The sequence below is a fragment of the Bombus fervidus genome, chromosome 9 (assembly GCF_041682495.2).
Source record: "Bombus fervidus isolate BK054 chromosome 9, iyBomFerv1, whole genome shotgun sequence".
Taxonomy (NCBI): domain Eukaryota; kingdom Metazoa; phylum Arthropoda; class Insecta; order Hymenoptera; family Apidae; genus Bombus; species Bombus fervidus.
Genome location: NC_091525.1, coordinates 6,864,707 through 7,008,885, shown reverse-complemented (window position 1 = coordinate 7,008,885; position 144,179 = coordinate 6,864,707). Strand labels below are relative to the sequence as shown.

The 144,179-nt window shown below is 35.0% G+C and overlaps 5 protein-coding genes across 7 annotated transcripts; 2 read left to right on the top strand and 3 right to left on the bottom strand.

Annotated features, from left to right (window-relative positions):
- Window positions 1-40,945: 40,945 nt before the first annotated feature.
- On the top strand, window positions 40,946-41,871 carry LOC139991122 (probable small nuclear ribonucleoprotein G). Its single transcript, XM_072010935.1, has 4 exons — window positions 40,946-41,149; window positions 41,301-41,323; window positions 41,452-41,576; window positions 41,650-41,871. Exons 1-4 carry the CDS (start codon window positions 41,118-41,120, stop codon window positions 41,698-41,700), a joined length of 231 nt encoding a protein of 76 aa, XP_071867036.1. The 5' UTR covers window positions 40,946-41,117; the 3' UTR covers window positions 41,701-41,871.
- Window positions 41,859-46,532, bottom strand: LOC139991120 (uncharacterized). 2 transcript variants are annotated; one of them, XR_011800735.1, is made up of 4 exons: window positions 45,456-46,532; window positions 43,684-45,385; window positions 43,352-43,557; window positions 41,859-43,280 (listed from the first exon to the last, which is right to left on the bottom strand). XR_011800735.1 is itself a non-coding variant. In XM_072010932.1 (3 exons), the coding sequence occupies exons 1-3, from the start codon at window positions 45,540-45,542 to the stop codon at window positions 43,436-43,438; spliced, it is 1,911 nt and encodes a 636-aa protein (XP_071867033.1). In that variant the 5' UTR covers window positions 45,543-46,532; the 3' UTR covers window positions 41,859-43,435. The 2 variants fall into 2 exon arrangements, 1 of the variants encoding a protein (XP_071867033.1); XM_072010932.1 differs by having other exon boundaries at window positions 41,859-43,557.
- Window positions 46,533-46,663: 131 nt separating this feature from the next.
- On the bottom strand, window positions 46,664-121,175 carry Meltrin (disintegrin and metalloproteinase domain-containing protein meltrin). 2 transcript variants are annotated; one of them, XM_072010930.1, is made up of 13 exons: window positions 120,755-121,170; window positions 78,698-78,789; window positions 65,131-65,286; window positions 61,541-61,730; window positions 60,196-60,263; window positions 59,327-59,491; window positions 57,774-57,943; window positions 57,459-57,650; window positions 56,163-56,759; window positions 55,677-55,878; window positions 55,006-55,210; window positions 54,778-54,907; window positions 46,664-51,884 (listed from the first exon to the last, which is right to left on the bottom strand). In XM_072010930.1, exons 1-13 carry the CDS (start codon window positions 120,876-120,878, stop codon window positions 49,244-49,246), a joined length of 4,932 nt encoding a protein of 1,643 aa, XP_071867031.1. In that variant the 5' UTR covers window positions 120,879-121,170; the 3' UTR covers window positions 46,664-49,243. The 2 variants fall into 2 exon arrangements, with proteins under 2 accessions (XP_071867031.1, XP_071867032.1); XM_072010931.1 differs by lacking the exon at window positions 78,698-78,789 and having other exon boundaries at window positions 120,755-121,175.
- Window positions 121,176-121,496: 321 nt separating this feature from the next.
- On the top strand, window positions 121,497-124,664 carry LOC139991123 (cilia- and flagella-associated protein 206). Its single transcript, XM_072010936.1, has 13 exons — window positions 121,497-121,668; window positions 121,764-121,929; window positions 122,001-122,181; window positions 122,252-122,421; window positions 122,497-122,710; window positions 122,778-122,907; window positions 122,984-123,091; window positions 123,155-123,257; window positions 123,341-123,408; window positions 123,504-123,652; window positions 123,724-123,822; window positions 123,890-124,025; window positions 124,086-124,664. The coding sequence occupies exons 1-13, from the start codon at window positions 121,576-121,578 to the stop codon at window positions 124,311-124,313; spliced, it is 1,845 nt and encodes a 614-aa protein (XP_071867037.1). The 5' UTR covers window positions 121,497-121,575; the 3' UTR covers window positions 124,314-124,664.
- Non2 (upstream activation factor subunit spp27 homolog Non2) lies at window positions 124,403-128,485 on the bottom strand. The gene is made up of 5 exons (XM_072010933.1): window positions 128,331-128,485; window positions 126,972-127,062; window positions 126,344-126,636; window positions 126,014-126,267; window positions 124,403-125,934 (listed from the first exon to the last, which is right to left on the bottom strand). Exons 1-5 carry the CDS (start codon window positions 128,371-128,373, stop codon window positions 125,818-125,820), a joined length of 798 nt encoding a protein of 265 aa, XP_071867034.1. The 5' UTR covers window positions 128,374-128,485; the 3' UTR covers window positions 124,403-125,817.
- Window positions 128,486-144,179: the final 15,694 nt, after the last annotated feature.

Here is a 144,179-nt window from a genome sequence, read left to right as displayed (position 1 = left end):
TATGTTATAACGTATAACGTTCTGTAGCACTATGTTATAACGTATAACGTTATATACTATTACCTTATAACGTATAACGTTATGTAGCACTACGTTATAACATATATCGTTATGTAGCTCTACGTTATAACGTGTAACGTTATATACTATTACCTTATAACGACTAACGTTATATGGTATATCCTTATAACGTTATACGTTATATATTATTACCTTATAACGTATAACGTTATGTAGCATTACGTTATGACGTATAACGTTCTATACTATTACGTTATAACGTATAACGTTATGTCGCACTACGTTATAGCGTATAACGTTATCATACTATTACCTTATAACGTATAACGTTATATACGATTACCTCATAACGTATAACGTTATGTAGCGTTACGTTATAACGTCTAACTTTCTGTAGCACTACGTTATAACGTATAACGTTATGTACTATTACCTTATAACGTATAACGTTATATACGATTACCTTATAACGTATAACGTTATGTAGCGTTACGTTATAACGTCTAACGTTCTGTAGCACTACGTTATAACGTATAACGATATATACTATTACCTTATAACGTATAACGTTATACACTATTACCTTATAACGTTATACGTTATATACTATTACCCTATAACGTATAACGTTATGTAGCATTACGTTATAACGTATAACGTAATATACTATTACTTTATAACGTATAACGTTATGTAGCAATACGTTGTAACGTATAACGTTGTATACTATTACGATATAACGTGTAACGTTATGTAGCACTACGTTATAACGTGTAACGTTATGTACTATTACCTTATAACGTATAACGTTATGTAGCACTACGTTATATCGTATAACGTTGTGTACTATTACGATATAACGTGTAACGTTATGTAGCACTACGTTATAACGTGTAACGTTATATACTATTACCTTGTAACGAATAACGTTATATGGTATATCCTTATAACGTTATACGTTATATATTGTTACCTTATAACGTATATCGTTATGTAGCATTACGTTATAACGTATAACGTTATATACTATTACCTTATAACGTATAACGTTATGTAGCATTACGTTATATCGTATATCGTTGTATACTATTACGATATAACGTGTAACGTTATGTAGCACTACGTTATAACGTGTAACGTTATATACTATTACCTTATAACGACTAACGTTATATGGTATATCCTTATAACGTTATACGTTATATATTGTTACCTTATAACGTATATCGTTATGTATCATTACGTTATAACGTATAACGTTATATATTATTACCTTATAACGTATAACGTCATGTAGCATTACGTTATGACGTATAACGTTCTATACTATTACGTTATAACGTATAACGTTATGTCGCACTACGTTATAACGTATAACGTTATATATTACTACCTTATAACGTATAACGTTATATACTATTACCTTATAACGTATAACGTTATGTAGCGTTACGTTATAACGTCTAACGTTCTGTAGCACTACGTTATAGCGTATAACGTTATATACTATTACCTTATAACGTATAACGTTATGTAGCACTACGTTATAACATACAACGTTATGTAGCACTACGTTATAACGTGTAACGTTATATACTATTACCATATAACGACTAACGTTATATGGTATATCCCTATAACGTTATACGTTATATATTATTACCTTATAACGTATAACGTTATGTAGCATTACGTTATGACGTATAACGTTCTATACTATTACGTTACAACGTATAACGTTATGTCGCACTACGTTATAACGTATAACGTTATATACTATTACCTTATAACGTATAACGTTATATACGATTACCTTATAACGTATAACGTTATGTAGCGTTACGTTATAACGTCTAACGTTCTGTAGCACTACGTTATAACGTATAACGTTATATACTATTACCTTATAACGTATAACCTTATGTAGCACTACGTTATAACGTATAACGATATATACGATTAGCTTACAACGTATAACGTTATGTAGCATTATGTTATAACGTATAACGTTGTATACTATTACGATATAACGTGTAACGTTATGTAGCACTACGTTATAACGTATAACGTTATGTACTATTACCTTATAACGTATAACGTCATGTAGCACTACGTTATAACGTGTAACGTTATATACTATTACCTTATAACGTATAACGTTATATACGATTACCTTATAACGTCTAACGTTCTGTAGCACTACGTTATAACGTATAACGTTATATACTATTACCTTATAATGTATAACGTTATGTAGCACTACGTTATAACGTATAACGTTATATACTATTACCTTGTAACGAATAACGTTATATGGTGTATCCTTATAACGTTATACGTTATATACTATTACCCTATAACGTATAACGTTATGTAGCATTACGTTATAACGTATAACGTTATATACTATTACTTTATAACGTATAACGTTATGTAGCAATACGTTGTAACGTATAACGTTGTATACTATTACGATATAACGTGTAACGTTATGTAGCACTACGTTATAACGTGTAACGTTATGTACTATTACCTTATAACGTATAACGTTATGTAGCACTACGTTATATCGTATAACGTTGTATACTATTGCGATATAACGTGTAACGTTATGTAGCACTACGTTATAACGTGTAACGTTATATACTATTACCTTGTAACGAATAACGTTATATGGTGTATCCTTATAACGTTATACGTTATATATTGTTACCTTATAACGTATATCGTTATGTAGCATTACGTTATAACGTATAACGATATATACGATTACCTTATAACGTATAACGTTATGTAGCGTTACGTTATAACGTCTAGCGTTCTGCAGCACTACCTTATAAGGTATAACGTTATTTACTATTACCTTATAACGTATAACGTTATGTAGCACTACGTTATAACGTATAACGATATATACGATTACCTTACAACGTATAACGTTATGTAGCATTATGTTATAACGTTATAACGTTGTATACTATTACGTTATAACGTATAACGCTATCCAGCACTACGTTATAACGTATAACGTTATGTACTATTACCTTATAACGTATAACGTTATGTAGCGTTACGTTATAACGTCTAACGTTCTGTAGCACTACGTTATAACGTATAACGTTATATACTATTACCTTATAACGTATAACGTTATATACGATTACCTTATAACGTATAACGTTATGTAGCGTTACGTTATAACGTCTAACGTTCTGTAGCACTACGTTATAACGTATAACGTTATATACTATTACCTTATAACGTATAACGTTATATACGATTACCTTATAACGTATAACGTTATGTAGAGTAACGTTATAACGTCTAACGTTCTGTAGCACTACGTTATAACGTATAACGTTATATACTATTACCTGATAACGTATAACGTTATGTAGCACTACGTTATAACGTATCACGGTATATACGATTACCTTACAACATATAACGTCATGTAGCATTATGTTATAACGTATAATGTTCTATACTATTACGTTATGACGTATAACGTTCTGTAGCACTACGTTATAACGTATAACGTTCTGTAGCACTACGGTATAACGTATAACATTATATACTATTACCTTATAACGTATAACGTTATATACTATTACCTTATAACGAATAACGTTATATGGTATATCCTTATAACGTTATACGTTATATATTGTTACCTTATAACGTGTAACGTTATGTAGCACTACGTTATAACGTGTAACGTTATATACGATTACCTTACAACGTATAACGTTATGTAGCATTATGTTATAACGTATAACGATATATACGATTACCTTACAACGTATAACGTTATGTAGCACTACGTTATGACGTATAACGATATATACGATTACCTTACAACGTATAACGTTATGCAGCATTATGTTATAACGTATAACGTTGTATACTATTACGTTATAACGTATAACGTTTTCCAGCACTACGTTATTACGTATAACGTTATGTACTATTACCTTATAACGTATAACGTTATGTAGCACTACGTTATAACGTGTAACGTTATATACTATTACCTTATAACGTATAACGTTATATACTATTACCTTATGACGTATAACGTTATGTAGCATTACGTTATGACGTATAACGTTCTATACTATTGCGTTATAACGTATAACGTTATGTAGCACTACGTTATAACGTATAACGTTATATACTATTACCGTATAACGTATAACGTTATGTAGCATTACGTTATGACGTATAACGTTCTATACTATTACGTTATAACGTATAAAGTTATGTAGCACTACGTTATAACGTATAACGTTCTGTAGCACTACGTTATAACGTATGACGTTATATACTGTTACCTTATAACGTATAACGTTATATACTATTACCTTATAACGACTAACGTTATATGGTATATCCTTATAACGTTATACGTTATATATTGTTACCTTATAACGTGTAACGTTATGTAGCACTACGTTATAACGTGTAACGTTATATACTATTACCTTATAACGTATAACGTTATATACTATTACCTTATAACGTTATACGTTATATACTATTACCTTATGACGTATAACGTTATGTAGCATTACGTTATGACGTATAACGTTCTATACTATTACGTTATAACGTATAACGTCATGTAGCACTACGTTATAACGTGTAACGTTATATACTATTACCTTATAACGTATAACGTTATATACGATTACCTTATAACGTCTAACGTTCTGTAGCACTACGTTATAACGTATAACGTTATATACTATTACCTTATAACGTATAACGTTATGTAGCACTACGTTAGAACGTCTAACGTTCTGTAGGACTACGTTATAACGTATAACGTTATATACTATTACCTTATAACGTATAACGTTATACACTATTACCTTATAACGTTATACGTTATATACTATTACCCTATAACGTATAACGTTATGTAGCATTACGTTCTAACGTATAACGTTATATACTATTACTTTATAACGTATAACGTTATGTTGCAATACGTTGTAACGTATAACGTTGTATACTATTACGATATAACGTGTAACGTTATGTAGCACTACGTTATAACGTGTAACGTTATGTACTATTACCTTATAACGTATAACGTTATGTAGCACTACGTTATAACGTATAACTATATATACGATTACCTTATAACGTATAACGTTATGTAGCGTTACGTTATAACGTCTAACGTTCTGCAGCACTACCTTATAAGGTATAACGTTATTTACTATTACCTTATAACGTATAACGTTATGTAGCACTACGTTATAACGTATAACGATATATACGATTACCTTACAACGTATAACGTTATGTAGCATTATGTTATAACGTATAACGTTGTATACTATTACGATATAACGTGTAACGTTATGTAGCACTACGTTATAACGTGTAACGTTATATACTATTACCGTGTAACGAATAACGTTATATGGTGTATCCTTATAACGTTATACGATATATATTGTTACCTTATAACGTATATCGTTATGTAGCATTACGTTATAACGCATAACGATATATACGATTACCTTATAACGTATAACGTTATGTAGCGTTACGTTATAACGTCTAACGTTCTGCAGCACTACCTTATAAGGTATAACGTTATTTACTATTACCTTGTAACGTATAACGTTATGTAGCACTACGTTATAACGTATAACGATATATACGATTACCTTACAACGTATAACGTTATGTAGCATTATGTTATAACGTATAACGTTGTATACTATTACGTTATAACGTATAACGTTATCCAGCACTACGTTATAACGTATAACGTTATGTACTATTACCATATAACGTATAACGTTATGTAGCACTAAGTTATAACGTGCAATGTTATATACTATTACCTTATAACGTATAACGTTATATACTATTACCTTATAACGTTATACGTTATATACTATTACCCTATAACGTATAACGTTATGTAGCATTACGTTATAACGTATAACGTTATATACTATGACTTTATAACGTATAACGTTATGTAGCAATACGTTGTTACGTATAACATTATATACTATTACTTTATAACGTATAACGTTATGTAGCATTACGTTATAACGTATAACGTTGTATACTATTACGATATAACGTGTAACGTTATGTGGCACTACGTTATAACGTGTAACGTTATATACTATTACCTTACACCGTATAACGTTATGTAGCATTACGTTATAACGGATAACGTTGTATACTATTACGTTATAACGTATAACGTTATCTAGCACTACGTTATAACGTATTACGTTATGTACTATTACCTTATAACGTATAACGTTATGTAGCACTACATTATAACGTGTAACGTTATATACTATTACCTTATAACGTATAACGTTATATACTATTACCTCATAACGTTATACGTTATATACTATTACCCTATAACGTATAACGTTATGTAGCATTACGTTATAACGTATAACGTTATATACTATTACTTTATAACGTATAACGTTATGTAGCAATACGTTGTAACGTATAACGTTGTATACTATAACGATATAACGTGTAACGTTATGTAGCACTACGTTATAACGTGTAACGTTATGTACTATTACCTCATAACGTATAACGTTATGTAGCACTACGTTATAACCTATAACGATACATACTATTACCTTATAACGGATAACGTCATGTAGAAATACGTTGTAACGTATAACGTTGTATACTATTACGATATAACGTGTAACGTTATGTAGCACAACGTTATAACGTGTAAAGTTATGTACTGTTACCTTATAGCGTATAACGTTATGTAGCACTACGTTATAACGTATAACGATATATACGATTACCTTACAACGTATAACGTTATGTAGCATTACGTCATAACGTATAACGTTATCTAGCACTACGTTATAACGTATAACGTTATGTACTATTACCTTATAACGTATAACGTTATGTAGCACTACGTTATATCGTATAACGTTGTATACTATTACGATATAACGTGTAACGTTATGTAGCACTACGTTATAACGTGTAACGTTATATTCTATTACCTTGTAAAGAATAACGTTATATGGTATATCCTTATAACATTATACGTTGTATATTGTTACCTTATAACGTGTAACGTTCTGTAGGACTACGTTATAACGTATAACGTTATATACTATTACCTTATAACGTATAACGTTATACACTATTACCTTATAACGTTATACGTTATATACTATTACCCTATAACGTATAACGTTATGTAGCATTACGTTCTAACGTATAACGTTATATACTATTACTTTATAACGTATAACGTTATGTTGCAATACGTTGTAACGTATAACGTTGTATACTATTACGATATAACGTGTAACGTTATGTAGCACTACGTTATAACGTATGACGTTATATACTGTTACCTTATAACGTATAACGTTATATACTATTACCTTATAACGACTAACGTTATATGGTATATCCTTATAACGTTATACGTTATATATTGTTACCTTATAACGTGTAACGTTATGTAGCACTACGTTATAACGTGTAACGTTATATACTATTACCTTATAACGTATAACGTTATATACTATTACCTTATAACGTTATACGTTATATACTATTACCTTATGACGTATAACGTTATGTAGCATTACGTTATGACGTATAACGTTATATACTATTACCTTATAACATATAACGTTATGTAGCATTACGTTATATCGTATAACGTTGTATACTATTACGATATAACGTGTAAAGTTATGTAGCACTACGTTATAACGTGTAACGTTATACACTATTACCTTATAACGTATAACGTTATATACGATTACCTTATAACGTATAACGTTATGTAGCGTTACGTTATAACGTCTAACGCTCTGTAGCACTACGTTATAACGTATAACGTTATATACTATTACCTTATAACGTATAACGTTATATACGATTACCTTATAACGTATAACGTTATGTAGCGTTACGTTATAACGTCTAACGTTCTGTAGCACTACGTTATAACGTATAACGTTATATACTATTACCTTATAACGTATAACGTTATGTAGCACTACCTTATAACGTATAACGTTATATACGATTACCTTATAACGTATAACGTTATGTAGCGTTACGTTATAACGTCTAACGTTCTGTAGCACTACGTTATAACGTATAACGTTATATACTATTACCTTATAACGTATAACGTTATGTAGCACTACGTTATAACATATATCGTTATGTAGCTCTACGTTATAACGTATAACGTTATATACTATTACCTTATAACGTATAACGTTATGTAGCACTACGTTATAACGTATAACGATATATACGATTACCTTACAACGTATAACGTAATGTAGCATTATGTTATAACGTATAACGTTCTGTAGCACTATGTTATAACGTATAACGTTATATACTATTACCTTATAACGTATAACGTTATGTAGCGTTACGTTATAACGTCTAACGTTCTGTAGCACTACGTTATAACGTATAACGTTATGTACTATTACCTTATAACGTATAACGTCATGTAGCACTACGTTATAACGTGTAACGTTATATACTATTACCTTATAACGTATAACGTTATATACGATTACCTTATAACGTCTAACGTTCTGTAGCACTACGTTATAACGTATAACGTTATATACTATTACCTTATAATGTATAACGTTATGTAGCACTACGTTATAACGTATAACGTTATATACTATTACCTTGTAACGAATAACGTTATATGGTGTATCCTTATAACGTTATACGTTATATACTATTACCCTATAACGTATAACGTTATGTAGCATTACGTTATAACGTATAACGTTATATACTATTACTTTATAACGTATAACGTTATGTAGCAATACGTTGTAACGTATAACGTTGTATACTATTACGATATAACGTGTAACGTTATGTAGCACTACGTTATAACGTGTAACGTTATGTACTATTACCTTATAACGTATAACGTTATGTAGCACTACGTTATATCGTATAACGTTGTATACTATTGCGATATAACGTGTAACGTTATGTAGCACTACGTTATAACGTGTAACGTTATATACTATTACCTTGTAACGAATAACGTTATATGGTGTATCCTTATAACGTTATACGTTATATATTGTTACCTTATAACGTATATCGTTATGTAGCATTACGTTATAACGTATAACGATATATACGATTACCTTATAACGTATAACGTTATGTAGCGTTACGTTATAACGTCTAGCGTTCTGCAGCACTACCTTATAAGGTATAACGTTATTTACTATTACCTTATAACGTATAACGTTATGTAGCACTACGTTATAACGTATAACGATATATACGATTACCTTACAACGTATAACGTTATGTAGCATTATGTTATAACGTTATAACGTTGTATACTATTACGTTATAACGTATAACGCTATCCAGCACTACGTTATAACGTATAACGTTATGTACTATTACCTTATAACGTATAACGTTATGTAGCGTTACGTTATAACGTCTAACGTTCTGTAGCACTACGTTATAACGTATAACGTTATATACTATTACCTTATAACGTATAACGTTATATACGATTACCTTATAACGTATAACGTTATGTAGCGTTACGTTATAACGTCTAACGTTCTGTAGCACTACGTTATAACGTATAACGTTATATACTATTACCTTATAACGTATAACGTTATATACGATTACCTTATAACGTATAACGTTATGTAGAGTAACGTTATAACGTCTAACGTTCTGTAGCACTACGTTATAACGTATAACGTTATATACTATTACCTGATAACGTATAACGTTATGTAGCACTACGTTATAACGTATCACGGTATATACGATTACCTTACAACATATAACGTCATGTAGCATTATGTTATAACGTATAATGTTCTATACTATTACGTTATGACGTATAACGTTCTGTAGCACTACGTTATAACGTATAACGTTGGGTAGCACTACGGTATAACGTATAACATTATATACTATTACCTTATAACGTATAACGTTATATACTATTACCTTATAACGAATAACGTTATATGGTATATCCTTATAACGTTATACGTTATATATTGTTACCTTATAACGTGTAACGTTATGTAGCACTACGTTATAACGTGTAACGTTATATACGATTACCTTACAACGTATAACGTTATGTAGCATTATGTTATAACGTATAACGATATATACGATTACCTTACAACGTATAACGTTATGTAGCACTACGTTATGACGTATAACGATATATACGATTACCTTACAACGTATAACGTTATGCAGCATTATGTTATAACGTATAACGTTGTATACTATTACGTTATAACGTATAACGTTTTCCAGCACTACGTTATTACGTATAACGTTATGTACTATTACCTTATAACGTATAAAGTTATGTAGCACTACGTTAAAACGTGTAACGTTATATACTATTACCTTATAACGTATAACGTTATATACTATTACCTTATGACGTATAACGTTATGTAGCATTACGTTATGACGTATAACGTTCTATACTATTACGTTATAACGTATAACGTTATGTAGCACTACGTTATAACGTATAACGTTATATACTATTACCGTATAACGTATAACGTTATGTAGCATTACGTTATGACGTATAACGTTCTATACTATTACGTTATAACGTATAAAGTTATGTAGCACTACGTTATAACGTATAACGTTCTGTAGCACTACGTTATAACGTATGACGTTATATACTGTTACCTTATAACGTATAACGTTATATACTATTACCTTATAACGACTAACGTTATATGGTATATCCTTATAACGTTATACGTTATATATTGTTACCTTATAACGTGTAACGTTATGTAGCACTACGTTATAACGTGTAACGTTATATACTATTACCTTATAACGTATAACGTTATATACTATTACCTTATAACGTTATACGTTATATACTATTACCTTATGACGTATAACGTTATGTAGCATTACGTTATGACGTATAACGTTCTATACTATTACGTTATAACGTATAACGTCATGTAGCACTACGTTATAACGTGTAACGTTATATACTATTACCTTATAACGTATAACGTTATATACGATTACCTTATAACGTCTAACGTTCTGTAGCACTACGTTATAACGTATAACGTTATATACTATTACCTTATAACGTATAACGTTATGTAGCACTACGTTAGAACGTCTAACGTTCTGTAGGACTACGTTATAACGTATAACGTTATATACTATTACCTTATAACGTATAACGTTATACACTATTACCTTATAACGTTATACGTTATATACTATTACCCTATAACGTATAACGTTATGTAGCATTACGTTCTAACGTATAACGTTATATACTATTACTTTATAACGTATAACGTTATGTTGCAATACGTTGTAACGTATAACGTTGTATACTATTACGATATAACGTGTAACGTTATGTAGCACTACGTTATAACGTGTAACGTTATGTACTATTACCTTATAACGTATAACGTTATGTAGCACTACGTTATAACGTATAACTATATATACGATTACCTTATAACGTATAACGTTATGTAGCGTTACGTTATAACGTCTAACGTTCTGCAGCACTACCTTATAAGGTATAACGTTATTTACTATTACCTTATAACGTATAACGTTATGTAGCACTACGTTATAACGTATAACGATATATACGATTACCTTACAACGCATAACGTTATGTAGCATTATGTTATAACGTATAACGTTGTATACTATTACGATATAACGTGTAACGTTATGTAGCACTACGTTATAACGTGTAACGTTATATACTATTACCGTGTAACGAATAACGTTATATGGTGTATCCTTATAACGTTATACGATATATATTGTTACCTTATAACGTATATCGTTATGTAGCATTACGTTATAACGCATAACGATATATACGATTACCTTATAACGTATAACGTTATGTAGCGTTACGTTATAACGTCTAACGTTCTGCAGCACTACCTTATAAGGTATAACGTTATTTACTATTACCTTGTAACGTATCACGTTATGTAGCACTACGTTATAACGTATAACGATATATACGATTACCTTACAACGTATAACGTTATGTAGCATTATGTTATAACGTATAACGTTGTATACTATTACGTTATAACGTATAACGTTATCCAGCACTACGTTATAACGTATAACGTTATGTACTATTACCATATAACGTATAACGTTATGTAGCACTAAGTTATAACGTGCAATGTTATATACTATTACCTTATAACGTATAACGTTATATACTATTACCTTATAACGTTATACGTTATATACTATTACCCTATAACGTATAACGTTATGTAGCATTACGTTATAACGTATAACGTTATATACTATGACTTTATAACGTATAACGTTATGTAGCAATACGTTGTTACGTATAACATTATATACTATTACTTTATAACGTATAACGTTATGTAGCATTACGTTATAACGTATAACGTTGTATACTATTACGATATAACGTGTAACGTTATGTGGCACTACGTTATAACGTGTAACGTTATATACTATTACCTTACACCGTATAACGTTATGTAGCATTACGTTATAACGGATAACGTTGTATACTATTACGTTATAACGTATAACGTTATCTAGCACTACGTTATAACGTATTACGTTATGTACTATTACCTTATAACGTATAACGTTATGTAGCACTACATTATAACGTGTAACGTTATATACTATTACCTTATAACGTATAACGTTATATACTATTACCTCATAACGTTATACGTTATATACTATTACCCTATAACGTATAACGTTATGTAGCATTACGTTATAACGTATAACGTTATATACTATTACTTTATAACGTATAACGTTATGTAGCAATACGTTGTAACGTATAACGTTGTATACTATAACGATATAACGTGTAACGTTATGTAGCACTACGTTATAACGTGTAACGTTATGTACTATTACCTCATAACGTATAACGTTATGTAGCACTACGTTATAACCTATAACGATACATACTATTACCTTATAACGGATAACGTCATGTAGAAATACGTTGTAACGTATAACGTTGTATACTATTACGATATAACGTGTAACGTTATGTAGCACAACGTTATAACGTGTAAAGTTATGTACTGTTACCTTATAGCGTATAACGTTATGTAGCACTACGTTATAACGTATAACGATATATACGATTACCTTACAACGTATAACGTTATGTAGCATTACGTCATAACGTATAACGTTATCTAGCACTACGTTATAACGTATAACGTTATGTACTATTACCTTATAACGTATAACGTTATGTAGCACTACGTTATATCGTATAACGTTGTATACTATTACGATATAACGTGTAACGTTATGTAGCACTACGTTATAACGTGTAACGTTATATTCTATTACCTTGTAAAGAATAACGTTATATGGTATATCCTTATAACATTATACGTTGTATATTGTTACCTTATAACGTGTAACGTTATGTAGCACTACGTTATAACGTGTAACGTTATATACTATTACCTTGTAACGAATAACGTTATATGGTGTATCCTTATAACGTTATACGTTATATATTGTTACCTTATAACGTATATCGTTATGTAGCATTACGTTATAACGTATAACGATATATACGATTACCTTATAACGTATAACGTTATGTAGAGTAACGTTATAACGTCTAACGTTCTGTAGCACTACGTTATAACGTATAACGTTATATACTATTACCTGATAACGTATAACGTTATGTAGCACTACGTTATAACGTATCACGGTATATACGATTACCTTACAACATATAACGTCATGTAGCATTATGTTATAACGTATAATGTTCTATACTATTACGTTATGACGTATAACGTTCTGTAGCACTACGTTATAACGTATAACGTTCTGTAGCACTACGGTATAACGTATAACATTATATACTATTACCTTATAACGTATAACGTTATATACTATTACCTTATAACGAATAACGTTATATGGTATATCCTTATAACGTTATACGTTATATATTGTTACCTTATAACGTGTAACGTTATGTAGCACTACGTTATAACGTGTAACGTTATATACGATTACCTTACAACGTATAACGTTATGTAGCATTATGTTATAACGTATAACGATATATACGATTACCTTACAACGTATAACGTTATGTAGCACTACGTTATGACGTATAACGATATATACGATTACCTTACAACGTATAACGTTATGCAGCATTATGTTATAACGTATAACGTTGTATACTATTACGTTATAACGTATAACGTTTTCCAGCACTACGTTATTACGTATAACGTTATGTACTATTACCTTATAACGTATAACGTTATGTAGCACTACGTTATAACGTGTAACGTTATATACTATTACCTTATAACGTATAACGTTATATACTATTACCTTATGACGTATAACGTTATGTAGCATTACGTTATGACGTATAACGTTCTATACTATTACGTTATAACGTATAACGTTATGTAGCACTACGTTATAACGTATAACGTTATATACTATTACCGTATAACGTATAACGTTATGTAGCATTACGTTATGACGTATAACGTTCTATACTATTACGTTATAACGTATAAAGTTATGTAGCACTACGTTATAACGTATAACGTTCTGTAGCACTACGTTATAACGTATGACGTTATATACTGTTACCTTATAACGTATAACGTTATATACTATTACCTTATAACGACTAACGTTATATGGTATATCCTTATAACGTTATACGTTATATATTGTTACCTTATAACGTGTAACGTTATGTAGCACTACGTTATAACGTGTAACGTTATATACTATTACCTTATAACGTATAACGTTATATACTATTACCTTATAACGTTATACGTTATATACTATTACCTTATGACGTATAACGTTATGTAGCATTACGTTATGACGTATAACGTTCTATACTATTACGTTATAACGTATAACGTCATGTAGCACTACGTTATAACGTGTAACGTTATATACTATTACCTTATAACGTATAACGTTATATACGATTACCTTATAACGTCTAACGTTCTGTAGCACTACGTTATAACGTATAACGTTATATACTATTACCTTATAACGTATAACGTTATGTAGCACTACGTTAGAACGTCTAACGTTCTGTAGGACTACGTTATAACGTATAACGTTATATACTATTACCTTATAACGTATAACGTTATACACTATTACCTTATAACGTTATACGTTATATACTATTACCCTATAACGTATAACGTTATGTAGCATTACGTTCTAACGTATAACGTTATATACTATTACTTTATAACGTATAACGTTATGTAGCAATACGTTGTAACGTATAACGTTGTATACTATTACGATATAACGTGTAACGTTATGTAGCACTACGTTATAACGTGTAACGTTATGTACTATTACCTTATAACGTATAACGTTATGTAGCACTACGTTATAACGTATAACTATATATACGATTACCTTATAACGTATAACGTTATGTAGCGTTACGTTATAACGTCTAACGTTCTGCAGCACTACCTTATAAGGTATAACGTTATTTACTATTACCTTATAACGTATAACGTTATGTAGCATTACGTTATAACGTATAACGATATATACGATTACCTTACAACGTATAACGTTATGTAGCATTATGTTATAACGTATAACGTTGTATACTATTACGATATAACGTGTAACGTTATGTAGCACTACGTTATAACGTGTAACGTTATATACTATTACCGTGTAACGAATAACGTTATATGGTGTATCCTTATAACGTTATACGATATATATTGTTACCTTATAACGTATATCGTTATGTAGCATTACGTTATAACGCATAACGATATATACGATTACCTTATAACGTATAACGTTATGTAGCGTTACGTTATAACGTCTAACGTTCTGCAGCACTACCTTATAAGGTATAACGTTATTTACTATTACCTTGTAACGTATAACGTTATGTAGCACTACGTTATAACGTATAACGATATATACGATTACCTTACAACGTATAACGTTATGTAGCATTATGTTATAACGTATAACGTTGTATACTATTACGTTATAACGTATAACGTTATCCAGCACTACGTTATAACGTATAACGATATGTACTATTACCATATAACGTATAACGTTATGTAGCACTAAGTTATAACGTGCAATGTTATATACTATTACCTTATAACGTATAACGTTATATACTATTACCTTATAACGTTATACGTTATATACTATTACCCTATAACGTATAACGTTATGTAGCATTACGTTATAACGTATAACGTTATATACTATGACTTTATAACGTATAACGTTATGTAGCAATACGTTGTTACGTATAACATTATATACTATTACTTTATAACGTATAACGTTATGTAGCATTACGTTATAACGTATAACGTTGTATACTATTACGATATAACGTGTAACGTTATGTGGCACTACGTTATAACGTGTAACGTTATATACTATTACCTTACACCGTATAACGTTATGTAGCATTACGTTATAACGGATAACGTTGTATACTATTACGTTATAACGTATAACGTTATCTAGCACTACGTTATAACGTATTACGTTATGTACTATTACCTTATAACGTATAACGTTATGTAGCACTACATTATAACGTGTAACGTTATATACTATTACCTTATAACGTATAACGTTATATACTATTACCTCATAACGTTATACGTTATATACTATTACCCTATAACGTATAACGTTATGTAGCATTACGTTATAACGTATAACGTTATATACTATTACTTTATAACGTATAACGTTATGTAGCAATACGTTGTAACGTATAACGTTGTATACTATAACGATATAACGTGTAACGTTATGTAGCACTACGTTATAACGTGTAACGTTATGTACTATTACCTCATAACGTATAACGTTATGTAGCACTACGTTATAACCTATAACGATACATACTATTACCTTATAACGGATAACGTCATGTAGAAATACGTTGTAACGTATAACGTTGTATACTATTACGATATAACGTGTAACGTTATGTAGCACAACGTTATAACGTGTAAAGTTATGTACTGTTACCTTATAGCGTATAACGTTATGTAGCACTACGTTATAACGTATAACGATATATACGATTACCTTACAACGTATAACGTTATGTAGCATTACGTCATAACGTATAACGTTATCTAGCACTACGTTATAACGTATAACGTTATGTACTATTACCTTATAACGTATAACGTTATGTAGCACTACGTTATATCGTATAACGTTGTATACTATTACGATATAACGTGTAACGTTATGTAGCACTACGTTATAACGTGTAACGTTATATTCTATTACCTTGTAAAGAATAACGTTATATGGTATATCCTTATAACATTATACGTTGTATATTGTTACCTTATAACGTGTAACGTTATGTAGCACTACGTTATAACGTGTAACGTTATATACTATTACCTTGTAACGAATAACGTTATATGGTGTATCCTTATAACGTTATACGTTATATATTGTTACCTTATAACGTATATCGTTATGTAGCATTACGTTATAACGTATAACGATATATACGATTACCTTATAACGTATAACGTTATGTAGCGTTACGTTATAACGTCTAGCGTTCTGCAGCACTACCTTATAAGGTATAACGTTATTTACTATTACCTTATAACGTATAACGTTATGTAGCACTACGTTATAACGTATAACGATATATACGATTACCTTACAACGTATAACGTTATGTAGCATTATGTTATAACGTTATAACGTTGTATACTATTACGTTATAACGTATAACGCTATCCAGCACTACGTTATAACGTATAACGTTATGTACTATTACCTTATAACGTATAACGTTATGTAGCGTTACGTTATAACGTCTAACGTTCTGTAGCACTACGTTATAACGTATAACGTTATATACTATTACCTTATAACGTATAACGTTATATACGATTACCTTATAACGTATAACGTTATGTAGCGTTACGTTATAACGTCTAACGTTCTGTAGCACTACGTTATAACGTATAACGTTATATACTATTACCTTATAACGTATAACGTTATATACGATTACCTTATAACGTATAACGTTATGTAGAGTAACGTTATAACGTCTAACGTTCTGTAGCACTACGTTATAACGTATAACGTTATATACTATTACCTGATAACGTATAACGTTATGTAGCACTACGTTATAACGTATCACGGTATATACGATTACCTTACAACATATAACGTCATGTAGCATTATGTTATAACGTATAATGTTCTATACTATTACGTTATGACGTATAACGTTCTGTAGCACTACGTTATAACGTATAACGTTCTGTAGCACTACGGTATAACGTATAACATTATATACTATTACCTTATAACGTATAACGTTATATACTATTACCTTATAACGAATAACGTTATATGGTATATCCTTATAACGTTATACGTTATATATTGTTACCTTATAACGTGTAACGTTATGTAGCACTACGTTATAACGTGTAACGTTATATACGATTACCTTACAACGTATAACGTTATGTAGCATTATGTTATAACGTATAACGATATATACGATTACCTTACAACGTATAACGTTATGTAGCACTACGTTATGACGTATAACGATATATACGATTACCTTACAACGTATAACGTTATGCAGCATTATGTTATAACGTATAACGTTGTATACAATTACGTTATAACGTATAACGTTTTCCAGCACTACGTTATAACGTATAACGTTATGTACTATTACCTTATAACGTATAACGTTATGTAGCACTACGTTATAACGTGTAACGTTATATACTATTACCTTATAACGTATAACGTTATATACTATTACCTTATGACGTATAACGTTATGTAGCATTACGTTATGACGTATAACGTTCTATACTATTACGTTATAACGTATAACGTTATGTAGCACTACGTTATAACGTATAACGTTATATACTATTACCGTATAACGTATAACGTTATGTAGCATTACGTTATGACGTATAACGTTCTATACTATTACGTTATAACGTATAAAGTTATGTAGCACTACGTTATAACGTATAACGTTCTGTAGCACTACGTTATAACGTATGACGTTATATACTGTTACCTTATAACGTATAACGTTATATACTATTACCTTATAACGACTAACGTTATATGGTATATCCTTATAACGTTATACGTTATATATTGTTACCTTATAACGTGTAACGTTATGTAGCACTACGTTATAACGTGTAACGTTATATACTATTACCTTATAACGTATAACGTTATATACTATTACCTTATAACGTTATACGTTATATACTATTACCTTATGACGTATAACGTTATGTAGCACTACGTTAGAACGTCTAACGTTCTGTAGGACTACGTTATAACGTATAACGTTATATACTATTACCTTATAACGTATAACGTTATACACTATTACCTTATAACGTTATACGTTATATACTATTACCCTATAACGTATAACGTTATGTAGCATTACGTTATAACGTATAACGTTATATACTATTACTTTATAACGTATAACGTTATGTAGCAATACGCTGTAACGTATAACGTTGTATACTATTACGATATAACGTGTAACGTTATGTAGCACTACGTTATAACGTGTAACGTTATGTACTATTACCTTATAACGTATAACGTTATGTAGCACTACGTTATAACGTATAACTATATATACGATTACCTTATAACGTATAACGTTATGTAGCGTTACGTTATAACGTCTAACGTTCTGCAGCACTACCTTATAAGGTATAACGTTATTTACTATTACCTTATAACGTATAACGTTATGTAGCACTACGTTATAACGTATAACGATATATACGATTACCTTACAACGTATAACGTTATGTAGCATTATGTTATAACGTATAACGTTGTATACTATTACGATATAACGTGTAACGTTATGTAGCACTACGTTATAACGTGTAACGTTATATACTATTACCGTGTAACGAATAACGTTATATGGTGTATCCTTATAACGTTATACGTTATATATTGTTACCTTATAACGTATATCGTTATGTAGCATTACGTTATAACGCATAACGATATATACGATTACCTTATAACGTATAACGTTATGTAGCGTTACGTTATAACGTCTAACGTTCTGCAGCACTACCTTATAAGGTATAACGTTATTTACTATTACCTTGTAACGTATAACGTTATGTAGCACTACGTTATAACGTATAACGATATATACGATTACCTTACAACGTATAACGTTATGTAGCATTATGTTATAACGTATAACGTTGTATACTATTACGTTATAACGTATAACGTTATCCAGCACTACGTTATAACGTATAACGTTATGTACTATTACCATATAACGTATAACGTTATGTAGCACTAAGTTATAACGTGCAATGTTATATACTATTACCTTATAACGTATAACGTTATATACTATTACCTTATAACGTTATACGTTATATACTATTACCCTATAACGTATAACGTTATGTAGCATTACGTTATAACGTATAACGTTATATACTATGACTTTATAACGTATAACGTTATGTAGCAATACGTTGTTACGTATAACATTATATACTATTACTTTATAACGTATAACGTTATGTAGCATTACGTTATAACGTATAACGTTGTATACTATTACGATATAACGTGTAACGTTATGTGGCACTACGTTATAACGTGTAACGTTATATACTATTACCTTACACCGTATAACGTTATGTAGCATTACGTTATAACGGATAACGTTGTATACTATTACGTTATAACGTATAACGTTCTCTAGCACTACGTTATAACGTATTACGTTATGTACTATTACCTTATAACGTATAACGTTATGTAGCACTACATTATAACGTGTAACGTTATATACTATTACCTTATAACGTATAACGTTATATACTATTACCTCATAACGTTATACGTTATATACTATTACCCTATAACGTATAACGTTATGTAGCATTACGTTATAACGTATAAAGTTATATACTATTACTTTATAACGTATAACGTTATGTAGCATTACGTTTGACGTATAACGTTCTATACTATTACGTTATAACTTATAACGTTATGTAGCACTACATTATAACGTATAACGTTATATACTATTACCTTAAAACGTATAACGTTATGTAGCATTACGTTATGACGCATAACGTTCTATACTATTACGTTATAACGTATAACGTCTTGTAGCATTCCGTTATAACGTATAACGTTGTATACTATTACGATATATCGTGTAAAGTTATGTAGCACAACGTTATAACGTGTAACGTTATATACTATTACCTTATAACGTATAACGATATATACTATTACCTTATATCGTTATACGTTATATACTGTAATCTTATAACGTTATAGGTTATATACTATTACCTTACAGCGTATAACGTTATGTAGCATTACGTTGTAACGTATAACGTTGTATACTATTACGATATAACGTGTAACGTTATGTAGCACTACGTTATAACGTATAACGTTATATACTATTACGATATAACGTGTAACGTTATGTAGCACTACATTATAACGTGTAACGTTATATACTATTACCTTGTAACGAATAACGTTATATGGTATATCCTTATAACGTTATACGTTATATATTGTTACCTTATAACGTATATCGTTATGTAGCATTACGTTATAACGTATAACGTTATATACTATTACCTTAAAACGTATAACGTTATGTAGCACTACATTATAACGTATAACGTTATATACTATTACCTTAAAACGTATAACGTTATGTAGCATTACGTTATGACGCATAACGTTCTATACTATTACGTTATAACGTATAACGTCTTGTAGCATTCCGTTGTAACGTATAACGTTGTATACTATTACGATATAACGTGTAACGTTACGTAGCACTACGTTATAACGTGTAACGTTATATAGTATTACCTTCTAACGTATAACGTTATGTAGCACTACGTTATAACGTATAACGATATATACTATTACCTTATAACGTATAACGTTATCTTTTTTTTTTTTTTTTTTTTTTATCGTGGGGAAATCCTCATGGACACTCGGCGCTGCGTAGCAACGACCGTGTAGTGTCGGACTCCTACCGACTAAAACCCCACGGTGGTCATCCCGACGTTCGGAGGTGCACCCGGGGTCTCTTGCGAATCACTACCGAGTGCAGCCTCGTCGTCTATCTCCCTGCCGTTGTAGTTGTCTAGGGAGGCATCCCGGTTTGAGTTGGGAAGCTAGGGGGAACCACTCCTCCTAGCGCCACGTCCCCTAATAACGTATAACGTTATCTAGCACTACGTTATAACGTATAACGTTACATACTATTACCTTATAACGTATAACGTTACATGGTATATCCTTATAACGTTATACGTTATATATTGTTACCTTATAACGTATATTGTTATGTAGCATTACGTTATAACGTATGACGTTATATACTATTACCTGATAACGTATAACGTTATGAAGCATTACGTTATGACGTATAACGTTGTATACTATTACGATATAACGTGTAACGTTATGTAGCACTACGTTATAACGTGTAACGTTATATACTATTACCTTATAACGAATAACGTTATATGGTATATCCTTATAACGTTATGCGTTATATATTGTTACCTTATAACGTATATCGTTATGTAGCATTACGTTATAACGTATAACGTTATATACTATTACTTTATAACGTATAACGTTATGTAGCATTACGTTATAACGTATAACGTTGTATACTATTACGATATAACGTGTAACGTTATGTAGCACTACGTTATAACGTATAACGTTATATACTATTACCTTATAACGTTATAGTTACATACTGCAATCTTATAACGTTATACGATATATACGATTACCTTATAACGTATAACGTTATGTAGCGTTACGTTATAACGTATAACGTTGTATGCTATTACCTTATAACGTATAACGTTATGTAGCACTACGTTATAACGTATAACGTTATATACTATTACCTTATAACGTATAACGTTATGTAGCATTACGTTATGACGTATAACGTTCTATACTATTACGTTATAACGTATAACGTTATGTAGCACTACGTTATAACGTTTAACGTTCTGTAGCACTACGTTATAACGTGTAACGTTATATACTATTACCTTATAACATATATCGTTATATACTATTACCTTATAACGTTATACGTTATATACTATTACCTTATAACGTATAACGTTATGTAGCATTACGTTATAACGTATAACATTATATACTATTACTTTATAACGTATAACGTTATGTAGCATTACGTTATAACGTATAACGTTGTATAATATTACGATATAACGTGTAACGTTATGTAGCACTACGTTATAACATGTAACGTTCTGTAGCACTACGTTATAACGTATAACGTTGTATACTATTACCTTATAACGTTATACGTTACATACTGTAATCTTATAACGTTATACGATATATACGATTACCTTATAACGTATAACGTTATGTAGCGTTACGTTATAACGTATAACGTTGTATACTATTACCTTATAACGTATAACGTTATGTAGCACTACGTTATAACGTATAACAATATATACTATTTCCTTATAACGTATAACGTTATGTAGCATTACGTTATGACGTATAACGTTCTATACTATTACGTTATAACGTATAACGTTATGTCGCACTACGTTATAACGTATAACGATATATACTATTACCATATAACGGATAAAGTTATGTAGCATTACGTTATAACGTATAACGTTATATACTATTACCTTATAACGTATAACGTTATGCAGCATTACGTTATAACGGATAACGTTGTATACTATTACGTTATAACGTATAACGTTATCTAGCACTACGTTATAACGTATAACGTTATGTACTATTACCTTATAACGTATAACGTTATGTAGCACTACGTTATAACGTATAACGATATATACTATTACCTTATAACGTATAACGTCATGTAGCAATACGTTGTAACGTATAACGTTGTATGCTATTACGATATAACGTGTAACGTTATGTAGCACAACGTTACAACGTGTAACGTTATGTACTATTACCTTATAACGTATAATGTTATGTAGCACTACGTTATAACGTATAACGATATATACGATTACCTTACAACGTATAACGTTATGTAGCATTACGTCATAACGTATAACGTTGTATACTATTACGTTATAACGTATAACGTTATCTAGCACTACGTTATAACGTATAACGTAATATACTATTACCTTATAACGTATAACGTTATATACTATTACCTTATAACGTTATACGTTATATACTATTACCCTATTACGTATAACGTTATGTAGCATTACGTTATAACGTATAACGTTATATACTATTACTTTATAACGTATAACGTTATGTAGCAATACGTTGTAACGTATAACGTTGTATACTATTACGATCTAACGTGTAACGTTATGTAGCACTACATTATAACGTGTAACGTTATATACTATTACCTTGTAACGAATAACGTTATATGGTATATCCTTATAACGTTATACGTTATATATTGTTACCTTATAACGTATATCGTTATGTAGCATTACGTTATAACGTATAACGTTACATACTATTACCTTATAACGTATAACGTTATGTAGCATTACGTTATATCGTATAACGTTGTATACTATTACGATATAACGTGTAACGTTATGTAGCACTACGTTATAACGTGTAACGTTATATACTATTACCTTGTAACGAATAACGTTATATGGTATATCCTTATAACGTTATACGTTATATATTGTTACCTTATAACGTATATCGTTATGTAGCATTACGTTATAACGTATAACGTTATATACTATTACCTTATAACGTATAACGTTATGTAGCATTACGTTATGACGTATAACGTTCTATACTATTACGTTATAACTTATAACGTTATGTAGCACTACATTATAACGTATAACGTTATATACTATTACCTTAAACCGTATAACGTTATGTAGCATTACGTTATGACGCATAACGTTCTATACTATTACGTTATAACGTATAACGTTTTGTAGCATTACGTTATAACGTATAACGTTGTATACTATTACGATATATCGTGTAAAGTTATGTAGCACAACGTTATAACGTGTAACGTTATATACTATTACCTTATAACGTATAACGTTATATACTATTACCTTATATCGTTATACGTTATATACTGTAATCTTATTACTTTATACGATATATACGATTACCTTATAACGTCTAACGTTATGTAGCGTTCCGTTATAATGTATAACGTTGTATACTATTACCTTATAACGTATAACGTTATGTAGCACTACGTTATAACGTATAACGATATATACTATTTCCTTATAACGTATAACGTTATGTAGCATCACGTTATGACGTATAACGTTCCATACTATTACGTTATAACGTATAACGTTATGTAGCACTGCGTTCTAACGTGTAACGTTATATACTATTACCTTATAACGTATAACGTTATATACTATTACCTTATATCGTTATACGTCCTTTACTGTTATCATATAACGTTATACGTTATATACTATTACCTTATAACGTATAACGTTATGTAGCATTACGTTATAACGTATAACGTTATATACTATTACCTTATAACGTATAGCGTTATGTAGCATTACGTCATGACGTATAACGTTCTATACTATTACGTTATAACGTATAACGTTGTATACTATTACGTTATAACGTATAACGTTATGTAGCACTACGTTATAACGTATAACGTTATATGCTATTACCTTATAACGTATAACGTTATGTAGGATTACTTTATGACGTATAACGTTCTATACTATTACGTTATAACGTATAACGTTCTGTAGCACTACGTTATAACGTATAACGTTATATACTATTACCTTATATCGTTATACGTTCTATACTGTTATCTTATAACGTTATACGTTATATACTATTACCTTACAGCGTATAACGTTATGTAGCATTACGTTGTAACGTATAACGTTGTATACTATTACGATATAACGTGTAACGTTATGTAGCATTACGTTATAACGTATAACGTTGTATAATATTACGATATAACGTGTAACGTTATGTAGCACTACGTTATAACGTTTAACGTTCTGTAGCACTACGTTATAACGTGTAACGTTATATACTATTACCTTATAACATATAACGTTATATACTATTACCTTATAACGTTATACGTTATATACTATTACCTTATAACGTATAACGTTATGTAGCATTACGTTATAACGTATAACATTATATACTATTACTTTATAACGTATAACGTTATGTAGCATTACGTTATAACGTATAACGTTGTATCATATTACGATATAACGTGTAACGTTATGTAGCACTACGTTATAACATGTAACGTTCTGTAGCACTACGTTATAACGTATAACGTTGTATACTATTACCTTATAACGTTATACGTTACATACTGTAATCTTATAACGTTATACGATATATACGATTACCTTATAACGTATAACGTTATGTAGCGTTACGTTATAACGTATAAAGTTGTATACTATTACCTTATAACGTATAACGTTATGTAGCACTACGTTATAACGTATACAATATATACTATTTCCTTATAACGTATAACGTTATGTAGCATTACGTTCTAACGTGTAACGTTATATACTATTACCTTATACCGTATAACGTTATATACTATTACCTTATATCGTTATACGTTCTATACTGTTATCATATAACGTTATACGTTATATACTATTACCTTATAATGTATAACGTTGTGTAGCACTACGTGGTAACGTATAACGATATATACTATTACCTTATAACGAATAACGTTATATGGTATATCCTTATAACGTTATACGTTATATATTGTTACCTTATAACGCATATCGTTATGTAGCATTACGTTATAACGTATAACGTTATATACTATTACCTTATAACGTATAACGTTATGTAGCATTACATTATGACGTATAACGTTCTATACTATTACGTTATAACGTATAACGTTATGTACAACTACGTTATAACGTGTAACGTTCTATACTATTACGTTATAACGTATAACGTTCTGTAGCACTACGTTATAACGTATAACGTTATATACTATTACCTTATATCGTTATACGTTCTATACTGTTATCTTATAACGTTATACGTTATATACTATTACCTTAAAACGTATAACGTTATGTAGCATTACGTTATGACGCATAACGTTCTATACTATTACGTTATAACGTATAACGTTTTGTAGCATTACGTTATAACTTATAACGTTGTATACTATTACGATATATCGTGTAAAGTTATGTAGCACAACGTTATAACGTGTAACGTTATATACTATTTCCTTATAACGTATAACGTTATGTAGCATTACGTTATGACGTATAACGTTCCATACTATTACGTTATAACGTATAACGTTATGTAGCACTGCGTTCTAACGTGTAACGTTATATACTATTACCTTATAACGTATAACGTTATATACTATTACCTTATATCGTTATACGTCCTTTACTGTTATCATATAACGTTATACGTTATATACTATTACCTTATAACGTATAACGTTATGTAGCATTACGTTATAACGTATAACGTTATATACTATTACCTTATAACGTATAGCGTTATGTAGCATTACGTCATGACGTATAACGTTCTATACTATTACGTTATAACGTATAACGTTGTATACTATTACGTTACAACGTATAACGTTATGTAGCACTACGTTATAACGTATAACGTTATATGCTATTACCTTATAACGTATAACGTTATGTAGGATTACTTTATGACGTATAACGTTCTATACTATTACGTTATAACGTATAACGTTCTGTAGCACTACGTTATAACGTATAACGTTATATACTATTACCTTATATCGTTATACGTTCTATACTGTTATCTTATAACGTTATACGTTATATATTATTACCTTATAACGTATAACGTTATGTAGCATTACGTTATAACGTATAGCGTTATATACTATTACCTTATAACGTATAACGTTTTGTAGCATTACGTTATAACGTATAACGTTGTATACTATTACGATATAACGTGTAAAGTTATGTAGCACTACGTTATAACGTGTAACGTTATATACTATTACCTTATAACGTATAACGTTATATACTATTACCTTATATCGTTATACGCTATATATACTGTTATCTTATAACGTTATACGATATATACGATTACCTTATAAAGTATAACGTTATGTAGCGTTACGTTATAACGTATAACGTTCTATACTATTACGTTATAACGTATAACGTTATGTAGCACTGCGTTCTAACGTATAACGATATATACTATTACCTTATAACGTATAACGTTATGTAGCATTACGTTATAACGTATAACGTTGTATACTATTACGTTATAACGTATAACGTTATGTAGCACTACGTTATAACGTATAACGTTATATACTATTACCTTATAACGTATAACGTTATGTAGCACAACGTTATAACGTATAACGTTCTGTAGCACCTACGTTATAACGTATAACGTTATATACTATTACCTTATAACGTATAACGTTATACACTATTACCTTATACCGTTATACGTTCTATACTGTTATCTTATAACGTTATACGTTATATACTATTACCTTATAACGTATAACGATATGTAGCATTACGTTATAACGTATAAAGATATATACTATTACCTTATAACGTATAACGTTATGTAGCATTGCGTTATAACGTATAACGTCATATACTATTACTTTATAACGTATAACGTTATGTGGCATTACGTTATAACGTATAACGTTGTATACTATTACGATATAACGTGTGACGTTATGTAGCACTACGTTATAACGTGTAACGTTATATACTATTACCTTATAATGTATAACGTTATGTAGCACTACGTGATAACGTATAACGTTCTGTAGCACTACGTTATAACGTATAACGTTGTATACTATTACCTTATAACGTTATACGTTACATACTGTAATCTTATAACGTTATACGATATATACGATTACCTTATAACGTATAACGTTATGTAGCGTTACGTTATAACGTATAACGTTGTATACTATTACCTTGTAACGTATAACGTTATGTAGCACTACGTTATAACGTATAACAATATATACTATTTCCTTATAACGTATAACGTTATGTAGCATTACGTTATGACGTATAACGTTCTATACTATTACGTTATAACGTATAACGTTATGTAGCACTGCGTTCTAACGTGTAACGTTATATACTATTACCTTATACCGTATAACGTTATATATTATTACCTTATATCGTTATACGTACTATACTGTTATCATATAACGTTATACGTTATATACTATTACCTTATAATGTATAACGTTGTGTAGCACTACGTGGTAACGTATAACGATATATATTATTACCTTATAACGTATAACGTTATGTAGCATTACGTTATAACGTATAACGTTCTGTAGCACTACGTTATAACGTATAACGTTATATACTACTACCTTATAACGTATAACGTTATATACTATTACGTTATAACGAATAACGTTATATGGCATATCCTTATAACGTTATACGTTATATATTGTTACCCTATAACGTGTAACGTTATGTAGCACTACGTTATAACGTGTAACGTTATATACTATTACCTTGTAACGAATAACGTTATATGGTATATCCTTATAACGTTATACGTTATATATTGTTACCTTATAACGTATATCGTTATGTAGCATTACGTTATAACGTATAACGTTACATACTATTACCTTATAACGTATAACGTTATGTAGCATTACGTTATATCGTATAACGTTGTATACTATTACGATATAACGTGTAACGTTATGTAGCACTACGTTATAACGTGTAACGTTATATACTATTACCTTGTAACGAATAACGTTATATGGTATATCCTTATAACGTTATACGTTATATATTGTTACCTTATAACGTATATCGTTATGTAGCATTACGTTATAACGTATAACGTTATATACTATTACCTTATAACGTATAACGTTATGTAGCATTACGTTATGACGTATAACGTTCTATACTATTACGTTATAACTTATAACGTTATGTAGCACTACATTATAACGTATAACGTTATATACTATTACCTTAAACCGTATAACGTTATGTAGCATTACGTTATGACGCATAACGTTCTATACTATTACGTTATAACGTATAACGTTTTGTAGCATTACGTTATAACGTATAACGTTGTATACTATTACGATATATCGTGTAAAGTTATGTAGCACAACGTTATAACGTGTAACGTTATATACTATTACCTTATAACGTATAACGTTATATACTATTACCTTATATCGTTATACGTTATATACTGTAATCTTATTACTTTATACGATATATACGATTACCTTATAACGTCTAACGTTATGTAGCGTTCCGTTATAATGTATAACGTTGTATACTATTACCTTATAACGTATAACGTTATGTAGCACTACGTTATAACGTATAACGATATATACTATTTCCTTATAACGTATAACGTTATGTAGCATCACGTTATGACGTATAACGTTCCATACTATTACGTTATAACGTATAACGTTATGTAGCACTGCGTTCTAACGTGTAACGTTATATACTATTACCTTATAACGTATAACGTTATATACTATTACCTTATATCGTTATACGTCCTTTACTGTTATCATATAACGTTATACGTTATATACTATTACCTTATAACGTATAACGTTATGTAGCATTACGTTATAACGTATAACGTTATATACTATTACCTTATAACGTATAGCGTTATGTAGCATTACGTCATGACGTATAACGTTCTATACTATTACGTTATAACGTATAACGTTGTATACTATTACGTTATAACGTATAACGTTATGTAGCACTACGTTATAACGTATAACGTTATATGCTATTACCATATAACGTATAACGTTATGTAGGATTACTTTATGACGTATAACGTTCTATACTATTACGTTATAACGTATAACGTTCTGTAGCACTACGTTATAACGTATAACGTTATATACTATTACCTTATATCGTTATACGTTCTATACTGTTATCTTATAACGTTATACGTTATATACTATTACCTTACAGCGTATAACGTTATGTAGCATTACGTTGTAACGTATAACGTTGTATACTATTACGATATAACGTGTAACGTTATGTAGCATTACGTTATAACGTATAACGTTGTATAATATTACGATATAACGTGTAACGTTATGTAGCACTACGTTATAACGTTTAACGTTCTGTAGCACTACGTTATAACGTGTAACGTTATATACTATTACCTTATAACATATAACGTTATATACTATTACCTTATAACGTTATACGTTATATACTATTACCTTATAACGTATAACGTTATGTAGCATTACGTTATAACGTATAACATTATATACTATTACTTTATAACGTATAACGTTATGTAGCATTACGTTATAACGTATAACGTTGTATCATATTACGATATAACGTGTAACGTTATGTAGCACTACGTTATAACATGTAACGTTCTGTAGCACTACCTTATAACGTATAACGTTGTATACTATTACCTTATAACGTTATACGTTACATACTGTAATCTTATAACGTTATACGATATATACGATTACCTTATAACGTATAACGTTATGTAGCGTTACGTTATAACGTATAAAGTTGTATACTATTACCTTATAACGTATAACGTTATGTAGCACTACGTTATAACGTATACAATATATACTATTTCCTTATAACGTATAACGTTATGTAGCATTACGTTCTAACGTGTAACGTTATATACTATTACCTTATACCGTATAACGTTATATACTATTACCTTATATCGTTATACGTTCTATACTGTTATCATATAACGTTATACGTTATATACTATTACCTTATAATGTATAACGTTGTGTAGCACTACGTGGTAACGTATAACGATATATACTATTACCTTATAACGAATAACGTTATATGGTATATCCTTATAACGTTATACGTTATATATTGTTACCTTATAACGCATATCGTTATGTAGCATTACGTTATAACGTATAACGTTATATACTATTACCTTATAACGTATAACGTTATGTAGCATTACGTTATAACTTATAACGTTGTATACTATTACGATATATCGTGTAAAGTTATGTAGCACAACGTTATAACGTGTAACGTTATATACTATTTCCTTATAACGTATAACGTTATGTAGCATTACGTTATGACGTATAACGTTCCATACTATTACGTTATAACGTATAACGTTATGTAGCACTGCGTTCTAACGTGTAACGTTATATACTATTACCTTATAACGTATAACGTTATATACTATTACCTTATATCGTTATACGTCCTTTACTGTTATCATATAACGTTATACGTTATATACTATTACCTTATAACGTATAACGTTATGTAGCATTACGTTATAACGTATAACGTTATATACTATTACCTTATAACGTATAGCGTTATGTAGCATTACGTCATGACGTATAACGTTCTATACTATTACGTTATAACGTATAACGTTGTATACTATTACGTTATAACGTATAACGTTATGTAGCACTACGTTATAACGTATAACGTTATATGCTATTACCTTATAACGTATAACGTTATGTAGGATTACTTTATGACGTATAACGTTCTATACTATTACGTTATAACGTATAACGTTCTGTAGCACTACGTTATAACGTATAACGTTATATACTATTACCTTATATCGTTATACGTTCTATACTGTTATCTTATAACGTTATACGTTATATACTATTACCTTATAACGTATAACGTTATGTAGCATTACGTTATAACGTATAGCGTTATATACTATTACCTTATAACGTATAACGTTTTGTAGCATTACGTTATAACGTATAACGTTGTATACTATTACGATATAACGTGTAAAGTTATGTAGCACTACGTTATAACGTGTAACGTTATATACTATTACCTTATAACGTATAACGTTATATACTATTACCTTATATCGTTATACGCTATATATACTGTTATCTTATAACGTTATACGATATATACGATTACCTTATAAAGTATAACGTTATGTAGCGTTACGTTATAACGTATAACGTTCTATACTATTACGTTATAACGTATAACGTTATGTAGCACTGCGTTCTAACGTATAACGATATATACTATTACCTTATAACGTATAACGTTATGTAGCATTACGTTATAACGTATAACGTTGTATACTATTACGTTATAACGTATAACGTTATGTAGCACTACGTTATAACGTATAACGTTATATACTATTACCTTATAACGTATAACGTTATGTAGCACAACGTTATAACGTATAACGTTCTGTAGCACCTACGTTATAACGTATAACGTTATATACTATTACCTTATAACGTATAACGTTATACACTATTACCTTATATCGTTATACGTTCTATACTGTTATCTTATAACGTTATACGTTATATACTATTACCTTATAACGTATAACGATATGTAGCATTACGTTATAACGTATAAAGATATATACTATTACCTTATAACGTATAACGTTATGTAGCATTGCGTTATAACGTATAACGTCATATACTATTACTTTATAACGTATAACGTTATGTGGCATTACGTTATAACGTATAACGTTGTATACTATTACGATATAACGTGTGACGTTATGTAGCACTACGTTATAACGTGTAACGTTATATACTATTACCTTATAATGTATAACGTTATGTAGCACTACGTGATAACGTATAACGTTCTGTAGCACTACGTTATAACGTATAACGTTGTATACTATTACCTTATAACGTTATACGTTACATACTGTAATCTTATAACGTTATACGATATATACGATTACCTTATAACGTATAACGTTATGTAGCGTTACGTTATAACGTATAACGTTGTATACTATTACCTTGTAACGTATAACGTTATGTAGCACTACGTTATAACGTATAACAATATATACTATTTCCTTATAACGTATAACGTTATGTAGCATTACGTTATGACGTATAACGTTCTATACTATTACGTTATAACGTATAACGTTATGTAGCACTGCGTTCTAACGTGTAACGTTATATACTATTACCTTATACCGTATAACGTTATATATTATTACCTTATATCGTTATACGTACTATACTGTTATCATATAACGTTATACGTTATATACTATTACCTTATAATGTATAACGTTGTGTAGCACTACGTGGTAACGTATAACGATATATATTATTACCTTATAACGTATAACGTTATGTAGCATTACGTTATAACGTATAACGTTCTGTAGCACTACGTTATAACGTATAACGTTATATACTACTACCTTATAACGTATAACGTTATATACTATTACGTTATAACGAATAACGTTATATGGCATATCCTTATAACGTTATACGTTATATATTGTTACCCTATAACGTGTAACGTTATGTAGCACTACGTTATAACGTGTAACGTTATATACTATTACCTTATAACGTATAACGTTATATACTATTACCTTATATCGTTATACGTTCTATACTGTAATCTTATAACGTTATACGTTATATACTATTACCTTATAGCGTATAACGTTACGTAGCATTACGTTGTAACGTATAACGTTGTATACTATTACGATATAACGTGTAACGTTATGTAGCACTACGTTATCACGTGTAACGTTATATAGAATTACCTTATAACGTATAACGTTATGTAGCACTACGTTATAATGTATAACGATATATACTATTACCTTATAACGTATAACGTTATGTAGCACTACGTTGTAACGTATAACGATATATACTATTACCATATAACGGATAACGTTATGTAGCATTACGTTATAACGTATAACGTTGTATACTATTACGTTATAACGTATAACGTTATCTAGCACTACGTTATAACGTATAACGTTATATACTATTACCTTATAACATATAACGTTATGTAGCACTACGATATAACGTGTAACGTTATATACTATTACCTTATAACGTATAACGTTATATACTATTACCTTATAACGTATAACGTTATATACTATTACCTTATATCGTTATACGTTCTATACTGTAATCTTATAACGTTATACGTTATATACTATTACCTTATAACGTATAACGTTATGTAGCATTACGTTATAACGTATAACGTTGTATACTATTACGATATAACGTGTAACGTTATGTAGCATTACGTTATAACGTTTAACGTTGTATACTATTACGTTATAACGTATAACGTTATGTAGCACTACGTTGTAACGTATAACGATATATACTATTACCATATAACGGATAACGTTATGTAGCATTACGTTAGAACGTATAACGTTGTATACTATTACGTTATAACGTATAACGTTATGTAGCATTACGTTATAACGTATAACGTTGTATACTATTACGTTATAACGTATAACGTTATGTAGGACTACATTATAACGTATAACGTTATATACTATTACCTTATAACGTATAACGTTATATACTATTACCTTATATCGTTATACGTTCTATACTGTAATCTTATATCGTTATACGTTATATACTATTACCTTATAACGTATAACGTTATGTAGCATTACGTTGTAACGTATAACGTTGTATGCTATTACGATATAACGTGTAACGTTATGTAGCATTACGTTATAACGTATAACGTTGTATACTATTACGTTATAACGTATAACGTTATGTAGCACTACGTTGTAACGTATAACGATATATACTATTACCATATAACGGATAACGTTATGTAGCATTACGTTATAACGTATAACGTTGTATACTATTACGTTATAACGTATAACGTTATGTAGCATTACGTTATAACGTATAACGTTGTATACTATTACGTTATAACGTATAACGTTATGTAGGACTACGTTATAACGTATAACGTTATATACTATTACCTTATAACGTATAACGTTATATACTATTACCTTATAACGAATAACGTTATATGGTATATCCTTATAACGTTATACGTTATATATTGTTACCTTATAACGTGTAACGTTATGTAGCACTACGTTATAACGTGTAAAGTTATATACTATTACCTTATAACGTATAACGTTATACACTATTACCTTATATCGTTATACGTTCTATACTGTTATCTTATAACGTTATACGTTATATACTATTACCTTATCACGTATAACGTTATGTAGCATTACGTTATAACGTATAACGTTATATACTATTACCTTATAACGTATAACGTTTTGTAGCATTACGTTATAACGTATAACGTTGTATACTATTACGATATAACGTGTAAAGTTATGTAGCACTACGTTATAACGTGTAACGTTATATACGATTACCTTATAACGTGCAACGTTATATACTATTACCTGATATCGTTATACTTTATATATTGTAATCTTATAACGTTATACGTTATATACTATTACCTTATAACGTATAACGTTATGTAGCATTACGTTGTAACGTATAACGTTGTATACTATTACGATATAACGTGTAACGTTATGTAGCACTACGTTATAACGTGTAACGTTATATAGTATTACCTTATAACGTATAACGTTATGTAGCACTACGTTATAACGTATAACGATATATACTATTACCTTATAACGTATAACGTTATGTAGCACTACGTTGTAACGTATAACGATATATACTATTACCATATATCGTATAACGTTATGTAGCATTACGTTATAACGTATAACGTTATATACTATTACCTTATAACGTATATCGTTATGTAGCATTACCTTCTAACGTATAACGTTATATACTACTACCTTATAACTTGTAACGTTATACTCTATTATCTTATAACGTATAACGTTATGTAGCATTACGTTATAACGTATAACGTTATATACTATTATGTTATAACGTATAACGTTATGTACTATTACCTTATAACGTATAACGTTATATACTATTACGTTATAACGTATAACGTTACATTCTATTCGTTATAACGTATATTGTTATATACCATTACGTTATAACGTATATCGTTATGTAGCATTACTTTATAACGTATATCGTTATGTAACAGTGCGTAATAATGTATAACGTTATATAGTATTAACTTATGAAGTATAACCTTATATTCTATTACGTTTTCGCGTCGGTTCGAGATTATTTCTCGTTCCGCACGTAAAGTGAGCGATTCGTACTCCAAGTAATAACAATTGATAGTTGTTTCAGTTTATTATAAAACTGACCGTGTAACGGTATAGAATGTCACATTAGCAGAACAGAAATAGGAATGGAATGTCGAGTGCTCACTTGTGAGGATTTTTATATCATGGGTTTGGCTCCTGTGGAGTGATTATTGCTGGATGGCGGTATACGGGTATGCTGTTATTGCTTAATTGTAGTTTTGATGGCTATGGTATGCGAACTGGTATGTAAAATATGATTATTCTATATTCCAAGATCACAGTGACATCCGCATGTACGAAACGCTTTGGGTATGTTTACACGAAATTCGATACATTATTAGTAATTTCGAAGTTATTAATGTTTCCACTGCGGATTTGATTTTCATTATATTACATATGTATTTAATAGATACCAATTATTACAAAAAATTTTTTCACAATTTCGGGATTTTTAGTTCATCTGCCACATTCAAGTCGATACGATTCACAATCTAAAAGTATGTGGCGATTCGAATGTGCATCGTGTGCAGTGAACGTGTTAAATTCGAAATGCTTCCTGTTGAAACTATACAATAGACATGTTAGAAAAGAAAAGAAATGACGAGATCTTTTTGTGAATTGTTAATGTGACGAAATCGTATAATTTTTTTATATATATATATTATTTTATCGCTACAGTGATGAATAGCAATAAGTGCATTATTTTCGACGTTCAAACAAACTATTGATAATCCCTGATGGAATTTACTTGAAGCACTCGATTCACGATAGTATCTTAATCCGATCCAATTGGACCAAATTTGCGGGTACATTCCATTAGCGTAACCACTAGCTAGGGAACTCAAAGCTTCTGTAAAACTGTTGGCAGGTACTCGAACGTCGTTAATGTAAGAAATACAAAGTTTAGACATGGTAGATCGTATGTATTTGCACGCAAAACATATCTATATTCCTCTATCGACATGCGTACGATAAATGTACACTCGTTATAATCCCATTGCGGATGTTTGTCACTATTTAAAAATTCTTCAAATCCTTCCACTGCCTCCTGGTTACGTCATTGAATTCACATTTATTGATGTTATATGGAAATATGTATAAGGATGTACCAACATCATAGTGTCCATAAAGTATAATGGATTATATTTATTCGTTTTGTTTGTGATTTCCATTGTACTCTAAATACGATAACGTGAAAGCGATGATTCCAATGACTTAAACGCGATGCTATATTGTTATACCATACCCCCTTGCGATGAAAACTCGCCAAAACCGCATTTCTCGTTTCACACTATCAAAAACGATCATTGTCCATGTTTGTCCTCTCTGCAGAAAAGTGAAGAATATTTTAACATTTTACTTTAACTTTGACTCAATATGTAGCAATTTTTTCAAGCAAAATATTCCTTATATTACACAATCTAAATTATAAAATTATAGAAGAACAATTTTCAATCGACAATAAGTCAAGATATAAATCATTTTTTATAATGTCGATGTTTCGAGTGTTGTTTCTGACTACTAAAATGCTTTATTATACACGTAGTATTATTGCAAAAGATTGATACATTGAACAAGGATCGTTTTTGTCATGAGGCCCTTGATTATTGCCTTCGCCTTTGGTGCCAGCGAAGGTTAGTTATTTTATATAAAGGTTTACTATATCTCGAAGAAGTCGGGACGTTTACCTACGACTGCTTTTAAATCCGTTCCATCTTACATACAATTTCGCATGTATAGCGATAGTGATAAAAGTAAGCACGAACAGCCATTGCAAGAATCGTAGAAGCTAATTGGTACCTTGAATAAGTCCTCGCGCTCATTTAACGAAAAGCTATGACATGCACTCAATTACTGTTGTAGCCCTCCAATTCCCATCGCTCGGGTTACGATGCAAAACATGCTAGATTTTACTAATTTTTATTTCTATTGGTGGATGAAATAACAGTTTTCAAGAAGTTGCTATTTTTTATTAAGAGTTACTAATTTCTTACCATATTTCATTATTAGGCTATTAATGTTCATTCAAATTCATATTTTCATGAAAATAATCAAAAGTATGGAACGTAGATAGAAAATAGATACTAAACTGAAATAGATACTAAACTGCTTACTAGAATTTTTACAGGCCATCTGAATATGTAAATTACTAATTTGCTTATATTATAGAATAAATAGAAAATGACACTTGTTGATGCTTATGGGAATTAGATGGTTATGTTACATTTTCTTGATTGTTGTGACAATTGGTATTTGAAATGTCTGTTTTCGAAGTGTATGTCAATGATAATCGTAAGCTATTCCTTGAGAATTAGACGTAAGATAATTAAAGGCAAAACGTACAATTCGTCAATTGGAAACTTAATGAGGTACCTGATCTATTTTAACCAACGTATAAAGTACACTACAATTCTCGTATCTATTATGGAGGATTTCTGGGTATTTCCTAAGTTAATGAAATACTCGATACGATCTTGATTAAACAATATTGTATTCTACTCTGTACAATACTTGGAAATGCATAAAATGTCGAATTGTACACTTTATCTGTAACACAGTAATTTAACTGAATGTACGTATTACCATGTATGTAAGATTAAGGATTTGACGCTTTTACCAGACTGGTTTTAGGATCTTCCGTGCGGGCAAGTTTTTCAAGAAGATTTTTGAAAGAACTGTCACATAGGTTTAATTACCTTGTCATCGATAAAAATTGATGATTTGTGCTTTTCTATATCTTCATAGTTTACAAGCTAGTTGTTTACAAGCTAGTAAAAAAAAAAAAAAAAGGAAGAATTTGAGTAATCGAAATGGCAAAATTAATAAATAGGTAAAAAGTTAAAGTCAACAAATGATAATTAAGATTAGATTGAAATGCAAAGTACGCTATCGAAATTCTTGCTTGCTCTGATGTTTTATGAGATGTTTTAAGAGAAACATTATTTCTCCCGTCTTTCGACGGCAAGTGAACATTGTACTTTTATAAATATGAATGTACTTATATTTTGTACTGACAGTACCTTGCAAAAATATAATATGTTAAATAATGAGATTACATGTGCATGTATGATGTACGTTACGAATAAACGGAATACTTCTGACTTGAAAAGTGACCAAAATCTACTGATGAAATTAAATGATGGTTATGTTGTTTTGTTGAGTCAAATGTATATTATATTGTCATATTTACTTCATGTATTAGTATAGAAAAAGAAAAATAAAATTATCGTTCTACAATATGTGCGTACACACGTATTTTCCTTTTTAAAATAATATGTATGACTTGCAAAGTACATTAAAGTAATCAATTCAGCTGATTCAGAATAGGATAAGATCTATCAAAGCAAAAAATATATTCTATATTTTTTTATATTTCAGAATTCATTCACATAAATTTATTTGTACCTCATTTCAACTCCGTAATGTATAATAATTATATATTTATTTAAATTAACGTAACAAAGCATTTAATTGTTCTCTTAAGGTTGGTACCTCAATTCATGTAACCTAAAAACGATGTTAATGTGCATGTATTGGCAATAGTTGGCACGCCGCTGATTTTAATATCATAGTGTGAAGGAAGACAAAAGCCGGGAAAAAGTACATATCCATAATTGTGGAAGTAATTTATCATTAGTATTCTTTAAAAAAGAAAAACCAATTTAAAAATGAGTAAGGCGCATCCTCCAGAGCTTAAAAAGTAAGTGTAATATATGAATCTCTAAGTAGTATATGTATAAAGGTTATAAACATTTTAATTTTCTTTCTTAATTTTTAAGATTATTTAAATTTTAATTCTTGTACATTGTAAATGTAACAAAGCGTAACAAAATTTTATTTTTATTTTTTAGATATATGGATAAAAGATTATCACGTGAGTATATATCTTAAATATTATTGGTTATGCGGTTATGTTTATACGCAATATTTTGTTATCGGAGTCATAATATCGTATATTATATTTATTGATGTTATTTCTTCAAAATGTATTCTTTTCATTAGTAAAACTTAATGGAGGAAGGCATGTTATTGGAATTTTACGTGGCTTTGATCCGTTTATGAACATGGTTATAGATGAAAGTGTCGAAGAATGCAAAGATGGTACAAAGAACAATATTGGAATGGTGGTAAGTTAGTGAATTCTTTTTGTGGTGATAAATGAATTACTGTTGAATTAATGAATTCATGTTATCATTTTAGGTAATACGTGGAAATAGTGTAATAATGTTAGAGGCTTTAGACAGGATATGAATTGAAATATTAAAAATATAAAAATGTAATATGTATTCTTAAGGAAATAACTAAATAACTTCTTATATCATACACAATATTAATATCATATTTATTCAGCCTTTGAAATATAATTCTTGACCAGTCAGTTTGAAAATACAATTATTTTGAATAAATAGTTTTCATATTAAATAGTGATTTATTCTTTTAAAACTTTTTATATAAACACAATACAACAGACAATTTTTTATGACATATTTTGCTCAGAATATATTTTATTTGATATACCATTTCAGTGATTTTTATGATTTCAAAAATAATCTGCTTAATATCCTTCATTAATAACACCATTTCTTTGCACAATTGTAAAACATTTAAATTCTATTTTCACTATTACATTGAATTTTGTACACTGAGTATTATGAATATTAAATGCACATATAATTTTCTTTATTACACTTATATTGAAGTGAAAGTGTTCTGTTTAACTACACAATTGTATTAAAATTGTATTTTTTATTGTCAGTTAAAGATAATAGAACGAATTAATTAAATTAATGTTGTTTATAATCAACATTTATTTTTCTGAATTAACTGTCTTATTTATATAAGGAACATTAAAATTTTGAAGGCACATGATATTCATTTTTATTACCAAGGAACTATATCTTTGCAAAATATTTCGTCTATTCTTCTGTTAACATTTACTAAAATCTCAACATAAATTACGAAGCTCAAATTAGCTTCTATAACGATATAAAAATTTTAAATTCTTTCATATTGGTATTCCTATTCTAAATACTAAGTTTATTCAATAGCAAGGAAATTTTACGCGTTTAATTTTCTGTAATAGTTCGTGTTGAGAAATGGTAAAAATGAAAAATAATTTAATAAAAAAGAGTATAGATAAATATATATCGTATATTAATTTTAGTCTATGTGAATGAATACTTTCAACTAAACAACTTATTTGAAAATAAAAGGAACACAACATAACTTATATGTATCTACGTATTAGAAATGGCATTTAACTTTCTTTCCATATAAAATACTCTTACATTCAATAACAAATTTTCTAGTTCTAAAATATACACATCGTTCTTTTCTGTTGAATTATTCTTTTGTGCGTTTTAAGATATGTCTATCATATTTTCGTCCACGTGCATAATCATAGTTTTATTTCAGTGTATAAAAAGTTATTATTGTGCTTAAAGTTATATTAAATATGCAATTAAGGACGATACATTTTTAGATAATTTGAAAAGAAGTTATAGTGGAAAGATGGCCATATATCACAGTTTGAAAGATTTCATAATATTATATATATAATCTTCGTCGACTTTTGTAATCGTTCTCATTTAAAAAATATTAAATTTGTTCAGTCATATAATACATTTTTCTATAATATTCATTAAAATATTTAGAATTGTTTCATAAATAAAGTAAATGTATTTATATAAATAAACCAAATATATATCAAGCAATTTTTCTTTCCCGTTTGTCTTAGAGAATTTAAGAATATTGCAATAATTTTTTCAGAAATTAAAATAAACAATTACATAAAACATGTATGTTTGTACAATGTAACATAAAATTTTCTCCTAAAAGATTAACATTTGATTAACTATAGTATTTAAGCACGTTTTATGCATATCTTTACAAATTAACTTACTCGAAATTTATAACAGACGATTTATAGATATTTTAATCTAGACAATTGTTTCTTTGTTTCAATGAGTTGCTAATTTGGAATGATTTATACTTCATGACGTAGTTCTGTTTTGATATTTTTGACAATATCTTGAGTAGGCATAATAATGTATCCATTTGTTTTATCTTCTTTTCTTACTTCTTGCTGTATGTCAAGGTTGCTTGTCTCTATAACATTAGAAAGAACTTTTACAATATCTGTTCTTATATCTTCATTATACTTTTGTCTGTGATATTTTATGTGATCAACAAATGCATATACATTACATGTGTACATATAATTTAAATACTTACGTGAATCTTCAGTAATTTGCTGATTACATATACTAGGACTAATGCTTTGACTCTTATGATCATTCGATATATGTTTCTTCATATCGTATCGATTACTAAACAATTGTTTACATATTTTGCAGGTGAACCGGTTTTCACCTGTATGCATAGCAACATGCATTTTGAAATACCAATCTGTACTAAAGTTTTTAAGGCAATAGTCACATTTGAAAACTTTCTTTTTTCGTTTCTTTTTCACTATTTTTTTCTTTCTTCGTAATGCTGTTTTTGAATTAGTTGATAATTCAACTTTTGGCACAAGTGCCAAATGTTGAATAGATTGTGAATTCGTTATAGTCAATGATGGTGCTGTATCATCTGGCATGATACAAAACTTTGGTATACCCTGTGTTTGGTGCAGTAAGGATGGTTCTGTTATTAAGTTAGTTATAGGTACAACACGTATAGGTGTTAACAATGGTTTAGGCTGAATCGGTGTTGTGACAATTTGTGAGTGTGGCAAGAGTAATTCATTTATTGGTATTGGATGTGTATTAGCTTGTGTTGTAAATGTAATATAATGATTTTGAGGTAAGGAAACTGTACTGGTTGTTGTTACGAACGACCTAGTTAAGGCTTCTGATACAGCTAATTGTATGGGATTAGTTATACTATTTTCATTAGAACACTGTGTTTTGCCAAGAACTATACTTTGTTGTGGTAATACAATTGGTATACTGGATAAAAGTTTTCCAAAAACATTATTTACATTATTTATTTGTGAAGTAGATTGTTTTGTGGACATAGAATTTATAGTAATTGTTGTTGTTGCTGTTGTTGTTGTTGTTGTTGTTGTTGGTGGTGGTGGTGGTGGTGGTGGTGGTGGTGGTGGTGCTGGTGCTGGTGGTGGTGGTGGTGGTTGTGAAGGAGGTGGTTGTTGTTGTTGTAAGGGAACTGATTTCGGAATAATAATTAATTCTTTGTTATTTTTTAAAGTTTCCATTGCAAGGCTATACCCTGTAATAGGATCTGTATAATCATTTCTCTTCATTTTAGAAGCTTCAATTATTTGAATTTCTCGTTCTCTCATTCTTTCTTTTAATATTTTGGCACTGCTTGTTTCATTATGCCTGTATTCATTTTTCCTTATACAATTCTTGTGATATATACGAGATCTTTGTGTTTGTAACACAATACCACAAATATCACAAGTTATTGATTGATTACATCTATTTAGTCTAATTATAGCTCTGCGACAACGATCATGATCAATGCTTAATGCATCACACATTTTATTTTCACAATGTTTTGAAACAGGTGCATCTATTTCACTTTCTTCTATGTTAATGGCTAACATAGGTGATGATCCATCACGATCTACATATTGTTGTACTATCACATCGCATATAATATTTTCACAAGGTTCATAATGACCACAAGGTTTTCTTTCTCTTGTAACAGGGACTAATGTAATTTCTGATTTACCATGCTTCTTGGAAGGTAAGAAATTTTTATCTTCTGTATTTTCCTCTTGATTTGTCTGTAAAGGTATTACTGATAACTCTGACTGTTTTGTTCTATTTACATTTGAATCTACATTATGTATTTTGTCTGTTAAAACATTATCGTTGGAGACAGATGTTGCATTTATTTTTAAAGGTATCCTTTTAACAATAATATTTGGTTGATTGAGTAACCTTTTTACTGGATCCGATTGTAATACCTATTGCAAAATAATAAAATGAAAATGTAATGTAACAAAAATACACAAATATCGTAAACGTCAAACTTACATCAGATAGAGTAGTAGTGAAATCTGATGGACACATTCTTGATGTATTTATCGGAGTGCAAATAAGCTTCGGTAACGCATGGGCCATTTTCACTATATAAAAATATACAATTTTGCAATCTCCTGTAAAGTACGATTAATTCCTCTCGACGTGTAACAATTCCGTAAATATTTGAATTACAACATTGCGTCACATACACATGTACACTTTGTTTTGTAACACAGACGCGAAACTCGAAATAAGCTGCTAAACATTAAATGTCGTTACAATTTCATGTGTGAAATGTTATGCGAAATTTTTCTAACATTCGATATAGTTGTTAGGTTATCGGTTCCTTGGCAAATCACAATAGCGTATTCTAATATAGAAAGGTACATAATGTTTGGGATAGTACGATAACATTTGGCAACGAAACACTCACAAGTTTCTTAGATTATTGTCACTGACAGCGATCAATAAACGAGTAATTCAACACTCCCGCGACTCATAAATTTATGATCGCGTGAAATCGAATGTTTCATCGTGACACATTGAATATAGAGAAACTTAATTTTTTTTATATAGTGCCAATCTTGGTGCATATAATAAACATATTTTGCCTGAACGACCACGATAACGAAGAAAAAGGTACGTTTAGAGTTTTCCAAGGACAATGATGTTTACAACATTATAATGAAACTTATTGACAAAATTCATTTCTTTGTAAACTACGGGTGTGCACAAACGATTCCTATTGGAGAGAAACGATACAAGGGGAAGATGCCTCTCACTCGAGATACTTTGATTTTTTGACATTTATATCTTTTTTTACGTCCATTATCTACTATCTGCTTTACGCAAATAAAAACCGAAAGTTCATTTGACAATATATAATTATTTAACTCCTTTATCTTTCATTTTTAATTGATCGAAAGATTTGAATTTTATTTGTGTCATTAATAATAAAAGTATATTACTTCGCACCCTTTGCATTAAAGTAAATAATAAATAGCGACATAAAACTCACTATTATCCATTCAGTGTTTCTATTTATGAATGAATACGAAATATAAACAGAATTAGATAGAAAATAGTAAATCTTTTATATCGAAAATTCTTTAGCCCATGTTATAACGCTTGTAGGCATATACAGGTTGTGCGATTTTATTATTATAGTATAATCACCTACCTCTTTATTGGTCCGTCGTTAATGACAGATAAAACGCATGCATGGAATAAAGAATTTATTGTAACGTTACTATGCATTAGGAAATGTACAAGTTATGAGACAACGTTTAAGTAGTTACGATAACGTACATCTTGGCCCTTTAACACGTGAAACGTAACTTATCTTTGGTATTGAACAGATAATGCAACGATGTCTGTTAACTCTAGCTGCAAGTCATCTTTAGTAAACAATTTCGTTTAACAAATCTAAACGTTGTATGTAAAAAAGGAATCATACGCCTAAATATGATAATCTTATCTATCAGTTATGGCCAAGTTTCTGTCGAAGGGCGTTATTTTCTATTTTACAGTCGTATGCCGTGCAAAACGTCTGATTGTCTTTACACTGGAGCCATACATACGACATCATTGCGTGGAAAGAAAAAGAGAAGCGATAAACGTCTATAAACGATGCCCGAACGAAGAATAGTCATTGAAAAGCTTTATTGAACTTAAGTTGCGGTCCCTAAAATGCTTTAATTAATACATCGAGGCGACTGTACATAGGAACTGTATAAATTAAAACATCGCAAGCGACGTACAAGCGAACAATCTTATACACGAGAAACGTACATAGCGAAAGATAGTTTTGTTGAAATAATAAATGCACAAACACGCTACAACCATATCGTTCAATAAAACCTTTTCTTCCGTCGTTTTATTTTTTTCTTTTTTTTTTTTTTTTTGGTTCTTCTTTATACAGGAGAACTTTTTTACGCTTTACAGCAGATCGAACGAGACACCGTGAAGAAGCTAAATGCTGAAGTCGCATGTATGCGTTTAAAGATAGTTCGCGAATTATAACTTAGCGAGCACGAAGGTACATTGTACAAAATGTTACTTATACCTATTACATTATAAACATATTTACATCGATCAGTCAAATAAATATTTCCTCTTAGTCTTTGCGTATTTAACGATGCTAAGTAATTAGCGATCGAACAGCAACGTCCGAATTTCTTAATATCTTACTATAATATGCAAAGGATTCGTGCGAAAGTAAAAGAACAATCGTAGTGGCGGTGATGCATTGAACGAAATATTTCTACCATTGTACTCTAGTGTACTTTTTTATCGTAGAAGAAATTCTGCTTCGTTTTCGAACACAGCGTTAAAACCCTAGCAGACACTACCATTTAAGCTCTCGTAGCTAAATCGCGCCTAAATTTTGATTCGCATTAGAATCTCGAAGGTACGATCGCATTTACGAAAACGGACTTTAACGACGACGCTTAGTTAGTCTTTGGAAAGAGCTACTGTTCCATAGAGTTTTTTCTTTCTTTTTTTTTTTTATCTTTCTTGGATATGGTTTTCCTTTCGAAACTAATCTTTGTCCTCTTGAAAATTTCTTATATTCTCGAAGTTTCACAATGTTTTCTTTTTCTTCGCGTGAGACGATATTATAAAATGATAGATTTGGTCGCATCTATAATCTGCTACTTATAATAATGTACGATACGATGTTTCTGTATTACCTCTCGTTACATGTATATCACAGAGTTCAATATAATTTCTTACGCGTTCCTTTTGCGGCATCGAGCGAAACTTTTGAAAATAATTGTTGCTTATTCTGTTCATTTCGTTTTACAAAATGCTCTTAAGATAAATATCCTCGACGATCGTTAATGTTTCGCGTACATCCGAATATTACGATATAATGGATAATTTCTACAAAAAATATTAGAATTTTTAAGTAACTACTATTTACAGCGATAATATTGCGTCGCACGTGTCGCGATCGGTACAACCTAATTTCAGTATTCTGACAGTAAATACAAGTTAGCGTGCTTTTGATCAACCAATTCTTTCATTCGGTTTCCCGAACGAACAGTTGATCATTGTACTATTACGACTCCACTTCGTGGCTGGTCATTTAAATAAAATAATATCGTAGAAATATTTGAATAGAAGTATTCATAAGTTTTCATCCAATGATCGATAGACTAGAATATTTTAAATAAATCCTACATACTTCTTTTTTACGATTGGCCATCTACTCATCCATCAGAGCTGTCTTGCACAATTAAACCATTAGTGAAATTTTACAAGCTACAAGTTACAAGTTGCCACTACCAATAAATACGCTTGAATAATATTAACAAGTTGCTAATGAAACGAATGAAATTTTCCAAATAAATCTGACAAGTCAAAAACCACATGGGTAAACATGATAAGCTTATTTTAACATCACTCGGTGGTATTTTAATACTACTTAGAGAGACCATATCATTACATATTATCACTTAAAGGTAACGAAAAAACCAACAAGTTTTGTAGAAAATCAACCGAATAATTAATGTAATAACAAATAATACTTTTAACATATTCCAGAATCGACACATACAATCTCTAAATCAAAAAAGACAGTTTTGGTAATATAGGATTAGTCGTGATAACGTACAGATTTCCTATAGATTTATCATGTTTGTTCTCTGTAGTCTTCAATTACAAAATATCTGATTACCTTATTTGATGGAGAATTATAAAACGATACAAGATAAGTTTATATCCTATAACGTGTGACTTGTCAATTTACTAATATTATTAGTCGGTATATTACTGTGCAAGAGTGCTCTGATCACTTATTTCTTAACACCTGAAGTTTCAGTCTTGCCGACTGTACGTTGTGTTTTATGTACATTGGGTATCGTTCTTGGCGCGTTAACGTTCTTATTTGCCTCGAACTTCTGTTGAAGGGAGGCCACATTCGATTTACTGCTCGCTGCTCTTTGCACCGGGTTCGTCTTCGCCCCTGAATCTTTCGTCTCCGTCTTTTGACTCGGCTTTGATTGTGCGCTTTTGGTAGCCGATTCCTTAGCGGATAACGATTTAGTCACGCTCGTGTTACCAGTTGGAGACTTCTTTTTCTCCGCGACACTAGTTCCTTTGGACGCAATGTTCAATGGCTTAATCGGGGTGGCGGGTGCTTTCGTAGTACTGCCTCGCGATAATGTCGGCGTTTTCTGAACGTTTTTCGACTGAAAGTTAAGCTTTGCATTGTTTCCTACAACGTCCGGTGACTTTGTACTGATTTGATTAGAATTTGAACAGCTCGACACTAAATCCGGACTGTTAAACTTTCCCCCGTTATCCTTAGGACTACAAGGCACAGTTTTCAGAGATAATCTATTAACGTTCGTGTGAGAATCCTGCTTCTCTAGGCTACCGTTCGACTGATTCGCATTGCCACCCTTCGTATCCGAATTTTGCCCGGTTGAGTCCACGCTCGCATTCGAACCCTGCTTCTTTAAACTACTGTCAGAATACTGTTTAGACTTGGACGCGGTGTCCAGAGCTTGTCTGACACCGGAGTTCGCGTCCTTCGTGATCGAACCTTTCGCGATGTTCGGCGGAGTCTTCGTTCTTCCAAGAGGCGGCTTCAACGGCTCTTTGTTGTCGTTTGTCCCTTCGTCGCTTTTCGAGTGCGTAACAGTTCGCTGAGTCGGTCGACTCTTCATCGACATGATCGGTTTTCGAGGCCCCGCGTCTTCTGTTGTGCTTTTCATCCCCAGTTCCTTCGATATCTCGTCGTTTAGATTCGGATTCGCTAGATTCAGCGACAACAGTTTCCCTTTGTTAGGCTTGTTAGCGTCGGCAATTTTTTCGGGCTCCTGTTGCGGCACGTTTAACGCTGATGGATTCAGGTAACCCGAGCTTGTCGTGGAACTAGACGAGTTAAACTTTCCAGACGCGGAATTGGAATAAATGCTGCCCGGCGATTTGTAATGACTCGAGTTCATGTAAGTGCCAAGAGAATTGTTGTAACCCAAGTCCTCGGTATTTTTCGACGCACCCTCGTTCTCTTGCGCTTTTCTGGCTAGAGTAGCGGTGGAATATATGGAATCAAAGTTTCTGTTTGATATCTCCGACACGATCTCCGATAACAGGCCCATTGTTTCCAATCCTCCGGAATTGGCCGTGGGATCGACGCGTTTCGGTAATTTGTATTCGTTGTCGATCTGCTTCTCCGATTCCATGTTCTTCCTGCTCTTCTCAGGCAGAGTCTCCTCTATGACCGCGTATATATTGTCGTTGGTGGGTGACTCTTCTGTTATTTTGGTCAGCGACGACTCGCTGACGAGGTTCATGCAATCGTCGTACGCGTTATCCACGACCTTCTGCGGGTTCTTCACTTGCGGTGTCTGATATCCAGGCAATCCAGGGATCTTCCCACTTTCGTTCATCTTGTCCGTCGTTGTAGGAATAGGAGGTCCCGGTGGAGGAGCCGTAGGCCTAGTGCTCGCGGGGATGCTGGTGGGTCTTTTAACTGGTGTCGTCTGTCGCATCGATCCGAATGTCTGAATCGCAGGTCTCGGAGTGATCTTGCTGTCTCTCATGGACTGGGCGCGCAACACGACGTTCTTCTTCTCCGCATCGGCCGCGGGAATCACAGGAATCGCTGGTGTAGGAATTTCAATCTCTTTTTGAGGAATGGGATTGGAAATCTCCAAGTTTCTCAAAATTTCTTTATCTATCACCTTGTTCGCTTTATGATGGTGTATTCTGGGCAGAGAATTCGTTGTCTTCTCGTCCTTCTGTGACATCTGCAGGCTACCTTTCATGATACCAGAATTGGGTCGAAGCATCGAGGCAATTCTATTTAAAGTGCTGCCCTTCTCTGGCTTCTTTTCAGCCTCTGGCACCAGTAAATTGGTTAAAGGTGTACTGCTTGGTCTCTGTGGCTTTTGAATGTCAGCGGAGATCGGCGGAGCCGGTGCTGGTCTCGTTGGACCGTCTATAGTAGACTTGTTAGAAATTTTAGGAGCCACTAGCTCCACCGATGTGCACGTAGTTGCAGCCAATACCGGGCTGCTGATCAAAGGACGAGCTGTACATCCTGGATTCAGTGGAGGCAGAATTGGTGCGGTTGACTGCACCTCGTTGAAACTGGTAGTGGAACTGAGTAGCGAACTGCGCGCTGGATTGCACTTGGGAACTGTCTTGATGTTAGTCTTAATAGCTACAGTTGGAATCGTGGGCGGAGGAGGTGCTGGCTTGGTCGGCTCGGGGCTCTTCGGTTGATTTTTTATCGGCGTGATCGTGAAACCTTTGAACTGGCCGAACAAATTATTGTTGTAACGCTCGTCGGTATCCGCTTTCGGCAACAAACTCGCGCACGCTGGATCCTGACTGAGACTAGAATCGATCGTTTCGATGTTACGAGGCAAGGGACTGGAACGATCGATCGTTTTGATGGACAGTCCGTTGTGGCCACGATCGGTCCTGAAATTTTAAGCACAATCGTAAGCTGGAGGGAATCGAGGTGTTCAAAGCACATGCTACAGCAACCAAACCAAGGTTCCGATTTCTTAGAAATTTTGTAGCCTGATCGCGGAACGATGCAATCAACACATGCAGCTTTAGAGAAGGAAACAAACTCGTGCGCGATAAACGCAGTCATTCAGATCCAGAAATCTTTCGAACGCATGCAAACCGCGAGAAAGTTGCAGGGAAAGTTAGTCAAAGATTAAAGTGTTAGTAGCAAGCCCTCTGGAGGAAGGAAATTCTTGATTACATAAGAAAATTCTGTAGATTTTGTATGAAACACTACGTTTATTCAATAAACTTATACAATTGATCCGTTTCAAGTATGAGCAATTTCGATACGAGGACGACGAGGGAAGAGTATTTTAAGTCATACTTTCTGCTTTTTACAGGAGAGCCATTTTAAAATTCATTGCATTCTCCAATCAACCCACAGCCTATCTTTTTTCTTCGTTTTTGGATTAGATATGTGTTCGTCTTTAAATTTAATATTTTGTTTAAATATGCTCTCGAATTTCTTTTTTTTTTACAAAATTTCCTATATTTATTACCTCGTTTTAAAAGTCTTATGTCTTTACATTCGACAGATGTTCCATCTCAATTATATGCATCACGTTCAAATATTATCTTTCAGTCGTCAAGCGGCATGAAAATCAGAAAGTCAACGAAAAACAGCTTCTCATGTTTTCCCCGTGTGATTTTTATTTTTAGGATATTGAAAATATACCTGAATGATTTGAATGATTTTTAAAAAGTAATCAAACGTCGAGCTCTGTTATATGTAAGTTATTCAATCGGGAGTCATTATGAATGTTGAGTCACCCCGTTAATACTGATTTATCGACTCCATTGTAAGTGAGTCGTTCAGTAATCTCAAAATGCAAAAGCCATCGAAGAGAAACTCACACATGCTCATGCTCGTTTAACATTCATTTTCTATGCATGCTCTAAATCACGGTTCTCAACTTTTCCCTGGAACGTGTTTTTTCCATTCGTCAAGGTATTAATCGAATAAATAATTAGGCCAACGACTAGCCAGAGATGCTTATTCACGTTGATCGAGTCAGTAGAGAGCCGTTTTCGTTCTATTTTATTATCACCCAGTTTTTGGTAATACTACCACATGACGTAATATGCGTCCTTTAAATGCATTTACACATAATAGTTGAAAATTATATTACGTCATATATACTTTTATTTATTAACTTATGTATATATCATTGCTTGAGCATGAAATAACGATAGTAAGCGAAGATTACAGAAAAAAATCACGATAAGTATACTTCTCTGATTTTCTGATGTTTACGTTACCTTGTGATAATGAATAATTGAAAATGAAATCAATCTTATTAGATTCAAACATGTGCGTGTAAGGAATATCTTAAAATAACTGTGAAATTGACCAAAAGTTTTATGAAAATCAGACACCTAATTAGTCAGGCAAATAGTATTTTAAATATTTTAATGTCTTTAATATTTGAATAGTATAAGGAGCAATATTATCTAAATTTTGAAGAGTACGAAAAACCGCATGGAAAAATGTCTAATTGGAAAACCAAAGGAAAAGATAATTTGGTACTGTTTGACGACATCCTTGTCTTATCGTGCTCTTCCTCTATAGTCTCCAAATGAATAAATAAATCACTTACATGCGAAATATCTATTCGCTTCGATATTTACGTTACAAATAAAAAAATTATATCCTTTCGTTCGACTATATTATTTATAAAAATATAATTGGAATAACGTTTAAAAGGTGCACAGCAAACGTGCTACGGCAGGACTTTTATTTACGAGTTGCGCGGTGCCCGGAGATTTGACAAATTAAATACATGAATCCTTAAAGGAAGAAGCTCTGCGAGTAGAATAGAGTATTCATTGTTTGCTACAACAGAACTGTTACAACATAAAAATCACAGCGTACTTCTTAAAGTCGTTTTAACAACGATAAGAATTAAATTGCATTAACCGCCACCGCTATTCTCAACCCTGTACTGCATAATGCAAAGGTCATAGCTTTTATGAAAAAATTTTGCTGCGACCTTCGCACTAAAAAATATATTCTATACTATGCGTGGATATAGTAAAGTGGGGGAGGGAATAAAGGACTATATCTACGTAATAAGGTTTAAGAAAATTTGAAAGATCTTCAACGGGTGCCCGCAAGATATAGGAAAAAGATCAAATCTTTGGCTTTAAACTTTGTGCTGGGGCCGGTGGGGGTGGCGGTTTTTTGTTATAGAAGGGTGCAGGTGCCTTCGAATATGGTTTCCCATCGGGCAGCAACGGTTCACCTGTCTTTGGCGTAACGCCAACACTACCACTTGAGCTTTCGTTTAAATGCTCGAACTTTACTTCCGTTTTAAGCGTGAGCCCTTTGATATTCTTCGTGGGCTTTTTCTGCATCTGCTGAATACGTTCCGCTATTTTCGTGCCTAATTCCGTCCTAATGGAATTTTTCCTTGCCTGACCTTCTACAGACGAAGGCTGAGCAGATTGATCAGATTCAGAGATGTCAGGTTTCTTATTACTCACACTCTGATCCATATTGCTAAGCAACATCGACTTTCTCTTCGCGATGCTGTTGCTGCAGTTAATAGCGTCTGGGTTAGTAGTTGATATCAGATCGGTTTTAGTTATCTGAAGCTTCTCTTTCGGCGGCAGATTGTCGCTGATCGTAAATATTCTATCTGAGTTACGAGAATTCTCTTGTCGAGGTGAAAAGAAAATGACCACCCTTTCGTAAAAGTTTTTACCGAGCCTGTGACTCGAATTCGCCCTGCGAGCACCGCGCGACGAAAAGGCATGCGGTTTGCATTTCTCTGTAACACGGTCGAGACTAGATACGTACGTTGACATCATGCTCTTCTTCCAGTGTTGACCAGGATTTCTCACGTACCAAACACCGAACGAGGACAGAGCGATCATTGGTATAATCCCCAAAAAGATAATGTACAGGGCCATTATGAAGTCGTTTCTCGCTGTAACAAATACACGATACGAAACAAATTAGTTTTTATGGGTGGCAAGGTCGATGATATTGTGCTCGGTTGCGATAAATTGAATAAAATTGATTCACCATTCGGATCCTCCGCGGGACCGCTGTCTTCGGAGCCGCCCACGCCAGGTTGAGTGCAATCAGGTGGCCGGAAGCCACGATTGCAATGACAATGGCCGAGACTATTGCACACTCCGTTGCCTCCGCAATTATTAGGACATGCTTTCCCTCCGGATACGGAAGCACGCAAATCGGCTACCGGCATACATTTTTGATTCACGCACATCTAAATCGAAATCACGAAATTTCAGCGTTACAATTCACGTTGGAAAACATTTTATAGTAGAGTCTTCGGTAGCCGAACTTTCACTATGCTGTAATATTCCAATCTTCTGCTATTCAAACTTTCTTTTATCTGGACTGAATGTCTGTTAGTAACAACACCATTTTGCAATGCTCTTGTAATCACAAATATTGTTATTACATGTATGAAATCTGTTCTTATATATGAGAAATAGAGGGGAGAAATGTAACAAGTCACGTCTTTTGTCTTTTGTAGGAGACTAATTTTTGAATTCAATACATTGTTAAATGATTTCATATCACAAAATTTGTTCTTTGATTTAGGGCTTAAATATATGCCTTTGCTGTCTATACATCCCCAAATATTTTGAAGGTATTCATTTTCATAACATTAGTTATACTGTTACTTTTATATAAAACTGTTTATCGCATTATAAGTTCTCTATTACCTTTCCAGGTGCACACTTTGCACCATCTGGAGAGAGACCAGGATCCACCTGATTCAATCCTAGGTCCACAATAGCCGAACGACAGGGTATGATCTTCCCTCCAGTATTGATAAACGAATGGCTGAGAATCGCCACGGATTCCATACCGAATTCTAATCTTTCGTTCAGGTGCTTACAATGTAGCATTCCACACAAAAGATTTCTAAAATAAAGAAGAAACCAAATTCCATTATTACCAATACAGTCCATACTCTCTTCCTTACTTACAGACATTCTACAGAGATATCTTATTTATTTCGTTTCGAGACGCAAGAAAAGCGTAGTCCTATTATATTTTTCTTTTTCCTTTTCCGTACCACTTGTGTTCTAAAAGAGAACGGACCTCGCTTTTCTTCCATCTCCAAAAGAAATAAATAGGACGTTTTAATGAAGAACGTAACATAATTCTACCAAAAACTGGAGGAAAGAAAAATCATCTTGTCTTACTCGTCGGTACACTTGACGTAGCTAGACTCGATTCGATTGTAGCCACAATTGCCATGCTTCGTGCCTTTATTGTTCATGTCATAACACTGTGCGTCGGAAGAGGTTCCAGTAGGTCCCCATAGCAGTTTACATTGGTCATTATGAGTTCTGCAAGAGCCCTGGTAGCAGAACGCTTTTCCCATGCTGCATGGTTCGCCGTCCATCTTAAACACGTCCACGGGACAATATTCGCTCTGGCCAGTGCAATATTCCGGCAAATCGCATTCGTGCTCGGCGCTTCTGCATTCGGTGCCTGCTGATTTCGGTCTGCAAGTTTTTAAATCGCAACATTCGCCGGTGGCGCAGCTCGCATTACTATGCAACATGCAGGTGGTCACGTTGCAACAGGGATTATCGCAGTTCTCTTTCAGGCCACAGTCGCACTGTTCCCCGGGTTCCACGAACCCGTTACCACAAATCGGGCTATCGAACAGCTTCTGCGGTTTGTTCCTCAAACAATAATCCATGCCGTGCTCGAACGCCAGAGCCAGATGCTCCAGGGAACAAGTGGACCAGTGCGTTGGTCCCGACGAGCCGCTCGACGATGCCATGATGCATCTGTAATCAGATGCAATCGAGCGTGTTTAGACCCCGATGTTACTCTAGCGAAAATGACGGTAATCGTAATGACGCCATCCTGCGAATGCAGATCGATGGCCTTGTTTCACAGAGGACCGACGAAAGACCGTGGGATCACGAGATTCGAACAGCAAATATACCATACTCATTGCCTGATTGACTCGTTCCTTTTTATTTAAATTTTTCTATCGTTGTTAAGACCCATTGGCGTCGTTGCCACGTTACTCGCTCTAACGTATAGTTCGCGGAATAAAAGAAAATTGGCCACGTTTCAACATACGAGCCATTGGTCAACCGAGTAAATTGAAAAGTACAGAGAGCAATGTTACGAACGGTGTTGCGAACACTTGAAACTTTACTTTGGAATTTACTATTATTTATGTCTTCTTATAAAATAGGTCGTTTGTTTCTCGAAAACGAATTTCATTCTGATCGTGTATTTATTTGGTGAAACTAAAGAAGTAGAAAGCGAAGTTGCTGCTTCTGAATTGAAAGAACAAGGAGAAGACAACTCTTCTTGCGGAGCAGTAACAGGCTGTTGATGTTTATGTTTCGTAGGAAATTTAAAGCTACAAGAATATGTGGAACGTAAGTTGACGGTATGCAAAAATATACAAAATATACAAAGTAGATTTTTAAACAAAACCAAGCGGTAAATAACAATCGAAATGAACTCACTTTTCTTCGGGACACTCGCAATCAGCCGAGTCGTGTTCCATACCGAAATTGTGACCCATTTCATGAGCGACAGTAGCTGCTACTAATCCCACGACATTCGAGTGATCCATCGAGACACCACCGGAGAATTCGTACGTACATATTGGTCCCTTAAGCGCTTTTCCAACCACGCCTCCTTCGAAAGTGATTCGGCTAAAAATATATTTTATATTTTTACAAATATATGATACGCATGTACAGCTTGTGTCTTATTTTATATTTTTGACAGGAGCTTTCGAAGCATGTCGTTAAAAAATATTTTCGTTTCTGGCTTACGTCAACAGCTGGGCGTTATCGTTCGGCATGTCCTGGACTAGCTTCTCCCTCCTGTACCGAAGGAAATTCGAGAGGGTGGTGTCCCCGTTTGGAGACAGCGCTATTTCATCCGCGTCAGACCAAACTTGCACTCCGACTAACGCGATGAATATGTTCAGTGGCATGTACAACTGAAACACGATGGATTCTCGTTTTATAATCGATGCATTATTTTAGTTAAAATCTATACTATTGCCTGTATGTAAGTATATGTCTGACAATTTTCATCAATTCGTAGCGATAGTATTTAAATTTGACTGAAACGTAAAATGATATAGTTTAACACTTTGATTGCCAGGTTGGTCATAAATGATCGGCCACGGTTTCTCTTGTGAAGTCATGGTAATCATTTACAATTATTACAATTGTGAAAATTGTATGAAAATTGACAGTTAGGGCATTTTGAATATAACAAATAAATAGAAGATACTTTGAAATATAAAGTGTCCCATTGAACAATTAAACATATTTATTAGAACATCAATAAAAAACAAGTAAGAACGAATCTTGCATCTAACAGTGCACTGTGTTAAAACACTTTAAACATAAATGTGGCTCATCGATACAATCTGGACAATAGGTGGTCACCTTTTTGGTCCGATTCTTAGCAATTTTTGGTCCTAACTGTTCAACATTTTTTTTTATACCACTCTCTGCAAAATTTTCGTGCCAGGTATGTTTGCCCTTCTTTCTTCTGCATTTCGTGTCGCAATCTTTGTCGAATAAGTATATTTGGCGGCTCTGGTGAATGACACTGTGTAAGATGCATTGCGAGTGCCATTTTAAAATCTGATACCTTGATTTTTATTCTTGTTGCTTGTTCATAGAGTATTATCGCGTTTGAAATTGATGTATTTAACAATAACTCTAAAGCTAATTTTATATACCACTTGAGGCTTCTTCTATGTGATGTAAGATATGCTATCAGTTGATCTGATAAATCTACAGCACATTTTCCTCTCTTGTAATCTACGACTACCATTGGTTTATCACAAACATAATTTTCTTCGCGGACCTCTACTATTTCAGCCGAATGTTTCGTTGAAATCATAAAAATAATCATAATACTATTTACTAATATCTTTTACACGTTTCAACAACATATTCTGCACGTTTTGCTTACGACGAAATAACAAATTGCGAATGGTTTGTTGAAATAAACGAAGCCTTGTTATAATATGTCGCTATCAACTGTTAGCAAGGCGCCACAGTGGTCACGCGTGACCACCAATAAGATAAACGGTCCATCGGGGAAGAATGTTGTCTTACATTATGAATTTATTATTATTTTGCCATTATATGCTTCGAATAATAAAAATACTCCCGTGGCATCCTGAGCGAAACATGTGATCTTGGCGTGGCAGTCAAAGTGTTAATCATAAAGAATAAGATTATTGCAGATAGTCTCATTCGTAATTAGTTTCTTAATTAAAGCACATATATTTCGCAAAAGATAATCAGGCGTTAGGATATTTCCGAAGAGTAGAGTAAATATTGAAAAAGGCTGTACTAACTGCATTGATAATGTTCGCGATATCCTTGCAATGTTGATAAACTTTGTCCACGTTCTCGTCGAGAGCAATGTATTCCTTTTTATCGATTACGAGGACCAACTCTACGTATCGGGAATGCCTGTTAGCGTTGTAGGGTCCTCGAATCGCTTCAGCCGCTCTCTTGTGCTGGAAGAAAAAAATTCAATTCGAGATATTAAACGAGAGTACAACGATTCAGCCGATCTTGCAGCTGCAATCCTTCGAATCTTTTATCTTCCAATCGAACTTTCATTCGCTTCTATCGAGAGAAAGATTTTCAATGTTTTAAGGATACTATCAACACGAAGTTAGGTATCGTCAGAAATTTTCTAATGAAAGAGAAATACGATTTGGTAAGAAAAAAAGACTCATTCGCAATGACAGTACAAACAAGTAATTTTCCAGAGAAAATGACCAATTACCCAGGAAGTTACATTGATCGAGCGTCTAACAATTAAACTACGCTGTCCTAAGTATTGGAACATTGTTGGTTACATCTATTAGCAAACTTTAACAAATTATATTTTATTTACTATTTTACACGTTACAAGCTATGATGATAGATTTACAACAAAATAAATAGAAAATAAAAACAGTGAAAACCGTCAATATCAATAAGTGTCCTAACAATTTATGATCGCCAATAAAGCTACTTGTACACTTGAAAAGAAAGCAAAAAAAAAAAAGAGAAAGAAAGAAAAACAACAGAAAAGAAGAAGAAGAAGAAGAAGAAGAATCAATTCGACACGAGTGTGCGAAGATCAAGAGTATTCACGAACGTTTCGCAGTTCTAAAAAAAACCAAAGTAATCCTATGATTAGAACAACAGAACTTAAAACAACATATCTTACCCTCGTGGCTCTGTTGACGATCCCGCGATGTTCATAGTCGAGAACATGGTGCGGCGTTCCTTCGTAACCTGTACCGAACAAAAAACTAAGATCATCGTCTTGGTCGGATTCTCGGTAAAGTTAAGGACAAAGAGAGGAGGGAGTCGGCAGAATCTTGCTCCTACATTCGTTAAGACAGTTAAGGAGAGACCAGTCTTAGCGAGACAGGTCCTCCAGACCAGGAAAGGAGCGCGTGCGCTGCAACGAACCAGGTTAACGTAGCACTAGATCGAACCGGTCTCATCATCCATGGGACTTCCTATCGAGAGCTAGGAAGGACAAGCATCGAAGGATACGAAGATATGGTATGGAGGAAGTTTAAGATATCCGTGTTACGAATTCACGAAATTCTCGCAAGATTCCTTGTCGTTGATCAGCGACGAGCTGAAATATATCGTGAACAGGCTTAAACCAGGGGACTGGGAAAGTGTCGTAATATCGACGTTTTGGATTTTAAAACGGTTATGAAGAACCTTTACTCTGAATAACTGTTATGTAGAACCGAAATGTTCAAGATATTGTCTGTTCGGTGACATATGTGTACGTACACGTACACTACCGTGCGTAAGTATTTGTACACTTGGTGCAACTCGATCAAAGTGTCCACGTTTCTCTTACATTTTCGACGTTACGATAGAAGAATGTTTTTCTATTGTCAATTCTCCGTTTCTTGTCCTAACTAGGATCAAACGTTCAGCTAAATTGAAACTGAAACAGGAGATATACCTGTATCGATAGAATATTTCATAGTTATCTGTAATAAATAGCTGAAATATATTTATGAAATTTATTATTAATTTACAAAAACCTATACAAACTTTTTAGATTGGAAATACACGTTCCAAACATTCTAAGATCTTTTAACACTGGATAGACGCTTCGAGTCATTTAACTTTAAGGCGTTTCCGTACAAGCGACTTTCATCCACCTTCGATTATAGCTTCTTTGTTTAAACTAATTAACGTCAACTATTGTTTTTGGCATTATCGACCAACTACATATCGTTGCCTGAGGTAAGACCAGAGGCGATGGTTAGATTAAACAGCTTTATTTGAAGTGAGTTTTATACATTTGCTATTATTTGAGAACGTGCAAATACTTATACACGTGCGGTAGCATATATATGTGTGTGTGTTTACATACGTACATGCATCCCTAATAGTTTGCCAGGTCTGTCCTCTTTTCTCTATTAAGTGTCTCAGTACTTGCGAACGGGAATGTACATAATGGACATGGATTTCATCATTCGCCTACCATCCATCATTTTCATCTACCATTAAAATTACATTAAGATTGCGATAATTACCACAAGTATGATTGGCAACCAGATCGCTGTGCTTGTAGACGTAATGCTGCGAGTCCAAGGATTCTTCTTCCGGGTGAATGTGGTGCAGGTTCTCGCCATCGAAAACGACACCACGCAGCCCTCTGCACGTAGACACCGCTACCCAAGAGCCAGGAACGTCACGAACGCTACCTTGATAGTGGCATAGTTCCTGCGAATTTCAATGGAACATCGATTTCGTTAGTGTTGGCCCTCGTCGATTGTTCGCGACTGTTCAAATTCTGGAATTGGCACGAACGGCCCAGAGTTAGCTGGCAACTTCCGGCTACCGTTTACAAAGGATCGTCGCGATAAAAAGATCTGCGATGCAAATGCGAACGGATAAGAATTTCAGTCAAAGTTTTGTCAACGACGACAGGGCTGAAGAAAGGAATTGAAGTCGACGCGGGCGTTACATTTTAGCGATGCAGGAAGTAAAGGCGAAAAGTTAGACCGCCGCCTAAGAAGGATTCTCATTCGTCGGTCCGGACGAATATCCCGGACGTGCAGTGTTCAGCCGTGCGTCCGACCGGTACAAATATAGTTGGCCCAGATTCCCATTGGACCAGCCATTTTTTCCTTTTCCTTTTGTATCTCCACTTTCCAAACAAGAATTCGCCGCGCGCGCGCGATTCCAAGAGCAAGCGTCATCGGGAACATACCTCTCGCGGAAAAGTGATTTATCGGGCGATTATCATGAAATTATCGAACTGTTGCCGTGCAAAAGCATCCGGATGTTTGCCTATTTTCGACCAGTCGTATTTCAATTACAAAATTGCGGAGATAATATAATTGCGATGATTTTACTTTTTATAATCGTCACAGCTACGTATATAGCGTTAATTGTTTTTTGAAAATCGACATGGAATAATAAAACTGGCGTGCGCAACTTCCAGGCCAGAGAATTATTTTCTCACTCGATAAACTCTTTATCCTCAGATTTTTTCATTTTTTCATTGTATTGTAAGTCGGATTAAGAAGCGTCAGCACAATCAGTGATATTTAAATGACTTAATATTCATCTGCTATGAATGTGGTACTAGATATAATAAATAGTAAAATATATCGTCGCTACGTTTTTTAAAAGACAATTTAGGTTCATGGTACGCTGATTTCACAATACAAAGACCGCAGGTGTAGCTTCCAAATACCAATTTATCCTTCACTCGGAAATACACATACACTGGTCCTTTAATTTACGCGGCGCTTCATTTACGCCAGTCTTTTCTTTGCGCGGCATTTTTTACGTGCGATCTTAATTTACGCGGCTAGTCGCATCAGTGGTGTATGCGATAAGGATAAAAGTATATTACGTTGCGCTATCTTTCTTTTGGCGCTGACAGACGTTATTTACACGATTTTCATTCGCGTAAAACGAATCCATGTGGAATGGATATTGCGCGTAAATTGAGAGACTGGTATTCTATTGCTAAAAATCGATCAAAGCCTCTAGATTCTTAGGTAGAGTAGCGTAGGTTCACTCGCGTCTCCTCTCTCGAGGGAAAACCTGGATTTCTGAAAAGCGAAATTTTATCCAGTACAAACGTAATTTCACCAAAGTTTCTTTTTGCAACGCGGGAGGGGGTGGAGAAGCGAGACAAGAACAAAGGGCTATAATTACTGGCGTTTCGAGTGCGAAACCTCTGAAGAGCGTTCTAACTAGTTGAATTCGCAGAATTTCCCCCATTTAAACGACCGAAATTAGCTCGTCCGTTTGGCCGCGACTGCGAGGGCAAATAAAACTATAGAGTGCAAGAGAGAGAATGAGAGAGAGAGAGGCAACTGGACGTGCCAATTCATTTATTCAATTGCATAAAACGTGGAACGGACGAAAACACGCAGCGCAACGAACTCGACGATACGCGGCCGACCGATGTTTTATTCTCGTTCATTAACCGTAAATAACGTGACACGGTAAAAAATTTATATCAATGTCGGGTGTTTGAATCGTTAAAAAATGTCGACAGCCATTTTTCTTCCTTTCCGCGCATCGTATATCGAGGGAAGGCCGTTATTTCCCTCGCGTGATTCACGAGGCGAACGCGATCCTAACGGAACTAGCAGAGTTACGACTCTCTTCGAAATGAACGAATAGGAAACTTACCTCGAGAAAACGTTCCTTTCTTTTTACGATTTTTGGTAATGCGCTGTTTGCAGCAGAAACTGTTATAAAAGCAACCACACGATTTTAATCGATCTTTGTAACGAAACATCCCATTTTAGACAAACACTTTATACGCAGGCAACGGCCACGGTGGATGTTTGCCGACGAGATCGATCGTATCAAAGGCCGACAGATGAACCGCAGATTTTTACACATTCGTGCAAAATCCAAAGAAGCAAAAATGCATGCAATATACGACAAAACTATATCACATACCAACAGTAGAATATTCGTTACGATTTCTAATAAGTAAAACGAATCTTTAACTTCTATCTCTTTTATTATGCCCATCAAAATATAAATTTCCATAGAAATATGCGTTTCACTGATAAACCATGAAAAGGTTGATTTCATATCGAAACATCGTAAAATATAGCATCGTCCCGAGCTGTCCCTAAATGAACACGATTGTCGAGTAGACAGCTCCGTCGTGAAGATTAGTTAAAGTCGGGAACGTTTGAAGAAAGGACAAGCGTGAGTAACGTTCGAGTTCGCTTATGCTGTGCACGCTACTCGTCAACGTTATTTAAGAGTGATCGATACTCTCGAAACCGTGTCCGTCTATAGCAGGGCGTCCCGTATGGTTGGACAGTGAGTCAGCGTTATCGATTCCAACATTCTTTGCACCTGTATACTTGGCCAACGATCTCGTTTCCAGCAACGTTCCTTGAAATTCGGTTGCACATAGTTCGCCCTTAATTATCTCTTCCAATCCTCTCGAGTTGATTCAACGTATCGAAGAGCTGATTAATCGTGTCTGCTTTCCATTCGACAGAAACTACTTTTTGCGGATGAATGGACGCTCAATCTGTGATTCGCAAGCTCCAACCGGATACTTTTCGAGATTCTGCTTACTTTTACTATGTCACGTATATCGTAAATTGTTTTTAGTTGTCCAAGAATTATTACTTGTATATAGCGATTACTTGATTCGTCTGATTTAATTTATTTGATCTATGATATTTATTTCATTTATTATAATTATCATTATATAATATCCAAGAATATTATATATGTTCCCCGTGGTTCGGACGATTCACCTGGTTTAGATATCGTCGAAAGTATCTGCAGCCTGATAACATCAGCCGTGCAATTATCCTCGAGCACCACATTAACCGATTTCAAGATAAGAATTCAGAATGTTTAGCGAAATAATGGGAACGCGAAATATATGACACGGTAGTGTATACGAAGCAAATTACAAAGATACAAGCTGAAGTGGAAGGCAAAGAAAAGGAACACGAATCAACGTAGTAATTAGATGAACTCCATTATTACATTTCATGCCTTTCAAGTTTAATAAAAAAAAAAATAAAAAAAAAACTGAAAGACATTAAAAGTGTTCAGTGGAGCTTCGATGATCTAGAACTGTATAGAAAAGCGTGAAACATAGGAGAACTACACTTACCACTTTCGAGGGTGTGTGCACCACATACGTGCCTCGATGCTGATGACGCTGCTGATATCCAACCGGTACTAGATCGGTGTTCAATCTCAGGTCTAGGACACGTTCCACACCGTCTAGTTCGAAAGCCACCGTCAGCACGTCAGCGTGTTCGACATCCTGGAAGCAAAGCGGCAAGGACAAGTTAGCGTAATGGCAGTGCGCATTTTCCTATCGCGAAACCGCGCGTTTCCGCGCGAACACCTGATAAAACTTCTTCGAATCGGTATTCGAACGCATTATAATCGCTTCAAAGTTCGACATTATGCACCTGTTGCGCGGCACGACGTCGAGAGTTGCCGGGATCGAGATAAAAGAAGAAACACATCGCGATCGCGTGGAAATGGAATCCGCCGGAAAACCGAGCCAACGGGCCAATTAGCTTCGATCGCTGACCGACCGGTTTACCTAGCCGGAAAATACTTTCCCCCGTTAACGATCTCCAGATTCAACGATCCGACGATAAAAAGCTATTATTTCGATGTTCCATGCGCCACTTTGCTTTCTAAAAGCCAGATTTCCCCGGCCTATACAACGAAGAGCGCAATTCGCCACGTAACGCCAGATCTTGCATAAATTACTCTTTCTTGCTATTAACATTTTCCGTTATTTATATCTGTACGCAACAGAAACGGTTCGCGTAATTGATGTTAATTTAGGCAATTTTTTCAAACTGTGAAACTTCCTCTCTTAGCACGCGAGAATATAACATAGAGCTTTCTATATCCGATTTAACAAGCAGGCAAAAATACACGGATAATAGAATTTTTGAATAGTATTAGGTCGTTCGAAAAGTTTCTTTCGTTTTATAAGGAAACAGTGAATGCACAACATTTTCTGTTTTATATTATTTCATCGAATTACGTATGATCCATTTTGTTTTATCAAAATACAGATCACAACGTTCGACAGATTAGGTTTTATGTTTGTATAAACCAATCAAGAACTCTAAGATCCTTAATAGATGCACCTTGGTATGTTACCAACGAAACAATACATCGTGGCCTTAAGATACCCACAGTTAAAGAAGAAATATCCAAAATTCAGTAACAGATATAAGAGTTAACAATCACCAAAACCAATTACTTACCCAATTACTTGACACGACGGATCAGATCCGCAGACTAAAAGACAATACCATTTAGATTTAAGCATTAGATTCAACCAGAATCAAACATACTATAAACTCTTATAATCCTAGTTACAGTACCACGCCAAAATAATTTACTTATAATTCTCAAAGAGAATTTATTGTAAAAAGTCTACTAAATAAAAAAAAAAGAATGTTTATATAAAGATGCATCGTTGTAAAAGACGTGTCTGTAAAAGAAAGACATTTTTCGGACAACTTAACACTAGAACTACCACACTAGTCAAATCGTCTGGTTTTACAATTTTATTTTAAAATTCCTACTTCGTTATATATTTTTTCTTTTTTTTTTTTTTTTTCGTAATGATGTAATGACTTTCGCAACGGTAACTAAAAGAATAATATAATGAACTTTATTTTGTTTTTTTATGTATTCAAACTGAAAATAATTTTGTATCAAGGCTACTTATACCAATACCAGACAAAATAATTGGTACTTGTCAAAGTGTTAAAGAGTCCTGCAATCTGTTTATTGAACCCTAATTAACCAGTTTCCTCGTTTTGTACAACTTCCCACTCGTTTTTTAAATTTTTATCGCGTATCATTCGATATGACGATATCAGTTACCAGGAAAATTCCGGGTCGATCGCTAGGTCGCTAGATGCTAACACTAGAAATACCACACCAGTGAAAATGACTGGTTCTACAATTTTATAAATGTGTCAACCCTCGTTAAGGGATCATGGTCCCAGAAGGATTAATGATACCAAAAATGTACTACATAACGTGGAATTCCTTCTGTAAGAAAGTAATAAATCAATAAATATAAAAGTATTCTATTATTACGTGTTTTGTAGAGACCAGTCAGTTTAACTAGTTTTGGTAGAAATAGCTTCGTGTTAACTATAACTAGTTCTAGTGTTAATAGAAGGACCACTCTTCCCGTATTAAATTTTGTTCATCGAAATACAGATGACAGAAATTGTCAAGTTTCAATATCTAAAGATCCTATACTTTTAACGCAACGTAACTCCGCAGTTGACCCTCGGCTGACTGAAAATTGATTTTTATTCACAAGCGTCAAATGTCAAATCTCTGTTGCATGCCCGAACTTCCTTTTGTGTGTGTGTGTGTGTGTGTGTGTGTGTGTGACCGATTCGCGGTTGAAGGTGGGACGAAAAGTCGACCGGTTAAAAAAATTTATATTCTCTGCAGCGATGGGGCTCGAAGTCGACTGGACGGGGCTAGGCGCGTCGAGCTTTTTCCGACGAGTGTTTACGCGCGCGTCGACTAGGCAAATGAATTTACGAATCTTGTTTGCACCGTGCCTCGCTCGAATCCATCCCATGTTTAATTCATAGGAAATGCGTGATAGCTCACTTTTCCACAAACAGGAAATATCCTATCTTCGTATCGAAGACACGCACATTATCATTGTTGACATGCTGATGGAGCGGAAGTAGTCTTACGAAAATCAAAACGATTTAAAAAAGAAATGGTAGGAAAAAGGAGATAAATTATTCTACGTACTCTTGTTTGTTTCGCTTGGTGATCGCTAAGGGAATATTTAGATATGATATTTGATATAGCACACGTGTTTCGGAAATGAGCAATGCCACGATTACGACGATCGATATCGAGGAAAATACAGTGAAAATACAACGAACGTTTATATTTACATTTCAATATTTCGGAAGATATTACAACGAATATGAATAATTTTCATAAATAAAATGAGAATACTACGACGAACAAAAATACTACGAACGACGCGAAGAGGTCTTGAATTAGGAAGCTAAAACAATGGGAAAGCATGCACTGTATACAATGTATATACACATGAATGTAACGTATAAAATTTAAATAAATTATTATAACTCATGTTTGTCATTCAAGAATTCATTTTGTTCTATTAAAGTCGGATAGTAAATTTATGTTCGGAAATAAATTATCCACAAATACAGGTATGTGCTTCAATACGTGTTACATAGAACTGATCTTGAATACGATGTTGAATAAATCAGCTTGTTAGCACACTCGATGGTATTGAAGAACGCGTTAAGGAAACATGCTTTAAACCCGAATTTAAAAAACAAGACAACTTGGATAATTATAATCGATGCTTGGAAAAGTCGGAAAATAAAAAAGGTCCGAAAATGATTTCTTACATTTTTCTCTCTATTTTAATCCTCATTTTTTGTGTGCTCTTTTTTGTAACATGGCGTGCAATGAAAACCCTTTCCCAGGTCAGGCTACGTTTCAGATATTCCGAGCACGGTCGGAGGATGCAGCCTGGATCGAAGATAGATGATCCACGGAATTCTACCGGCGTGGATTCTATCATCGTCGTTGGACAGTTAGCAATCCATACCTGGCCGATTGCCAATCTGGGAAACATTTCTCGATATTCCAATTGCTCTACCGCCATGACCCGTGCTCGTTCCCTGTCGATATCGAGAAACTAATGTGCAAACGGGTCAGGCCTTTTCCACGATTCTCGCCGGCGCAGGTCGTTTTTAACCGGTCCATTAGCAAGTAAAACTAACAATGCTTGGATCGATTTTCTCAATATCTCTTTACGCGGCTATGCCTCATTCAGGTTGACCGATTTATTCGAATTCAAGCTGCTAGAGTTTGAATAACGTAACTTTAAAAAGGAATATGTAACGAAACTTGAAGGGAAAAAAGGCAGTGCAAGAGACGAAAATATCCGTACGGTTGGTTTATTGCAGAAATATTGGGTTGGCAACTAAGTGATTGTGGATTTTGTCATTAGGTGGTATTGACAAAATCCGCAATTACTTAGTTGCCAACCCAATAGAAAGATAAACATTTTCTATGTTCTTCAATGTACTCGAATACATGTCACTGACTTGTACACAGGCACTTAAGGAAGTTAACGCATGTACGTGTGCATAAACCAAATACCTGCAGACATCACGCAGCGTCAAAACAATATCAAAGGAATTTTGAATAAACAGGAAATAGGAAGCTAAAAATTCATAAAGAGTAAGTATGATATTCTAGTAAAATACTTAAAGCTTTAAAAAAGAAAGGAATTCGATTTGTTGAAACCATTCTTAGTGGCACATATTATTGGGGTAGAGAAAGGCCTTTCTGCGAGAAAGCAGAAGATTGTGAAAATAGTTGGCACGATATTTTATACAGCAAAAAATTTGAAGGAAGAAATGAAATAGATCTTTCGAAATTACCAAGGGGAACTCTCTTGGTAACTTGTATTATTGAAGCAGGAAAAAGGAGTCCCTAGGGAGAAATCGCAAAAGCTGGTTAAAGGAGAGGGATTTCGTGGAGATTCTCATAAAATTGATCCTCGCGTCTCGTCCACCGCACCCACCCAACTATTGTCATGGAACTGTGTTTCCACGAAATGTCCTCCATAACGCTGTCCTTGATTGCGTTCTCGTTTTGCAGGAAACGAGCCGGGAACACGGAAGATCTCGTGACCGATCCTTTTGCCAAAGTATTTTTGCCACGAGGAGCGCCGTTCCGTCCCATTGTTTCCAGCGTTTCCGCCTCAAAGGACGTGGTTCCACGAGATTCTTCTTCTAACTATCTAGCGTTCAACTGCCAAACCAACAAGTTGACTCTGCGTCCGTACTTTCGCGCAAACTCTATCTACCGATGCGTAAATTCTTGTTAATTTCCTGTTACGTAATTTTTATAAAACCTTCTTTAATCGTAGGCTGTGTAACATTTTTCAAATAGAGTATAACGATCGTAACTACGATAGTGGACAGTGTAATTTGCAGAGTCAGCGTGTGGTCATTGAAACACATTAATGACTCGTTATGTGATTTTAATCACGCGATGTCTCGTTTCTTCGATTACCGTGGTGCAAGCGTTAACCAATAGTCTTTATCTGTTTATCGATCGTCTGGAACGAAGCTCGAGGAAAAATATCTCATTATTTTATCGTGCGACTTGCTTTATCGACAGTTAACCTTTAGAAGGCAAAGACTGGATCGATTCCGTTTCATGCACGTATTTTACCTTTATTACATTATGATGCTATATTTGCACTGCAAGTATTCCAACAGTTTCGTAACTATTATTTAGAAATTCACGAAGAGCCGAGTCTAATTGAAAACTAAGGCTGAACGTAGTCTAGCAACGTGTGGAACGTCGAACTGTACGCCTTAATCGTAATGCAATAATTTAACACTTTGACTGCCACGTCAAAATCACATGTTTCACTCAGGACGCCACGGGAGTATTTTTATTATTCGAAGCATACAATGGCAAAATAATAATAATGATGATGTAAGACAACATTCTTCCCCAATGGACCGTTTATCTTATTGGTGGTCACGGGTGACTACCGTGGCACCTTGGCAACAGTTGATAGTGACATATTATAACAAGGCTTCGTTTATTTCAACAAACCATTCGCATTCGTTGTTTCGTCAGAAGCAAAACGTGCAGAATATATTGTTGAAACGTGTAGAAGATATTAGTAAATAGTATTATGATTATTTTTATGATTTTAACGAAACATTCGGCTGAAATGGTAGAGGTTCGCGAAGAAAATTATGTTTGTGATAAACCAATGGTAGTCGTAAATTAGAAGAGAGGAAAATGTGCTGTAGATTTATCAGATCAACTGATAGCATATCTTACATCACATAGAAGAAGCCTCAAGTGGTATATAAAATTAGCTTTAGAGTTATTGTTAAATACATCAATTTCAAACGCGATAATACTCTATGAACAAGCAACAAGAATAAAAATCAAGGTATCAGATTTTAAAATGGCACTCGCAATGCATCTTACACAGTGCCATTCACCAGAGCCGTCAAATATACTTATTCGACAAAGATTGCGACACGAAATGCAGAAGAAAGAAGGGCAAACGTACCTGGCACGAAAATTTTGCAGAGAGTGGTATAAAAAAAATTTTCAACAGTTAGGATCAAAAATTGCTAAGAATCGGACCAAAAAGGTGACCACCTATTGTCCAGATTGTATCGATGAGCCACATTATATTTAAAATGTTTTAACATAGTACACCGTTAGATGCAAGATTTGTTCTCACTTGTTTTTTTTTATTGATGTTCTAATAAAAATGTTTAATTGTTCAATGGGGCACTTTATATTTCAAAGTATCTTCTATTTATCTGTTATATTCAAAATGCCCTAATTGTCAATTTTCATACAATTTTTACAATTCTAAGAAGTTTAAGTACTCCGGTCAGCAATGACCACCGTGACGTGGCAGGAGAAACCGTGACCGGTCATATATGACCAACGTGACAGTCAAAATGTTAACTTGTTCATTTATACTTAAGATCGAGGCTTTGTCGTTTAACAAGCTAGTTTAAACAAACAGGAAAAAGGAGAAGAACGGTAGTCTCGAAAATCGTCAACGAATGACGATAAATTCTAATCAAATTACTTTCAAACATTTTCCATAGCTCTAAACTTTCACGATGATTAGACGTCGTTGCTTGCGATTTTTCGAATTTCAATCGCATTTATATCAGTACGTTACGTTTTCCTCGGTTTTTTCGTGAACTTTTCAATTCTTTTCGAGAGATATTCGCAGAATTTCGTTTCGTTAAATAAGATGAATCCATGAAATAGGCTTAGAAATCTGTTATAATTCTTTTTTTACTTTAAAAAATTTTTTTTGTATTCATTAAATATATATAAAACCATACCTCAAAATTCAATACCTTCATTTCTTTCTTCCTCTTCCAAAAAAAATCACAAAAGACGCTGTTTTAGAACGTTCTAATTCGGGACACCTCCTTAACGTGCTCGGTCTACCGATACAAAACCCGGGAATCCGGAATATGCAATTTTTCATTGTAGCACTGAAAAATGTCGATATTAACGCACGTTATTCGATACCGCGATGGCAGGAAGCACGCCATAACCAAAGCGGATTTATCGCGTTAATTTTGAAATAAACACCTGGTGGCGAGAGGAATTGCAATTAGCGTGGGCAATCCCGAATGCGGTTACCGTAGTGGTTAAACGCGAGAGAAGAATTAGGGAGGAGGGTTAACGTTAGGATTAACGAAAATAATTCAAAGGTGAATCGCGGCCGGCGCTTGCTAATTGTTACGGCGATAAGCCACGCGAAAGACGCGTTAATTATTCGAACTGACGGGTTTCTTGGAAATTCGGTTGGTTAACGAGCTCGTAGCGAGCGTGCACAATGTACGTAACGTACAGAGGGGCTCTTTGTAGGTGCTGTATAGGATGAAAGGCATCTTTTAATCTCGCCTCGGCGACTAGGTCGACGGTTAGAAGAACATAGGATGAAGGAACTGGCGTTTCCGTGTCCTAGAGGCCCCTGAGACCGAGGCAAAGGGACCGCTCTACGCTTCCGCTAATGATTAACGTAATCCACAAAGAAATTTCCATTGTGCTCTAGCAAACGTTCTCGGTTTTTCAGCCGGCCACTTTGCACACTTTTCTTTATCGCAGTTGCAAACTACCCGATAGTTCGCCGGTTCCGTTGCAGGCGAACCTGTTCCTCTGGTTGTTATATGGTGGCAGATAATTATCGCGTGAAGAGGTTGCCAACGAGTTGTTTGCATTTACGATACAATGACTCGTAATCATCGATAACTATAAACCATAACTGTAAAGATAGCTTCGAACCAGTTTATCGTTATTCGTTTAGGATGGATGAACATAGACACCCTTGTTCGTGAGTACCAAGGTCTATGTGTGTAGTTTAGATAAACCTATAAAGAAAATACCCTGACGTGTGTGTAGTGGATTAAGCTGGAGATTCACTGAGACTAAGCTAATCCAAGCTGCGCCACGGTAAATCGCAAAAGTTCTTGACACACAGACCCTTCCTATCTGTTTCAAAAGTCGCGTCGCCGATTTTACGATATACAGCTGATTGGGAGCGATGTTCTTTCGTTTGTGATAGCAGGCGAGAAAAGGATGTTCAGAAGGACGCGACAGACCTCCCCGAGGACCTGGTGCTGCACGATGCGCCTAAGGTCTACGAAAAATTGTTCACGAGGCAATCTCGCGCTAGGCCAAGCTAAATGGACCTTCGAGGCACTTGAACTTGGCTTCGAAACGCTTCCATATATTTGTAGAGAATCAATTTTTCAAGTGATTGGACTAGTTTAGCTTGCCAACGGAAATGGTTCCGTATAAATGCATTGAAGCAAATGCCCTTGGATTGCCTTAGCTTGCCAGTGGATCTTCAACTTTACGAAAGAATTCGATATGTATATATTGTGTGCGTTATTCGAAAAATTGAAAGCATTTTCCAGACAATCTAGATCGATGATCGCGATTCATACGAGATCAGCACGGCGAATTTCCCCTATCGATGCACTTTTTAGTCCAAGAGTTTAGTTGCTTTCAGTGTACACGCTACGGCACAGCAACTACTCTATTTTCCTTTGCGGTTGCAAACTCACGAACCGCATAAAGGGAATCTAAGTATATACACGATCTCCCTTTACCTCTGTTTGCCTCTCTCTTTCGCCTTTCTTCTTGGCATGTTGCATCGTCGATGAGATCATCGAAGCTCGATAAACCAACAGAATTCACCGACAGTTAAACGAAGAGCGTTCTCCATTCTATGGCTATGAATACGTTTTTGTATATTACGTTCGACCGGAGATTTCCTTCGATCGCCTATAATCTTTGCGCTGCTTTTTATCCTGGCAATACTTTTTATTTAGCAACAGTAAATGCGACGCGACAATCAAGTTATCGGATTATGGCGGTAAGAGAAATTAAATAATAAAAAACACTTCAAAATGCTGCCATGCACACAGTTAAAATGATAAAGAATGCGAAAACAGTTGAAGAGTCTATCGAAGAATTTTCTATCAAAGTGTAATTTTCGCTGCAATTTGCAACGACCACGGAGACAATAATCGCCCAATACATCTGCTTTTCTCTGTTAAAGCAAGAGATATAAACCTTTTATAGGAATACCTATTGATGCCTCGATAGTTTTATAAAATTAGAGAAACATCGGCAATAAATTTGGAAAATAATGATATCCTGGTCCTTGAAATTTTCTACTTTTCCGGCGCCAAATACACGAAACGAAGTAGATTTTCAACTTCTGACAGAAAATAAAAAGTTTCTTTCGTTTTATAAGGAGATAATGGATGCACAACATTTTCCATTTTATATTATTTTATCGAATTACGTTTCATTTTGTTCTATCAAACTAAAGATCACAACGTTCGACAGATTAGATATAAAGATGCGTTGTTGTAAAAGACGTGTCTGTAAAAGAAAGACACTTTTCGGGCAACCTAATAAATGTTACCACGAATATCAATAGCTTTATTATCGATATTTATTATTAAACGAAATTGCCACGGTAAAAGCAGAATAGAAATAGTCATCAGGTTTCTCTATTACGCTGAGCCACATAATCAACAAGCCGTTACGAATTAGTCTCGCGCATCCGATCGTTTTCTCCAGGGAACCATTGGAAAATCGAGATCGCGTGTAATCAGTGAATCGAATGATGCTGGCGCGAAGAGATCAGCTGCGAGTTGCGACGTATGGTAAGCGACCCTACGTAGCAGGAAATTAGATTCGTCGCGGCGGACAGACGCGCTGATAGCGTTCATTCTTCCCCGTGATAACGAGAAACGAGGTCAATTGCCTTACTTCGTTGACGCCGCGAGATCGCTGTTACTTTAGTGTCTGTAGCATTAGGCAACGAAGCGATTCTTCTAATGCCTCGGCCACTATACACGTTCTACGATTGTTTCCTTGTTCTCAATTTCTACGTGTTTCTTCTCTTCTCTTCCCCTTTCTTATACTTTCTCTCCTTCTCTGATCGAATTAAAGCAAAACGACTTTCGGCTACTTTGATTCCGTTCGAGTAATCCTAACACTTCGCCTTCTGGATTGCCGTTTCAAACAACCACTCCCGTTACAAATGTATTCCCGTTACGGTCCGAAACTGTTTCAACAATTTTCCCATGGCAATTGTGTATATCGTATCGTTCTTGAACACGATATAGCGCGGCCGTAAAATCAGCATTAATCGTAATATTAAGAAGAATGTTCTACTCGTTATATTGCAAAAGAGATCGCGAGACGACCAGTGAGCGTTCGGAATTTTAATTATTTTTACTGCAGCATCTTCGTATATTGTACTAACAAAATTCTCGTATAATTCCAACGTTTCGTTTTCTGTCCTACACACCGATAATACGTAACAAGAAACGTATGAGCTACTACGTTTAACATATTTTAACGTGCAAATAAAGATTTAACGGGCGAATAAATTCGAAATCAATTTCCTCCCTGTCTACTTCTTCAATCTGCCTTTCATTCGTGTTTCGCGGATTCATAAACTCCAAGGATAAAATCGGCGCCTGCTTTTACGCGACTGTATCTTCTACTTTTTTATCGGATCGTGGCATTTCGCGATCTTTCCAAACCGATTCATAGCGCACAAGGATTAAACGGAAGCGGCTAAGAGTGTGCCATGTTTGAACACCGGGCGATTTATTTATCTCGGCTGTCTATGCTAATGTTTTCAAACTAGTGGCAAACAGCAAGGCAACGTGCACGCGCATCCAAGTAGTTCTCTCTCTCCGGCGGAACATCGGACAAACTTTGCTTCTCGCTTCTATTGGCTGTGTTTACCTGCAGCCGCGCGTATCGTTTTGCTCGACGAGAAGCACCGGAATCGCGTGTAACGTGGAATCGCTGTAACTCTCGAACTGTGCGGAGCACGTGGATGTTTCGATCAACCAGACACCAGACTCTGGCTTTCACCATCCATATACCCGCACAGTTTATCTTTGTTCTCTCTCCTTCCAACCGTTTTGCAACTTCCGCGCGACGAGCTTTTTCCTACCGATTAAGCAGCTTTCGCGTAACAGGTCCGAAAGGTCAAATTTCGGTATCACGTAGTATTCGTTAAAATCAGCATCAGTATTCGTAATCGAGCATTCAAATATCATTGGTAGGCAGTGGATTTTTAAGTATTCATTGGAAATTTGACAGTGCAAAATTTTACGACACGAAAGCATCGATAAAATATCCAAAGGATAGTGTCTTCTGTAATACAATATTTAATAGGTAAAATAATTTTCTATCGAGGATCTACTTTCGTAATTAAGTATATTCGTAAAAGTATAAATTTGCATGAAATTTGCGTTGATCATGAGTCGACCGTAGATGTTTATGCAAATTCGTATTTTTGTAATTGTAATTTACAAAATGTAGATACAAAAATGTTTAATCCGTTGATACATTATAAATTCTTAATTGTTAAATAAATTGTAAACTGTTGATCTTGTATAGAGTTTACTTTGAATATTTTATACACGAAGGGTCCACGGGAAAAGCGGGGTATTTTAATGCATTTTGAGTTCGACATATTTCCGTATGCTTCTGTGTGTGCTCTTTACTGCTGGTTATATCGCATTAATTTTCACAGCTTTACAATAATTATAAGAAATTGAGTTGCACAGGGCATTTCTCATTTCACACGGTTTAACGTGCCATATATTATCTAAAATTACAAGTAAAGGTTGAGGATGATGCAGAATAAAACGAAGAATAAAATTATCTATGAGAATATCTATGAGAAAATACGAAGTTGCGAAATTGTATTTATACCGAAGAATAAATTTTCGGACTCTGAGAAATGTTAAAATTTCACATTTCTTTCTCTCGTGTACCCTTCGCACTTTTTCCTGGATTCTATGCGTCCTTTGTACCGTCAAATTTCTTCTAAATACGCAAATACCTGCAATCTGATAATTAGTAGCTGCAAGTATTTTTATGTTGTTTGATAGGGATTCGACGATACTTCGCTCGGTTTCAACCACAGACTATCGTCGTCCATCTACCTCGCGTCGAAAATACTACGGAGCTGTTTCGTTTATTTTGTTTTCAACGCATCTCGCGTTAAGAGGATTCATCGGCTTAAAAATAGCTCGGCACAAAACACATCTCCGGAACAGCTTCGGAGCGAACATGATGCGCGAACGAAAACCGTGATGAAGTCCGTGATGGAGCTTACGACGCGATGGAAGCTCCAGGCTCGGCTTCGTCGCGGTCGAATATCCTCGCCCTGGTGTGTCATCGATGAAATTTCTGCCGCGACCTCTCGTCTCTGTGCGACAGGTAGGTCACAGTTAATGCTGCTATTCTGGATTACGTATTCGCAGTGCGGCGCGACATTTGCATCGAAATTGTTGCAGCGTCGACGCGGCGGCTCGTATCTAGCATTCCAAGTCAGCTGCGTAAATGCAGACATGTGCCCGAGACAGTCGTAACGTTTGCTAATTACTCATCGATTTTTGTTCTTCCCCACGCATAAAATAATTCACGAGAAATCTCGCCGCGATGGTAAGGTTCGATGCAGACGAGCCACTTTTTTCCTACAACCAAGTGGCTCTAAATGGGAATATACAGTGGCTACAGAAGCTATCGACCCGCTGTTGTACTTTTCATAGCATTTGTACATGAAATTAATCAGATTCGGTTAAATCTTTATATGATTTAGCGGTGCTTTGTACGACTACAGAAATTTCTCGCCATGTAGATGAAACGTTGAATTTAAAAAACTCTTTATTGGAAAATTTACGGTATCATTGATACCTTTTGTAGCTGCTGTGTAGGTAACGACGAAATAACGCTGATTGTCAATACGTGTAATAAGTGTATAATATGCGTAAAGCGTGTAAAAGAAATGCAAATAAGGTGACTTTGCAATCGTGATAGAATTGAAAAGGAAGGATATAAATACATGAGCGATTATCGCTCATAATTATTCGAACGATATACTGCGCTTTTACTGAAAGATCTAAATAAGGAACCGTTGCTATTGTTAACAACAATCGAACGATGAACACTGTTTTAATCGTGTCGTTAGTTTAGAAATTGTACGTGACTGGAATTTAAATTACTTCAACGATGTACATGGTAAGTGTAGTTATTAAAAAACGATAGTCCCTGCTTGTTATCTATACGTCAATGTTAACGTTTAAAACGTGATCGTGCGAATGATCGCTCAGAGAAGTAATTATCCAAAGAAGCTCATCCTTTTCGAATGTACTGTAGATTGCGTTAAATTGATAACTAAAAAAGATCTCTGTCTCTAGGATGAAATGATTTATGAATCTTTTCCCAACGAAATTAAAATAACCATTGTTTCATTTTTTTCTAGAATGCTTAAAATGGTCGCACGAATAAGACTAAGAATAAGACTATCTTCTAATCACAAGAAAGACAATATCTTTGAATGCGAATTTTATGTTCGATAATTTAATAAACGACAACTGAATACGTCTCCAAAACTCATGCTACAACGTGTCACGACAGATTCCGAGTATACAAAGGATTAAATATACTATATATTACATTATATTGTATTACAAAATACGATAAACGTAGATATATTGCGTATATAAGAAGAGAGTGACGAAGCATCAAGAAATGTAACTTACGTTCTCTTTGGTCGAGGAGATGTGCCGCCTGGTCCTGCCGTGATAGACTCGCGGTCTAACTAGCGTGTGACTGCTGAAATCTGGGGACGGTCCTGCAACAGAGTCGACCAGTGGAAATCGTTAGAGAAATATTCTCTTCCCTTTGTTGCGCATATTTTAACGAGCGGGCGGCGTTCGAAAGGAAAATCGATCCCTCTGTGCGGTGAGCAGAGGATTATAGTTTGCTGGCAAGAGTCCCGCGGGAATGCCCTTGTTCCGAAATTTGCCCGCGGGAAACGCGTCCGACAAACAGCGGTCCGCGTTTCCCGTGCTTCGATGCTAATTACATCGAGAGACAGAGAGAATGAGAGGTCCTTGACATCCAGTCGAACAACGAGCAAGCTCGCTGCCTTTAGGGCCAACTCTAGTTCAATTTTCACAAACGCCACCAACTTTGCTTCCTGCCTCCGTTTTCCCAACTATCGACCGTTCCAACCTTGTCCATTCTTCCACTCGACAGAATTCATGGATACTTTTGTTCTACTTGGTACAACTGGTAGACAAGTAGCTGTTAGTTATAAGTTTTAACTTATAAAGAAATTGCTAAAATGTCTATCCTCTCAAAGTTTGAATCTATCGGGTAATCAAAAACGTTGTGTCGCTTCTTCGATGACAGAAGATGCGAATGTCCAGAGACATAAGTTACGAAATCTAGAAACTTAAGTCTATTCGCTAAAACTAATTACTCTTAGCTTGATGAATATATCTTTTTCGTGATGTTGGATAGTAATTACAGTGACGGGCAGAAAAGAAAGTGTATAAAATAAGAAGTATAAGAAGAACACCGTAATTTCGTAAAATCATACTTAATAAGAGATAACGAATAAACGACTGTTATCAATATAGCAAACAATTTTTAATACAAAATTTATCATTTATCAATTTTAATCAATTTTAAACTTTCCTTTATCCGTCACTGTATGTAGTACAGATATGTATATACCTAGATAGTGGCGAATATCTGTATGAAATTAATAATTTTCCAGAAAGTGGAGTCGATTAATTTGCTTTTTAAGGAACTTCTATCGTTGAAAATTTTTCACTGGTTTCGTAGCTACGAGATGTGTTGTACCGACTGTAATACGTACGTTTTACAGACCGGCGATTTCAGTGAACGCACGCGAATCAACGTAATTTCGTTACGTTTCCATTGCAACCGGTTCTGCACTATACTTTCACGATTACCTTCTCCTTCCGTGCGCGCATCGCAATGGCCGATGAATTCCACGGTAGATTGCGAATTGATCGGAAAATGCATTTAATTCAGGCTAGTCTAATTGGGTCGACGCGACGCAAATTCAAAGCCATAATTACTTCCCGATTGTCTAACGGATTTAAAGCTATCCACCTGACTGTTACGGCATTCGATTTGTCGTTAATTTCCTGTTGACGTTCTAGCCGGAAATCAAAACCGGTTACGACGTTGCTGGCCGAATCGTGCGAATTCTGACAAGACTATAATCGCATCGAATGAATCATTCCGACGTTGACACGCTACAGGCTCTCTTTTCCATGTAACCTCATTGTTATTGTGTCACGTCCTTTTGCGATTATGCTACCGTTCATATGCTATCGCGTACTCGTTCTGCGCTTAAACGCTTGCTTCCTTTCGATAAGTTGTACTTTAATCCTCTACAAACAGCTGTCACGTCGATAGACGACGAGACGAAAATTTCATGGCACGTGGCTGTCGTTATTGATCCATATCAAGATTCTAACTGGGTTTAAGGGAAGACGAGAATTATTTACGCATAGTCATACACCAAATATATAATAAGCGTTAAATATAGCTCCATCGAATATCGAAATTTATTAATGCAGTGGATAATCGACTGTTTAAATAGTTTGCGAATTTCTACCAAGCGAATGTTTGCAATAAATGTCTTGCAGCTTTTATATATATTTTTAAGTTTGTTTCAAACTTCAACGATATAATCGTGATAAAGGTGTTACATAAGAGTGTTAGTGAAATTTATATTATATTATAGTATAATATATTTTAATAAAAGTTATCTATAAGCAATTGAAAATTATATAGCATGTGACGCAATGTAATTATTACAATACTCGCACGAGTTACAAAGCTCTCGGTCGGGATGATTTTCAGGCCGCATTACGTGCCATAATCCGCGTTATATGAATTCAATTACGGCCACAAGGTGCAGCCTCGGCACGAAATATTTGCGACAGACCAGTGCCACCAGAATTTAATATTCGTCACGAGCCGATGCGTTACATGAGCGGTTCGCAAAATGATGCGGCCAATCCGCTGTTGAACGTCCACGTACGATATAATTATCGCTAATGCGAAAACGTTTATTACGCCATGTCTAACTGATTTGTGGAAATCTCGTTTTGCTTCATTATTAATCTCCTCTGCAGCATGCACGTGCATTTATCCTACGCAAGCTCTCGTTCGCAAAAAAGGATCCCGCACGATCGAACCAATTATTAGTGAAATTTTGAAAGTTACAAATTACCGATACTAATATCTTTTCTTGCATGATAGAATCAATAGAATGGATAAAATGCCGCGAGTAAATTGTACGGATTAAATATCAGTCGATGGTAATATTTCTCATATTTGACGCTTTTAGATAACGCGAGTCATAAATAATTATACGAGAAATTTCATATGAACGTGAATAATATTATTGATTTTGTTATCGACTGAGTCAAGTTACAAGCTGTAGCTTGCACAATAATATATTGCTGCAAATATTTATAAAGTGCACTAATAATATCGTGCTCGCAGAGGAAATTGCAACACTTTTTCTGCGATTTCGCGTATTTAAGGTTTTGCTTATTTTGGCAAGCGACGTATCAGTTACCTAACTTGCAACTCGCAAAATTGTAAAAACTGTTTGCGCAAGTGAACTTTACGAACTACGATTTGTTGCGAGTTCGCTAACATTATTAGTTGCCAACTAATAGTACAAGACGCCTCCGGGACGCGATTAAACGAGCGTTAAGCGGAAAAACTGAAAAAAAAGGAGGGGAGGAAAGTTGGAAGTTCTTTGAGCATCGTTTGCGTCAAGGGATAAAGTTGGTCGTTCGGTCTATCGAAGGGACCTTGTTCGCGCGTACATTTGGCCGATCTTTTTGCGAGCCGTCCTTTTTTCCTTTGGTCACCCTTGACGTCAATCTCGTTCCCATAAACAGCGCACATGTGCGCGTGTTTATGACGGTTCCGTTCGCGCCATCGCCACGACTCTACGCGGTTTAAACGGCCAATCAAAATTTCACGATGACCCACATTTTTCTCCATCGATGATACTCCAACTTTTATAGGACCTCGTTACATCGATTGTCTGCTTCATCACCTTTCCGTTTCAATCAGACACCAAAAATAATGGTTATTTGTTTTAAATTTCTATGGGAAAGATGAATCCAAGGCAGCGATCATTAAGAAGCGCGCAGACGATCAGTATTATCGCTAATATTTAAGGTCGTCAACGTTGTATCAACAATATATACATATTGATCGTTTAGAGCATCTCTTTGAGAGTTTCTATTGAGAACCTCAAGTTCGATAATCTTAATATTATCGTCAATATTATCGTCGATAATACTAATCGAACAACTTTAAACAAATGCTCAAAAACGTGAAATTATTAGAAGATATCAATTTTTCATATTGCACCTAATTACGAATAATCATTACAGATGATTCGAATCTGTTTGGTTGTTGGTAATCATTTTCTCGACGATGGAAAGCGGTTTTAGTTACGAGCAATCATTATTGATGATGAGAACATTTTTTGCTTGCTGGTAACCAGTATTGGCTATGGAAATATTTTTTAGTTAGTATTATTCTCACTATCGATGACGATCTATCTTCTTGGTTATTGTCGATCATCGTCGAATATTTTGATCATTATTGATAGTTTCAATATTACTAATAGCATTGTGAAAGTGAAGATGATGGAAAGCGATAAAAAAAGAAGTTTATCGGCGTCGATAATGGTCGCTAGTAAATCATACGATATTTTCAAACAAATCTTCCTCATCGATAACCACCAGCAGCCAAACAGGTTTTAATCATATATAATGGTTATCCACAATCAAAATCATTTAAGTTGACCAACGAATTCGTACTCTACAACTTTTTAAATTTGTGTTATAACAAAGTAATGGTTCATAGTTTTAATCGACCTGTTTTCACGGTGGCATGGAAGGCTCGTCATTCGGTAATCTGAAAATATTTAATCTCGGTAAACCGTACTTGAAAAAAGACCTCGTCTCGCCTCTTCAATACCCAGTAGAATGTCTTCGACTGTCGAGTAATTCGACCAACTCTTTCTCTCCTCGGGGGATGGAAATTACGGTTGCTCGGTTAAATCCGAGCTAACTGAATTCCTTGATAAATTCCAACCATCGAGGAAACTTTGTCTGGCGAGGAAACGTGAGTTATTTGCGCGAGCCCAGTTTCACCGAGGGTTTGTCGATGTTCTTCGTGAATTCCCCGTCGAAAGCGATATTTTCGCTTGACGTTTGTTGTGGCAAAAATAAGGGCCGCATCCATTTTTTTAGACTGAAGTTTAATGTCGTATCATTTACAAGGTTATTCGCGCACAGAAGTATTCCAATACTTCCCAGTAAAAAAAAAACTTTTGTGTAATGTATTGCAATGCTATGATTATCAGAGTATCTACTTATTGCGATTATCATAAAAGTCTAACGAATCTTACTTTATTATTTTACGTTATAAGACACGCGTATGATACGGACGAATTAATACAGAGATTTATAATAAAGTAATTAAAAAAACAAATACCGTGGAAATCATTCAATTTAACTTCGCAAAGTGTGCAAATATTTATGCCAAGTATTTAACGATATACTGTATGCATTTTGAAGTTTCATCTACTATAAACGAGACACAATCGTCACGAGTACAGTAATCAAAAATTTGAAACCAGTCTAAATATAGAAGTTATTTACGACAAACATATATTTAGTAGAAAACTAGTAGTATTATATAATAAGTGTTAAATACAGCTCCATTGAATATCGAGGCTGGCCGGTACGATGGATAATTAACTCCTTAAATACTTTCACTATCTTTGCGAAATACGTATCCTGCGTGAAAAGCAGACAAAAGAGCCTGTAGCCATCGTCGCGTTCTCGACGCTGTTTCTCGCTCGGGTTTTTCACGTATCGTTCACCGGGAACGGACAAAACACGAAGCGTGAAGTCTGCCAAAGCATAAATGATAATTACAGTTCATTTAATACCTACGCTCAAGCGACCCACGCTCCAGTGCTCGTACTCAGCAGAATGACGAATCGCGAGCCAAGCCCCTCTTCTATTTCGAACGCACAACTTCGTTGGCTTTGAGGCGCAAATTTTTTTCCGATCCTTTGAGAGGAAACGAAGTCCGATCGAGACGAATTGAACGTAGGTCGACTTGATCAAGGCCGAATACTTTGGCGTCCGAATCCGGTTCCCTCTGATCGATGCTTCCCGACGATATTTTTAGTTCGCGACTCTGTGTACGGGATTCGAGCTTCCGTTTAAAGAGGAAGCTTATCTTTAATGCCATCGCGGTGGCCAAAGTTGCAAGAACACGGGACGAAAATATCAGCATCGACGCTCGACGACGGGAATTAGTTTGAAAACCCGTTGAAGAAGCGATACGTCGATGATATTGCACGTGTGTGTGTATAAAAATGACACAACTCCGTCAAGCTTTTCAGGAAAACAGCTAGCTTAGCCGAAAGCATCCGGACGCATACCACGGAATTATTTTATCAATATATTATTCGCATCGCATGTAAATTTTCGAAATTTTGTTGGCACTGTAACGAGACACGACTGCCGTGATTATAATAGCAACATTTGAAACGAATTCAGAAATGTATATAGAAGCTACGAGGCGTACGCTGCAAACATACACACCTAGCAAAAGATTAAAAGACAGTAGGAATAGTACACAATGTTGAACGTACATACAATTAGTGCTAACGATAGTCTAGCTACATAGTGAATAACTGAGTGTACAAATATCTTCGACCTTTTGCAAAGTGTACGCTTCCAATAAATATTTTGTAACTTTCGTATACGCTATCAGACCCGTTTCAAATATCCTCGATATAATCACGATGAAATAATTAGGGCAACTTCTAGTCTTGATACAATTTTGCTATTTGCTGTACATTGTGAGTTCTAAATTGCACGCGTGTTTTAATAAAACCATTAATAAATTAGTATATAATTTCTTCGTTGTATACATATTATTCGTCCATGTCTCTATTACGTAATTTCTTTTCTCAGCTACTTAATTTTTTCCACTCTCGAGCCAATATAATTAACTTTCCAAACTTTCGTGCGATAACGTACATAGAAAGTTCCTAAGAGCGTTCGAATACTTTCGTGAGTCACTGCACGTTGAAAACTATTAGAAGAAACGACACGTCCATGATATGGCAGGCGTATTCGAAAAACGACACAGTTTCATTAGGAAATTACGATATATAATGATCGACGTACAGTACTTTAGTGGGAAAGCCGAGCCCCGAGAAATTGGGTTCGCGGTCGCAAAAACACGCGATAGAAAAGAACGGTGTCGAGTAGAAAACTTGCATCGACCAAGTTTCTAGTTGTAGCTCTCTCGGTGTTGATCGAGTAGAGACGAGAAGAAAGTTTGAGAGACGCTGTCGGCGTTAACGATGTCCGTCGTAAAACGCGACGTGGACGCACCCGACGAGGGGGAGGCCAGGCGTTGAGAACGAGGGAATTAGCGACGGTCAATTAGGTCGTTGTTAATTCGGTGTACGGCGCGCATACGTGCGTGCGTTAAGGCATATGCGAAGGCGGATCTGCATTTCGTGTGTTCCCATGCCCACTATCCCGATTTCACATGTGTCCCGTGGCACCGGAATATGTCCGTTAGCGAGGGAAACCTTGCGCCAGCCTGAGAAGATTCCACTGAATTCGACGATCCGTTCGTTCAACGACCTCGTGAAATTATCAACTTTATCAGGTGCTGACTAAACCAGTGTTAAAGCTCATCATAAATCGAGCAATTGTAGATATTTGACAAACATACAGGCGATTTGACCGAGCGACAATGCAAAGCTGGTGCTTCGATGTTTCGGTCGTCTCAGTATAGTTCTTGATTGAATCGAATTAGAACGCGGAAAATTCAGTTTTGTAGGTAAATTGGTTATGCAAACAGAATTAGAAGAGTAGGTTATATACATGCACGTATTGTTATTAGATAAATGGTAAATTGTTTTTGATTGTTCAAATTATTGTTGAACCAGCTTCTTGGCTTCTGCAAAACGGATCGAGATGAAACGTAACTCTGATTTTCTTGTCTGGACACTGAGCTACACACGCACAGGAAGAAGGAGAAAATAAGATTAAAAATTCGTTCGGTAGTTTGTACGTGATGCGAGGAGAAATAGAGAAACAAACGGGCAGGCAAAAATTCCAAAGATTAGATCTTTCAACTCTGTAGTTTATGAGCTGTTCCGGGATGACTGTTTTATCTTCTTTATTAAATGCACGGACACAATATTTCTGGTGTTTTATTATATGTATAAATAGAAACGTAGACGATCATAAATACAGCGTTTCTCAGGACAAAGCTTTTTGAGACTATGGTTATCGATACAAACCTAACTAATATTAAAAAATGGAATTAAAACTCTCAATTCATCGACCAACAATTTGCTCGATTTATCATTTTATTTCATGGACTTTCTCCGTAAACGTCCTTATATGTATCAAATATACTTTAGTAATTGATAAACTTTGCTAATAGAATTCACTTACGTTTCTTAATTTTCTTAAAAAAAAATAACGAATGTTAAAAGTTACAAGTGCTTCTAATTCGATAACCGATAAAGAATTGTATTATCCCAACGTTTCATTGCTGAATAATAATTCAAACGAAAGAAATAAAGCGTCTATACAGTGGTTTCAATTCGTGAGGTTTCTTTTCTCGTTGCAGGCGAGTTACGCCAACTGATCGAAATATACCGTGGAATATCGTTGGTAGAGCCGGGTCGACTTGCAGATTCGGTCGTGAAACTGCCGATATCGATACGTTCTCTGACTCGGTCCTTCCTTCTTCTTTTTTTTTTTTTTTTTTTTTTTTTTTATTGCGGGAAGAGAAGTTTCTACGAGGAACATTATACTCGACTCCCGCAGCTAGACGCTTTCGAATTAATTGCTACGTGAATGAACGAAGTCGGGTTTAGTGAATGGACCAATCAGAGCTCCATTTCTGCACTGGTTCGCCGATCCCCGTCTGCACTCGTTAGTCAATTAAACTTCGTAATTATAGTTGGTACGGAGGTTCGGCGGGACTGGCAAAGGCATGTAACGTAGTATGACTCACGACGGATGTTACAAACTGTTCGATATTTTACGCAAATATCCACTGTTAATCGTATCGTTCATGTTCATATTAGTACAATGCCTCATCTAAGTACAGTAGCGAATAAAAGAACGTTATTAAACTAACGTTTGCGCTAAAATTTGTTTACCACATTGGTAACAGTCATCTAATCTGTTGTGTGTATTATATTTATTCGTCGCTCCTATTCAATATAAATCCGTTTCGTAAAATTATTATGTCTTTTATGCTTTTTTCTACTGTACAGTGGAATAAAGTTATTGGAACTTATTGGAACGAAAGTTTAGTTAATATCCGTATTAAATGAACTTTCGTTGATTGAGTTCGTTTATCTGAACGCTAGCTCCTATTACGCGAACAAAAAATAATAGGTAGCGGAGAAGATTGATAAACTCTTATTGTATGAACTCCAATTATATAAACTGTTTGTCCACAGACAAGACCAGATAAATGGGATTTCATTCTAACAAACAATTCTGAAACGTTATGAAAGCTATAACGAACGAGCCTTGCTAATAAAATCAAAAGGCTACAACGAACCTTTGAGCGTGATGTTATAACGGAAGGATATTATCGATTATATTTTCCTTAGTCAAATCCTATTCTCAACAAAAGGTCTCATTTTCTTATACTGTAAAGTCCATCTATGATACCTGTCGGTGGAGTCGAGTGGTTTTCTCGCTTTCTGACTTTCCTTATCAAAATGCAAAGTTAACCGTTCCAGTTTACACTAATTCCACTTAACTTACTTTCCAGTATATCTCAATTTATGGAGTTGATCAGCGTAGCTTTTACGACTAGCTTATGAATGGGAGTTTATAGTATTCGTCTGCATTCACTTGCCCCTTGCATCGATAAATCAAAATTAAATCCGCATCCCGCACGCTTTTGTTATCTTGTGTCTCGTTATATCAAACGAAATAAGGGGTTATTGTGTCTCGTGTGAAATGTTCGTGCGTATCTGCGTGTCGCGATAGCGTGTGCTCGTTTCGCCGATTTATTGACATTATTTATCAGTGGCGTTGACACTAATACTAAAGAAATATTTATGACACGCAATTTTTATTCTCATTATTATATATTATATTATATAAACGAACTACGTATTTGTTTCCGTGTGAGTCAAGCTTCTTGGCTGGCGTTGAATCTCATAGATCTTTGGTTCTCTTCGCGCGAGTCGAAGCGTTTTCCGGGGACGATTCAGTCGCATTCACCGGATTAATTTGCGCCCGAGCAACGCGAGCGTGAAATCGATTTATCAGACCCATTCTCCCCTATCGGCCTCCGTCAGCAACCAACGATTCTCCTTCAGCTTCGACGCATCTTTCCCGCTGGCGCAACTACGGCTAATACGCTCGCGGATGGAATCTCAATGGCCGAGGCGCGCTTCGTCCTTTCCTGTTTTCACCGTTTTTAATTCGCTAATTCCTTTGTTCCGTAATCCCCTTTGTCAGGTTTTTCTCCTCCACTGGAAATCTCCTACAACATCCAGATCCCTTCTGTATACTTCGTTTTTGCTTCCTTTTTTTACTACCCTCTGGATACAGAAATTAGTTCGCTAACGATGTTTGGTCAATGTTTCGTGTTCTTGTTCTTTTTCTCGGCTTTCTTTTTCTATCGCGATTACATGGTGATTTTGAGAGACCGGTAGATACGAAATATTGGCATCTGCGTGTGTGTACAAAAGTGAAATACGCAGATATTCGTGCATTTATGAGAAATTTTAAAGGATAAGCAAAAACGTATAAAATGTAATATGCTAAAATATGTAAAATATTCAAAACGAAGTACTCGTTATGAGATTTAACGAGTGAAATAAATTGTTATACAGGTTCCATTTCTTTACGTGTGTTAATAAAAATCCGCAGTTCGGATAGACATAAATTACGTAATTACGATATTCCAACGATGTTTCGAAAACAAGATTCCAGGAAAGTTCTCTATTCTCAGATTACCTAGCCTTTAAGATACAGATCAGATAAGCAGGATTTTTTCCAAATTTAAAAAATTGCCTACGATAAAATAAGGAGCGAAAATTAAAGATTAAAGAGTATTATTTAAAATTTAGAATGACATATTTCTAAAGTATGCCAACATTTTTACAAATCCTTTACGAATACATCATAAAAAACATTCTGAAATCTCATTAGCACTAACGAGGCACGGTTATCGCGAATATAATATAGGTCAAATTTGAAACGAGCCTGAAAATATATATAACAGTTACAAGATATTTACTAAAAGTACGCAAAGAATAGTCAATTATTCGTTATATTAATAATCTGCGATATATAGAGAGATCATCTTTAACATTAATCGTATATTTAAAAAAACACGTTGGAAAAGGTGCCCGACTTTTAATTAATTTTTGTTACTTTATTTCTTATTGCAAAAGCTCTTTCATTTGATTGCCGAGTTACAAAGAGGTTGATTTCGGTGAAATCAATTTTCGACGAATCCCCTGTTCGTTCAACAGTCGAACGAATCTCTGTCAAAGCGCGCGTAAATCTGGCTGACCGAACACGCGATTAATCTTGGCACGTGGATTTATACGAACATGTACTACCGCGCAATCGGACGCACTCTTTTTTTCCAAACGCGTATCGAAGACTGCAATTTTACTGGCGAAAGAGAATGAGATGGATAAAAGGAAAAAAAAAAGGAATCGGTTTGCGACATATACCGGTCACAGGTGAACAAAGTGAAACGAGATCGAATATTCGACGAACGAAATCATACTGGGATTTTCAAAGCTCTCTGTGTTCCAAGATCAAGTAGAAAGTTTCCTATGAATCGATACACCATGTTGGAAAGGAGAAAAAATTCAAATGCAATAGGAACGGGACGTAAATGTTGGGCTTTCGAATCCTCTATACGCTGTATTCACTCGAGCGTGTAATACCGTCGAGTAGAAGAGGGTGGAAACCATAGAAGGAATCGAAAAGCTTCCGTATAAAGATCTTTCTCAATCAAAATCCCTTCGTGTTTTGTGAATATACACTATCGTCCGTAAGTACTTGAAGTCTTCCAAATGATTGCAAATACGGTGGTGTATAAAAGAAGATTTATTATCGATACATAATGAATTTTAATAACTTTTATTAGTAAACATTTTTCGCGTTAAGAGAATAGATCGTATTAGTATATTTAAGCAAAGAATAGGTTAAGTAAATTTATGGCTAGGTCAGCGTATAAATGATTTATGTAAATATACAAAATACGGAGGGATGAGTATAAAGAAGGCAAATTCATCTCTGGACCGAAATAAAAATAGATTATTATTACTAAAGATTTTTCATCATTTTGGTAACAAACATCCCTTTCCTGTCCCATATTATATATTTTTCACTGTACTTATTAAATATAAATCCATTTCGTGAAATTAAAGTGTCTTTTTATATTTCTTACTTTATGAACTTGCTTCTCACTGTCATTGTATATGACTCATATCATGGAAAGGTTTAGCTATCGGCTAATATACTTACATTCATGATCTCTTTTCCAGTTGTGCCACCAGTTTGTCTCGTACTCAAATACCCTGTATGACTTCTAGTTATATAAATTACTTGTTTCCCGACGATATATAGCAGCGGAGTTCTCCTATATCTACGAAATATTCAGAATCGGGTCGGCACGCATACACAGGGACTGCGTCGATATTTCTGATGCTCGACGGGAGCAGGGCAGACGCGGTGTTTTCCTACTCCAGAAATAACGTCGCGTTTCTCGTCTCTACTCCTCGACGTTCCCTTTTCCTTTTTTTTTTCTTCCTCCCTCTTTTTCTTCGTCGTTTTCCCTTTATTTCCGTGCCGGTTTCTGGTCCCCGTTAATTCTCACTTTCTACTCAACGGCGCGCGTCAACGGAAGCAGATTTCTTAATGAGACGAATGAAATAATAAGGAAAGCTATCTGAAGACGCGCAGCTCGTTCGATCTGGAGTACCTCGAACGAAAGGATCCGACTAATTCGGTTGTGTATTAATGGACTGCCACGGATAATAATTCTCTGCCCGTTCGTACTATCGACTCGCTGAAAATTCTCTCAGATACCGGACGAGCAACGCCCGTGATTAATTATTTCCGCGTCTGCCGCGATTCCACGTTGAATTCGCGCGTTCGACCGTTCCTGGCAAATTCGACGAGCGTTCCATCGCTTGCACGTAACCTTCGAGCCACGCTGAGACTTTGACTCGTTGCCTTCGGGTCGTTTAACTCTTACATCGTGCGATTAATTTCAATTTTAAAAGAAGCTCTCTCTTCGCTTCTTGAAATATATTGGCAATATACGTATGTTACTAATCTAACACCCTTGAATCGTTTCAAGTGAGATTAGTTTGTCTTTACTATTAAACCTTACCGCGTAAACGTCTTTACTTAAAGTACAAACGTAACTTCATATTTCACACGATTTTCATCGAATAACAGTCTTTACGAACATCTGTAAAAATTCATATAACATCGTCAAGCATTCTAAATTAAGATTGTCATTAGATGAAACACGAGATTTCGTTAATTTCACAATTATCTACAAGTTTCTAGTTAAACGACAATGCGGCTAGTTGTTCAATCTCGTTTCACCAACGAATTAACGATAAACAAAGACGACGAGCCTCGAAGATAGAGATGAAGTTGGAAACAGAATTCAAGCGGATTTCACGTTCAGGAAAATCGTGGGTGGACTGTCCTCGTCATTATCTTCTCGTCTCTCGTATCTACTTTACCTCGGATAACGTATCTTCGTTATTGCCGTGTCTGTTTGTACGTCGACCGATGAACGCTTCCGGTCTTGCAGCAACGTTTCTTACGAAAATGATTCGTTGTTTGAGAAACTCTGTGTACTTGAAGCTGTTCGACGATCGCGAATGGCCCAAGCGAGTGATTAATCGAGATGGTAATTAGGCGGTGTTAAGCCTCGAGATAGATAGTCGACGACACCGATCGACGATGGAATAGTAAAGTTTCGAGGATGCGGCTAGCAGCCATTAGCGGGATAAGAGCGATCGAGAAACGCGGTGCTTCCGCTCGAGTAATGGCTTTCCGATAACAAGACCAGAATCATCGCTCTTCGTTTCTCAGAGTCACGGTATAATTATTTTCGATTTTATTAATTTCGATCGTATCGATGCGCTGTCACGCCTTGTTCCATTGGAAGATGGGCGACGATTCTGACCCATCCATCGTAGAGGAAAGAAAAGCTATAAATTGTTACAATTTATACTTATTACGACGATACACTAATCATTACGTGTATCCTACTTTAAAATCACCCATATAGAGATTGCATATTATCCAATTAGGTAAATAATTATATCTGAAATATGCAGATGAAACAACCTTTCCTTTCTTTTTTTTTTTAACTTTGCAACATGGTTATCGCGATGCATCGTCGTTTTAATTCACGGTAAAATGGTTAACGATGGGTTTATTGGATAAAAGAAACGCGCCAGAACCGAGCCAATATATAATAAAAACTGCGGATGTTCATACAAATTCATATTCTACAAACTGACTTGTTTATCGGGGAAGCGAGTGAACTCGTCTGTTGGATTAATAATCTTTTAGACACACCTATTTCGTTGTTTACTGATTTCATATTTTTTAATATTCTCTTAATGTTCAATTAACGTTCTACTTTTAGTCTTCTCTCAAAAATAAATGATATTGTATTTATACTGGTAAGAACTAAATTCTACCCAATAAAAATTAATTCACTTTCGTTTATGTGTCTAAAATGAAGGAAAATATATTGAAACGACATGTAGTGAAATTTTATAATAAAATAAATATCATCTTCTTTAACGATAGCTTTTATGGATTGGAACAGTGATCGAGAAAAAATATTTAATTGAATTAATCAATCACCAGATCTTTATTATCACGACATATGCTGTGACAGTCATATAGTCTGAATTGCCGTGTATTTTTTCAGTGATTGAAAAGATTCAAATCCACCAATATTATATCTAATATATCGACAACGGTTTCGTATTATTCAAACATGTAACGTAAAAACACATTCATAACATTTTGTTTACGGCATTCATTGCCTTTTCGTAATGTTTTATTTAACAGTAGTTAACATTTTTATAGGATACCGCACGGAGCTCAAATTGTTACGATATACCATATCAAGTTTCTACGCAGCCCACACGGTTCCAAAGCAGATGTATAATCAGAAATATTTTAATGAATTTTTAATGACTTTCCGTAAAGCAATCTGCTAACGCTTATGAACCGTTTGTCGAAGGACACTTTATCGGAATAGAAACATCCTGGCTAAATTCGTGGTATGAAAGATGCGCCAACCAGTGCTTTGATATAATCAAATAATCAAACTCGGGTAACTTTATATTTAACCTTATACTTTTTCGCGTTGTTTTTCACCGGACAAAGGCACGTGTGTTTTAAACTCGGTACGGTGTATGATCACGGAAACCGTGCTTGATTAAACAAGCGACGCGTTCTACACGCCTTTGATAACGTTAATAGGACGGGAGCTGTGATTTTTCGTTTGAATTTTACCCTGCGATAGATCAAAAGGGAAAGAGAACGAAAAAGTAGAAAACGGCAATAATAAAAGAGGAGAAATAATGCAGGAGGACGAGATGAAAGAGCCGGCGGGAAGGGCGGTTTTAAAACTACGGTTAGGACGCCGTTCGCGAGATTAAGAAACAGTTCGCGGACGACGCAAGGACGCTAAAAAAGCTAATTAGCAAAAAGCGGCGGGGAGGGAAACGCGAAACGGTGCTCGAAGGAAAGTGCTCCAGGATTCTTGAAAGAGCTCTTATGCGTTCAGGACGCGTAGTAGCGAGAGCGGGGCGATGACACACGCCCAATATAAAACGTGATGGTATACGTGCGAGCACGCACTTTCACGCACACCTACGCAAGTAGCCAAGCAGCCGGCATCCCTCCGTATTGCTCCCTCTTTCTTTAGTCGTTGGCCTGGCTCTCTTTTTCTACGTGTCGATGCACGGAGTGCGTTACACTTCGTGGAAGCTCGAGGTTACCGAATGGGGACCGGCCCCAAACCGGCGCCGCGCCGCCGACAATTTCGGGGATTCGAATCGGCCAGAACGCGACTTGTATCGATCTCTCGCTCTCTCTTCCTTTGTATGCAATTCACCGAAAACTACCCGCTTTCCCGCGAGTCCCGTTACGCACCATGTCCTCCCTTTTTCCCTTTTCTTCCGATTCTCCAGGGAGACTTCCTTCCTTACAAGGGCTACGTCAGACGTAACTTTCGCTACGGATTTCAACGAAATTTGGTATGGCCACTGATTCGCTTCTATACGTAGAATAAATAGAATTGGAGATATACGTGTAACACCATTAACGACCACATTATGATAGTTCTCCCTTGCTTCGTCTTGTCGATGTTAATGGGCGCACCACGCTGCCACTCACGTCGACAGTACTAAAAATGGCCTTAGATTTTGTGACTCTGTCACGAGAACTTGTGGCGTTATGAATGGAATTACACGTTCTTTAGCCTCGCCCATGATCGCATACGATCTGCCCCAAAAGTAATTAATCTTTGATGTAACTTGTTATATAATACTGAACTAAAATCCGATGGTACAAGCTAGTAGTAATTAGTAACCTTATCTTATCATAAAGTAATATATTGTTACAGCGTGCAGGAGTCTTGGATATGCGGTTTATCAGGTACGAGAAATTATCGAATAACGTGTTCCAATATTCTAACACGGTATACGGTTTGTCAAATGTTTAATGTGCTTTCTTTCTCGTTATTTACTGGCTATCTGACATATATTTCTCGTTAAATCCTAGAAAACGGAGAAATCGTGAGTAAACGAATCGAATGTGAAAAAGTATAAAGACCGATTTCAAACGGAGAGGCGAAAAAGCAGAGGCCTTGGCTGGCAGTCATGAATCATGATCAATTACACGCGATGCGGGCTAACTTGCAGCTAAATTACTAATAGGTGCCTCTTGATGTCCCACCGAAGACGGATGTGCAGAGAATCATGGCAGAACGACGATCAATGATCTTTCTTTAATATAACTTTTACAACATAACTTAATCGTAATTCGCTATCATTATCGTCGACGATAATTAACATGGACTTGCGCTTATTATATATTATATATTGCTTATATAATTTTATTATATTTAACACGTTGATTTCTGTGATTTTTTGTTTACACTATATGTTTGTTTATAGATAATTATGTTGCTGGTGGAAAATTATTTGATACGTAAAACGAACAGCGTATAAATGAATTTATGTATGTTACCGAAAAAGAAATCGGAATGTGATTACTAATAAACCATAGCCTGAATGGAAAGTTGACTGTTGCTCACTCATGAGTGATACGACACTTCACGTGTTAATAAAAGGTACAAAGGAAAGAAAAACCGTTCAACATCACGCGTCAACTGAATCATTCTCACATACTAAACCGGAAGAAGAAAAAAGAAGAAAAAGACAAAAGCGTCTTTAGATGTAACGGTGCATGTTGCGCATACATGAAAAGAAAGCACGGAATCCAGCCATCTTTAATCCTCCACTTCCCATAGGCATCTATATGTATGTATACACCTTTCGTTTATTTTTAACATGAACAAATTAGTAGTTTTTATAGGCTCTGGTGTATTCTATGTAGTCTTCTATCTATGCATGTTCAATAATATTAATTCCTAACGTTATATGCAAAGTTCATTTTCCAATTGTTTTCTTAGTGTGAAGCTAAATTCTCTTATATTACATTAAAATAACTAAATATAGCAAAAGGATTTGTAACTCGTAGTAAGAATAAAGAATACACGATATATGATATCAAATGTTCGATCTTCATTCAATATCCGGACAGATAATTTTCTAAATATTTCAACGATGAATTTATAATAGAAATAAACTTGAGAACAATAGTTAAGAAAGGATTACTTCGAAGAAAATTAAAACACCAGCTACGCAATACCAACGAATTCAAACGTAAGCGCAAATACTTCCTGTTAAAAAACAAGCGTCGCACGAGAAACTTTCTTTTTAACTTTCGACCGGGACAAGCATTTTCAAGTTTCGAAGAACCGTTGAAAGACACGACGATGTCCATTCCCTCTCGCAACTTTTCCGTATCCGCGAGTATCGATCCGAAACACACTCGCTCGAGATTTCTCTGACTCATGCTGCAATTTCTCCAAGGATCGCCGTACCGCGTACTTTTACATCCGTTTAATTAAACAAACTTCATTCGCGTACAAAACAAAGATGAAATTAATATCTCATCGCCGGTTTGAATTTTATTAGCGTCCCACGATTCAATTCAATTCAATTTCCTTCCAGCTTTTATACACGGCAACATTCAAAACAGCTCATCAAGTATCCATCTCGGTTTTTCCGTGGAAATCGTCGTAAAAAAGATTCGGAAGCGCTTCCATTAGATATACGATCTTTCACGCGCCGTATTTTTGAGCACGTACACTCGGCACGTGATCCGAAAGTTCCTCCAACCGATCGATCGATCGACCGATATTGAAAACGTACGGTCGAGGTTTTAAAAACTGCTGACCCCTGAAAGTTACGAAATTCCCCATCGAACCATCGCGAGCAACGAAATATGGAATTGGCAAGGAATGAACGAAATATGGAATTGATGCAATTAACGAAACACCGGGGAAAAGAGATGTCGATTTGAAGCAGAAATTGCCACAGGTCCCTTTAACGAGCGCCGCTCGAATTAATCTATTGATAAACTGCGGTTTTTTATGCAATTTCGTATTTTTAAAAGCAAAACGGAGGGAATGGAGCCAACGCGTGTAGAAATTTATTTCGCTTAGTAAGAATTACAAAGATCGCTGCACACTGAATATTTGATATATTTTTGAATATTATATAACTCTGTATATTTTTATGCTTTAACAACGTACCATAAACGCATAAAAATCCACGGTTCACCTATTAAGAACCAAGCAATCAAATAAGCTGTGGAAGTAGGATAAACTCGACATTATTGACAAATATAAGTAAAATAAATTAGCTATATATCATTTTGTCAGAATTAAAAGAAGAATGTGAACACAAATGTGGAGAAGCATATTTAGCTTCGAAATCAAATAAAAGGACAATTTTGGTAACATGAAGTTGATTGACACCGTAGTGAATTCTAAAATTGCTTTCCTGTGCAAATATCCATGCACTTCTTTTAATCTTAATTACATTATGTTCTTAATTATAATACTAATAATATAATATAACATCGCAATTAATATCTCGCATATACTGATCGTAAATATTAGATAATGTTACTAAATATTAAAAACATTTACATTTCAATCGTTAATTGTTTTTTTTATAAATCTGTTACTCTATTTGCATGATAATAAAATATTCGCATCTCGTAATAAAACTACATAAAGTGAAATCTGCTATATAGTTTTCCGATAAATACAACGAGCAAGTGTCCTAATATTTATAGCCAATAGTGCACGTGCGTAATTACTTCCTTCGATATCGTTTTCCATTAAACATCGACGCTCGAATGTTACTTTGACTCGAATGAATCGAACTCGCGTAACTCGTCTAATCCGAAGGAGGCTTAAGGCTGATCGTCTCGTTTGCCGACAATTTCCTCCTCTTGACGATTCTCTTTACAGGCGATTTCCATCTTCGCGTTTTCACGCAGTCGAAAACGCAGTCGGGAAATTGTGTACAAGTACGTACTTGGCGTACGAATAGCGAAGGTCTCTGAAACGTCGGAACATCGGTTCGAACGCGATAATTAACGCGAGTCGTCGCGACGCGTTCCTTGCATGTTAATCAACGAAAGTCCCGACAGAGTTTTGCAGCGAGGATGGCGCACGTCTGTGAGACACTGTCGCGAGCCCGCCTATTTACGACGACTTTAATTAAACCGCGTTTCTTGCGAATGTCCCTTAATGACGACGCAGCGCGTAATTATGACAACGCTGGCGAACCCGATGTCCACGCGTCGCGTCGCCAGCAAAAATACTTCACCGCGCGTGACATTCGCGTGATAATTGAATAATCGATGTACTATATTAACCAAATCTCCACGCTATCGAGGCTTAAGCTAGGAAAAGATAAAATTCTTCGAGTCACGCAAAGATAATACTCGTTGTGACGTTCGAGCTTCTTTCTTCGAGCAGGTGCTCTTCGACAACTTTGTATTGAACAAAGAGATTACGTGGTTAACTCGAAGGCCAATCAGAACTTGGCACGCTGCAGTATGTAAGCTTTTGGCCATCGAAGTTTTGCATCGTTCTGAAGTTTGTTCCAACGATCAGGTCACTTGTGGAGACCGAGAAGTTCGGCAAGTTTTCGGACCGATGCTATTTATAGACAAATTTTACATATGAATAATATTCCATTGTTTGAAATTCCATGTGGTTGTTTTTTTCTACATATATATGTATTTTCTGGATAATGTTCGTATAGCTGCGCTTTTATCATTTACGTAGTGTCCAAACGAAAAGGAAGGAATATATCGATCATTACGCAGGAACAAACGCGAGAATGCATGATTAGTTAGCTATACGTAAATTCGTAACCAAAAATATCGCTAAATTCACGTTCCAATGATCGTATTCTATTTGAACACATCGTTGACAGTGTGCCGTAAAATAAATTTTACCTCAGTTCTCGTACATTTTTGGAAAATATCTCGAATTAAGTGAAACGAAAAACGTTGATTCAGATCTTCCGCCCTCGATTTTTAAGAAAGTAAGGATGTTGATTTTTGTCCTCCGTCAACGATTTGTTAAACAATATGATTTTACATATGCGTAAAATTTTGCCATAATTAACGTCAGCTTAGAAATTTTTCGAATTATGTACAACGATTTATCTCACTGTCAATTCTTAGGCGCGCTTCCGGTCGATCACGTGGTTGGTTTCTCAAGATTCTGGAGGATGTAACCGCGACTCGGTTCGAGAACTTCCGATCACGTATTTGCGGCTTGTCGTAGGTCTTCCTCTTTACTACGTCGATAGAACAGGTCGGTGAAAAATACGACACCCATGCAAACACGATATCGTTGACCTGAGATTACGCTGCCTTTATCGTCTTGTTCCCACCGGAAATAATATCTTATTCGAATATTTTAACTCCTCGATGCGAACAACTCGTTCTGTTCGTTCGAAACGATACTATGTGTGTTGAAAAATCGTGTGGAAAGTTTCGTTCGAAGGAACGAGTCGACGATTGGACGAGGTTAACGGGAAGTTGCAGCATGGAGCGGCCAAGAGGTCAAACAAAAGCACACTTACGACGCAGGTAAGACGCACACGTAAGCCGGTCGACCGATGTCGACCAAGATATTACGAAGCCCTTCGACTTACGACGCCTTTCTCGTGTTCGCTTTAGGGATCTACATACGATGATGATTGCGACGGTCATTGAACATGACGCATAGTGTTTTAAAGTAGCTGTTCGATAGCGAAAAAATTACAATTTTGATCCACGTTCGCTACCATAGTAGAAGGGAATTAAACGACCGTTAGAAATCATGTTTTGCTTCGTGTATTTTTGTAGAACGTATTTAACGATGCTTAGTATATATAATTAGCAGTTAAAGAAATGAAATTGCGAAGATACAGAAGAACTCGATAAACCACTTTTCTACCTTTCATAGGAGAGCATGTTATCAAAATTATCTTGCTACTTGGTTTCGAGAGCAAACGGTGTATTTTTCCACCATACTCATAATTTTAAAACACAGTTTGCAGAATGTAGTTGTACGTTTGATTCTGCAAAGCTTCGACAATGTACAACAGATATATAGGTACGCCTTTCCATTTCTTTCCATTTTCAACCGTGTCACATTGTTCCGGTACCGCTATTATTCCTAAAATCCTTACACCACGATTTTGTCATAAAGTGCCATTAAATCAAAAAAATCAATAAAAACAGTAAAGACATTTATCAAGATTTTCTCTAGTAATCCTTCTTGTGTAATTCGATGACCAGAGACTATAAAGCACCACATCCATCAGTCTTCGTAATCTCGTTTGCTTTTGATCTTCGCGCAGTTACAGATTCTAATAGTCGAGGGCCATTTTCGATCCCACTATCGTGGTGAAACCACCAGCCACCGCTTTGCCAAGTTTCCTACTTTAATCTCATAACGTAAATCGCAGAGAACGATAGAGGAAGACAGAGAGAAAGAGAGAGAAAGGGAGAAGGAGAAGGTACTAGCAAGAACGTGAAGCGAGCGTGTTCGAGCAATTGTCGTTACCACCGAGCGAGAACAATTGTACTCCTTTTACTTTGCATTCCGTGGTTCCTGACATTCTCCCGCAGACTATCAGCGAGTCACGCGTGACGCGTCGATACTCTTGGCTCCAAACCGCTCGTAACGTTTACTCTCGTTTTATTACCATCGTGTACCGTTAGCAGAAACGCATGTGTGTAATCGATGTCGCTCGGCGAACCTGGCACTTGCCAGTCACTATTTCTCGTTCCTAAATGCGCCTCCTGTGTATTAGCGGAACAACAAACCGTGCGCCGCCTGCGTGCACATCCAGTCGACGATGGAAAGTCGATAAAACGTCGGCGAAGCCAACGAACCTGGCACGTGAGTCATCGTCGTCTCGCACCTAACCGAGAGCCCAGTTAAATCGGCCGCTCATAGCGTGGCCAGTGGATTTTGACCGGTCGTTTGCCCGAAATTAAATCGTACATTATAAACCAGACGATGTGACAGTTTGAATTGGAATGGACAAAAGTACCGAACGTTTCAAGACCTTTTCTATACAGCGTGAATGAATAGTCACCTTAAAACATATACGTAATAAGCGTTAAAGGAAGTCCCGTTAAATATTTTGCCCGTTTAAAAATACCTTTACGATCGTTAAGAAATATGTACAGCGATGGCGAAAAGAAAGTTTACAGTTTAAAGAATAAAACGGGAGAAACGATATAATTTCACAGAACTGAACTATAATTGACTAGAGAAATGAATGTATTACGATATAGGTCTGTGATAGATGAGCGTTTAGCACGAAAAATATGTTTAATATAAGTTTTACTTATACGCATGTAGGTACAGTTTCACATATTTTAAACTTTCTTCCGCCACTGTACTTGCGCTCAATATCTTGTAGCTTCTACGTACGTTTCCACATTTGTTTCAAACTTTACCAATATCATCATGATAGTTGAGCGTCACGAGTGCGTTGAATGCTGATGAAATTCCAAAATGTTTCGTATGATACACGTACTATATTCGTTAAAGTTATTTACAAAAGTAAATACCTTCCTCCCTAAACGTGTCAAATTATTATCTCTTTCGGCCACGACGCTTGTAAACTTCAACTACTGACCAATTTCACGACCTCGTATTGTCTCCGCCATCTTCCAAATTCAATTGGAATTTCATGGCAGTAAGAACCGTGCACTTGTTGTTAACAAAGTCAGCAACGCGAAATAATTGAACTTTATTTGAGATGTTCTGAAGTGAATGGGAGGAAATGTTAGAGGGAGCGGCGAACGATAAAACGTGTTAAAAAGAGAAAAGAACTCGCGATAGGTAAAAAGTTTAACGGTTCAGCTAGTCTTTTTCCCATTAAATTCATAGCGGCGCTGTTAATTTCGAGTTAATTGGCCCCGCTTTTGTCAGCAAGTTTCGCCAGACCGTCTCGAAACAACAGAACTTTCATCTGCGAAAGTATGAAAAACCAGCTGCGAGTTTAATCGAGAAACCAGATTAACGAGCGATTTCACGCTTCTACAACGGACCCCGAACGATTGTCCGTATTAATCAGATTTTTCGACCAGAGTCTGTTCTTCTTATAAAAAGGAAAGAGATAAAACGAGGAAAGAAAGGAATAAGTTTAAAATGTGAATTTTTTGACGAAAAGCTCGCAGCTACTCTCCGCTTCCGTAAAGCCACGACCTTTTCCTATTATTTCAGCCGGTCGGAGTGTGTCCGGGCTAGATAGCAGAGAACAGAAATCCGGGAAAAACCAGCCAAGCCGCATCTGCTTTTTACGATAACGTGGAAGAAAACGAGAAAAAAAGAAAAAGAAAAAAGAGAACAACGTGACGTTATAAAACGGTTGAAGCTTCCGGGACGTACGATCCACTCGGAAAAGTATCAATTTCGTATTATCGCCAGAAACAGAGTTGATAGTTCATAAATGACCCAACACTTGCCTACTTTGGGCGAAATGATCATTGAAACGTACATAATTTTAATATCACAATATAGAATTGTGCATATTTTAATTCGACTGCGTAACTTACGGATAAACAATAAAATTAATCGAGAAATCGTGTCTATCGATCGTTTTAACAATATTTTTTCCGGTAACAAGCATGACTTATATGACGATATACACGTAAAATAAGAAGCTTTAGCTATTTAGAAAATTCTTTTTTTTCTATCAATTCGAGAAACGAATTATTAGTAAGCAGAGCTAAGCTATGAAACAAATGAAACCAGAAATGACGCAGGAAAATGTGAAATATCGACGCGAAGAAACGATTCAATTATTGTTACCGTCGTCCTGATTTATAGTGCAATAAACGATAACAGGCTTCGTTCAACTGTTGCCCGGCAATAGCAATGAATTTCGCGATTTAACCGGTTCGCCGTTTCAGGGAATATTGCAGCTTCGGCGAATGGAAACGCAAAGCCCGCGATTCCCTTTGCTTCCCTTAAAATTCGGGCAAATTGAAAGCGACTCGAAGAGAGGCTTGGCAAAGCTCGCCTCTGACAACCGTTGCAGACGTTGCGATTAATAATAATCTTCCTTTCCACTTTCTTCTACTACTCATTTTCTCTTGTTATTCTCCGCGACGTTGCTGGCTGTACGTACTTTCTCTTGTGTTCCGTATAAGGAAAAAATCGAATAAAGAGCAAGTTCGAAGAATAAAGCTTATCAATTTAAAAAATGGCAAAATCTGTGGAGAAAAATTATTTGAAAAAAAAATTTATTGCAAGATTATTTATAATTATGATGTGAAAATGAACTGCTTGTACGACTTTCCACAGTTTCTATCCATAAAAGAGTTTCTATTCTCTGCATTCAACTATCATCCAAGTATTTTGCATCACGTGAAATTGCTCAGGTAGAAAATTGAGGTTGAAAATGGTGGTAAAAAAATTCGTCGTATACTGCAAACATGCAGAAATAGCAGAGGATTAAAACTAAAAAGAAAACCTTCATTGACAATAAAAGTGTTCCGTTTTGCAATTAATTATCACATTGTTACAAGATTTTATTTATATACTATTATATTTTAGAAGATTTTGGATTTATTTCTAGTCACCTAATGATTTTCTTGTTTGGAAGTATAAAACTAGTGCGTGACCTACTAACACGCGAATAAAAAGTCTAGTCGGTGTTGCTCGTAAAATTTTAACGATCGCGTTAACGAAAGAAAAAGATACAGTTTTACATTATAAGCGTGCCAGATCAAGTCACCAGCCTTCGACTTTTCGAAAAATGATCTACATAATTCGTCCAGCTGTCGGCCATCAAGCTCGTGCCACGAAAATTTACTCCCTCGTCATTCATGATACACTATTCCCATTTCCTCTTGCTATGCCATTACGAGAATGACTGATTCACCACACACGAGGACTATGGCAATTATAAGAACGTAAGATCAACTTTTCATTTCAATTTACACTTCTATTGATTTAGAAGAATCAAATTTTTTATGCGAAGGTTTCATTTAATCGTCGCTAAGAGGAATGTACTTGGAAAAAAATGAGATTGTTTGGCTATTCCTTACAATAATTTATCAAACAATACCGCTAAAGCTATTTGGATTTTTTTCGGGATACTTCCTGTAGGAAACAGCGAGTTGAGAACCATTTTTCTAGACGTGCGTGCCGATTAAGATCGACAGATGGGCTACAAGCGATCGAGGCCGGCTAGGGATGCAGGTAAAACCGAACAATTCGTTGGAAATGAAGGAGTCCAGGTGCGAATCTGTAAACACCGGAGGGAAGTTTCCATAGAACGCAATGAGACATTTGAAAAGAATTCAGTAAAAATCGGTCAAGTTGGTACGAGACCAACACGACAGAAAATATCGTTACCAAAGATACATTTTACAAGAAGAGCTAGAATTCAACTCGTATTAATTCGATCGCCAACCATTTGATTCCGAAACATCTGCCCTCTCTCGTTCCTCGTAAGCTGCCTTCAAGCGGACTATCATCTTTCGTTCAGAGAATATAATCTAACGGGTGAAAACTATGAAGCTCACTAGCCCTTTCAACATTTATTATTAACTTATATAATATGTTTTTGTTGAACTGGTCATTACTTTTAAGAAAACTCTACATCTGGTCTTTAGTTTTCTCAAGCACTGAAGCCATCGACAGCGCATAGACAAAAGACCGTGTCGAAGGTAAACCATAAACTGTACATAGGCGACGTTGACTTCAGGGTTTTTCAGTCACAGGGTAACACTGCTAGCGTGCGGATCTGGATTAGCACAATTATATTCTGAACTTTGTATTTACACTTTAGTTTTAAAATATATATTTTCTGCCTTGCAATTTATCCACGCGTTCCTTTGTATTCACATACATCTAATAACGTCAACAGTTTTAATTGTTACAATTTCAATTTTTGAGTGTAATTTTCGATATAATTGATACATTACGTATAACGTGTTCATTTAGGAAAATAAGTTAATATCGCGTTAATATTTTCGTATAGGCCAGATTCTACTGTAATTCGATGACTTGCGACATATATGAAAGTAAAGCGGTAGCTTTCTATCAAACACTATATACTCAGAAAACTATGGCATGCTGAATCATCTGGATCCTTTGGAGGAAAATTTTCTTAAGGAAAAGGTGGTATCGGAGAGCGGAAAACGGAAGCTTTCGAACCACAAGACATCCTGCAGCGGTTAGAATCCAGTCGATTGAATTTAAAAGCGTCCTACTGAATCTACTTTTAGACGAACAACCCTAGGAGAAATACTACGATCGTTGTCACGACGGGAATAACTTGACAGAAGAAACAGACGCGACGATGCTCTGGCCACGGATCTATGGAAAAGCGTTCGTTCGCAATGCATCGACCCCTATTCTAGTTCGATGGTCTACTTACTATTCTTGCGACACGACGAATATCTATGCTCGAATGAGAGCATAGATACTCGTCGTTTCACTTATCATCGAAAACGAATAAAAATTATCGCCCACTCAACGGCAAGCCATCGAACCAACAACGTTTGGTCGTACATCCTTTGATGCTGTACAGCGTGCAACTAACATATCGACGTCAGTAGCACGCATATCTGATATGAATTGAAACGAGCTCTCAATGAATACCGAAGGTGATACGTAAATCTCAGTTCATAAGTATTATGACGTCTTTTAGTTGTATATAAAATATGATAATTATTTAAATTACCAAAGAAACGATTAATCGACCTCGGTTTTACATTATTTTGTAAAATAACCATTTGTACTTAAGAACGATACGCGTTAGTTTGAAAAATCTTCTAACATAAACTTCACCGACAATGTTTTATATGAACTAGACGAGAAACGTAGTGTATATACATATATGTATAACCACTATACACGTGTATATAACAGTAGTGTCACACCAGATTCAAGGTTGCACTCGATTGCTTTCCAATAGATTTCCCAATTTTCTGAATCAAGGAACACAATCCTGCGCAATTTCTATAAACACGGCGAACGCGGAAAATCGAATTGAACATCCAAATAGTCTTCAGCAAATAGTCTAGCTAACAAATAGAGTGATTCAATTTATGACATTGAATCACGCTTGGATGGAAGACTTGCAGTCGGATGCCTTGGTGAAACGAAAAAAGAAGAGACGTTTCGGTAGTACGGTTTCCAAGATACAGTCTAGACTAGCAGTCGCCTTAAGAATGTGATCCATTGTTAAGCCGAGAATAGATTTGGATCACGTGGCGACGCCAGTCTTCCTCTCAGGCTACGCCACACCCTTCTAAAGTTCTTTTCTTTGTGAAGAACTGAAGAGTAATCGGGAAACCAAGGGACACGTGGCTACCACAAACGGATGAACACGACGGTGGGATTACAAAAACTATCTCGATCGATCGATCGATCGATCGATGCGAAGATCCGAACGATCCGACGACGTATTGTGTGAGTCATAGAAGTCATTCGACGTTCTTGGTAGCAAAGTCCTTTTCATTTTATCCGACGATATGAATCGAAAGCTGGGCAACAGAGAAAATTGCGTTGTCATCTGCGAGGAAAGTATAGTATTACACCGGGAAAATTTATGCATTTTTGGAAAATTCCAAGGATGTAAAAATGCACAGAATTCACATAATTGAGGAGCAGGAAAAACAGAGATGGCACAAAGAAGATGATAAAAACTTTGGCCTTCTTCAGTTTAGAAATGGTAGGTAAAACGTTTTAGCTAAGGATGGTCGTATATTTAACACAGCGACGTTTTAACAATATAATAAATATACCGAATTAAATATGTAAATTTTACTAGTGAATTTTATACATTCGTGCATCTGCAAAATTCTCAAAAATGCATGAACATCTTGGTTATCGGGATTTGATTTTTACTCTCTTCTCGAATTAAGCGACAGCGAAGCGAAAGTAACGAAGATTTCCACGCACCTTAAAAACGCTCGTCCTCCTGACAAACGCTGTTTCCTCTTTGAACGTTCGTTCTTTTCTTTTTTCTATGACACATCGAGGTGTTCCGTCGCATTTGACGATGTAAGTACTACTCGAACCGTAAAATGATTCTGGGAAGAAAGAACGTGACCTCTCGTGCGATGATTCACGCAACGTGAAACTTATTGTATCTTTAGTCACGCGTGATGAGCAGAACTATGGTCGAGAGAGGAAGAAGAATATGTAATTCGGAATCTTTCCGAGAACTACTCAAGACATCGGACATCCGCAACACGGCTTCGAGTTCCGGACTAACGGACGATCTTGAAACATAGAACGCTACTGGAATTCCCTAATCAGAGATAGCACATCAGAAAATTATTTCACTCTCATCTGGCAGAGGTTCTGCTCATCATCGTCACGAGTGTTCAATATTTTACTTGATGGATAAGGCGAAGAGTTAAAGAATTTTTATCATTACGCGATACTAAAATTCATTGACAAAGTAAGATTGTTTGCAGACCGCAACCCCTATGTTTACGATTTCAGTATCTTTCAGTTTGTCACGGTCATAGAAATTAAATAACACTGCCGAGAAGCCTCAAGCTTTAACATTATCATCGTTTGATGAACCAGAATCAAGCAGAGCGGAGTGATTAAATGCGTATTAAATATAGACTCTGTATCAAGGCCTACATTCTATTTTTATGGTATCAAATTTTCGTATTGATGCGAAAATATTATTAAATACAAAGTTTAATATACGTTTTCTATTAATTAGAAGTTTGTCTTGGAGTTTTCTACCATCTACGTAATCTTCTTGTAATAAATCAACTCATGGAAGTAGGTAATTTGATTTTTTTTTTAAATTGAACATTAACCGTGTACTTGTTTAATAAAATTAAGAAATTGATCAAATATGCAGCTCGTTAATAATCAGAGAGTTGAAAGTATCTCAATTGTATTCAATACATCATCGAGAGCAATGATACTTATAGAGAGTTCAAGGGAACTTTTTCACTAGGAACGGCGATCTTTTTGAAAACAAATACATCGACCACTGGTTCGACTTTACGAGAGCTATAAAGACGGAGTAAAGATAGACTTCTGATGAGGAGAAAGATTCGTGGAATCTGGTCGATGTTTGGCTGGTAAAGTTTCAACGATGAATACGAGAATCTAAAAGAAGTGGTTGCTGAAGTATAAAGAACGCTTTGAAAAGCCAGTTCTCGCATTGATTCGACTCAAAGTATAAAGATTGCTACTTGTTATTCTGACAGATTTCAACAATCCAGGTTTTCGCAATTCTAGCTAATATACAAAATGGTGCAATTCGATCGTTTGATCGCATCTTTTATTGTTCTCTAGTAGCTACTTCTCTGTAGTAGCATCTTTTTCTCATCTTAAGAGAATTCTTAACCGAATTCTACCTATACCTAAAAATTGCCGAACTCAATGACCTATTTTCTCTTAAATTACTCAAGTTATTTGCATCAAATTACGACTGAATATTCGACTAGTCGTACTAAATAGATTAACACTAGAAATACCACACCGGTCAAATTGGCTGGTTTTACAATTTTATTTTAAAATTCCTACTTCGTTATATTTTTTTTTTTTTTTTTTTCGTAATGATGTAATGACTTTCGCAACGGTAACTAAAAGAATAATATAATGAACTTTATTTTGTTTTTTATGTATTCAAACTGAAAATAATTTTGTATCAAGGCTACTTATACCAATACCAGACAAAATAATTGGTACTTGTCAAAGTGTTAAAGGGTCCTGCAATCTGTTTATTGAACCCTAATTAACCAGTTTCCTCGTTTTGTACAACTTCCCACTCGTTTTTTAAATTTTTATCGCGTATCATTCGATATAACGATATCAGTTACCAGGAAAATTCCGGGTCGATCGCTAGGTCGCTAGATGCTAACACTAGAAATACCACACCAGTGAAAATGACTGGTTCTACAATTTTATAAATGAGTCAACCCTCGTTTAGGGATCATGGTCCCGGATGGATTAATAATACCAAAAATGTACTACATAACGTGGAATTCCTTCTGTAAGAAAGTAATGAATCAATAAATATAAAAGTATTCTATTATTACGTATTTTGTAGAGACCAGTCAGTTTAACTAGTTTTGGTAGAAATAGCTCCGTGTTAACTATAACTAGTTCTAGTGTTAAATACACGAATCTCTTTTAGATGTACTTACTAAACCGTTTATAAAGTAACGAATGACCTGTTTTTACATATGGACCTACTTTGTCAATTTAATACTACAGTAACTTCGTATAATTCGTCACAAACATTTCCTTCAATTTTTAAAGAAATTCAAAAAAGTGGGACAAAACTGTTAAAAAGTGGTTTACCTGTTTGTCTGGTTTCTTAAAGATGAATATTACTTAATTTCACAAGTTTATATTTATCAGAAGGAAATGGTATAAAGAATCGTAAATTCCAAATAATAAATAAATTCTACGAACTAATATTTATAACATAATCATTATTCTCTATACTTTTCGATTTATGGCGTTAGAGCAGTATGGTTTCTGAGCAGCTTAAATAACCCTATCCTACTACACCGAGTAAGATTTGATTCTTACGACAAATCGAACCGCGCTACATTCTCATAAAAGTGTGAAACGCTCTTCTCGTAAAAATTCTTTCCTGCGTTTATCTCGACAGAGGCGCGAACTAGAACTCAAAGGAAATGTCTTCGAGGTGGTCGCATTTTCTGAACGAACTCGACCAAAAACGGATTCCACGATATCCATTTTCGCTGAGGGAACTTTGAAGCGTGGGACAACGCGAGAAAAAAATCAACGTGTCGTATAATTTTCGCGTTCACGATGAAAAGTCCGACGTTAATGTCGCACTCGGCGGATGCAATTTAACGGTAACACGGCGATTTGCATAATTGGTCCAGATTGACTCTGTTCCGGTGGCTTGATCCGAATTGACCGCTGAATCGTTCAACGAGACGAAAATCCGCGGGCTGGATGCAACGCTTGCAAACAACCGATAAAACATTCGAACGATCACGATGACTGGTAATGTCACCTTGAAAGAATGTGCAGGAGACTCGACCGGAAATAAGAAGCGTCACCGCAAAACTGGAGAGAAGTCGACTCGGATGCAAATGAGATTGTGCAATAGGATACAATTATTTTAAACCGCAATGTGATGAACGTGAAACGTGACGTCGCACCTTCGTGATTATTGTAGCGCAATCTGTGTTGTACTTACTATCTTAACATTTTAGAACGGAGCCTGTAGCGGAGGAAGATAATTTTCCATTTTTATAGGAGAACAGATTTACCTCATAAAAGATCGAACAATCAAATAATACGCCAAAGTTATGTAATAATAATAAAATGTATAACGTTCCTGAAAATACAATGAATCATAGACATTCGTACGCTAATTTTAAAATTCTCCTCAATGATGCGGATGTTGGAATAATGGAGCTTAATTAATTAACATTCTCGTTGTTCAAAATGATGAAACTTGTTTCGCGAAAACATATGAATTATTCAAAGTTGTTAATTGAGGGAGGATAATATGGATGCTTTTCGTGACTCATTATAGCATACTGTTTCCTCGAAGCACAACAGTCGCAAACAAGTATAAGCCAAAGGATTTCTGACGATGAAAAGATACTATTCGACGAAAATAGTCCAAAAAGCACGGAGAATGTTAGAGAAGCAATAAATAGACATGGAAGAGGAAAGATGGAATGTGTATTTCAGCAACGTTGGTCCACTCCGAATGACGATCATCTGACGAGCAACAAGTAACAACGAGCGTGAAATAACGGGCTGCCGAAGGACACGAACGTTTGTCGACGCGAAGAACATCTGTAACGCTACGTGACATCGACGCGAATCGGTTGGGAGCAGCGATTAAGCGGTCGAGTCGTAAACCGACTCGAAACTCGAAACGAGTCGTCAAGTTTGTGAACCAGGCCATTGTCTCCTCGCGCAATTATCCTCTAGGTGGAATTGGAACAGGGGGGGGGGGGGTCGTCGGTTTCCTGGGCATTCACGGGTCCAAGCCACGAGTTCGCAAAGCAAGCTTAATTCGAGAGCATATGGCGGCCGCTGGCACGCGTCGCATAATTTCGTTCCAATGGTCGGCGTGTTTGGAAAGCCTCGACGGAAATAGCCGGGCTTCAATGAGACTCGGAAGTACAATGAACGCCACTCGCTAAGGGGATTCGATGATTGCCGCCTGGCCACGTTGTTGCATCGTCAACGCTACCTTCGCGTCTCTCTCCCCCCATCTGTATAATTTTGCTTGCTTGTTTACACCCCCTGTATCGTGTCTAATTAATCGACACATAATTTCATACTTCGTGGACAGTAATGATTATAGAGTACATATGAATTGTTTAGAAGCCACACTTCGGATCAATTTCGGAAACGAAAGGTAGGAAAAGAGTAGAAAGAATGTATAGTGATGTGATCATGGATTTAAACTATTGAATGAAACACTGAATCATCATGATCGTCAACTTTTGAAAACGACGAAGCAAGTTCATTTGCCTGTTCGGTTTGTGGCTAAATTTTAATATATTTTTAGAAAAATAGAAAGTGAAAATAGAAAGTGAAATGAATTAATTTTATGTCTCAATGCAAATATAAAAGGACTATCGTGAATAAATAAGCAATGTAAAAATTGCAAAAATAACGCTCGAGAAATCGGATAATTAAACTTGTAATAATAAATCAGACATTTCATCGTGATTCGCTTTGTTTGACTTGCTTTTCCTTGAAATATGGCTGGATGGTTAAACAGGGCTGGAGTCAAGGAGAGTCCCTCGTGTCAATTGCCACGACCTACTGTCCGAAATAACGGTGCAACGTTTGAGATGTCGGGACGAACGCGACTCTAGAAATCAGGCCACAATGGGACTTTGAAGAAAATTTATTTCTTACCCTCGGATTAAAATGTAACCACTTGCCAACGAGAAGAACAGAATCGACAAAAAAGTGTACAATGTATTTTTGGCGATAATTTCCAGCGTTCTTAGTTAACTTAGCGGTATTGCAATTGATCGAGATCTTATTGCCACGGTTAGCAGAATAAGAAAAGAAGGAAAAGAAGCGGTATTTTCGTCACAATTGAAAGTAGAGTCGTCCTCGACCGTGTACGTTTAAACGTTCGCGTAACTCGTTTTAAATTTCAAATGTGCGTGACGGGGTTACTTGGGCGTCGAACCGGTTCGTTCGCGGGAACTCCAGCCATGGAGAAAGGGTGAAAGAGTAAACTGATGGTAATTTAAACCGTGATAGTGGCGCCCATATGCCACAGCTGGACTTTTATTTTAGTTCTATCCGTTCAACGCTTCGCCAGCGGAAAGCTTTACGATCGTCTCTCGCAGTAAACGTCCGCGTCCGTATGTTACGTAGAGAAACGCGCTTTTAAACACAGTGAGATTAAGAGACACCGTTTGGTTCGGAGACCGGATCCCGTTTTCCTTCAAGAACGCCCGTTTCAAAATCAATTCCGACATTGGCAACACCAACACTGCGAAGGAATCTAGGACTCTGCCCATTGCCGGAGTCTCGAAGGTCGATCGATGAAACTTTCATCGTCCGCGAATCGAGCGAACCGATCGAGTGTGACACGATTTTAACGATTACAAAAATAACGTCGACTACTTGTCTGGATCACAAGATAGACTAAGGACCAACTTCATTTCCGGTTTCTTATAGTCTAAAGTTATTATTATTATTATTTTCTTATTTAATACATGTTCTCTGTTGATGGTAAATGATGAGATCCGAGAATGTAGATTTAACTGAGTGCCAAGCAGCGCGATTGCGCTGTTTAAATTTTGTGTCGAAAAGTCCCAGTACATTTAAACGCTACGGATAACTGACGGTACTTTATATTTCATTGTTATCTTCTCAATAAGTTTTATTGAACACAACTTGAGATATTTATAAACTAATATAAACTAATAATAAATAGTCGGCATATATAATAATATAGATGTATTTCAGAAAGTAACAAATTGACGAACGCTATTGCGCCGCTTGTTTCTCTGCGCAATCGATTACGACAAGCGCTACCACGCTGTTCGGGATTTTCGACCCTGTTTTTCAATGACCCCTGGGACTCCAACGTAATTAAGCATAGAACCTGACAAAGTAATATTAAACTACATTAGGCGATTAAATAGCATGCTATGCGTAACAATGCGAGAGGATAGATTATAAAAATCTACTCAAATCTAAATACTTTTGTAGAAGCATGAATTCTAGGAGTTACGAACTACAGATAGTGCCATTAATCAACTTAAACAGGACGAAAGCAGTTTGTAGCGCTTCTCTGAGATTTCTCTGAGATTCAAGAGATCTCGAGCAAAGTTTGTTCAAGATGGAACTATAAAAGTTAGTTTGAACGTGGAGAAATCGTGGACAGAATAGTTCGAAAAGAAGCGTGGGGTTTTTCGAACAACTGAAATCGCGATAATCTGCGGATGTTGCGAACGATGCGTCGGCTGGTACGGCTCGCCCACGGCTGGCACGTATCGTTTATAAAATTCTGCCCACACGTGGCACGAGCCTCTTCGTCGCCTCGATCGTCGTCTCATTGAGCTTAACGCTCTTGACCCGTTGCTGAGCCCTGCCTTAACGGCTTGCCTTTCCTACGCCCGTCCCGTTGCTTTAAATCCTCGTCTAGCAATTGAGATTTCCTACGATCGTCCCGTGAACAATTTCCATACGCCAGGTTTCGCTGCGTGATTATTTCTGTGCAGATCGTAGCAGACACTGACGCGCCATATCGATAGAAAATCAACGAATAAAATACAGCAGCGGCAATTTAAATACAATCGACTTATTCTTTCTTACTAACTACGCTTGCCGCACAATTAACGAGACGTTTATAGCGGAAATTATCGTGTCGTCGCACGTATTTCTCGTTGTAAAGATGAATATGTTTTTATATAGTAAACTCGTTAAAGCACGTAAACGCCAGAAATCATGTTTCTGAATAGTATCAGTACGGTGTTTGCAAACATTTTACGATAAATAAACTGAGGTTATTTATGCAATTATGAGATTTGAAAGTGTAAAAATACACGGAATGCGCATAATATACGAGAATATAAGGAATATCTAGCCTAATCTCGTGATACTTAGTAGGTAAAATTGTTATTTGTGGTCACGAAAACTTGAATTTTCATTCACAAATGAAGATTTCAGGGAAAAAATACGAGAAATACAATTTGTACTTTAATATTAGGTTGTCCGAAAAGTGTCTTTCTTTTACAGACAACGCATCTTTATACGAAGATGAAACCTAATCTGTCGAACGTTGTGATCCTTATTTTGATAGAACAAAATGGATCATACGTAATTCGACAAAATAATGTAAAACGAAAAATGTTGTACATCCATTATTCCCTTATAAAACGAAAGAAACTTTTCAGACGACCTAATATTATCGAGTGAAAAATGGAAAAAAACCTATTCGATGCAAATATATAAGACTTTCACTGATAGATGACAAATTCATCAAGTTCTGTGAAAGAACTCACAGTTATGGAATGTACATACACAGTTATAGAATAAGTTTGCTCGTGAAAACACGACCGGACCATTAGTCCAAGCAGAACAAATAAATACGCTGTGATTAAAAACTGTGACTAAAGTTTGCGATCTTTGACAGAACTGAATCCCTTCGAGAAGCATTGAACTTTGTAAAAAAATCTAAGACAATTTCGGCCGGGATTAATTAATCGGATTTCCGCCGCTACGGAACATCGATTCTCCGACCGGATTTTCTTAAAAAAGGAGTAGAAGAGTTGCGGAGCACAGGACACGAAGTAAAACTTTCCAACGTTATCTAAAAGCCTTGTCCGACGAAGTTTTAAGCTTTCAGCCGCAAAGTCCAGCAGTGACTCGATCAAAAACGTATAGAATCTTCATTTGCGACATAGACTGTCGACCATAAGTATCAGAACGCGTCAATGGATTTTTACGTGTCGATAAATTCAACAAGAAAAACATATCAAACACAAAATATCGATACATGTGTTGAGTTGACATCAAGATTGACTAATTCAGTAAGGCGAAGTAAAATCAGTACGAGCTTCATGGCGATAGTTAGATGATGAAGTCATTTTCGTGTAGATAGGAGCGAGGAATATTTTTTAACACAGCTATGATTATGTTAATTTTAAGCCTATTTTTGTCCCATAACATAGTAACTACAAGTTTGCTACTTTGTTCTCTTTGTATTTTTGTTACAACTTTCTAAATAAAATTTGTTTATCTTTTGCTTAGTATATATATCCATAGAACATATTTTTCTATCAAACCCTGGGATAGCCCATATATTATACTAATAATTATTCTTTAGAATCAAACTATGAAATCTGATGGAGTTGATCAGTTTGGTTTGTGCATGGTTGAAGTAGGTAACAAAGAGATATTCTAATACTTGTAGCAATATATGTCAAAAAATGGAACATCCAAAGCGTGTGGTTTTTGTGGAGACGCGTTTCTCCTTCGGGCTCCGGATAGGGTGAAGGGGTGTCGCACCCTCGTCACGGACGCCGCGACAGTTTTTTCCTTGCCCGACGGTGATCTCGACGCGGCGCAGCGCGGCTCGTTTTAACGGCCAGACAATGAAGAAGAATGTAAAGTGGCGCGGCGAGGTTCCATTGCCTTTCTCGCAGCCGCATTGTTGCCCCGTCACAGACGCTCCGGGGAACGTTTAATCAAGACTCGTGCAAATGAAAATCGTCGATCACCCCTGTCCAATGAATCGTCGGTATTTCATTCTAACGATTTTCGATCGCTGTTGGACGTTCCACGCGACTCTTTAACATCGTCTCGCTTCGATCCACGCGACGAAATCGTTGGAGTTTCAAATAAACGAAGAGAACTGGATCAGATTATCAGGGCTCGATTCGATTCAATTATTTTCAGTAGAGAGAATGGATGAACATTTTCGCAGAATTCACGACAAGTAATCCCGAATTGCGCAACATACATATCACTAATTTGCAATGTCGAGTGCCGTGTCATTAAATCCAGATAATATGTTTTTACACAAAGTGAATCATCGACATGGCCCGATATACTCATTTTCCCTGGCGAGAACGCACGATTAATTATTACTGCGCGTAGAAGCAAGAATTCGGTATTGTTCTCCTATTTATTCACGGTTTTCGCATTCGTTGATACACATCGATTATCAACGTGCTTTCAATACTGTATTCTCTCCGATTTCGTGGAAACGAGTAAACAAATTATTTATCCACTGCAAACATTCAAAGCCAGATGACAATACCTATCAGGTAAACACTACAGGTTAATTACGTTCAGCTAATTTCATAGCCTGTCTTGCATATATAAATTAATATTTCTAGTAATATTTTACAAAACAGAAGTTATTAACGTTAATGAAATCTTGATTAAAGTCTTTGTATATAAACAACAGAATTATAAAGTTGAAAATAAAACAAATGAATTTTACAAAGAAATTTCACAAATTATTGATTATAGGAATTAATCCATAAAAAGAAATTATCATGTCGTTTTAATTTCGACATCTCGGATGTTCTTCTTTCAAACAGAATGTAAAAGCTATGGCGATCTTGAATGAACGCTGACCCGGCAGAGATAAGACTTCCTAATCACCAACTGTTCCGACCTTAAACTCATTCTTAATTACAGTCTTCTTGCAAATGGGCAGATACGTGTCTGTTAACAAAGGCAAGAGAACAACGACAATGGAACTACGCAATTGCGAGTCTTTTCCTTCTTTCCATCCAGAGAACACGTGCGCGAATGTTTCTCGATATAACGGAGAAACTCGTGTTCGTGGTTTACAGTTAGACGACATTGCTTTTTTTGCATATCAGAGTTAATCATCGGCGTTGATTAACTCTGGTACGTGTAAACCGGTATGGATCCTAATATCGGTCGCCGGGAACAGGAAACGCACGATCGGCATACGAAAAATGATTTCAGAATTCTACAGTGTTGTTCAAAAGTATATGGACACTTACATTTTGACAGAGTGTAAGGAAGACGTAGGGCGATTTTTACTCTATTGGAGTCGTCGTAAAATATATAAAAAAAAAGTTACGAACGGAATCTGCAAGTGTTAGACTGAACCGCCTTTGTCACTTAAGAAAATAATCTTACAATCTGCTGCTTTCTTAATAATAAAAATAATAAGAGGTACGTTAATTTCTCGTATTCTCTCGATCGATTTCTTGTTTAAATTTTTGGACAAGATATTAAGTTGTAATGCTTGTAATATATTATCACGAAGACCTTTAACAGGAAATCTAATTGTACAAATACGGTCTAAAGATATACAACGGTATATGTTGGCAAAGAAGATATCGATTAAAAATAAAGTAGAGCTTATAAAGAAAAGACTTGAGTCAAATAATGAAAATTGGGAAAAATCATTAAACCTCATAATTACCATATGTTTTAGTAACATTCATATCGTTAAACCAAATCGACCAAAGTTTCTACATATTTATGAACAGTAGTATACGTCGTGAGTGCCGAGAGTACGAGAGAACCCATAAATCGACTGGTTGGAGAGTAAGCGGAGTCACCGATAAGCGGAAGTCGCGGTGAATCGACCTTCCCCGTTAGACGCCGCTTATATTTATGATCAACCACTTAAATGAACGTCGCGCCGCACTGATACAATCCGTATGCATATACTGTGTCGTTTGACGATCATGGAAATTGCGTTAATTCGTTCCAAGTAAATATAGAATGATTCTATTCATGAATCATTCTCGTTTGACTCGATCGTAGCGTTGTTGTCATGATAATCGTTCGTTCTACTTAACCCCTGACTCTCGCGTTTTTGAATCGCAGCAAGTTCTTTAAGAATGAACAAAGACAAGAGCAAAGACAAGCGACTTCTGATTAATCGTGATCGAAAATCGAATGGAAAGGAGAGATTAATCAGTAGAAGATCACAGATTCGCAAATACGATTCAATGAGTTTCTCAAACTCGTTTGAATCACTTCGATTGGAAAGCGGAACGATGGATTGAGAAACAGACGATGAGACGTTCTTTCTATTATTTGTCACGCATCGCTAATCTCTGAAATCTGAGTATTACCGAATCAAAGAAACGCATAATTATTTCGACTACCATTTGTGAGTAGATTTGATAAGTTTGTATTAGTTTTTAATAGTACTGAATTTTTCCAAATTTTCAAATCAAATGCAAATTAATCCTTTTGCTAAAAAGGTGTATAATGAAATTTCTTATAAATTTCCAATTAAATGATTGCTTGTTATAGAAAAGGAATCTTCTTCGCCTAATTCGTAGTTTGAAAAATCGAGAAATCTACAGGCAAGGAGTTTTTCGAACAAAATATCATTTAGTATTACGATAAAAATTAATTCCATTGCGCTATAGTATTCTACCATGCATAACTGTAGCAATAATAAGGATTAAAATAATTAAGTAAATCTTTTTTCCATAAACTTGTCGAAGAGAAGCAATGTGCGGATACATTTAAACGAACGTGTAACAGAAAAAGAGAGTTTATACTGCAAGTTCCTATTTTCGAAACCAACGCTCAAAAATATTTTCGCGTTAGGAAAAACGAAAATCACGGTGATTCGAACTTCTTGCAGATAATGTGGGCAACGCAAGCCAAAAAGTACGAGATGGTATACACGTACACACCTCGTCAACTCGAAGAACCACTCGACCATGTCGACGCCTTGAAGGAGGATGGATTAATCATCGATTAGAGGCAAACGATCGGGTTGACTTTGAGTGTAGCTGAAGCTCGTCTCGCCCAATGAATCATACGAACACACCGGACGTCCCAGACATCCGTCCACTACCTACGAACTTTCTCTGTCTTTATTGACTTTTCATTCGAGTCAATGTTCCATGGTTATCATTTGCATCGATATTCTACTATGCAGCAGTTATTTTATTCCAACATTCGATAAACAAGCTTCATAATACTATACTTATTGATGGTACTCGGTTAATTAACCTACATTAAAGAGCAATTATGAACGTAACTACGTAAAAGAGGGATGTATATTGTTTAACGTTTCACGACGCATACACAAAGTAATATGTACGTTCAATCTTCGTTAATCTCGTTTGATGCTGTAAACGTTCTCTAATAATAGTATACGTGTACATTTTTACATTGGCTTCAATTTTCACCAATACTATTATGACATCGTGTGTCTCGTTACAGTGTTAATGAAATTTCAAAAAACTTTTTTATAACACATACGGTATAAATGTAGAGGAATGAAAACAACAGGCTATAGATCGATAAACGTTTCACGAATGGACAGGATTACCGCGGAAAGCCTACAGCTACTGATGAGCCGACCGACTATAGGCACACTTTCAAGGATTTTCTACGAGTACCTTCACGGACTAGTGAGCGTTCCGAGAAGGACGAGAAAATAACGAACACACGACGCAAGATCGTGCGCCGCCACGAATAATTAAACCGTTGTTAGTGCTACTGCTTTCTTCGCCTATCCGCAGCCTGTTTTTGTGTACCGTTTGTATTTAGGAAATGTAACGCAAAAAATATCATTTTGCCAGGAAAACCAGGACGAGGTTTTTCGAGGGGGCTCGACGGATTCGTTAGCATACATTGTTTCACGGAAGCAGCGAGCCTGTAACTCGCAGAAACAACCTCTTGCAACGAGTCAACCGTTTACTCTCTTATACATGGCCTCGACGCGACGGTGCATTTCATAGCGTTCGTTTTTTATCCTAATATAACGCGAAATGCTTCTTAAATCGGTCGGTTGCAACTGAAAGATTTAGTCCACTTATTTTTGTTAAACTATTGACAATAATGACCAAATCTTCCAGTCCAACTTTCGAGATCTCAAAGTCTCAAATATTGATTCTTTAGATTTCAAATTTGGAATCTAACGTTAGACTAATACGAATGTTAATATTTATAATATTTCAACCCATGCTAGATAGCGAATCGAAGAAGAAAATTAGACGTTTCATATTGTGTTATAGAGAGGTATGTTATTATTCCAGAGTTATGTATATATTATATATTATCATATGCATCTAATCCTGATAAATAATTAAATCAAATATCCTATAAATTCTCGGTACGATCGCGAGTATTAGCTGTTTAGGTGTATGGTTTGCTCGTAAATCTTCATCGATCCGTCTAACGTCACCTAGCTCATCCTTCTTCCGAAACACAACGAAGATTTTCTTCGCCTGTTTTTCTGGCCGCTATAATTTTGTACGTTTCTTTGTTGCTAATATCAATTATTATAATATATAATACGATAATACGTTAACTTGGTTGCATTTTACCGGGAGAATATCGAATAATAAGGATACGCGTTCGTATTAATGTATACGTTAAAATACAGTATATTCGCATTAGCAAGGTTTGCATTGTTTGGCCACTCGAAAGTTACCACCCTGCGCGCTTTACAATATGCGCATACGTTAAATATACACAAGCCTCTCCATCAACTTTATTTAAAAAATGAACGTCAACTTCGACTAAACCAAACATTCGACGATCGAAACAATTCTCGACCTACCTTTCGTATTTTACTTCGGTAGCTTTTGTCTCAACGATACGAACTAGAAGAAGCATTTGTCTGATCCACAATGAAACGTGTGTATCGAAGCAGTGTAACTTCAATACATATAGGTATGTCTATGTATAGGCATAAACGTGCATATATGATAATCAATCGAAGTAAACGGTACGCGACTGTCACATAAAAATATTACAAATACATATCCTATACAATTTGCATGCTTAATTACAATTCACATACAAATGTTTACAAGATTTAGTGAGTAGCTGCAGGCAAGAACGTGATAACTTTTTAGCTCTTAAAGACGTGAAGTAATCCAAACAAACAAAGCTAGAGGGAGGTTGGAATAATCGCGCCATTGAAAACTACAGGACACACGACGGTTACTCCGACTGACTGTCTGTTTTGTTTGTTTGTTTTTTTTTTTTTTTTTTTTTTTTACAAAGATGAGAGAATTTTGACGACTTACCATGGCTCTCGGTGTATACGTCAGGTAGAATCGCGAGTAGTACCAAAACCAGCACTAATTTGCACTGCACCGTCACACCACTGACGGTACATAGCGAATTCGAGCACCAGATATCACTCAACATGTTTCTTGAGCAGCGAATCGCAATGCACAATGCTTACCCGAACGTCATGACAACCGGTAATCACGTTTTTGCGTTCCGTGCTCTATCTGCTTTCGTGACGCACACACCACACCGTACTGGCCACCCAACCCGACTGCTCCGTCGGTTTGGACTGTTGCGACACCTCTGACGGAGCTTTGGCCCCCACCTCGTCCGTTTATCGAGCCATCGAAGTTTACGAACGTCTACGAACTTCGCCGAACTCGAAGCGCGCCAATTACAGCCGCATTTAAATCGTGCATTACATTCAGTACGTTTTTCATTGTATTTTTTTCTCTCCTTTTCCGCTTTAATAATTATTATTCACGAGTTCTTTCTTTTGACCTCTGCATATATGAATTGCTAACCGATTAACAGCAGAAATACGCAGGAACTAATAAACTATCATAAATCACAAAAATATAATAAAAGTCGTTTTATCTTCAGTCCAATGATTAAGGTAGAAAAGCTAAAAAAAAAATTCAGTTCTTCGATACGAAATTTCTAAAAAAAGAAAGACATTTCTTTTTATAGATAAAATAGTAATCGTGCACTAAGCTTTAAATGTAAAAGGTCGTGTTTGGGATATCGATCAAACTTTAGAAAGCAAACCAATATAGTCGGTCAACGGCAACTTAAAATATTAATTCATATGATCAATTGTATTTAAATTTTAATCATGGAAAATTTGCGAAGGGAGTTAATAAGTAGTATAATGATCGCGTGTCAAGAACGCGAGGTAGACGTGACTGAAGATTTTATTTCCTTTTTGGTATGTATCTTTTATGCGAGAAATTTCAATATTAAATTAACCTAAATAATTATTAATTTGACACAAAATATGGCTTTTTTCCTACATGTTTACAGCTCACTTTGTTTCAATTAAATCCTATATATGAAATTAAGATAGACGATGAAGAAAATAATGAGAAAATTATTCAAGCGATAGTTGAAAAAATATGCGATCAAGAAAAACCAAGTTTAACGATATTAAAAATTCAATTATATTTTGCGAAGCACTATCATGATAGAGGTGAAAATAAACTTTGAGAATACAAAATGATCAATATAGGACAATGAAATATGTATGTTTAATTTGTATAGACGAGACTGTTAAGCGCCATAGGTTGCGATTACATCAAAAAACTGGACCATTAGTGGCGGAAATTTGTCAGACTGAGAAACTTGCGAATAAACAGGAGTCAGAAAAGTTATACCATAAGATGTTGGTGGTTATTACTTTCTTAAGTGGTCTTGGAAATCCTACTGTATCTTCTGTGCTCAAGTAACAATATTAAAACACGTTCTCGTGATACTGGTTATTATTAATTGGAGGTAAAAGTTTACTTTTTTAGGGAAGTATCGGTGGCACTGCAAAGCGTTTTTCAACCTTCGGAATTAGAACAGTATGTAAAGATGTCTAAATGCGAGAAGGAAGAACAACTAATGGAATTAATGTGCATAGTTGCAGGAATACGTTTATTTAATAGAGATAACCAACGCGGAGGCGAAGGCATCGACGATTGTGAGTCCTTGGCGACTAATAGAACGATTGCTACATTATGGAGAAACAGATCATTAATGTAAAATATCTATTTAGTGCCAGCTATTTTGCAAAAAGCTACTAAAAAAACGCGCGACTGTATTATGGAATTTTTGGAACATCTAATGACAAAAATATATAAATTCACTGCAACCATCGAAAAAATATGTTTCATTAGAGAATTAATACCATTTGGCGTTTATACAATTGAGAATGTAAACTGGGCAGCCGAAATGTTAACTGCATGTCGGCAACAAGAAATTTACGTCAGGTGTGTCGTTTAAGATTTGTTAATATTAATTTGATGATAATTTCAAAAACTAACTTGTTTGTTATAGAAAACTGTTAAGCGATGTAGAGCGAAGCGAAAAAGAGATACAAAATTATATGGAACGTCTTCAAGGACGTCTGTTTAAGCTTCATGATACCGTGAGATATAGGACTGCTATTCCTACTGTTCAAGTATATGTAAGAAATTATACTGTACATCTCTTGCATGATTTTTCATTTTAAAAACATTACGTCTTATCCGTGAATTCTTCAGCCACAGTTTATCGACTTAGCAGATATATGGATGGGACTTCAAGATGAGGTGATTATATTAAGTGGCATAAATAACTTTTTCTGGGAACTTCAAACTCTGAGTGCAAAGGTAATTGTTTTATATATATAATTATATATGTATATGAGCTACAACGAACCAAACATTCAATAGACCGTGAATGCATACAACGAACCGCTATTGACCGATATGCTGTCTAACGAAGAAATCCTCACAGATGCTGAAAGACTGGAGCAATCAATGGGTGAACCAATAAGTAATAAGATGAATTGGAAATTAACATTGTAACATTGGTTAGACATAGAAAGCTACAAATTAAATTATAAATTCCCTTTTCAGGAGAATGCGGCGAGTGCACTATCTATCACCCTAATGAAACTAAGGATTTTGAAAATATAAATTTAGAGGTAAAATTATACATAAGATATACTATGTAAACTAGATATACTAAATGACAGATTGTACAAAACAACATTTCCTAGGTTAATAAATTCATCATTAGTTTCTAGGATTTTGCGCGTGGAAGTTCGTTAGTGAACACGGAGCATTGATCCCGGGAAATCCGAATAACGGTATTATTAAATGGAGAGGAAAATACTACGTATTTTGCTCGATTTTAGCAGCCCAACAATTCGGACAAGATCCTGATAGGTATCTTCATCAAAATATAAAAACATAAATGTATCGAAATGAATAAATGGATAAATAATAAGTTTTCACAGGTACATTTATGAGGCTCTTGATTACATACGCAATCACGTTGAATATGTGTATTTGTTTCAAGTACACGATGATGTTCGAGCTCTACAAACACAAGAAGTGTTAGTATTTAAAATATTTAAAAAGAAACACATTGAAATTATTAAAACATAAATATTAATTAACAAGGTTGTCGGAAGAAGGACCTCAATTAAAAACTTGTCAACATCAAATGGTTCAAACAGATTTGCATATACTTCCACCTTCCATTGACAAAAATTATTCTTCGAATCTTTGGGAACTAAGAAACAGAGCATTGCACTTAGTAAGTACTGTTAATAAACAGTATAAAGGAGAGGGGAAGATTTCATTCTTTTCTTTCTAGGCAACTATAAGCCGATGCACAACACGCAGTACGCAAACATATAAATCTAACTTCCGATACGGTATTTACGTACAAGCAGCTCCGCCCCGAAATAAAGAAGTTCAAACGAGGAGAGATAATTATATGAACACAAAGAAACTCTTAACTTATATCTTTGGCTTGCGGGGGAGGCGCGATGATAATCAACACGTACTATCTTTCTTAGAAGACGAACTCGAACATTTATAGATATGTATTCAATTTTATATTAGTTTGAAGGACGAATTGGATAGGATTGTTCGAGGACATCTACGATAGAATGAAGCTACAAAGGGCACTCTAAAAAAAAATGAAAGCAATATCTTTTAATGACGTTTTCAAATACATTCACGAAATATCAGGGCATAACCTGTACTTTTCTTCATTTAAAAAACAAACTGATATTATAACTTATTCTGTGTACACGTTCATCTTTATCTTCACTGTAGTGTTTTCATTATCGTCAATTGTTTGCAATGATTTCTTTGTGGCTTCCATTAATTTAGGCCAGCATTCATTAATTTATATTCAAAATACACAAATTTTTCCATACAACGAGGTGTGAATATCCACACTAGGATTAATTCTATACCTCGTATCATCAACCTATCTTATTTTCTACAATTCAACATTGCATAATGCTGCACATACTGTGACTTTTAATATGCATGCATTGTACCTTCACTGAATACATTATTTTACCATTAAATCTTAAGAGTTAGGTCAATTTTTTACACCAAGAAACCTATATTACGACAATAATTATTAATTACATGATAATATAATTAAATTTCGCTTAGTAATAATTTCAGTATATAATATAACAATTATACAGAAGAGGTACAGGATGTTGATTTTTCGCATTATCTTTCTCTTAATTTTTTTCGCACTTTTTTTTTAGCCTTACCACATATCATTACTCCTCTCTCTCTCTTTGTTGTCAGAACTGTTTATCTCTCTGTTACATCCATTGCAGAAAAATAATCAACATTAAAAACAAAAAGATGAAAATATTGTGTGATACTCGGGCGGAAATTTTCGATTAAAAGAAAATCCAAATAAATACAAACGCAATAATTACTACTGTAATCCTTTGTATTTAATTTTCTTCAGATATTGACTGTCACGTAATAAAATAAAAAAGAATTTAAAGTAGTTCTCGCTACTTCATTTATAATGCCACAACGGCACACCGTATTTTCATACTTGAAAGGGACTGTTTACAAGAACCACCAGGTAAACGATAGAACATTAACTCTGAATACATTGACTTAAAACCAGCTTATTGACTATCGGCCATTTTAATGTTTTCCACATTTCGAAATCATCCGCACGTCCATGGTACTGACCCTTCCTTTTTATACCGTTATATCATTGACCAAATCTACTTGGATTCCTACCTGTGGGTCATCATTTGCATACACATTTTGGGCAGCTTTTAACAATGTTAACGAGCCACATCTTTAATAATGCCCATAAATTAAGATGCTACATTGCGAACATTCAATAAGACAAAGCAGCTACCATGGACAACAGAATTCATCGGAATGATGTAAACATGGCTAAAGTCTTAAGTCGCAAGAAATATGTTTGTGTTTGTATGTATGTATATTTATGTATGTATCGTGTGAGAAAGATGGAGAGATGCACTTTGCATCCTGGAATACGTTATACAATGTTTATAACCTGTCAGATTTCGTGGCTCAAGGATGATTTAATCTACAAAGTGATTTTTGAGGTACTTCATCATACCAAAAGTTCTAAAACGTTTTACTCCAATTACTTTCAGTAATTCATCATCGCAAATTGCATATTGCTTATTCTTAGGATCCTATAAAATAAGAAAATATATTAGAATACTAGAAACAAAGTATGTAATAAAAAAAGACCATACGAGAAGTAACACTTACATAAAGATTCCTTTCTTTAATGATACTCCAGATCTTCTTTACGACTTCATGTCGAGCCATTTGTTCAGCACCAACAACTGCAGAAAGCTCAGGCGATAGTGTGATAGCACGAGTATAACCACCCTTACCTCCAACACCTTTACCACCACCACCACCTTTCTTCGCTCCTCCACCTTGGGCTTTCTTAACCTTACCCCAATCTTCATCACTATCACTATCACTACCCTTCTTCTTTCCTTTCTTGCCAGGTTTATCTATCAAAAATATACCAAGTTATAATTATAGAACAATGAACATGTACATATGCAAAAAATTTTGTGATCTACCTACTTTTTTTAGGGGTAGCTTTTGGTTTTTTTGGGTTATATTCCTCATCGCTGGCATCATCATCGCTTGCACTTTCTTCATCATCAGAAGATCCTTTTTTACGCTTATTCATTGCTTTCTTTGCAGGACTTCTTTTGGCTGGTTTCTTTTCTTCCTCCTCCTCTTCTTCCTCTGAGCCTTCTTCTTCTTCCTCCTCTCCATCTTCGGATTCTTCACTAGCAGTCTTCTTCTTTTTCTTTGCTCCATCTTGTTTTTCTTGCAAACACTCCATAACTAAAGTATCTACTTCTTTTTTCCTATACATGAAGTTATTACACAATCCACATTAAACACAAAATAAAACTTACTAATAAAAATATATTTAATTTCAAAGAAAATGTTGAAGGAGGAACGAGGTAAAAACTTAAGAGAACAGTTTTACACAGAGATCCTTCTTTTCATTTAGGATACACATAAACTCACACTTGAATTATTTTAATTGCAAGAGTGCCTGTGGTATCCAAACAATATATGTATATATTTATAAATTTTAATAAATATCTTTGAAAATTTGATTCCTTTGTTATAAATATGACTAATAAAAGACATATTTATGCTAAATATTGACGATACATTTTAAATGAGTTCTTACCTTTCAGTGAGGTCTATGTCAAGTTTTCCTTCAATCTGTAGCCTCACTTTTTTAGCAGACATGGTAGTAAGATCCGCATCCTTAAGGATAGCTAAACATAAAAATGCAAATATTCAAAATTTTATAAAAGGTAGGCAAATTTATTTATACAGATTTTACTTTCAATCTACTCTTTATATTTTGTACATTATTCATAAACAGTTAAGTATGTGAAATTTTATAAAATATAAGAAATAATAGTTTTATTAATAAAAGATCAATTATCGTAATGCTACTAATTATTTAAATAACCTAAAAATTTTTAATGCGGCGTATTTCATGAATGTCAGGGTAACGTATTGTAGTTTCCCGCGTTAGAGCTAGTAAATATTGAACGAAAATGGCAACCATTCATTGTGCCGGTTGCTGATTCTCTATATCATAGAGAAAAAAAATTTCTGGAAGTTAACTTTATCACGAAAATGTAATAAATTGGTTGTATTTCTAAAACTGCTTTCTTTACATCGGCTGATCGATCGTAGAATACATTGGACCTTGGAATAATGGAAAATAGCTAAAAGGTTCGAGCGTATCGGTGGCGTGATTTACAATTCCGGCGGAAATTTATTAGCAAAAATTTAAGGCGATAAACAGCTAAAGTAAAAGAGATTCAAAGTAAAAAAAGGCATTAACAAATATCGATGGACATTGTGTCCATTTTGAGGCGGCGGGAAAAGGTAAAAGCTATCGAGTAAATATGACAACGAAATACGTTGTAACAGCAACTATAACAAGCGAGTAAAATTCGAGGAACGAGGCTATATTTGGCCTGGCAAAATAAAAAATAAAAGCAGGATCCGTTGAAATATTCTAGAAAATGAGGGCACGGTCCATGCTGAGATCGCTTTTCACGGTGCAAAAGACGTTGAGACAAGAGAAAGAGCGAGATATGAAGCATGCGATGGCTTCAGGCGCGCGCCACCACAGTCAGACGCGTCATACAGTATACTATAGGATAGAATAGGGAAAGCTATCATTTTCTAGAAAACCAAGGAAGAATCCAAATTTTCCCAAGACATCGAAAAATTTTAGAAAAATCTTAATAGTAGATTACACGAAATGGTTCGGAGATGCAATATTGTAATAAAGCTGTACGTAAGTGGAAATATGATGAATCGTGGTTGTAATGGCCGGCGTGGGGCACGCCACTTCGTCACATCGTGCGCGCTAAAGTCGTCACGTCGCAAGAGCAAAGAGCCCGATTTTCTACATATTCCTAGTCGCAAACGTACCAATAACTTGCACCACAAATGATTACTAACTTAATTTTATCATATTTGTAGACCAGAGTATGGTAAATCAAAGGATATTGCCACTTACCGGTGATTTCTTTACGAAGCTCTTCGTTCGAAATATCAGCCATGGTAAACCTTCTCGCTGTGCGTACTGCTGCCAACTGAACCTATGCCGGCTGCGGACTCCCGTAGCGTCCGTTGGTACAGTCACCCTATACAGTGAGTCGAAAATACGTTACCTTTGCAAAACTTCAAAAACAGATATCTCGGCAGGGATACGTTAAAAACGAATACTATATACACCAAATCGTGTTAGTTTTTTGCGAGCTACAAGTTTCTCATGACGCCCCACTCGTAATTTTGCAATCGAATGATCCTATTTTGACGTTCCGCCAATACGTTTGTAAAAACATTTTGGTTGTAACTGTACTTCAAGCGACCGCTCGTGGCTGCCGGTGGCGTCTACAGTACAGTCGACTCGTATACCTAGTACTATTTCACTTCCAGAAAATATATTCTCAATAACCTATAACAATGCAACCTGACATTTTGGGAAGATGTTATGTATACCAAACCGGATCAATTTTTGTCTCTTTATAATTTCTTATAACACCCAATGGCTAATAATGTATATAATTTAATAGACCGAAATATGATTTTTCTCAATCCTTCGGACTGTTTTATCGAAATGGACTGTACAAAGCGACTACTTCGAGATTCATAGCGTCAGGCATATAGTCGCATCATATGACAATCAGTATACATTCTACCGATATGTCATAAAAACTAGTAGTTCAATGAATATCAGTTGCGATTCCAGTTTCATTAGGTTAAACTAGATATGAACAATGGCTGTTGTAAATGGGAATTTATTTTTCCTTGCATATTTCATATCATCTATATCGCGAACTTCATTATCTTTATCTATAACAATACTAACATTTTGTTTACGAAATAAGGAATTTTATATATTGATATATTTAACGATATGAAGTGATCTGTACTATAATACATATGTAATAAGTTTATATAACAAATGTATATTTATCATCTCTAAAAATTGATACATTCACGTGTAATTGCATCCAATCAGTGCGATATTTTAATAGGCCGCGACTGTCGAAGCGACCACTCGGTTTCTTCCTCGCTTTAGTGGTACAGTAACTACCAACACGTTCGAAAGGATGCATCGAATAAATGATCTTGGAAAATTCATAACTTTAAAACCGTTAATCCTAGGAGGACGTTGTATTTACAAAATCGTATCAGTTTTTTACGAGGAAAATATTTCTTAGGAAGCGCCTTGCTCGATTTTATCATCTAACACATGTACCTAGAGTTTATGGCAGCTATGATGTAAATACTTTTGAAGACGACTATACCCTATCTGGCAGGTTCGTTGAAAGACGAATTTCTCGATAAAATTCCATATAAATTTGTTTCAGAAACATCATCAAAATAAATTGAATTTTTTTTTTAAACGTTCTATGCGTTTAAGTTCTTTTATTTTAGCCTAGATTATATATTTACTGATGACACGTCGAAACTTAATGCCGCCACGGGTGTTTGAACGCTTTAAAATGGCGGTTTCATTTTTCGCGGAATCATTTCGAGAATACGATTTATCATTATTCATTGGTTTAATTATTCTATGGTAATGAATCATTTCATTCTGCTGTGCAACCTTATAATAAATTTCTGATCATATTTTCCATAACAACTTTAACTATTTGTACAGGAATTGATAAAATTATGAACTTTCGCCAAAAATATATTGTTTTCCCTCCTAATCTTTGTCATTTCCGGTACAACAACAATATTGTTTTTATTATGAGAAGTTTTTCGTTTGTTACTTATAAATGCTCATCAAATATTTAATGATGTATTATAAAAATGAGTTTTGATAAACAAACAAATATCTTGTCGTCTGTTTGTTTTACATGCAACTCAGGTTACGATTGTAGAATTGTCTCGAAAATATTGATATTTTCAAGCTACAGATAAGTTTGCTTCGCCATCTAGCGTTGTATTATGCACTTTAGTCCTATTAGCAGATAAAGATACTGTAGACTCTCGTGAGAAGTGGCGGGAAAATTGAACGCAAGTTGCGTATATTTTTCCATGTACACAGAATATATTTTAATATTTTTTATCGTATCAATTCTATAAATAACGATCTGATATAGCACAGTTGGATATTTGAGATTTAGAATATATACAATTCTTTATAGCTTTTCGTACCCAATCCTCTGAAATATCGACTGCGTAAAAAATCAAAAACACAGGCGAGGACTATGTTAAATGTTCCGAAGCGATGTGTTTAGAAATTTATATTCAATTTAACTACCGAAGTTAGTAATATTAGATGTAAGAAGATTCTCTTTTATATTCGAATATAAATATACATGTTGCTAGACCATAAACGAAATATAGGATGGGATAACAGCATGACATACAATGCTTTCTCGTGTCCCACGTTTTAAAGGTTACCTATTCTCTTTACCATTTTCACGTCACGTGCAACCTTATCGACGTTAGTATAATATAGATTTGAATATGTTCACTTTATTTTCTTCCGTCTCTCCTTTTCACTGTCATTATATTCTCTCTCATTTTTTCCATTCCCTTTCATTTCTTTTCTCTTCTTCCTTTTCTCTTTTTTTCTCTCATATCACAATGTTTTTCCAAGGAATTGTTCGTTTATGTGTATATATCAGCTTTTTAAAGCAAAAAGTAAAGCGTTCAAAATTCTTCATACATATATGGCCTGAAAATGTCATACTTCGTTGATTAAATAAATATTACAGCAATATTTCAATTTCTCGCGCTGGTTTTAATTGAAAATATTCCAAACTGCCTCAACCAATCAGTTGATTAGTCAGTTAGACGAATATTTGGCGGGATGAAACATCACTTTAGTACCGAGAAGTGTGGAATCTACACGTATCATTCTGTTTGATGTGCCTGATTTTCACCACGTAGTAATTCTCCACTTTTTATAACCTACCAGGTTTGCTTAACTAAAAATTCGATTCAAAAGGTTCTTTATGATTATTGCTCCATCAGGTAAAAATAGGGGAAATGTAGGTTTTACCATGTTTCCCAGGATTCCACCCGCAAGCGACCAGTGGTGGGGCGATCACCACCGAACAAGAGTTTGATGTACAATTACAGATCAGTCGACATCTCTGATTCATCGACTTTAGAACAGTCAACATCTCTTTACCGGGTTCTCACCCGTCAATCATTCGTCTACTTCACTTATACCTTACGCAACAGCGTAAATATCTTCTGTATAAAGTTATTGAAAATATATATATTATAACCTGTTAACCGCAGTGTTATACTCATTGAACCACCCCTGTTATCCTAATCGAAATAGGGAATCGATCTATTCGTGGTGTTGATTATTCTAATCGTAACGGGAATTTACGACTCCCATTGACGCGTTTCCTCGCGATTGAAACATATTGCCTTATTTTAGTATAATTGATAGTTTATTTGGTACAGATCATTGGTTGATTGTGAGGATCATTTTATTTATGGTGATATGCCTTTCATAATCTTTTCTCTTTTATCCTTGCACTATACATATATCGCCCTACTATTATTCTTCCTTTTTTCTTTCGTCTTTTAACATTTTCCCTTCTTTTCTTTTTCATTATTATAATTTAATTATAATCTTTTGACTAAAAATATTATTTTACATCGAACTTAGAAATTACCATCTACGTGCTTTATATCTTTTAATCAATTTTATGTATTAAATATTAAATTAGATAATGATATGTATGTCAAATTTCTAAACATAGGTCTACGTTTGTATTGTTTTTTATTTTTGTAAACGTAGGTTTTGAAAACATATCCTGGAACACACGGTGTTGTCCTGTGAATGACCGTGTGAATCTGACAAACCTATACTTACATATTTCACGCACCGCTACAAACAAAGGTCCCCCACCCTTGCCGGAATCGAACTTCATGGGACAAACCGCGGCGTGAGGTGTCAGTTTAGTGTCGAAAATCAGAGCGATTAGATGTATATCCGCGTCATTCTACGAAAGGTTTCGACGTTTCTGTTACATAGTACTTTCCTTCATTCTTTCACCGTTTAATCCGACGCTATTTTAACTTCGTATAATTGTACGTACGTTTTTAATCAATAACTTATTAAATCTATTATTTAATTATTTTCTCTTTGATTATCTTTTCGGTTGCCCTCCTTGCCGGTAGATCGTATAATGAACATTCGAGATGTAATTTGACCTTGCCCGTTGTTTCATTTTCAAATAATTTATTCTTTTTATGCATTTATTTTAATATAGTGATCTCTTTTTGTACAGATTATTGCTTGATTGCGAGAAAGATTTCAAAGTATTAGAGGGATGTCACGAAAATTGGAAGGACAAAATGACATTCAGAAGGACGCCACAATGATTAGTAATGTATCCGATAACTTTTCATCGAAATATGGTAAAATTTGATTTATTCCATTGAAAGCAAACTTATTTATACGTTGTATTCAGTTGTATTCATTTTTTATTGGATAATTGTTAATATTTATTAAGTATTTAATTGATTTCGTCTTTTACAAAAATTTCGCGATTTTAAACGACTTTACGGTTTATTAAGAGAACTAAGGTGAAAATAAGCCAGCTTAAACAAGCTGCTTTTATTTCAAATGTGTCAAATTATTTTTCGATTTCAAAAAAATTGAGCATATTATTCAACATTTATTCGACGTAGAGTTCGTAAATTTTGTTTCATTTGAAAAAGAAATTGAAATAATTTTTATGTTTTGCTAAATTTTCGTGAATTCTCTGTGATAAGATTGTCATTTCATTTTTTAAAATAATTTTTATATACTCTAGAAAGAACGTTAGCATAGGTAGATTTGAACGCATTCTGCGCATCAGATATTTTTCGTATTGCGCAGTTTTGTTTAACGGTCGAGAAAAGTGCGCCATGTTTTGTTATTACGAAGTCACGTCCGAAGCATGTCGAATAACTGTATATATGTATTTCAAATAGTAATGGCGGGCATTCAGTTTGGCGGGCAATTTTTATAAATCAGTCGTGAAATATTTATAAATATTTAACAATGTAGTAGGAAATACTTTATAATGTTCAAAAATATTTTAAATATATTAAATATATATTTTTTGTTATATTCTTAATATGATGCGTTTTTATCTGTGGTCAATGAATTGTAATAATTCATATCTTGTTACAGGTTTTTTACTCCTTCTCTTCTTTCTGTTGCCTGGAAAGGATGTTGTGGTGCTTTAAAAGCCGAGAATGTAAGTAACCTTGTATTGTATTTCATTTAATTTTATTCCTCTATTATGAATTAAAAAATATGATTTGAAAATTTGGCAAGTCTAAACTTTTCATTCTTAAATTGAATATTGTCATTAAAATTTTATTTAATAGAAATCAATCTTTTATTATATAAAACTTTTCAAATAAGAAACACTGTCTTTGAAAATTAATTGTAATATTCTCTGTTTTGTTACTGGTTTCGTCCAGCCTTCGCTTCTTCCATGGGATTCCACAATTCCTATCTGATGACGGTTTCATGATGACTTCTCAATTGGGGTTGGGGTTACAACAATATCGACGACAACGTTCTTTGCATCTAATCGTGAGTTGCATGCATTTTTGTACCTCTGGTCACTTAATCATGTCGTAGCATGAAAGGTCCGAATCGACACGGGTGACTAGTTGTATTACGTAGATTTTTTAACGAGCACAGTGGCCGCGGGTATTTATTATACTCGCGAGTAGTAACATTTTCTTTTCTGTGTTTTATTTATTAGTTCAGGATAGGTCTTCTTGCATATCGCGTTTTTGAATATTAGTAATGATGCATTAATCATTGACACGAGTGTATTAATCTTGATAACTCGATTATGTATATATGAGTGAAAATGACATTTTTTGTAAAATTAGAGTACACATATGCAATGTAAAGATCAAATATGCATATGAGTGTACGTATGTAATGGATAAATAATGTATGAATATCGAAATAAATAACGAACATCAGAATGACTTAAGTATTTTGTAGTGAAGAAGTCTGACACCCGCAGACTTCGTTATTATAAGAAATTGCAATCACGATAGAAATTATTATTATTATTATTAATGACGATACATGCTATATATTTAATTTAATTTTATTTCCTTTTTTATGATAGTATGGAACAACTTGTTATTCGAGTTCATATAGAGTATAATTTTAGTAAAATTAGAAATGTACAATATAAAGATATTAAAGAGTAACTTTATCCGCCCAAGGATGTATCAAATCTCACGTGCAAGAAGACACATCGCGACAGGCAGATTTCAGAATCAAAGCAAGTATTGAATGCTTCTTTGTTTTCAAAGATACGTTTTGATGAAGGAATCGCCTGAGGTTATTTCTATTAATATTCCATTGGGATTACGTTTATTATTATATATTGAATTTATTACTATTTGTATTTATTGAATCTTAATCTGGTTTGTTTTTTATAAATATATTCTTTATTTTTTCCTTTCATTCAAGTGTAACTTTTTAGTAATATATTAAATTGGTAAATTAAAATATGCATAAACAGAGTCATTACAATTTGAAACGAAATAAGATTACAAAATGAAAGAATATTAGCCCGCAAGATACAAAATTTAATAGATATGCTAATCATATTTTCAGCATAGGATTTTCAGATTTAACCCCTCCCATGCTCGTTGCCAGGATCTCATTCACGTGTCCAGGTGCTACTTGGGTGGGACAAAGACAATGGGCATGATGACTAGTTTATAAGTTTAATAATTTTTCAGCAACTGACGTTGAGTTAGTGTATCGTGCGCGACGTATTTTCCACATTGTGTGTGTATGGTTAGGCTGTGGAATTGCGTCGTTTTTGCTATTCATTATAATTTTAAAGTAGATACATACTTCTAAATTTCAATTTACAATAATAATGTCATTAAATATGTATAGGAGATTATAAATAGTATAATATTATTAATATTAACTATAACATTACCTATAATAATATCGAACTACGTATCGTATATTCTAATAATATTATTTATTTACATGATATATTATGATTATACTTTGTACAGCATGTTGATGAATTTTTAATTAAACATAAAATTCTGATATACTTAATTAAAATTAAAATATGGATATCTTTACCATACTTTACGCAATGGTCGCTAGCCATCGTCAGTCGATTTCAGGAAAATGGTACGTACTTTAGAGTGTGAAAGTTGTATGCTGAACTCGGGTGTCGGAGGCGTCCCGGGACGTCTCTCTAGTGTAGGCCTTTGCGCCCGGGTTATGTGTGAGAACCGTGGAGTGAATGTGTTAGTGTGCTTGTTTTGCCATTTTTTAAATTTTAAATATAGGTTTTCGGGTAGGATAGGTAGCATATTTTCTGGTATGAATGTTAACTATAAGTAGGTAGGGCCGGGCAGGTTGGCACAGTCTCTCGTCGGGTAGGCGCGTTTTCGCGTGTCCAACCTGTTTCAGGATATTTGATTTGAAAAATTGACGGCGAAGCTGGCATCACGAATGGAGCATATCATTTGTCTTGAGCCTTGCCTATCGATTTTTCGAATATCGCGGTCGTGGTCGCGATTACGAGTAGGTTCCGAAACGAACGTTTATTGCTCGAGCACGCATATGCGAACGGACAGCGGTCGCTATGATCGTTGGTCGTCCATGTGCACTGGGAATAGCATCTGCGATTTATCTTTTTATTTTACCTTTATAAGTTATTTTTTATTTTGCGATTAGAAAGACTCGAGCCTAGATTTAAGTTTCAGCGGGCATTGCGCCCGAAGCAAGAAGAGGCTATGAGCCGAAGAGGCCCGGCAAACTGCCGTTCAAGAGGGCAACTACCAATGGCTCTCCATCCTCTGGGTCATCCAGAGCATGGAAAGTCATTCTCGTTACTACTTTGTCACTATGCTCGTTTTTAGTATTTGTAGTAGTAGTAGTAGTTCTTTTTTTTTTTTGGCCGATGTATATATCGGTTTATCATCACACTGGGCAAATCGCGGTTTTTCTTATTATGTCGCGAGAGATTAATTACGGGTTGAATTAGAGTTACGAAATAATATCGCGGCTTTTTATTAGTGTTGCGAGAGAATGTTTATGGTTTGAATTAGATTTGCGATAAAATGATAATCGTGTTTGCTTTAGAGTTGCGAATTACGATATCGCGATTTTCTTTTGCAATTTTGATTATGAATTTTCAGAAATTTTAAGAAAGTAATACATTTTAGACTTTTCTTTTTTTTCATATATGGATATTAGTTTTATTTTTGTTTTAAGAATTAGTGTTGCGACTTTCCATTGTGATTGTTTTAATTAGTTTACTAGTTAGAGTTGCGTCGATGAATGATCGCGTTTTTTAAAGTAGTGTTGCGCTTATATTATGCCCAATCTTTTTCCACTGGATTGTGGAAGCACGTTCCTGCTCCTGGATCATCAGATGCAGTTTCACCGGTAGCCTCTTATATGGCTACGCTGAACTGTTATTAGTGTTGCGAACATTTAAATCTGAGTGCATAGATTAATAAATATTAATGTTGCGCAGATAATTCACACGGAAATATTCTTTCCTTTTTTCTTTTCCTTTTTTTTTTTTTGCCAATAGTGTATTAGTTAATATTGCAAATATGATGCAGCACTCATCGCGATTTGATTTTGAGAATTTTTTATTTTATAACTACATATAGTAAATCAAAGTTTACGGAATAGAATGAATATTCCACTCACGGTTTGTTGCCGGGGATTATATTGAGTGGATACTTTGATGGTTCTTCTGGTTTTTAGAGTCATTTATTTTTTAGCGCCCTTTATTACTAGAGCGTTTGTGATTGGAAATACTGCTAAGATATGTTTGCTTAATAATAATGAACATTTTTGCGGAGGCATAGTATCATTCTTGAATGATGTTATTATATAATTTCTTATTGTATCTAAAGAAAAGTGAAAAAGATGTGAAATATTTGAATATTATTGCCGTACTAAGACATATATAAGTAAGAATTTTCAGTTTATCTTCATAAAATTAATAACAGTGAATGTCCATTATTATAGTTATATTTTGAAACAACTGATATGAATTGGTTATTGATCAGTTTAGTGAATAAAGTTATTTTTATCTTTGTCAAATGAAAGGTCATTTGATGGTGTAGAAATAAATCATATGGTTTTAATCACTCTTTTTTCATCTTAGTACTTCAATTCGATCTGTTCAATTTTTTAAATTCAAATTTTTAAGTTTAAATTGAGGTTTTGCTGATTTGATATTTCCTTGTGCCTAATATATCTTTCTTAAAGCTGTTTTTTTTTTTTTTTTAATACTAATCCAATAATTAAGTTTTATAACCAGATTTATTAACTTGTAGAAAGTGTAAATTATACACATGGAATTTTAATCACTATTGGGAGATACATATGAACAAACGACTTAAATACAAAATAATATGAATTAAAAGAGGAGAAACAAATATGTTTAATGTTTAATCTCCTTCATTGGTAGTTAATTACATATATTCATAGAACTGAATTAATCTTTTTGTGGTTTGAGTCTGTTTCAGAATCCATCGTGAAATCGACTGAAAAACAATTATATCTTGTATCCCACACAGTGCTCTAAACAATTTTCCGTTCCTTCCCTTTATCACATTTAAATTTTTGTGTAGATAGCTTTCTTTTATATGAGATCCCTACGAGTATGCTTCCAAATTTTTCTAATCAGAACCCATGGAAAAACAGTTCAGAATTCTGATAGTTAGGGTAAATAAAAGGACCCTTAGATTTCTGATGAGTAGGGTATAAAGAGATCTCTAGATTCGTGGTAGATAGGTTCATACATATAAAGTCCCTTTTAGACCCTGATAGGTAGGGCCTACACAACATTTTTTATTTTGTTTTAATTGATTTAAATTCAAGTGTGTTTCAGAAATATCTACAGGAACAGTGGAAAGAGGTGATAACAAAATATTTCAAGATACAAATATACGGTACACTTTGAAGAAATCATTTCATAAAATACCCCTTCTTCCAGTCCTTTTATTATATTAAGATATTTGTGTAGTTAGAACTCATGAGAGCTTTGGGTTTTTACTAAGCAGATTAAATTAGATTATCAATTAAGTAGAGGTTTTCTTGAAATTAGCAAATAGGATGCTTTCAAGTTGCTTGCAATGCTTTCAAGTTGCTTTCAACGCTTTCGGTGCATGCGGTTAGTTTTGGGTTAAATGCATGCATAATTAAAGTATTATTTAGTAATAATATCAGTAGTAGTGGTGGTAGTAGTAATAGTATTTAAGTTTTATATTTTTTACTGTCAGGTTTAGTTATTCGCGTCGGTTTTTTAAATGTTTTTTTTGATGTTCCTTTTGCACAACGATCAAAGGTTTGAACGTTTTGTAAACGCACATCAAAAAAAGAATTTCCTTAAACTTTTTAATACAAAATTAGTCAATTTTTGCGTAAAAGGAGAGGTGGATGGGATCGTGGATAGGGAGAATCTCCACTCGCCGCAACCTCCACGCGGTGAGACTCGGGTAATTGGCATTATTTCATATATAATTACTAATCGCATTACTGTACGTGATACAATTATTAATTATATAACAAATAATATGAGGTGATTGGCTGCAACCGCGATTGTATTATACGATTAGAAAGTTTATCGAATAGTTTCATTAATCTCTGCATAAATATAGATTTTTATTTCATAATTGTTTGAACAAAGTATCACGCTCACAAATTCAAAAGGTTTCTTGAAGTTCAGCCTACAGTACCATTGCATATGTATTAAATTCTGCGTCTAAATCTGTGTTAGAATGAACAGATATTGTAGAGATTTTATTGATATCATCACATATATATTAGTAACATTTAATTTTAATTCCGACCATGATTAATATTGTAATTCTTCTGTATGAAACACTAAAATATTCATTTAGTGTTTTCCTGCGTTTATAATAAATCAGTTCTGGGATAAAGTTGATGGTCGGTATGGTAGAGAAGCGCGCTGATCGGTCAAGCATAAAACAGGTAAACCAGTCTTATCTTATGCTGAATCGGTAATGTTGGAAATAACGCTAAAATGGTATGGAGACTGTGGAGCCCCCAATACGTGGGATAAAAAATGCAGAAACCTGCAATCGCATAGTTGTCCACTCGATGAAGGATGAATAGATGTCGCTCGAATGCGGACAATTCATTTTCTATGAATTTTACGTTTTAGAATGTCGTGTGGTGGGACGGAACTTAGAGTTGCATTATTATTGCTATTTGGTTGTACCATGACCTCCTTTTACATGGCGCATATGCAGTTATACTAACCGCCTATGAAAACATCGCCTCGAAAACCAAATGATAATGATTTAATTTCGGATGATTGGTTATAAATTTATAGCGACAGTGATATTTCAGATATTTTCACCATTCACAAGGATATCATATCGATATATCCTTTCTTTACAGATTGCAAAAATTACAAAGGTAGTGGCCAAAACGTTCGAAGTATTCAATTTTATCTAAGAAAACGACATCATTCGTTTATATTGTATTTTTTCGAAATGCCTGCAATTACTTGAGTTTATGGTAGTGGGAATCGGTATTGTTTCTCTTGCGAATGCAAACGGACGGGCGTATCGCTGTTCTGTAACACTCGATACGCGTCTCAAATGGCGTCGCGTAGGACACAGGCGCAAGGGGAGCGGGAATTTTCGTCTTAACAATGTGTAGGTACATGAATTTGACGCGCGCACCGCACATACGACAGCGTGCATGAATCGAACGGACATTGGAATGATTTCTCGCGCCACGTGTGTACGACGAATACGACGATACGTGATTGGTGTATGTACTCTCTCCACGTGGTTGTGCGTACCACGCACACGTATGTACACGGAGACACGACAGAGGCGCCGAAGACGCGTGCACACGCCAATATGTATGCTTAAATGTAGGCGTGTGTCTCTCCTACCCTCCGCATTATATACGAACGTCGTCTAGCGGCTCGTCACGTGTACGTGTCAAAATCAATATTTGGCGTTACTAGGTTATGATAACACTGCATCGTGTCGACGATGGTCGTGTGTCTTAGGTAGCACATAGGGACAGGGTGAATTCGCGCTGTGCAATCTTACTTCCGATGAATTCTCCCGTCGTCCGAGACAAAATCGGCTCTCGCTTCTTTAAGACACAGTTCACGTTTTCTTATCGGCAAAACCATAATTAGCGAAAGGATTATGTTATTCAAGCCTTATTATGTTATAAACGCCTTTGTTTTATTGCCGAAATTTTACGTTCTTTTATGTTCTTTTTGACACATGACAAGATACATTTCTCGGCTATTTTTATTTTATTTTGAAAATGAAATTGTGGAAAAGAAAGTTTTAAATACATTTATAAGTTAATTTGATCACGGGGGTATCCATACGTGTGAGACACAGTAATTAGATGGTTTATGAACAGACGCATAGACAAGTTGTTAATCAAAATCATAAACAAGATGAGGTTTCCTTTATCGCAGAACCAAAAGCAATTATCTTTCACGAGTATGTATAGAGTCGAAAAGTTGAGAATCTTGGTAGAAGAGCCACGTGTACATGGAGTAAAAATATTATTTCCATTTACTCTTATTTTCCAATAAAACGCATTTTTATCTGGTTCTACATTTCACTTTTATAGCGTCAAAGTTTTTGCTATTGTATGAAATTGTATTGTATGCCGTATGAAAGTACCGCTAAATGATACGAAATTTAATATACTTGGGTTTAATGCTATAATAAATACAATGGTATGCAAATACTTTTTGTAGCCACCATATATTACGTAGTTTCATATAATCTTTGGCACGAATTGTTTATGACTGTTCCTAGTGGATCACAGAAACGGAAAGTTAACTGTTTTCAGAGAAGTATGAAAATGAAATTATCATCCTATGTTATTTGAAGTATGGAAGAAATATGTTGAGCGTATCCGAGCAAAAACTTTTGGTTATCAAATTAAAGATTAAGTAATCCACCGAGCATTCGATATAAAATAAATATGACAAACGATTTGGCTAGAACAGTCGTTATTATGTCGGGGAAGTTAATTTAGAATTAAGAAAAGGCAATATGATAGAATCGATATCGCTGGAATAGCGTGGAAAAACAAACGGATCCAAGAGGGCTCGCATAAATTGCAGAAAACGTACTCTAACAAGCAATGAATTTTAATACAGGTAATTATCGCCGTAATTTGATGCAACCCCGTAACTTTCCAGCCGAATCGGTCTCGTTCTATCCCAGCTACTTGGCATTCTGCGTTTCCGCCGCGCTTTCGTTACCCCAAGAAGCGCGCGGCAGGAATGTTGTGCTTACTTAGCTCGTCGAATAGATCTCGTCCTCGAAGGAATACCGGCACAACAGGTGTATAGCGCTCTACATAATGCATAGAGCAGATTTTCAGGAGCATAAAGTGTAAACTCGAAAGGGTTTGCGGCCCAGTACAACTCCTCGGTTACCTTTCGAAGCGAACCTCCGCTTCGTTTTGACTTTACCGCTATATTTTCTAGCCTGATATACGATGGCTCAGAAAATCGATCAAGTATTTTTTTAATGTGAACGTTCTTCTAATAATAACGGAGAAGATAATTTTGTTTTGTTCGTTTAGCGTTTGCAAAATTTTTTGTAATTTCTGATTTGTGTTTTTAAGCGCAATTACATTTTTACAGCACGATCAATGTTGTCATTACGCTGTTCTAATTAAATTATTAATTCTTTTCTGATCGAAGATAATTTTACTTTAGGTATTGTTTCGTTTTTTAATAAAATTCCTTAACATTTTTTTTAATCTCTTCCGTAGTATCACTGCGTGAATAACCAGATATTCGTAATACAAATAATTGCACATTTTAGAAAAGATATATAGATAAAACTAGATATATAGATAAGTAAATAAAACCATGTCCTGTTACAGATTTGAATATTCGGAATATTTGACCAGTTGCGTGAGCAACTGTGTATATCGAATCGATAGATTTTTCAATATTTATTTACAAGTGATTTACAAATAATTTATAAGTCGAAAGTGATTGGAAAGATCGCATAATCATGACATCTTTTCGAAAAGATGTTCTTGGCGGTTGGATCGCAGGAAACGCCAGCGAAACGATACTGTTCGACGTTTCGTTGGCTCATTTGTCCATGGAGCACGGATTAATTACCATTTTAGCGAAACAAAGCCAGTTTTTCTATCAGCGCTGTTACAGGACTTGGTACGGTTTGCGTTTAATCCCGCCGGACGAGCACTTTTAATTACTCGATGTCGGGGAAAAAAGAGAAGAAAAACAGATTTATCGTCCTTAATATACTAGTTTTATTCGTTTATCCTTTCATGCTTTCAGCGAGTCCACGTCAGTCTGTTTGTCATGTTCGTTGCTTGTTTCTCCTGCTATTTCTCTCACTATCCCTCTCCCTCTCTCCCGTTCTTCCGTTCTCCGTTTTGCTCGTCCCTCCCTCCGTTCGCTGGTCTCGGTCGCTCTTTCAACTCTGTCGCTCTCCTCGGACCACACTTCCCTTCTTTGTTCGCGCAGAGACAATTCCACTCGGACAATTTTCCATGCATGGGCTGGCACGTTTTTTCGCGGCGTCCACGCCTATTTTCCGGTGGACGATTCGGCGAAGCACGCCGGGATTTCGCCCGCCGCGCGACGCGTCCGATGACACGCGCGTCGTCCAAACCGATACGCGATTAAATTACGCTCCGTCTACCGATTAGAAGCTACGATGCCGGTTCTGTTTGCAGGACATAGCCGTGCGAGGATCGAAAGCTAGCCAGAAGCGCAGAGGAGATACGACGAGCACGTAGCGCGCGTAATTTATTTTTACGCGTCTCGGACGCCGTACGATTTAATTAAACGAAAGGTGTAGCGGCGCGATGCGTTGCGCGCTTTGACACCGCTCGATTTTATGTTTGTGAAAAACCACGCGAGAACATGAGCCCTGCACGTAAATCTTGCTCTATTTAATTACCTCTTTCTCCGCGCCGCTTCGTAAATATTTTGCTTTATCGTTCCGCCTATACCCGTGTATTTCGATTATAACTCGAAACTGACGTAACCAACAGTATACTGTAACACGAGTATCGTTAGTCGTTTCCAGCTTAACGGTTCCAGATACCTGTCGTTCTTTCTAACTTTGGAATTTTTACACGACGATCTTGTAATATTTTCCTTAGCTAAAAGTGTCCTACCTAGCACTTTTTCATCTTTCAACAATAGACTTGCTTTGAATCTCGTTGGCCCAGGTAAAGGAGGCAGCAAATTTCACTTGAAATAAAAGCTCGCCAGTACTTTGATTATTTTTAGTGAATGCACGATGCGTATCGCTTGCTTTCCTCTGAGACAACGTCCACGAGACAAGGGAGTGGAAGTACCATTGAATCAGCCGTTAATCAAATCAGACTTTGATTTTACGTAGTTATCGAAACGTGTTAATTTTACAACAGTCGTTTAACGTTGAATTGCAATTATTAATGCAACATAACGCGTACCAATAACGATTTTTTCATATTTTTCTCAAATGTAAAAAATGTTGTAACGATAGAAGAATACGATTCGATCGAAGACGATCTTAAAGAAGATTAAAAGAAATAACCTACGTAGTAGGATTCGAATAAGTAGCAGTATTTTTTAGCTAGTGGACAGAGTTACAGTAATAGATATGGCAGAGGGGGATGAAGCACGCGTGTCGGGGTGTATCTATCGTATCTTCTATCGCAACAGATGCCTGTTGCTACGCGGCCCGGCGGATGCTGCTCCACGTTTTCGGCTGGCAGGTTCAAGTTCGCTCTTTTTCTCCAGTCTCTCTCGGCTTCTTTCTCTTCGGGAAACGCTTTTCGCCCTTTTTACCACGTGAT

What these genes read in the sequence shown, in the direction of transcription:
- LOC139991122 (XM_072010935.1), top strand. Translation starts at nt 41,118, where the DNA reads ATGAGTAAGGCGCATCCTCCAGAGCTTAAAAA. An exon ending in TATGGATAAAAGATTATCAC is followed by an intron (nt 41,324 to 41,451) that starts GTGAGTATATAT and finishes TCTTTTCATTAG; the next exon opens with TAAAACTTAATGGAGGAAGG. An exon ending in AGAACAATATTGGAATGGTG is followed by an intron (nt 41,577 to 41,649) that starts GTAAGTTAGTGA and finishes TTATCATTTTAG; the next exon opens with GTAATACGTGGAAATAGTGT.
- LOC139991123 (XM_072010936.1), top strand. Translation starts at nt 121,576, where the DNA reads ATGGAAAATTTGCGAAGGGAGTTAATAAGTAGTATAATGATCGCGTGT. An exon ending in AGGCGAAGGCATCGACGATT is followed by an intron (nt 122,422 to 122,496) that starts GTGAGTCCTTGG and finishes ATATCTATTTAG; the next exon opens with TGCCAGCTATTTTGCAAAAA. An exon ending in TTCAAACTCTGAGTGCAAAG is followed by an intron (nt 123,092 to 123,154) that starts GTAATTGTTTTA and finishes AACATTCAATAG; the next exon opens with ACCGTGAATGCATACAACGA.
- Meltrin (XM_072010930.1), bottom strand. Translation starts at nt 120,878, where the DNA reads ATGTTGAGTGATATCTGGTGCTCGAATTCGCTATGTACCGTCAGTGGT. An exon ending in TCTCCTCGACCAAAGAGAAC is followed by an intron (nt 65,287 to 78,697) that starts GTAAGTTACATT and finishes CTTTGCTTCCAG; the next exon opens with GATGTCGAACACGCTGACGT. An exon ending in CAAAGTGTGCACCTGGAAAG is followed by an intron (nt 55,211 to 55,676) that starts GTAATAGAGAAC and finishes ATTTCGATTTAG; the next exon opens with ATGTGCGTGAATCAAAAATG.
- Non2 (XM_072010933.1), bottom strand. Translation starts at nt 128,373, where the DNA reads ATGGCTGATATTTCGAACGAAGAGCTTCGTAAAGAAATCACCG. An exon ending in GCTTCGTAAAGAAATCACCG is followed by an intron (nt 127,063 to 128,330) that starts GTAAGTGGCAAT and finishes TTTTATGTTTAG; the next exon opens with CTATCCTTAAGGATGCGGAT. An exon ending in GACATAGACCTCACTGAAAG is followed by an intron (nt 126,637 to 126,971) that starts GTAAGAACTCAT and finishes CTTCATGTATAG; the next exon opens with GAAAAAAGAAGTAGATACTT.
- LOC139991120 (XM_072010932.1), bottom strand. Translation starts at nt 45,542, where the DNA reads ATGGCCCATGCGTTACCGAAGCTTATTTGCACTCCGATAAATACATCA. An exon ending in TCACTACTACTCTATCTGAT is followed by an intron (nt 45,386 to 45,455) that starts GTAAGTTTGACG and finishes ATTTTGCAATAG; the next exon opens with GTATTACAATCGGATCCAGT. An exon ending in GCAAATTACTGAAGATTCAC is followed by an intron (nt 43,558 to 43,683) that starts GTAAGTATTTAA and finishes CTAATGTTATAG; the next exon opens with AGACAAGCAACCTTGACATA.